The sequence below is a fragment of the Mixophyes fleayi genome, chromosome 5, assembly GCF_038048845.1.
Source record: "Mixophyes fleayi isolate aMixFle1 chromosome 5, aMixFle1.hap1, whole genome shotgun sequence".
In the NCBI taxonomy this organism is placed as follows: Eukaryota; Metazoa; Chordata; class Amphibia; order Anura; family Limnodynastidae; genus Mixophyes; species Mixophyes fleayi.
Genome location: NC_134406.1, coordinates 238,871,087 through 239,015,265, shown reverse-complemented (window position 1 = coordinate 239,015,265; position 144,179 = coordinate 238,871,087). Strand labels below are relative to the sequence as shown.

The 144,179-nt window shown below is 41.1% G+C and overlaps 1 protein-coding gene across 4 annotated transcripts; it reads left to right on the top strand.

Moving 5' to 3' along the window:
* Positions 1–31,839: 31,839 nt before the first annotated feature.
* Positions 31,840–140,838, top strand: TPD52 (tumor protein D52). Of its 4 annotated transcripts, none has more exons than XM_075213697.1 (7): positions 31,840–32,004; positions 70,499–70,605; positions 72,160–72,308; positions 75,368–75,469; positions 81,881–81,922; positions 82,648–82,696; positions 83,611–84,753. In XM_075213697.1, exons 1-7 carry the CDS (start codon positions 31,986–31,988, stop codon positions 83,722–83,724), a joined length of 582 nt encoding a protein of 193 aa, XP_075069798.1. In that variant the 5' UTR covers positions 31,840–31,985; the 3' UTR covers positions 83,725–84,753. The 4 variants fall into 4 exon arrangements, with proteins under 4 accessions (XP_075069798.1, XP_075069799.1, XP_075069796.1 ...); XM_075213698.1 differs by lacking the exons at positions 31,840–32,004; positions 81,881–81,922; positions 83,611–84,753 and adding exons at positions 65,573–66,061; positions 96,284–96,465; positions 140,571–140,838; XM_075213695.1 differs by lacking the exon at positions 31,840–32,004 and adding an exon at positions 65,596–66,061.
* The last annotated feature ends 3,341 nt before the right edge of the window (positions 140,839–144,179 follow it).

The window sequence follows — 144,179 nt, the reverse complement described above, 5'->3', positions numbered from 1 at the left end:
TGTCAGGAGGCAGAATGGCAAGACAATGAACATATTAAATATTATTTTTATATGACTACTTCCACAAAACTAGTCAGATTGCACATTAAGCTCTTTCTTTTTTTTCTTTTTTTACTTAATATGTTTGGGTGGATGATGGCTCCCAGTGTCTTGTAAAGGAGGAAGGCCTGATCCTGGTGGAAGAACATCCCCTATTTGCTACAATGAAGGAGGCTTCAAAGAAAATGAAGGGGGTGGGTCCAAACGTGGGCATCTTTTTTAATAGATCACTAGGACCATCACTGTAAGAATGTATATACGGATGGACACGGAGAACAGCTTGATGAATATTGTATCTGTCCGGTGTTGGTAGTGAGCACCATGAGCACTGATACTCCAGTGGTCAATGTAATCTGTATTCTGAGGTCTCTACATGCTGTGCTCACCACAGGCAACTCTACATGCTGCTCACCACTACAACTGCCTATGAGTCTGTAAAGGCAAATCACCTAGAGCAGTGGATCCCAAACTTTCTCAGTTCAAGGCACCCTTAGGGTCTCCATAATTTTTTCAAGGCACCCCTAAGCCAAAATAATTACCAAGTAGTCCCCCGCCTTGCTAACCACCGGCCCTGGCCGCGGCACCCAGTTTGGGAACCACTGACCTAGAGGAAGATCATGTCATATGTCCTTGGCTGGGTCTTGCTGGATCCCTACTCAGTGGAAGAACAGTGAAAAATAAGAAGAATCCTTTATCAAGATGATGTTTTCAAAGATCAATGGCTCACTCAAGGGGTTCTCTATTTAAATGTGGTAACATTCGTCTACCACAACACTGGTTTGTATTTTGAATAGCTATTTGTATGTCACTCCGTGTAAATTCATGTTTGTAGTTTGAGTAGTGTTTGATGTTGAACAATGACATAAAGAGTGTCTCCAGGCATATGGGATATCATGCAAATGCAATCATGTGTTCATTATCTCAGCCTCACAACACACTGCACACCTCTGCCTCCCCGATGAGCTGATTTACATTTTCTGCCTGATCCACAAGTAATTGCGTTAATCTACATTAGGTGAAATTGGATTTATGGATTTAGAGGAACATTTCACAAATGCATACAGTATTGTTTGCTTTTTGTAGTGCATTCTGTATCAACACAGAATATTTTCTTGATCATCTTATGATGGTGATATGCTTTAATGTGGACCAGTCATCTGCATACAGTAGTGGTAGCTATTTTATGGCTATTCATTTTATCAATTCACTAGGACTTAGTGATATCACAAAGTATGTCATTCACTAGCTCACAGTGAAATGATAGGCTAAATTCTTATGGATATTGGATTAGGTTAAGTACACACTGGAGAATTTTCCTGCCAATCTGTTATCTACAACAATTATACCTACGACTTAAGGTCCGATCGTTAGGGCAATTCATGCATACACACTATACACGATTTACCTTCAGATCTGTGCTCTTCATCTGTTCTTATAGTTGTGTAGAGAATGACAGCACAACATCATCATCATCACCATTTATTTATATAGCGCCACTGATTCCACAGCGCTGTACAGAGGAATCAGGTTCATTACATTCAAAACAAACAGGTGGAGAAACTGCTCTCACTGGCTCTGCCAGCCGCAGTGTCCACTTTGGCTTGAGCAATAGCTTTGGATTCTCCTCTGGAGCCTTAGACATGCGTTGCAGTGCTGAGTAATGGTCTATCGCCATAGCAAGTTCCTCATAAGACTGGATCCGCTTGTAGCACCCATCTCTGTAAGCTCCTTTCCAGCCCAGGGACATAATGGTCAATTGCCAGTATCTCCACCATGCGGCCAGGTGTATTGGTAATTGGCTGCAACCAACTCTTTAACACTGTAGAGAGATCAGCCATCTGTGAGCGAACCGATTTTCTTGGGAGATAACACCAGTCATTGTAGCACTGAGCTTTTCCTGCTCGTCACACTTATCCAGGCCAAGATTTCAGCTTTTACTTCCTGATAGACAGTAGCCTGCTCATCAGATAAATCCACATAAGCACACTGAGCTTCACCGCTCAAATATGGAGCCAGCTTCTCCGCCTAGGTTCCTGGTGGCCATTTTAGTCTCATGGCGATTTTCTCAAAGGCTAAGAGATATGCCTCCACATCATCTAAGGTGGTCATTTTCTGCAAGACAGGCACCTCCGACACATCATGCACCTGTCTCACTTGTGCTAGCTCTTTATGCAAGAGCTTGGTATTCTCTATCTGGGCCTCTGCAACCTGTAGCATTTGGGCCTGCTGTGCTTGTTGTGTAGCAGCTATAGCTAGTAATGACCCCTGCTGTTCCTGCTGCCTAGTGGTCACATTCACCAGAGCCTTCAAGAGTTCCTCCATATTACTATTTTGGTGTGAAGGAAAATGAAACTTTGCTTCCCTAAGCATAAATTAAACAGACTTGTTTATGGGAAAGGCTGTATGTCACTTGTAGTTCACAACAAGCAACCGTCAATAAATTTCATACACCTGCTTTGAGTTTAAGGTTTGAATCACCTATAAACTCCACACATTTGCAGCAAAGATTTTGTAGTCAACAGTTTTACACATTTGCAAACAAAAAAACCAAAAAAAGTTTATGCATTTGCTTTTGTGTTCAGAGATTGCAACACTTTTTGCATGCATGAAACAACATTGTAGTTAGGAGGTTTTACATAACTCACCAACTCATAACAACTCAATAACTCATTGGTTGGCTTGGGGGACAGCAATGATCTAGCTGTCTTTTGCACATCCCATCACTTGTGAAAAGCGTTGTAACGACCTGCCTCCTGGACTTTATTTGTATTCCATTTTATATGTTGCAGCAGTACCTCTGATCACCAGAGGTGCTGCTATTGTGCCTTACTTGGTTGTATCAGGGGTTAACCTGCCCTGTAATTATTTCTTGCACCTGGGTGTGTCCCTTCTTAAACCTGTCTCTCCCAGCAGTCTTGGCTGGTTAGTGTTGTCCCATCCTGTTGTTCCTTCCCTCTGCTGTGCTTGTGGTTTCATGCTGCCTGGATCTCCCCATATCACTGCTTACCTGCTATCTGGGATCTCTCCATATTACCACTTACCTACATCAGCCATCTACCTGGTATTTATTCCTGCATTTTCCTGTATATTCAGTATTACACATCAGATTGTTATTCCAGCAATAAAACTTTGTGTGTTTTCAACTCATTCTTGGCTCCTGAGCTACACCTTTGTATTTGAACCATGACAAGCGTGCAGATGGCTCCTCACACAGGTTTTCTGAAGTACTTTGACTTTTATTTTACTTGTCTTGGCAATGTCTTCAGTAAACAAAATGAAACTTTCACATGAATAAACATAATCCAATAGCCCTCAACTTTGGCTATAAAAGCTAGGTGCCTAACTGGTCACTGGCCACTTTTTGGCACCAGTCTCCCTCACACAAATTAAACCCAGCTTTTAAGCTTCCTGTCAGGCCTTGCTCTGGCTGACTCCTTAATTGATTAGTGTGTGTGTGTGTGTGTGTGTGGTGCTGTGGATTTTCTTTATGCATATGTTAGCATAGTGTGTGGTACCAAAAGTGGGAGTGACAATCATCATTGTTTCTGCCATTGTTCACTCTGAATTTACTTCACCTTTTCCTACATAGCCATTATTGATTTAGACCCTTTAATAATTTCCACTTACCATTCCATCACATTAAAATAAAGAATCCCCAATCTATTTGTGTATTCCTTGCTGTGTGCCAAATTATTGTCATAGGTTATGTGGTTGGGTACAAGGGGTTTCCTGAATATTCAGTGTTATCACCATCCCTTCCTAGAGTGGCAAGAAAAGAAGTTTACATAAGGTGTTCCAAATTATAGAAAAAGGAAAAAACATGAGTCCACATTTATTGTGTAGCCCACATGGGGCTAACCAACTTGGTAACCTCTGATCCTGACATCACTGTACTACTAGCTGCTTTGTGAAGGATAACTGCTCAATTATATCACTACTTTTTTAACAATAGTCTATCATTACTGGACAAGTACTTGATATGAACATTAAATTAGCATGTCCTCATGTGACTGCTCTCTCTTTTATTATTTATGTTAAGACCTCAGGTGAGTTATGCCAAGAATTTCAGACATGTAAACAAGAGCCAAAACTCAAATCCAGCAAGATTATTGTTCAGTCTGGGACATTCCATGGTTTATGTATGAGGGTAGTTGCCTGACAACTGATCTATATCTTAAAGAGATCTAATAAGATTTCAAAAAGACAAGAAAGACCCTGGTACATATATCTACTAATCTTTGCACTGGGACTAACAGGAAAACAGGGAGACAAAGCATATTGGAATGCTAACTGGAGATTTTAGTCCAAGACTAGTTAAAGGGGAAGGTTTGATAGGATCAAGGCAATGCCCCTTGACGATGCCTGGGTCAGGGCTTTTCCCGTCCCATGTTCAGATTTGCTACGTAAGGGACATGCTCTCATCCTACAGCTCTGTCCTCTCTCTCGCTAAACAATCATTGTTCAAGTCTCTCGTTTCTTCACAGTCCTCCAATCCCAGCCACTTTCAGCACACTCTTTTGTCCCCCCCCCCCATTCTCCTCCCATCCTCCCTTACTGCTACTGAATTTGCCTCCTTTTTCACTTCCAAATTTGAATTAGCCACAAAATCTCCTCCTCCCATCACAATTCTTGTCTACAACCATTTCCTCCTCCTATCACACTTCTTGTCTACAAACTTCCGCCCCCTTCACTCCACAGAAACTGTCTTGAGTGACCAATAACCTTCTCTCAGCCAGATATCCAGGAGCCATTTCTCCCTGCTCATCCTTCTGGATATCTCTGCGGGTTCTGACACCATGGATCACCTTCTTCTACTCCACACCCTTCATACTATTGGCCTTTCTGACATTGTGCTTTTGTGGTTCACCTCCTACATTGCCAAAAGCTCCTTCTCTGTACAGTGTCATGAATCTGGGTCTTAGCCCAGTTTACGCCACCCGACTGTATCATATCACTGTGCATCTCCCTCCTGTCAGAATGCAGGATGCTAAATCCTGGGACAAAGCGAGACTTGTCTACTCTACTAGAAGTTGCCATCTTGGGTGAGACATTTTGCTACATCCTGCCTATTCTGAGCACCTTACTTCATCCACCAATTAGCTCCCTTTGCAGACGATAAAAATCACCTCCTATACTTCACTAATTGCCAGTGCATCACTTTCCTAGTTCCAGCTTACACTGTTGCTGTTTGTTTGCTGTTCCTTCTGCTACTCCAGTGTTACCATCTGCTGCTGTACAGACTTCAGTGATTAACTTGTGTGGACTCAAGCTTCCTTCTGCTATTTCAGTGTTACCAACTGCTGCTGTACAGACTTCAGCCATTAACTCTTCGTGTGGATTTAGCATCCTTCTGCTACTCCAGTGTTACTATCTGCTGTTGTACAAAGTCCAGGTATTAGCCCATATTGTGGATCCAGCTCACGTCTGCCTATTTCTCTGACTCCTACTTGTCTTTGGAGTAATAGGTTGCTGTTCTGAGTCTTCCAACTCCTGGAGCCATCTCTGTGTACGGATTTCCAGTTCCAGGCTTTGCCAGGTTCTGTGTTCCGGGGTGGTCTGATCCTTTTGGGGCTGCTCACCCCGAGTTCCTACCTTTGTTGCACGTCCTGAATTTCCCGGGGCCAGTTCCAGGATATTCAGTCCAAGCAGTAGCCACCCCTTGTATTCCCTACCTGAGCTCTATGCCTTTCCAGTGCCAGTCTTGGTACAATAATCTTATGAATTTCTGGAATTTTGGGGGTACTGAGTTCCTGGTCGTGGGTTCCATCTCTATGTTCCGACATCCAGGTTCCAGTCCATCAGGTCCAGATTTCAGTCGGTTATCCTACTATGGGCACCAGTCCAGCATTCCTCCTCCTGTCATATCTAGTCATGAACAGTGCCCATCCTCCCTTTATGAGCAAGAATGTCATCCGACCTCCTAGTTTTCACTTCATCCCTGCTGCAGACAGTCCCAAAGGTCTTGAGACGGATCCTAGAAACCCTATCGCCCTGACATACAGAAGTGAAACAGCCCCTCACACAATTGCCTTCAAAGTCAAACAGTTGGGGGTATATTTACGAAACTATGGGTTTGAAAAACTAGAGATTTTGCCTATAGCTACCAATCAGATTCTAGATGTCATCCTGTATTATTTTGTAGAACGTACTAAATAAATAACTAGAATCTCATTGGTTGATATAGAATTCACCACTTTTTCAAACCCGCAGATTAGTAAATACACCCATTGGATTTTGAAAATAAGAAATACTTTTTTTTTTGGGGGGGGGGGGGTTACTGCACCTAGTCAAAGAACATCCTTTATTTCCTGCTTAGTAGTACAAATCTCGTGGATACTGTCTCTCTTACAAATGCCTTTGAGATTGAAACACTTGGGATTTTAATAGCAAGAAATATTTTTTGGGGGGTGGGGCAGGGAGCTGCTCATATTCAAACAGCACCCTGTTTAAATAGTTTAGATCAGGGTTTCCCAAACCCAGTCCTCAGGGCTCCCCAACAGTGCAGGTTTTCTGGATCACATGTGACATAATTAGGACCACCTGTGGATCTGTTACAATGTGTCAGTCAGTAATGAATACACCTGTGCTCCAGCAAGGAGATATGGAAAACCTGCACTGTTGGGGAGCCCTGAGGACTGGATTTGGGAAACCCTGGTTTAGATGTTACTGAACTTACTCTTACACTACTGCTTTCAGATTGAAACACTTAAAATAACGAAAGAATATGTTTTGTCCACACCTAATTAGATTGCTAATATGCTATTACATCCAATAACCACTGTCTACTCGTCACTCTCTCCCAACCAATTTATCATCACAAATTTCCTGCAGATTGACCTGTAATTATCTGTTAAGATATGTGCAGTAAAATCAAAGCTATCTTTCGCAATGCCCAACCCCTCTACAAGCCACTTTATGAGCAGAGAATTGCAGCAAACATATTACCTACATACTATCACATTTAAAATGCCAGCTGAGAGCAGGAGGGAGGGCTATATATATATATATAATTGATCCAAAACTTGTGAGAGCCGCCATTTTACTGGAGATTATGTTTTGTCTCGTTTTCAGATACAAATGCGGCGCAAGTCATTACTTGGTCCAACTCAGTATCATAAAATTCGGATCTGTCGGATTTCTCAGAATCTGAACCACTCATCTTTACTATATAATATATAAATATATTACATAGGCAATTTATCTACACAAATCTAACATTATCTCTCCCTAGACCAGTCTGTACCATAAATTCACTACACTGCACCTGACTGTGCCACATATACAGATCAATCTGCCAGCCTGTATTACATATACTGTACATCTCACTGTGCCACTTAGATATCTCATTCCGCCAGCCTGTGACTTTCATAAACATTAATGATATAAAAAACTCTTCAACACATTCTGAGGTGCAAACTATTTTGGAGAAATTAGCACCTGTTCAAGAGTGATAAGATGCTATAATTTCACTAAGTCTTACAATTGATTTAGACTTTTCGGAGGTACCTTTTGTAAAAAAAAAAAAACAATCGTCATGAAGTTAACTCTTTTCGCTCATGAACTCATTCAAAACCAAGAATAAAATTGTGCAATGTAAAAAAATCTTTGTATTTTCTTCGACAAATTACAACCTAGAACACAGGAACTTTATACCTAATTGAATCGCCCCTGAAATGGGTGTTAGCTTTAGCTAGTTAGGGTGTAGGAACTCTGCAGTTAATAAGTTGAACTGGCTTTGCTTTTCCCTGTCTCTGTGATCTCAGAAGCATGATCTATTTTACACTTATGGGAGACTTTATAAATCACTGCGTGTTGATGTCATTGCCCAGCTTTCCTGCAGGAATTCAGAACTAGAAAGTCTCCAACACCTAAACGCCTGCAAGAGTTTAGATTTTGCCCTGGGCCCAGAGGGTTGTGTATACCATGTCAATTTTTAATGATGAATAAAGGTGCCTGTAGGCTCATGGTATTGGGAAGTGGTTTAGGTTTAAATAAAAGCCTGACCAGTTTACATTGGTAACTATGAAATGAAGTAGAACTGTTAAAGTAAAACTAATCCCAAAATGTAAACTGTTATTTTATAACTCCATTTACGAGGCATCCATTTGTGCAAGTGATAACTGGATATTTAATACTGACATGTCCGTTCTGCTGTCTAGAAGCTGATCAGATTTAAATAATCTAAAACTTCATACTATATTTTGTATATTTATTCAGTCCACAGTACTGCAACATCATCATCATCAACCTTTATATAGCGCTAGCAAATTCTGTAGCGCTTTATAACATGTTGGGCCTGATTCATTAAGGAACTTCTTAATTTAAGATTCTTATTTAAGTCTCCTGGACAAAACCATGTTACAATGCAAAGGGTGAATATTAGTATTCTGTTTTGCACATAAGTTAAATACTGACTGTTTTTCATGTAGCACACAAATATCAACTTTAAATTTCAGTGTACAAATAAGCTATCAAGTATTTGTGTGCTACATGAAAAACAGTCAGTATTTAACTTATGTGCAACACAGAAAACTAATTTGCACCCCTTGCATTGTAACATGGTTTTGTCCACGAGACTTAAATAAGAAACTTCTTTTTTTTTTTTTATAAACAGTTTTTATTGAGGTATACAATATCACATATACAATTGGATGCATTATGAAATAAATACATATATTCACATTTTTTCAAACAATTCAATAAGTCATTAACATGCCCAATCTCCCATTCTCAAATAATCCATCCTGTCTAGGACTTAACCATTAGAAGGTGGAGATAAGTCAATCGGAGGGTCCGCTGAGACCATTCTTAACCCGTACCACTCAGTATTGTGGAAGCTATTCCAAAGTTGTGTACGTGTGATACGGGGTAAGAGAGTTATAAAGCTCTCCCATGCGTCAAAGAATTGCTTTACTCTAACCTCTTTCTGCAAAGACGTCTCTATCCAATCCATTCGGAATATGTGATAGAGCTTTTCTTTAAAAAGGGAAAACATAGGAGGGGAATCCTGGGCCCAGACCTGGAGTATGCTCTTCCTGGCCGCAGCAGAAACTGCTAATAGTAGTTTATTGCATCCTTTACTAACTTTGCAAGTATTTGGAAGTATTCCGAATATCGCCCATTCCGGAGATAGAGGCGCATAATTTACCAGGTGTGTATTAGAAAATCTCCAAATCTGGGTCCAGAATCGTTTAATTGGGGGACACTCCCAAAAACAGTGTGTCAAATCCGCTCTCGGAGACCCACATTTCGGACAACAGTGTGATTCTGATAGACCTATCTGAAATCGACGAGATGGAGACAGATATGCCCTATGAAAGATATTTAGGAACATTTCTGTGTAGGTCATGGCCGGTAATATTTTAATGGAATTGGTCAGTGCCTTTAAAAGAACCTCTGGTGTCAGGTGAGGAAATTGTTCCTGCCACAATGAAAGGCCAGTTTTAGAATGATTATAGTCAAATTGGGTACGTAATAGGGAATAATGCTGTGAGATGGCTTGACGGGTCAGGGGAGGTCTCGAAAGCATAGCCTCCAAGGGATTATCCCAATCCTCCGGAGAGATTTTACTTAGTACTGTATTAATGTAATGTTGGCATTGAAATATTGCTAGATGATAAGGGGCTAGTTGTGGAAAAGTAGAGCTTATTTGACTATAGGTCATAGGTTTTCGCGTACTTGTATCAATTAATGATCTTATCTTAGTAATTCCTAATTTCGCCCAGTTAGTAAATGGGAAGGAAGCTGATCCGTCCTGAAAGTTAGGGTTGTTTAATAATGGGAGGTTCATTGAGATATAAGGGCTTAAATGGTATATGTGGCAAAGCCTATGCCAAAGTTTACGCACAGTATACAAGATTGGATTATTTATAGTTAATAAGAAACTTCTTAATTTAAGATCCTTAATAAATTAGGCCCCTTGTGATGGAGGAATACATTGAAGTTAAACTCCCTCTGCCATGCAAGAGTATACAGTGACGTAAGTTAATACACACAGGGAGGAAAACTAATGTACAGGGTGAGAAACCAAAGGGACGATTTTCCAAACATGTCAACCAATTTCAGATTGTCAATGAACATGTGTACAAATGGTTCCAAAATCAAAGTTGTGTCATACATATATCATAAACACATTAGATAAATAAGCTGATGTTCTTTTGAATTGCTTTGTAGACATTTAGTTAATTATATTTTTTATATAGATTTCTAAGACCTGCCGTTTCTCCAGTCAGTACGGCCTTGAAAACCTGCCCAAATTTTTGTTTAATGGCCATGTGACTAAAAGCAACGGTGGTGCCAGGGTACGTCAGTAACTGCAGGTCCCGGGGGTCCAGCTATTTTTCTATCATCCAATGTTGTATATAAGAGTAACATGACATTGAAAAATTATTTAAAAACTATTAAAAACAATATCTGTGAATTAGATATCTTCTTACTGCGTAAAATATGTAAATAGTAAAAAAGAAATGGGCGCACAAAGCTTTTCATTGTGCGCGAATGTGTGGTGGTCGAGTACTGATGGAACTTCCTTCCCCTTACCTTGTCCTCCAGACACGAGTCAGTTTCTTTTCTGTTCGGATATCCGGTGGTCAGGAGATAAATACTTCAATGAGAGGGACAAGGATTGGTCAAATAACTTGGGTTTATTAATAATGCGGTTAAGATAATTTTGGTTATTTGGCCACCGCGCCACTGACCCCTTCAACTCAATGGTAATGACAAAATATTAATTTGATCAACATAGAGCACAATAGCATTTAACATATAATAATAATAAATCAATTTTCAGGTAAATCACTTAACATTAATATACCACTAAAACATTTGGTGCACCAATATTATCCCTGGTAACGTTACCATATTTACACTCAGTCCTGGGTTGAACTGTGCACAGGAATTTAGTAGAAGTGCTGCACGTGGGTGGGACCCATAAATTACTTTTTCACGCCAAATAAGCTGATGATCTTTTGTATTACACAGTCTCTTTTGTGTGTATTCACAGACCTCTCTATTTTCTCTCCTCTCACACTGTTCTCAGTACATAGCTCAGTCTGTTTAGTGTGATGTCACAGATCTCTATACTGCTTATATATCACTTTGTCCGATTTTCATTCTGTCCCTATTTTTCTCTCTCAGTCTATGCAGACACAGGGATCTCTCTCCCTCAGAAGTCTAGAACTTTCCTCTCCCCACTGCCTTCTGGGAAGTCACAGTTATTACCCAAAGTTAGTGGACTTGTTGCTATGCCACACACTCCTCCTTCCTGTCACTCCCGGCAACCACCAACCACTCCCAACTGTCACTTCTCCCTCAAGAAAATTATTATTATTTTTTAAAATCTTTATAAACACTTTTAACAATTAACAAATTAAATTAACAAATTAAAAACATATAGATACACCCCAGGGTACTCATATTTTGGGGCACCACATTTGTACTTATCTGTCCACCTCGTGCATACTGTTATGAGCGTATTGTCGCTATCCAATAACGATTGTCGAATCTCGATTTTGTGTTTCCAACGCACAAATATTTATTCTCAAAAAGTAGCAGAATAATTCAAGCGAAATAATAATAAGTACAGCCATTACTTATCGCAGGCGCTCTGGATCCAGTGAACAGTCATTCAGTCCTGAAGTCTGTGGTCTAGGTGACTGAACACTAGATGAGGAGCTGCTGCTTATATGCAAACAGAAATACAGTAAAACAATGCAAAGGTGTGGCTGGCTTCTATTGGTCCAGGTTTCAGGAGGGTCCAGGGGGTTGCAGATCATAGGCTAGTTTAAGATCAGGAATCCAAAGGAGGGGGTCATCTCTCCAGGGGATGGGTTCTGATCTTCCCGCCAAGATTTCTAATCATAATAGTTCATAATTCCTTAACATTAATAACTTGCGTATGCGCCCTGCGATCCCTTCGCAGAGTGAACCGGACAGTCGCAAATGTGAAGAGGATTAGTATGATACCACACATGACATGATTCCTTCAACGTGTACCATATGTTTTACTGATATGCATATAACTTGTAATATTACACACAAACTCTACTATATTTCGACATAAATAACTATGTGCTGCAACTACCATTATTGTGTACTATTTTACAAATGTGAGTGTTTGTGCGAATGTATGTAAAAGACTAAATACTGTTGTTGCCACGTGTTGCGGCCGCGTACGCCTGATTGGTTTAACTCAGTGGTGGGCAAAGGGTACATGTACGAGTAAAGCTGCTGGGCACAGGGGGCATATGTGAGTAAAGTTGCTGGGCATTTTTGTAATGACAGTGCTACAAGGCTCCGTCCCTAGACTCCGTGACTGTAGCACCAAATGATTGTATCCTCTAATGAGGATATATTAAATTATTCCTTTCCTTGCACTGTCACCTCCTAGGCACACCCCCCAATGACACACAGCCACACCTCCAATGGTATGGCCATACACCCTTTCGTGGTGCATCTCCGCTCAACGGCGGCACATGGGTTTGCCTTCTAGTCGGCTTTAGGGGGCCACATGAAGTTGCTGTACCGGGACCCAAAATTTCTCTTGGCAGGGTTATGTGATCCTACTACTGACTTCAGGTAACAGCATTTATTACTACACAGATCAGAACACAGAGGGGACGGACCGCTACATATTCACGACTACTCTGGAGTACAAAAATGGGATTGTCCAAAAGTATTGCACATAAGACATGTCTGTCTGTTACCAGTGGCGGACCAAGGGGGGGGGCGATCGCCCCCCCTAGCAGACACTTGCTGCCGACGGCTGCACAGTATGTGCAGGTCCGTCCAGCCATGATAGTGTGCTGCCCGGCTGCTCTGACTGTGTATTAAACACAATCAGAGCAGCCGGGCAGCACACTGTCCCTGCCTGTCACGGCTGGACGGACCTGCACATACTGTGCAACTGTCGGCAGCCTAAGATGTTAGAAAGGGGCGGGGCCTAAATCACCCCCCCTAAATTGCCCCGGGTACAGCATTTTTCTAGATCCGCCCCTGTCTGTTACTGGCATCCTGAATGTTCCTTTAGTGCATCGCTCAAGATGCTTCCAAAAAATGCACCTAACACAAGCAAATCTGTGTAGTGTACTTTCTCCACATATGCTGTTCTGGAGTGAGGAAAATAACGATTATATCACGTTCCATTTCCCTACTTGATTCTTTAACATTTCTAAGAGCATATTAATTGCTCAAACATTGCCAAGCTGTGTTTTTCTGTTTGAAGGATAGTGTCATACAGTCCTCTCAGAACACTGTATATTTCCTGCACGAACGTCCTGTAGTGACAAATGAACACACACTTTAGAATGCTTTGATTGCAGTGTGAGAGTAAAGCCCTGTTTCCCATACACTGCAAGGGGCTTGAGAACATTGCAGTTATATGGCAGGAACAGTGCAACATTCTAATATGTCCACATGGCGCCGGCTTAAGAGAAAAATACTGTTGAAGGGCCAAAAATAAAACCCCCTTTTTTATCTTTCATATTTCTAGGTTGAACTTGTGTGAACTTGAGAACTGATGCAGAGTGATACAGAAAGAGGGCGATACGTTTCATAGAGCTGAGCAGACTAATGAAGAAACACATCAAACAATGTAATTACACCTCTGTCCACTGGATGCTACTATTGCTCCAAAGAAAACAGAAGCTAATTTATTTAGAATATATCTGGATTTCTGTCCTTCATACGCAGTAGGCCTCATTTACAAAACACAAAGCCTATGAGGCACTGCACAAATTCCTCTTTGGTGACGGTGTGCACCTAGATTTCCAGAAAAGTACATGAGTGAGCAGAGCAAGATGGCCGTGTATGTGGAGGGACAGTCGGCACCAGCTGAGAGGAGACTTGGGCAGACGAAGGGTGCGATTTGCTAAATACAGACTGGCGCACCAAAAACCAAGTTATATCAGGCGCTCTAGTATGTAAAAATTGAATTTAGTGATAGTATCTGGAGAGAAATGCAGCTGGAAATGGGTAAGGTCAAGCCCACAATCAATACAATATAGAAAAACAAAAACAACCAGCGCAAATAATCACCAGATTATTAGATAAACACAATTAATATATGTGAAATATATCATTAAATACAGTCACTAAGGACTATTGCAACATATCAACTATAGAGGTACTTTAGAATCCCAGCCGGCAAAAAGAGTACAAATGTATTTATTTAAAAAAACACATACAATATAAAATAAATGGTATAGGCAAGAGTTGTGAATAATCACACCTGTAAGAGACTTAGATGCTTAAAACATATAGTAATCCCATATTAGACATAAATGGGCTAATTAGGTATAAACATATACCAACAACCAATTGATTATAGGTGGTGTGAAAAGATCCAGACCTCCATATAAAGTACTGAGGGAAACAATTCCCAACGGTCATATGTCCAGGAGCTGAGAGTCGGGAAACAATATGGTATAGGGAGCGGTGAAAGGCAATATTGGAGTGTATTTAACTCACGATTTCTCCGTGGCCGCGCTCAACCAGCAATGTTCCGTATGGACGCAAACAGGATTTCAATGCGTGTCCGGAAATACTGTGACATGTAGATTACATTGCTTTCAAAAAGTCTGCTACAGACAGACATTGCTTTGAAAAAGTCTGCTTCAGACAGATGAAACGCGTCAGCTTGATTACCTTTATCACATCTGAAAGATCCGAGAGACCTGTCTGCGTTATCATCATATCTGGATTGATAAGAACCTGTGGAGCTAGGAACTTTTCTACATGTCACAGTGTTTAAAGACGGAACACTTAGGGTGCGCACCCAATTGAAATCCTGTTTGCGTCCATACAGAACATCGCTGGTTGAGCGCGACCACGGAGAAATCTCTTTTTCCATCCCCACCAACATTAAGGGGTAAATGTATCATACCCCGGTTTTTGCAACTCGCGGGAGATCGGCGTCTTCGCAGCTTAAATTTAAAGCGGCGCTGCCTTCTAAAGGGAAGTTTCCCTTTACAAGGCAGCGCCACTTTAAATTTAAGCTGCAAAGACGCCGATCTCCCGCGAGTTGCAAAAACCGGGGTATGATACATTTACCCCTAAATGATCACAATTTCCCTTCCACTGCTCACAATAATTAACCCCTCACCCCCACTTTCTAGTCACTTACCTTAAACACACTGTGGAATATCTTTCTCTTGTTTCTCTGCCTCTCCATCCTTGACGTGATGCGCATCGTTGAATATGGCTCCCAGTCACTGATACTCTGGGAGCATGCAGCACATTGATTAGGTTACCGAGCAGAACACCCCCAGACTATAGTGACTGGGAACCGCTACATCGTTGATTCCAGTCCTGAGAAGCCAGTACCTGATCCCAGTCCTGAGGTTCCAGCACCTGATTCCAGTACTGAGGTTCCAGCACCTGATTCCAGTCATGAGGTGCCAGTATCTGATCCCAGTCCTGAGGTGTCGGTATCTGATTCCAGTCCTGAGGTTCCAGCACCTGATCCCAGTACTGAGGAGCCGGTATCTGATTCCAGTCCTGAGGTTCCAGCACCTGATCCCAGTACTGAGGAGCTAGTATCTGATCCCAGTCCTGTGGTGCCAGTATCTGATCCCAGTCCTGAGGTTCCAGCACCTGATTCCAGTCATGACGTTCCAGCACCTGATTCCAGTCATGAGGTTCCAGCACCTGATTCCAGTCATGAGGTGCCAGTATATGATTCCAGTCATGAGGTGCCAGTATATGACTCCAGTCATGAGGTGCCAGTATATGATTCCAGTCATGAGGTGCCAGTATATGATTCCAGTCCTGAGGTGCCAGTATCTGATTCCAGTCCTGAGGTTCCAGCACCTGATTCCAGTCCTGAAGTTCCAGCATCTGATATCAGTCCTGTGGAGCCAGTATCTGATTTCAATCATGAGGCTCCAGCACCTGATTTCAGTCCCGAGGTTCCAGCACCTGATTCCAGTCATGAGGTGCCAGTATCTGATTCCAGTCCTGAGGTTCCAGCACCTGATTCCAGTCCTGAGGTTCCAGCACCTGATTCCAGTCATGAGGTGCCATTATCTGATCCCAGTCATGAGGTTCCAGCACCTGATTCCAGTCATGAGGTGGCAGTATCTGATCCTAGTCCTGAGGTTCCAGCACCTGATCCCAGTCCTGAGGTTCCAGCACCTGATTCCAGTCATGAGGTGCCAGTATCTGATCCCAGTCCTGAGGTGCCAGCACCTGATCCCAGTCCTGAGGTGCCAGCACCTGATCCCAGTCCTGAGGTGCCAGCACCTGATCCCAGTCCTGAGGTGCCAGCACCTGATCCCAGTCATGAGGTGCCAGTATCTGATCCCAGTCCTGAGGTGCCAGTATCTGATCCCAGTCCTGAGGTTACAGCACCTGATTCCAGTCCTGAGGTTCCAGCACCTGATTCCAGTCATGAGGTGCCAGTATCTGATCCCAGTCCTGAGGTTCCAGCACCTGATCCCAGTCCTGAGGTGCCAGTATCTGATTCAATACCCCAGAATGGCTAAGGCTGAGAAGAGGGGAATTCAAGAACATGGTTCCAGCTCCATCCACCCATCCATGGTAACAGTTGTGGTGTATTATAGTCAGAGGAAAATGGCTGCATGCACTACTAGCTATGGGGGGATGCCCACAAAAATCAGCTGCACCAGAGTTTCATCTCGGCTGTCCTGCCCATCAGCTTTAATTTCCAATATATGTCTGTGTACATTTCATTATATTGTACTACCTGCAATTTCAAATGACAATCCAGATGTTGGCATTTTTGCTAGAAAGTTGTAGTTTTGCTTGAATGGTTCCAATATGCAACCTATATAATTTTATTTATTTGCATATTTTACTGTTTTATATTCAACTCCTTAAACCCTATATTCAGTCTAATTCTTATCATGTTCTCCAAGATTAATAATATATAAACCCAATTTGTAATGCTATAAACTTACTGACTGGCATATTTTAGTTTTTAGCAATAGTAAAGATAAAGTTACAAGGTCCCTGAAATAAAAGACATTCCTTCTCTTGTGTACAATTTTGTGTGAAGTAGAACAAATGCCAAGAATGAAAAATATGTTCTGTACTTATGTCAGCTCTTGGATGGGACTGGATCTGTGCTGTCGCTGGTGACAAGTATTTTTTTTACTTTACACTTAGCAATGACTGTCCTTGCTCTGCTTAACGTCTACCATCGACCACTGTAATATTTTACACCCCAGCAAATGCCCTCATCTTGGCCCGAGTGAGTCTCAGGGAACAGACAGAAATATTAAGCTCATACAGCGGCTGGCAGTGAAGGTTGCAGGACTGTATTTTTCAAATTAAGCTTTCCTCATCCATCATTAACCCCTTTCATCATCATCATCGCTCTCCATTAATCCCATGATCCTGTTACATTCATATGTATCGATTGCATTAAAGACTCTCTGATGTGATCGCTGTGGTTCCAAAGCACATAGGTTTGCAGAGTATTACAAGGCAAAGTTTGGCATACATACGCTTGCGCTGTTGGCACCAACGCAAGCTTCTTTGAGAACGCTCTTGTTTCCAAAACCAGAGGTGAACAATTTATATACTGTAGAGTTGTAAAAAGCAGTGACATCACAAAGATACACAGTTACAGTATTAAGGTCCACATTCATAGGTTGATGGGTCGACATTCCATTGGTTGATTCCTCTGGTCGGCCTGGTGGCCTTCTTCAGGCTCCCGTCTCTAGACCAATGTAAACTAGTCCTTTTATAACATCTCTGGACTTGCTATTTGGTGTATGAAAAATTATATTTTTTATAACTACATAAATAATACCAGAAATGTTTTCATGCAATCGCGAACAGAATGATACCAAACTCGTAATGTATATGTTGTAAACATTAATTAGCCTCTTCACCACTTTATATTTTATTTAAAAGATAGAAAATATGTTAAACATTTTTAAATGTTGCTACGGTAATAATTACATCACATCGCAACTGATTGTAGTGTACAGAAATTATTGATTACTACCTTAGTCCAATTATTAAACTTCAACAATGCTCATAATATCATTTCACTCACCGAGCCACCTTGCTGCACCTCTGCAGAGGGGATATGATCACACATTAGTTCCTCTCTGAGTACCACCGTGCCACTGCCGGGTTCCATGACCACTCCTGCTTGATCATAGAGCAATTCATCTTTCATCAGTTCCACTCGGAGCAACTTTAGCAGCTTTGAATTTGGTGTAGCAAAATGGCCGCTTGCACAGTATTCTGGGAAGTCAATTAGATGCCAGTGGGGGCAGTCAGAACAGGCAGCTCTTTACACTAAGCCCAATGTTAGAGTGTGCTCGCCCCTGTGCGCATGCCTTTGTTGTTGATTCCAGAAAATTAGGACATATTAAACGCCGTATCTGCAGATGAAGGAGGAAGGATCTCAGAATACACATTTCTATCTAATCACTAATTATCCCAAGGAAATATAAGACTTCCTGTGACCCAGCTGAAACTGAACAAAATATTTATTTATAAAATGGGTGCTCTATTTCTTTAGCTGGGAGCTTCCTATTCAAGGTGACCTTGAGACATTGTAGCCTATAAAGCCATTAATAGCAATAGCAGCAGACAGTAACTTTTAATGCTAAGCCTCCTCTCTCCAAATATTAGAATAACGTATAATGATTGAATCAGTTATATCTATTTAATTGAAAGGGAAAGAGACCTATTATGACATTAAGACACATTTCATTGCAGTTAAATAATAATAATTTTCATTGTATCATTTAATAACACAAAATGGAAAAATATCATAATCAGACTACTACAAAATATTATTTTAGCACAAACAGTATAGATGTCTATGATTAGGCAGCTGCTGGTGTCAGACTTTATAATTCTCCTTTAAGTGTAAGATACACATTATTAATCTTGATATTAATCTGAGAGGGAAATTGTGTTGTATTTCCTGTCACTGGTACCAAAACTTCAGACTGTTTTTAACCCTAAATTATCTGGTATTCACAGAGAGTAAATGGAATAGGAAATGATTCATTTCCAATCAATATTAATTACATTCTGGAAGGTTTAAAGTATGCAGAGCAATTTGTTATGTTTTGGTCAATATAATAAGATTTCATGACAGTGAAATATTTTCCTGTGAAGTTCAGTGTTAATAGCTTACATAGTCTGGGGGGTATGGTTTGCTGGGGGGCAGATATGTTTATGATTTCCTCAAAAAGTGTAGGAAAATCACAGCTACATCATATACTGCTCATCTGCATCCCTTGATCTGGATCTAACCATCGTTTTTCTCTTTCATTCCCAGAAACGTAACTACAATCAATTCCACCTTTACTACATCTGAACCTCATCTGACAGCAATCTGTACATTTTTCTATTTTATCAGCAACTGATCAGTGATGCAGTTTATGACACTATACTAGTGTTAAGAAATAGGATAATTTCCTGCAGTTTCTCTGATTCTGCTAGTTGCTATGTTTATAGCAACCAGCATTGCTTTACATTCTGGAAGCATTAACTGGGCAATTACTGCTACAGTCATGCAGCTAATCATCTAACAACTTCTGATTAACTCTGCTGGCTTTATAAACTGTTTTCTGTTACTAGTCCAGTGCTGGTGATAGTTCCTGTTTGATCCAGTGTGCCTTTGTGTTGTGATCCGATTCTGTCTCTCTGTATTTGACTCGGATTGTTCTAAGGATTCTGCTATCTTCTCTACTACTGACCTTTGGCTTGTTATACGGATTTGCTCTTATAGCTCTACCTGCCCTAATCTCTGGCTTCTCTGTACTCCATATTAACCCTTACCTGTCTAGCTCAGAGCTCTATTATTTACAGTGTGGTTTCTCACTACCTGCTACCGTCTGCTGTCCACTCCACCGGGCAAGTGCCAGACTATTCTACATTAACCCTTGTCTGTCTGGCTCAGAGTTCTGCTAATAGCATCCTGGTTGCTCACTACCTCCTTCTGTGTTCTGTCCTATGTACTGTGGAACGTAACAAGTCCTTGGAAAGGGGGCTGCTAAAGGTGAACATCTCACAAAGCGGTTCTATCAGTTGAGAATCTCACATTACTCTGCCCTTAACAACTAGACAGATTTTTATCAATCAATCCCTTTGACCAATCAGCTTGCATAGCCTTGTCTTTAATGACCCTCACTATAACTTAACTGTCAGTTTGGGGGGGATAGTGTTTGCTGGGGGGGAAATGTATTTGTGATTTCCTAAATAAGTAGTTTACTCACAAAGCATAAGTAAAACACAGTTGTTATTATTATTATCTTTTTTTTTGCACCACAAAGTTCTGCAGCATCATACGTAGTAATACAAACAATGTAGACATAACAAATACAAATACAAGTAGTAACACAAGAAGGGTAACATAGATAAAAGGAAAGTGGTTAGAGTGGAAGAACGAGGGGGTGACACATAGAGGGAAAAAAAAGGTTGATGGTAAGGTGGGGTTAGACAACGGACAGCAGGCTTTGGTGAACAGGTGAGTTTTGAAGGAAAGGTTTGAAGCATTGTAGGCAGGGAGAGAATCTGTGAGTAAGCACATTCCAGAGATGAGGAGCAACACTGGAAAAGACTTGGAGATGGAAGTGAGAAGTGGTAATCAGAGGGGAGGAGAGGCGATTGAGCAGAGGGGACAGGAGGGAAAGTGAAGGGAGATGAGGTTGGAGAAGTAGGGGGGAACAAACAACACAGCGGAACAAACTTTGAAGACAACTAGACTTCTTATCTCACTGACCTGACCTTGACAAAGTTACTTGGTCATTATACTTTTCTCTATTTCCTTTTTTTTCCATTTATTTGCCTTAGTCTCCTGTCACTTATTCTCAAAGCCGATAATGTTTAATAATTTCTGACTATCCTTCCATAGCATTATCATGAATCTTTAATTTATCCTTTTCCTCTGGAATTTTCCTCTTGTCCTCCAAAGATGCGCTAGTCGTGCCCATTCTTAAAAAAAGAATCTTGATTCCTCCACTCTGTCCAATTGCTGACCCATTTCTCTCCTCCCTTTCACCTCTAAATGACTCGAACAGCTAGTCTACAGCCTTCTCACTAACTACCTCTTCGACAACTCCCTCCTCTATCCTCTCCAATTTGGTTTCCGCCCCCTCCACTCCACAGAAACTGCCCTAGCTAAAATCACTAATGACCTCTTTTTGACCAAATCAAATGGCCACGACTCCCTTCTCATCCTCTTGGACCTATCTGCAGCCTTTCATACAGTTGACCATCCTCTCCTGCTGGACACCTTTCGCTCGATTGGCCTTTCTGACACTGTCCTCTCTTGGTTCACTTCCTATCTCTCTAACCGCGCCTTCTTTGTTTCTACCTCTGAATCCTCCTCTCCTTCTTCACCACTTCCCATAGGAGTCCCTCAGGGCTCCGTCCTTGGCCCGCTGCTCTTTTCTTTGCACACTTCTTCACTAGGTCATCTTAGCAGCTTCTTCGGCCTCCAGCACCACCTCTATGCTGATGACACCCAAATTTACCTTTTCTCCTGTCCTCTCCACTTCCCTCCTCACTAAGATGCCCTGCTGCCTCTCTGCCATTTACTCAATGATGTCCCAACATTTCCTTAAACTCAAGATGGCCAAATCTGAACTTATTATCTTCCCTCCCTCAAGAGACTCCTCTACTCCCATCCTCTTCATCACTATTAGTAATGCCATCATCTCCTTCCCAAGTTCGATGCTTGGGGGTCAACCTTGACTCCTCCCTCCCCTTCACCCCCCATTTACAATCCCAAGCACGGATCAGACCCTTCCTCTCCACAGATGGCACAAAAACTATCATCTCCCGCCTTAATTACTGCAACCTTCTCCTTACTGACCTTCCTTAAAACCCTTCTGTTCAGGTTAGCCTACCCTTCCTCTGTCTAACCCTGCTATACTCTATCCCTCTTTACTAACCATACTATACTATATCTCACCCTCATTCTTTCTCCACTCCTACTTACTCTTTTTCATCTCTCCCCTCAGAGTTCTTGTCCCCTCACCCTATCTTACCAATCAATGTCTCGTCAATCTCCCCCTCCCCTGACTGTGAGCTCCCTTGAGCAGGGCCCACTATCCTTGTATCCTCTTCCTCCTGTTTCTCCATGCCTTCGGCTCCCCTACCTCTTTTCTCAATCTCGAGACTTGACTCCTGCCCTTGTCTCTCCTCTACTCCTTTGTATCTACATCACTACCCTGATCCTGATAGTGGCGCACACACTTCTGGGCATGGGTTCAGCCTTCTTTAGTTCACTCCCCACCACCCTCCTTCCCTTCCCATTTTATTTTTACTTACTATTACCTCTTTGCCCTGTGCACCTATTCTCAACTGAGTCTGAGCTGAATTTGTACTTATTGCACTTTGATTTTGAACTTCCCTGTATGAAGTGTACTGTATTGTCCCATGCTCTATATACGGTGTTGCGGACTCTTTGTGGCGCATTATAATTAAAAGATAATAATAATAATAATGATATTCTTTGCTCCCTTCTCAGTCTCGATCCAAATGTGACAGAGATTATAAGCCAAATACTCAAAGTCCACAAATTGTAAATGAATACAGCACTGCTGCTTTTGGGGGTCTTAGCTTGTATGTTATGCGAGCAAATATTTCATTCCTTGTAGGCTAGAAACTGGACTCCAATCCACATATTTACGTATTTAAGAAATCAGTCAAATTACAAGTAGCAGCAAACGGCAGAGAAGTATATTCACAGTACGAAGATGATTATAATGATGCTTACCAACATGTTACTGAACCTGCATGTGCAGGAGTACCTATTCATTTTAAACTGACCAGAGACGGAGATGAGGAGAAGTGAGCGATCTTCAGAGAAACAGATTCAGAGGTAGTTGCCAGGTGATGTATTTATGCCACACTGCCTCACAGTGAACAGGGAGCTACACAGCAATAACAAACAAAATCTCAATCATGCACAGCTGAATCCAAGGACAGGTTCTGGCAACAGTTTGGTTAGGGGCTGTTCCAACTAAGCTGTCCTGGCTACAGCAGCACCTCTTCATACATACAATTGTGGGAAGTAACAGACTCAGGAACTTGGTTTGTCCCTCCTTTCAGTTATGTCAATGCTTTCGCCCTGCACCATTCCACACCTCTCTCTTTACTTAACCTAGTTGAACTTAAATTTAGTGAAGTCTGAAGAGAGTGGCAGCAGTCACCACAATGCTTGTTCCCCTTTGCCTGTCAGAGCTCTCTTAGAAGTTTGCTCTGCTGTGATTGGTAGCTCAAGGGCAGAAAGTTACTGAACTACAATTCACAGCACTGAAGGCTTTGGGGTGTGCACGTCACGTGTCCACTCCTCTCTCACCATACCCACGCTGGCACCGATAGCAATGCAACCACCATTTCCTGCCACTAAAAACCAAAGCGTTGTTAGAGGCACGCAGAACAGCATTGTTAATTGCACTGACTGCCTGCAGAGAAGAAGAGGTGATTGAAAACAATAGACAGCTACAGGAGTAAGAGGAAGAAAATGGGAAACTCTAATCTGGGCCCTTCACTGAATAAGAATAAATAGATATGTCACACAATAGTGAATAGGATGCTGCTTACTTTCTGGGATTTTGCTGAATCTGGAGACGCTGAGTCTAATGCTCCCCTGGTATTCGACAGGGACCCATGCATGGAGGTTTGGATTTTGCAGTGAAGGACGCTCAGGTTGCAGTTCTCCAGGACAGGTACCAGTGAAGTAGTGTGAAAAAGTGGTCAGACAGTCCGGGTCAGAGCCGAGCGGGATACGAGATACCAAATCCGATTCCACAGGGAAAGTCAACAAGTCAGAGGTCAATATCATGAAGTGATACAGAGCCAATAAGAATCCAGACGCAAAGTCAGAGGGAAGCCAAAGGTCAGGAGCCAAATCAACTACAGTGTCAGCACACAGGGAGACAACAATGCAGGAGCACAGGAAGACCTAATACTCAAGCATCCTAATGGTGCCAGAGGCTTCCTTATATAGAGTGCTCAGGATCGCATCCCGTTGCCTGATAAGATAAAATGGATTAGGATATTCCAGGCCCACCAGGCCCTAGGTAGGAGCCTAGGCTCCTTAGTGGGTGATATTCTCTCTGGTTTAGGTTCCCCTGCTTAAACAGCAAAGTATTCCTAATGTATAATGTTAACATTTTGAAAACTATGCAAAAGTAATCCAGCCCTTCTCACTGCCTAAGGGACAGATGCTCTTCAGCCCCCTACCACATCACAAAATACAATTTCCACTTAAACAATAAATATGTAGGAATGAATGAAGAAACTATAGCCACTAGACAGTATTATACAAGTACACTTTGAGCTATCTCCGTCATGCTGGATTCATGGGTGAAGGTCACTGCTCAGATCTCAATGCAAATGCACTGATGCCTAGCAATCCAGCTATTTCTGAAAATACTTTGCCTACATGTCATTCTATTACTGGGGATAACTAAGATTTAAGGCACTAGCTTCTAGGAGTGTACAGGCAGGATGAGGAACAGAGTCTTGATGACTGTCATTCTATTGCAGAACTGCTTCATGAAACAAACAGATCATAGTTTTATTTCTCAGCCAGGAGGCGATACATTGTATAACTGTTATCTTCCTACAGATACATAGTGGGACAGTCTGGCATTTTAGTAGTAGTAGTAATGGTGCACCCTCATTCCCCACCACCTTGGATCATAATGAAGAGCACCCTTACTGTCATAGGAAGTTATTCTGTCCTTTGGATCTGGAATTGTAACTTTACCCATTGCCAACTACAGGTCATGACAGCGTATCTTCTCCATTTAAGGAGTATAGAAGAATGATGCTTGCATCGTTAGAAATGCGTTGGGTTCATCATGGGAACTTCACTATTCTGCTACTTATTCAAGATGTATGTGGTGCAAGAAAATCATGGGAGACTCAACCTTTCTATAACCAGGAGAGGGCAAGAAGATAAAAATCATGTAGCCCATTTATAGAGTAGCCCAATAATATAAACTTGACCATTTGGTGAACAGCAGTTTGTTTATTTTAGACAATATATATGTCTTATGAAATCCTTTATATTTACCAAAAAACCTATTGGGTACTTAATATAGGGCATGGCACAGGGTACAAGCAAGCTCTATAGTACCACTAGGCAAACTCTCTCTTCAATGTTAATCCATTTTTCTAATGCAAATAGCTTGAGATATCCCCTCTTGTCTTGTGTGCTCTACTTCTCACAACACTCTAAGATCACCATTGTTAAATAACGGTACAAATCGCTTAAACTGTTTCAGTACACTCTGAAATACATTTATAAAAGTGTCATTGGTTTTCTCTATTTAATTTTTCATTTGCACCATATTTAACAACTGCAGTGCAGCACTTTCTGTCCCCCAATCAGCTTCCCTGAACAAGTGTTGACATTGTGATGTCATAGATGTGTAAGAACATACTTGCGACATTCACGCTGCATACACAGAAATGTCGGAAGTCTGAACAAATAATAAATGTGATTATCTGGTTGCTGCAGAAGGCGACTGCCATAAAAGCTGTGCTTCACGTGCCTAAAAGTAATTCTCTACAGATGAGATGGATTTGCTTCATTTTTGTGTTCCTGCTGCTTAGTAATTTGAAACTTGTCTTTCCATTTTCTTTTTAATTTTGAGACAATTTTAAACAACCTTTTGCTGTGTTTGTACACTTACCATATGTACCACTTACAATATGTATTTAGCTTGGATCCAATTACGTGGAGCACTCACTGTCAGGGGCAAAACAACAACTATATGTTACAAAAATTAAGCAATAGTGAAGAGGAAGCTACACATGCTGAACACATTCCGGTAGAATATTAGGAAATATTTTGTGCAGGAGCACTGACAGTCCGTTTAAGGAAAAGATATCAGCTGCATATATTAAGTATAGCATGATTATGACATCAACTAAGAAAAATCAGGACTGTCCTGGGAAAGTACCTGGCAGTACATGGAAATCCTGATAAATTACTTTTGGTAATTAGGTAAAAAGTAGTTCTCTGATGCTTATTAAATACATGAGAGAGGTGATGTTCTTTTGATTACTCAATTTCCTTCCAATCCCACTTAGTGCACCATATAATTAATTTTATCACAGGCAATTTTATTAGAACTCATGACCCATTTTGTTTAAATATATATTGTTCTGTATAAAATAAAGATACATAATTGACCAAATTACATTAAAGACATGTTTGCAAATTTTACTCCTTTACTGATATATCATTGTTTATTAGATATATTCTGCTACAGAGTTCATAAAATATTATCTATAATTTAAAATGTTCTCTACTAGGGACAGCATATATGGGCACTGCATACATTTCCAACCCCAAATATAACGCTAGCATTAGACAGGCAAAGGAACCCCCAGGCACAGGTAGAGACTAAATACAAACGTGGGAATTGCGTCCTGTCTAAAGATAAACGAGTAGAACAAGACAACAGAATAGCTAACCACACACTATATATGATGTAACCTGGATAGTCAAAACTACTATTAAGTATTAAGACTGACATATGACTTTGGGTATTTTTAATACCTTAAATGATACCATTATTTGAATAATTATCATATAAAATTTAAGAAAATTCAGATTTAAGGCTGACAATGCTATTCGAATATTAACCCTACAAAGTTCAATAAAATTCTAAATCTGAAGGTTGATATCCTATTCCAATGAATGGCGAATCAGCTGGTTATTATGTTCTAAGGATATATTCTATACCTTTTTAACAGTATGTGTATTTTCAGAAGATCATCATTTTCCTTTTTTAATATTTCGCTATAACTGTTTTTAAAACTTACTAATAAAAGTTATATTTTATATTCGATTATCAAGCATTTAGGAGAACAAAAGAGTGCCCTAGAAACACAATTCTTTCTTTCTTCTATCCCCCTTTTTTCTGATAGGAATGATGAAGAGTCAGCACAACAGACAACAGATTACCACTGGGATAGTGGCGGAGTTCACAGATGAGTGTCAGTTCTGTGGACAAGAGGTTATTGCAGGAACGATGAAGAGTCAGCTCAGCGGACAGCAGATTACCACTGGTATAGTGGGGGAGTTCACAGATGAGTGTCAGCTCTGCGGACAAGAGGTAACCGCAGGATACAATCCAAAGAAGAGAAAACACCCAGCAGGAGCAATAGAGCCACGTCTAGTACCTAGCAGGTAACTTAAAGAACAGACATCAGACGCCAGGAGGAGGTGCCTTTCGAATTTGGAGCCAAAATGAGTCAGCCAATAGGAAGCAAGCAGAGTAGATGAAAGATTGGGTCTGCGTGAAACGAAGATGGTGGTGGCCGGGACGAAGCAAGCTGTCAGCGGGACCAGATAAGTGCGCCGCACATCGGGTAGGCTGCTTGACTGTCCGGTGTGACATAATTTTCCCCCTCTTTTAAAGGTGGGCACCGCACGCCTACCATTAGGCTTCATGGGAAATTTCTTCAACAATAGAGGCGCATGAATGTCGGAGGCCCGCACCCAGCACGCTTTTCGGGACCAAAACCCTTCCAGTCTATCAGATACTTTAGGCCACCCTTGTAGTGCTTGGAGTTCAAACTCCTCTTCTTGATGAATTTTTGGAATGGTGGAGGAGGATACTGATGAGAAGCGATTAATAATCAAACGTTTCAACAAGGAACCGTGGAAGGAATTGGAAATACGGAGGGAGGCAGGTAATCGTAATTTAAAACAAACAGGATTGATAACTCGGGAAATAGTGTAAGGACCAATGAACCAAGAAGACAACTTCATACAAGGAATCTTGAGACGTATATTCTTGGTGGACAACCACACCCTATCTCCGACCTTAAAGACGGGAAGTATCAGTTGTTTCTTATCTGTAGACAGCTTGTAGTGACTGGAGGATTTCTTTAGACAAAAACTTACTTGAGTCCAGATGGTGGAAAAACTGGAAACACCGGCTGTGCCAGGCAAGACAAACGCAATGCTTCCGTCAAAGCTCCCACCCAGTAGGTAGATTTAGAGGCATTAAATAAGATGAACATTAACATAGACTCTTTGCCAGATAATTCTTGCATTTAATCCACTATTCACGAGTTCCAGACCTTTATCCAGAGGGCTGGCAAATTTTAGTCTGGGGGCAAGATTCAACTCAACAGCCTATTAGGAACATTTTAAAGGACAGGAAAATGCAGGTGGCCCAGTGACCCAGCCCCAGGTAGCCCACTATGGGAACGGCCCAGGTGGCAGATGCCCCCAGGCCCCCCAGCCTGCCCCTGCCTTTATCTGTAATCAACTTCAGCTTCTTATCTGATCCCATTCTTGTTCCTGATCCTGGTTCCTGTATTGACTTCTGGATATGACCTTGTTACTGAACTTTCTCCTATGAGTTCTGACTACTACATTTGATATCAACCTTAGCCTATCTGACAACTCTCCTACCTCCTGAACTTGAATCTATGTCTTAACTCCACCATTGGTATTTCAGCTTTCCATCCACTGGAATACTTTCCACAATCTTTTTTTTGCAAAAGATCTGGCACTTACCTACATGGGATCCATGTCTGTCCTGAGTAAATAAATAACACCACTCTTATTGGACAGGAGTAACACCTGCAAGACACAGGTAGGGACCAAATTATCCAAACTCGAAATGGGAAACTGTGTCCTGTCTAAAAAAACAAGCCAGCAGAACAATTGAATATACTAGTCAATAGTTAGGACTGGAGAAACCAAGACAATCAAGGTCACAAACTGAGTAAGGTTAGAGAGAGTAGAATGGTCAAGGTTAGTAACCAAAGTCAAGACTTGTAGAAAACAGAGTGGTTAGGTGGGCAGAATTTCAGCACAATAGCAACAACATTCAATGCCATTTCCACAGCTAAACCAGTACTTATATATTGCTTAGTCAATGAGTGCTGAGAACAGGTGCTTTAAATAGAAGGAATACAGGTGTGCTGTCATAAACCTGTGCCATATACAGTAAGGGCATGATGAAATTGTGTACCATGTCATGGGCACCTGAAACATGGCACTGGAATTTAGTGATGATGAGGTGGCTGTGGTGGACAGGAGGGGGCAGCACACACATTCTAGGAACCTGGTGACATAAGTTAAATATTGTTAGACACATCGGGCCTTATTAATTTAGTAAAGTAAGACAAAAAAATTAGTATGTTTTCTCCTCGACAAAACCATGTTACAATGCAATGGCTGCAAATTAGTTTTTCATTTTGCACATAAGTTAAATACTGTCTGTTTTTTCATGTAGCACACAAATACTTAATAGCTTATTTGTACACTGAAATTTAAAGTTGATCTAAGACATGCTCTACCCCAAAAATAAATCCGTCATCACATTTTAAATTTACATCCAACTCCAATGTAACATGGTTTTGCCAAGGTGCAAAGTTACTAATTTTTTTGCTTTCCTTTCCTTAATGAATCAGGCCCATCATCTGCACCACATCAGTTTGAATTCCACAGCGCTAATATTTTCTCTCTTGAATGATGAAGCATTGGGGGCAGACAGGCTGTCACAAGAGAGACAGCCTGTCTGCAAAGTTTAGCAAAAATGACAATTACAGACATTTGTATTTAAAAAAAAAAATACTAAAAAAGTGGACTAAATAGCTATGACTGCAGGGTGAAAAAATACTTATAACATGCACACACCAATCACCAATAACCATCTAACTGCAAGGTCAAATATGTAATATTCAAAGAAGCTCAACCGATCTTCAGTGAATGGAATTTTATTTATTTAGGAAAATTAGTTGTACACCACTGCGTATTGAAGAGTGCAATACCGCAAAAGGTGCTGAACAATGAATTTTGAAAAACAAATGAGGGAGAATTAAGATTGGTTGAGCTTCATTGAATTAATATATACACAAATGTGGACAAAGCCTTTAGCCCCTCCACCAAGCAGCTTAACCCTAGTGCTGCCAGTCCCACAACCCAGCGCTGAGGTCGTGAGAAAACTTCATGCTATAAACCTAGCAGCTTTAATTCTTTTATTATGCGACAGGAGCTCTTCATGTCAAGAGCTAGTTTTCTGACGGTCAAAAGATTTATTTTGTCAAGCATCAATTCTCTGAATTTTTTAAAGCTGCTGGATCGAGGATCTGTGTTTTTTTTATGGACTTATTATTTTCTTTTTAGGTTTCAAGCTGCCAGATCCCAGGATATCTTATTTTATTGTATAGACAAGCTTGGATTACATGGTTGGTATTACAGGGATGACTGTTTTTCATTTATTTCAAATAGCGGCCTTGGGTGCCAGGGCATGCTGGCACTTTTCGTTCCCCAAGTGCCAGCATTCCCTGGCAGCTATGGGTATGCTGATGCTTGTAGTAGCAGTGGCGGATCCAGGGGGGGGAGATCGCACCTCCCTAGCAGGGGCTTGCTGCCGGCGGCTGCACAGTATGTGCAGGTCCTTTCGGCAGTGACAGTGTGCTGCCTGGCTGCTCTGATTGTTTTAAAGAACAGCCAGGTGATTTGGGCCCCGCCCCTTTTTGCCATCTAAGGCTGCCTTAGATGTCAAAAAGGGGACGGTGCCTAAATCTCCCCCCCTAAATCGCCCCAGTTAGAAGTATTTTCTAGATCCGCCCCTGTGTAGTACTACAAGCACCAGTATATCCAAACTGTTAATAGCAGCAAGGGCTTGCTGGGACCTGTGCACCAGGGACAAAATGGTGTATTTACCAGGGGCTGGGAGTCCACTTTTTTTTTTTTTGCAGACCCCATCTCCCTAGGGAATCCAGCCTAATGCTGACCAGCCTTGGGTTGGTTGGCATTATGGCAGGTGGATCCTACACTGCTGGTTCCCCTGCTATAGTGCCCCCAAACTCAGCTGGTAAAGCCTGGTGCTGCTACTGGTAAAATCGTTGGGCCCCCACTCTTATTATCCCCCGATTTTGCTACTACCAGCCTAGGGTTGCAGCAATAGGGTTAAGCTGTCTGGGGGAAGGGGGGCACACTGCTTTATTTTTTTTCTGTGGTATTTACTATAGTGTGCTAGTGAGTGCAGCAGCTGGTGCTGATATTGCATATTTCAATGTTGACATTGGGACTGACAACTTCACTGTCGACAGTCACAATGTCGCCATTTTAACCACGTACACACATCTTACTCACCAACTTGACAAAGTTGGTTTCCGGGAGAGGTGGGCGTGATGGGGGCCCCCAAAAAGCGTCATTTTGGACCCGCCCCCGTGACGCAATGACTCAAATGTAATGACAGCGATTCACCAGGAATCACTGCGTTTGGTAGCTAATTGTGCCCACTTCACTAGGAAGTGGGCACTTCCTAGTGAAGTGGGCAGATCCAGGATATTGCCACACTCGCCCGGGAGACTCTCTCAAAATGTGGGAGTCTCCCGGGAGAGTTGGCAAGTATGACACACATTGAACCTGTTGGCATTTCTGTCGAAATTTTGGCATCCACAGTCTGACTGTCAACAGGTTCAGCGTCGACAGATTGAATACATCCCGTTTTATCTATGCAGGTATGCAGTATTAATGTGAACTAATTGCAATGAAGTCTCTTAGATTATGTGCACTCCTGTGTCTTGATTTACATGCTCTGGTAAACATAACTATACTGGTAGGAAAACTATATCACACCATGAGACTTTCCTGCTCAGTTTCTGCAGTATGCAAACACAGCAATGCTTGTCAGAATGATTATATTACAATCAGAGTCATTTTGACATTAAGGTTTATACAAAAAAAAATCCACTGACGCAGCTCTCACCATATAATACACACCTGTGTGATTTGTGTGACTGTAGCTGTGGCAGTAAAGTTTTTAAAATTTAAAAAAAAAGAATAAAAAAAAAGAAAGGGAAGTGAGTGAGCTAAGTCATGCCTGAGCTGCCTGAGCTGCCCGGGACCCAGGGGCGGGGTGGAAGGTGGGGATGTGAGGCTGGGAGTGGAAGCAGAACATAGGACGGGCTGTGTGTGGAGCTGAGCACTGGCGAGCACCTGGTCAGCGATCATGGATAGTACTGAGCAAGGTAAGTGACCCCAGCCCTGTGCCTGCTCAGCACTGTACACTACCAGCACCATGCTGGTGTAACTTCAGTGTATACCATGTATTGTCTTTCCCTGGTGGGCATTAAAGTCTCATAATGCAGAATATGGTGGGGTTTCCAGATGGCAGAGTTGGAGCTTATACCACACACACACACACACACACTCTCTGGAATACAATATAATTCTTTGTGTATTGTGCTGACGTGTCTACCTTGGAGTTTGTGTGTACAGTTAATTACAACATGACAGCTGTGATTTAACCTTTTTTTTTTTCCTCTTCTTGTGTATTCAGTCAAAGTTAGTTTATCCATAGTAAACATGTTTGTTTAGCACTGTGACATTGTCCTCAGTCTGTTGTAGAGAAATGTGTCTCTTCATGTGTCTGCTCTCTGCAGTTTATTTAGTTTTTGTTTAACTCTATTGCACCTGTCCTCTGTCTCCACATCCATTCCCTCCAGCACTGCCTGTCTCCCTCTGCACTGACAGCTGTGAGCAGACAGGGCTGTCTCTCAGGGAATGCTGGTATCTGGCATATACAGTGTATTACAGTGTATCTGTGGAGCTGTCTGTTATATCCAGGATATTTACTGCACTGAGAGACAAATTCATAAATATTTGCTGACTGAACCGAGCTTATGTATGAAGAGCAGCTAGTCTGATATCTGGGGGTATAACCTATTCAAGAGGGTTAAAGGAAGCTGCCTTGCATTGCTTAACAAGTGTACTTATATGGCTAATTAAATATATACTTTCTATAGGTACAATTTCCACTTTGTTTACCTTTGTGAGGTTTTATGTGGCTCTAATGAAAGTTATTGTTTTTTTTTATTTGTTATAGCAAATCCGTAATGTTTTTGTGTCACAATCTCCCAAATTTGTTAGGCAGTTATGCTCTTGTCTGCAGTAGTTTGATAGTTTTGCCATGACAGCAGCTGAAAAGTCTCCATATCCATCTACTGATTGGCTTAAATTTTTTGTTTCCATGACTAATTCACCTGGAATTTTCTTACTGTCTCCGGATATTTCTAATCTTTTCACAACACTATCTGCTGCAGGCATTGTCCTTCACAATGTTCTTGTTATTACTATTATTTAATTAAAAACGTGAATTTTTTGATACTGATGTCTTTGTGGTACGTTTGGCTAGCAGTACTGGCATTTTTTATGTCTAAATGATATTTATTGCATTGGTGAGACTTAACATATGCAGGGGCACTGACTCGGAAAACATTTGTTCTCAGTGATTGTTAATACAATTCTGATTTGGTGCCAGATTATGTAATCTTGTAATAACCTTCATTTTGTTTTGTTCTTTTTACTAATATTACTTACTGTTTGTTTTGCTGTGTCTTGTCTATTTTGAAATTGCTTTTGAGCATTGGGAGCCATTATAATGTAGGATATTAAACGTTGAAGAAAGCAGATTTTATTATATATATATTTTTCTTAAAGCAGTCCACACTCAGGTATTTTTTATTATATATATATATATATATATATTATATAATTCATGTTTAATAGCGTGCACTTATGTATGTGGTTTATGTTTCCTAATGTTACAACAGCTGATTGTATATCACTGTCATAGTCAGCACTAATCTGGGATTACCTGGAACCTTTCTCTACCTCTGCTCTGAAAGTGGTTATCATTTATTTACGGTCCACTTGTTAACCACACACCGTGGGTGCAGCCATATTTTGGAGCTACTGTCATCCATGAGAATATAGCCTCTGGGCCTGATTCATTAAGTAATGGAAAGTAAAAAAAATAAAAGAGTAACTTTGCACCTGGGCAAAACCATGTTGCATTGAAGGGGGAGATAGATTTAAAATGTGGGGACAGATTTATAGTTGGGGTAGAGCATATTCTAGATCAACTTTAATTTTCAGTGTAAACATAAAACTATCAAGTATTTGTGTGCTGCGTGAAAATACAGCCAGTATTTATTTTACGTGCAAAATAATAAACTAATTTGCACCCCTTACATTGTAACATGGTTTGTCCAGGAGAAAACATACTCCTTTTTTTTGCCTTACTTTCCTTAATGAATCAGGCCCTCTGTCTCTAGAACACCCCCATGTCGCTTACAGCCACGTATAAGCTGCAAAGTGCATTTAAGCGTGCTAATGCCATAGTTTTAGCCTGTCTTTTAACATAGTTGTAAAGTGAGAAAATACTACACACCCATATATGTTGTTGCTTAAGTAAAATCGCAATCCTAAAAATTCTGTGGCCAAGTTTCAAACACAGCTTTTTTTCATTGCTGACCTGTTAAAGGGGAACTAAATAAGAGATGAAACTGCTTTAGTAAATGCTTTATTTAAGATGCATTACTCATACATAGGAAAGTGATGGCAGCCACACACCGTCTTTGCTGGTGTGTGGCTGCCATCATGTTTTCTCTTCAAGAGGGCTGTATTGTATGTAAACACTGAACGCAAAGACACATTATAATATAACCGTGAAAAACTTGGCTCAAAGAAAAATTTGCCTTGAACAGATGTTATGGGGTAACATGTTTTTTCTTCCCATCCTCCACAAATAAAGTAGTTATTAATCTTTCCCTTATTTAGCAGATGTATGGTTTTTATCGGACTGTCTCTATTAACACTGAATGTTTTGCTCTGTCCTGACTAATTACCATACACTTCTAAAATTGCACCGTGGAGCTTAAAATCAGCTGACTCAAATGCATCCGGGATGTTCGGGATGATACTGAAGTGGATGCATACTGAACATTTTTGGACACACATGTTATGACTGCTGCGCAGGAATTCTCCACTCTCACTTCCATCTCAAATAACCAGACTACACACCAAGATTAAGATTAACTGGCCATATGCTTTATTGATCAAATATAGCGAAGAGAAGGGGGAGGAAAGTCCATCAAGACCCAATATTCTCTCAATCAGTGGTGGTGGCACAGTATCTATATACCTTACTACTACTGGCCCCTTATATCCATTCCTGGGGGGCCACTATAGGGTGTCTGAACACAACCCCAGATTGTTCCCTTTAGGTTGTCTGCAAAAAACAAATCCAAGCGGCCACTCCTCGTAGCTAGACACATCCATTTCTTGTCCTGCTAATCTCATGTGAAAAACCATTACTGATTTTACTTTATTATTATTTTTTTATTATTTTTATTTACGTAAGAAAAAAGAAGGCAACATGAAGAAGGAATGTGTGGCAAAGTAAGCACACCCTTATTACTTATATGTCATTAAAGAAGGTAATTTCAGCCGTATGCTGCTAATGAGGTGCTCCTGTATATAAAAGTAGAACCTTTGGTAGTTCTGTCTATATCATTTAGGTTTGCAGTGATCTCGGAGCACCAATCGTTGCCGTTCATCAGTCTAGAAACAGTTATAAGACAATTTCCAAACAATTCTACATTCTACAATGATATGGTGATTTGGAATTTGAGAGCACTGAGGACAGTAGCCAGTCTCCCAGCAGTGGGTATCATCATCATCATCATCACCATTTATTTATATAGCGCCACTAATTCCGCAGCGCTGTACAGAGAACTCATTCACATCAGTCCCTGCCCCATTGGAGCTTACAGTCTAAATTCCCTAATATATACACACACTCACACAAAGACAGACAGAGAGGGAGACAGACAGAGACTAGGGTCAATTTTTGATTGCAGCCAATTAACCTACCAGTATGTTTTTGGAGTGTATCCCAGCGAATTCATCCAAAGATCAGAAATCACAAAGCAGCCACAAGTTGCATCCAAGGATCATCAGGCCTCTGTCAACATGATCAATGTTAAAGTTTGTGTCATAAGAAATAGATTAAGTATGGCTTTCAAGGAGAGGTAGACTGAAGAAAACTCAACTTCTCCAGCCTAAGCCATACAGCATCTATTTTGGAGAGAATGTCATCCGAATAAAAACACAAGACTTCTGGACAGACAAGGCCAGAGTAGACTTGGCCTTAATGCTCAACACATTGTTTGGTAGCTATAGGACCCAGACGCCTTGTAATAGTCCACCATTTAGTCCTCTTTCTACCAAAGTACTCAAGAAGGAAGTGTGAAGACATCTGTCCGACAACTGAAGCTTGGCTGAAATTGGATAATGGAACAGGACAATGGTCCGAAGCACCCAGCCAATCTACAACTGACAGGGTGAAATAAATAAATCGGGGCATTTCATATGGCCCCGTCAAAGGCCAGACAGCTACCCCATTGAGATGCTGTTTCAGGCAACTCATTTAACTTTTTAAGAGAGCTATCCATGAACTAATGAGCTCAAACACCAATGGATTTAAGCAGCTACTGATCCATGTGGTATATTTATGTTTTTCCACAAGGCTCCTTCATCCTTTTTTCTTCTTTACATGAGTTTTTAGATATTTCAGAACACACAGTACTATACTGTGCTGTAAAATAATGCGCATTTGCAATTGAACGATATGTCAGTGCAGCAATGTGGGGCTGACAGCTCAGAGTGTAGAGGAGCGTTCAGCAGTAGAGGTCAGTACGCCGCATAACTATTATTATTTAAATATAAATAAATAGCCACAAGAAATACCACACTGTCTTACCTGAATACGGCCCTGGATGACTGTGTGTATCATGCTGGCTGATAAAATACTTTCTTCCTGAACTTGCTGCAAGCCTATCGATCTGTGTGTTTCTGTATATATTTACTGTGTGTTTACATTCTGCATTCTGATGGACGAGGGGTTTCCCTAATTTACCTATAGCAGATTGCAACATTATCACTTTAATTTGCCCTCGAATGGGTTAACTGATGGTGATTCCAATAAAGGCTCACTAGTATAGCAACCTTATTAGTCCAGTTAACTGGGGTAGAACTGCAGCTTCTTTCTCAGGTGGACTTTATGGTGACAGACCACATACGGAGGCTTTTCTGGCTTTCCAGCGCCCTAGTTGTGTAGAATATACTTTGCTGGTCTGTTGAGTTCATCTGACAGCACTAATTCTGCCCTTTCTTGCTGTAGTGTTTTGTATCCTGTGGATTCTCCCTCAGTGACAGTGATGTGCTGTTTTGCATCTTGAAAGTAGCTGTCTCTTACTTATCATCTCTCTGGCAGTTTTCAGAGTGAGTGATACATTTTGGGTAATCTGTATACTTCAAAATGAAAGTGTGCAGGGAATTCCACTGCACATTCAACTTCTGTTTTTTGGCTTTCTATTTTCCCTGTATAGTACGGGTTTGCCACCAAGTGGCTCATTTTGATTAATTTACCTTTAATGGACCATTCATATTTTTCAAGGTTATTCTTTTGTAAGGATAACACTTTGGGGCAGATTATAATCCATGGCATATAGTTGGCACATTTGAGGCAATATAAGTGGCTACCCTGATGTATGTAATTCGTTGATAGCTCAGTGCTGTCCTCATTCCTAAGGGGAATGGCTTCTGCCATCATGGAGTCCGAAATTCCTGAGAGCCGCTTTCACATTTGGAATTTTGAACTAGTGACCTTGAGTTAAAGTATTGGGGTGGGAGCCTTACCCTTGGAACTGCCACCTTTACCTGCAATCTGATGCCATAGCCTTGACGGGTGACAGCAGGGGCACACGCAGGATTTTTAAAGGGGGGGTTTCCACCCCCCCCACCCCTCAAAGAAGCGTCCGCGTCGGTGCTGTATACAATACAGCAACGCTGCGGACGCTTCTTTGACAGCGCCGCGGCTGCTGTATAGTACAGTGCCGTATGTAGGGGCACTTCGTTAGCGGAGGGGAGGGGTTTCTGGAGACCCAGAAACCCCCCCCCTGCGTGCGCCCCTGGACAGTAGGGAGAGTAAAGCGCTGTGGGTTAAACCTAGTAATTAGTAGTTGATTGGTGGTCTGACCAGTGCTCCTGTCCAATGAATTGCCAAGTCATACTGACAGCAATCTGCTTCTCTGCAGTCTGTGCGTGTGGTTGGACTGGTAATTGTTGGGGCAGCATGGTGGCACAGCGGTTAACATTGCTGCATCACATGAGTTTGATCTGACCATGTTACATGTATGTTGTTTGTATCTTCTCCCTGCGTTTATGTGGGTTTCCTCCAGCTGCTCCTGTTTCCTTCCATAGTCCAAAAACATACTGGAAAGTTAATTGGCTTCAGACAGAATTGACCCTAGTCTGTGTGTGTGTGATAGGGAACTTGGATGGTGAGCTTCAGTGATGCAGGGACCGATGTGAATTGCTTCATATTCTGTGTACAGCGTTGGGTAATAAATAAACAATAATAAAAATTATATATGTGGGCTAAATAGTAGTGCTTGACCAAAAATGTGCAACTCTGTTAATTCCGGGCTGTCATGATGTGACTTGTTCTGTCTCATCACAGCACAATGTTGTTAAGTTTGCTGCCAAGCATTAGAGCCCGAATAACTGAGATACCCTGCAGTCAATTGGCAGCAACAGTGAAATTGGGATTTTAAAAAAAAAACTGGAAAGGAGTGAGCAGATTTTTATTCCCCTGTAGTAGCATCATTGGGAAGATAGCCAACCGAGCGAGTGCCGGTCCGATGAGTCAGTCCATAAGGGAGCTGTGAGTTTAGCTGACAAGTCTCAGACTGGGTGATAACATGGCGTGGTGGGATTAGCAGGAGGTTTCAGCCTCTCCTGTATGGGTGCTGATGTGTACCCTTTTAATTTTACTTCTTTTATTTTGGTACCTTTTTTATAATGAATGTTGGCATGATCTTTATTTCTGGAAGGCCCAGTTGCCTGACAGTATGTCTCTACTTTGTATGTTTTTATCTCCTATATTGATTATTCTTTATTTATACCGCTTTCATACTGCCGCCCCGGCAATATCCCGGGTTTTTCAAGCCGGGTTTTTGCCGGGTCTCGGAGCGTCCCAGCTCAGAAACACCATTCATACTGCACCTCAAACCCGGGAATTTCCCGGGTTGACCCCATTCATACTGCACAAGTCTGTGCCCTGGCAATTTGTGGGAGTCATCACCAGAGCAGTTTTCATTGGCTGAAAAATGGTGATGTCAACTACCATTTCTCCTAAACTCCTTCTCGAATCTTCCACAGGCTCCCACTGATGACATCAGACAGGCAGACAGCCAATCAGCTTGTTTTCTGTGCAACCCGGGTTGCACTATTCATAGTGCAGGCAACCCGGGTCCGACCTGGGAATTACCCCTCGATAAATTCCGGGTTGAAGACCCGGGTTTTTAGACCCGGGATTTTTGACTTGTACCATTCATACTGCACCAAGACCCGGGTCGTTTGAGCTCGCCCCGGCAAAAACCCGGGATTTTGGTGCAGTATGAATGGGGTATTAGAGACAACAGAATAATGACTTGTGTACCCTTCTGACGCTCAGTTGGGCAGTAAAAATAGCAGGCATGGCTTAGATATGTTTCATATATGTATAAAAAAAGTGCAATGATATCCGCACTTAAACTACAGGTCAACAAGCTGAACTATATGTCCCTTTACGCCAGAGACTTGTACTTCCATTGACAGCAGCTTGTTTTACTAGCAACACAGATGTATATAATGTAGACCAATGTTAACGTGATATTATATTTACCAAGAAAAATTCTTAATTTTAAATCATGTTTGTTTAGTAAAAACAAGATAAATACAATGTCAGATATTTCCTTTCCAAGCTATTGTTTGGTATTTTCAGGCAACTTCTTGATCATGTGATTAATATGACTAATGGGTGTCTTATTGTTATTAACCTGTAGAGCTACAGAACTGCATCTCCTACTCAATATACAGAAACAAAGATCTCTTTATAGTTGCTCTTCCAGTGCAGTGTGCACAGTGCAGATGACAAAATAAATGGTATAAAGATGAGCTTTGTATCTATACAACACTTTACAAATGTTATAATACATTATTGAATGAAGTTGCTATGGCAAAATCAGTATAGCAGCTACATGTACGGTTATTGTGGAAATAAACCTGCTTACATTGTAGTTAGTTCAGAAGTACATTGCATTATAAGGGAACACAACATTTCTGTGGGTTGTCTGAAGTGTTCGGAGGTGTATAACAAAACCAAACTTGAGACCGTTTTGATTTGTATTTGTTTCTAACATCATCTGGTACAGGTGTAGAGAATAAGGGCTGTCTTACATGTGGTGTGATGGTCCAGAAGTGCTTATGGCATTTTTACAGAAAACAAAAACCCTAATAATGTTTATCCAGCAAGGTGTTATTCTTAGGTGTCATGACTAACTGTACAACCCTAATTAAGTCCAGCATAATAATAGTATTTTGTTTAATAGTGGGTTCTTTTTAATGACTGTTTACCATCTCCCTGGGGTTCAGTCTAATTGTTCTAGTGTTCTAGACAGGAAGTCTGGCAGCAGCAAGATATGAAAATGGTTCTCCCACATGCATTACTCGTGTGTCAGGTTTTGTTAATCGAGTTGGGATGACCTCTCTATTCAAACAAAACTCAACCGTTCCCCATGTGAACTAGTACATTTATGTTTTGTGGAGAAGCAGGAGAGCTATACCTAAAAGGGTTTTTCATATTTGGACAACCCTTGCTATTTAGGGATATCCCCTATGAGCAATTTCAGTGAGGCTCCCTCCCAGATGCCCCCAAGGGTTTCGAATTGCAGCCATGCACAGTCAGAGCAGGACAAACCTGTCGGCTATGGCAGTGTAAAATGGGTGGGTGGGGAACATTTGTCTACTGGTTATATTGGCTGTGGCTGATATTCAATGAGGAACTGTTTATTTTTTTTTTATTTAAACCCCCTTCCTAGCTGCTTTAACACCTAGGACAGGCAGGACATACCAGCCCTCTCCCCTTGGGGCTGATAGTGCTGGGAGTGCACAGCTGCCATCCAGGAATAATGGAATTGTTACTTCGGGAGCGGTGTTCTATACTGCAAGGCTTCTTCCGTATTAGCGAAATACTTCATGCGTTCCAGAGTGCGAGTACGTTGCTGGATAAATACCACTGACAAGAAATCTATTTGTCCCTAGGCACAGACAGCAATTCTGTTCATGGCACAAAAGTAACTGTGAGAAAATGATGCAAATACTATGTGAATAGATCCCTTGCTAGCGGTATACTTGTGCCATGTTGTGTGCGTATTCAGGTCATGCAGACAACCGTTTTAAGTGATCAGTAAATCTAAAATGTAAGGTGGTTAAAGAACTGCTGGTAACATCTGATATGAATATGGTTTTTTTTTCCCCTTTCTCTATGCACACTAGAACACATCTGTCACGCCAAACACACCTGGTCACGCATGACATGTGGCTGTCTCAATGAACACATTGAACACAACCAGCCGGTCTGTCTAAAAATCACTCAAATGCCTTCAAATTATCTTGCACTAGCTATTAACCACCCTGTTCTGCCACCACTAAAATTTAGTTCAAGAGCCGGCACTCTTAGAAAGTCTTCACGTACACCCTGACTTATTACAAACTAATTTAATCGGAGTTACTGTAAACCAAACAATTATCTGCCTTAAATGTAGAAATCTGAACAAAACAAGCCTACCTGATACGTAACTTCTTTAAGAACACAAATGCCAAATCTAGCTTAAAATGGCAAAAAAAACCCCCACATTTCTTATAGTATAAAAAAGGATAACAAATTGACATACAGAAAACATAAATGCAAAACTGAAATAAAAAATGGAAAATTATACTGCCTTCTTTAGGATAGGATAGAAGGTAGACAGTTCCTCTGTTCAAATTGAACCCCAAAAACTGATAATCTCTAAAATCATTGCATTACTTTTTGAATAATGTTCATTGCCATCCCGCTCCATTTCCTCTGTGTGACGTCACTGAATGAATTGTGCTAATTTGGTTTTATTGCCCTTTTGTTCAAACACACTTCTAGTAATATGTTCTATACATATTTTAACCTTCTTCTAAAACATAGCAGAGATATAAGAAGACGTCCACTACGGAGTGTGATTTTTCCACACATATACATATGAAACATGATTAAGCTATATGCTTAGGGTGATACATTATCTAGCTAGCTCCCTTATGGGTTGATATTCATTAATGATACAAGTCATGTAGAGTTTGTATGTTCCCCTTGTGTTTGCGTGGGTTTCCTCTGGGTGCTCCGGTTTCCTCCCACACTCCAAAAAAATATTGTTAGGTTAATTGGCTGCTATCAAAATTGACCCTAGTCTCCCTCTCTGTCTGTTTGTCTGTGAGTGTATGTTAGGGAATTTAGACTGTAAGCTCGAATGGGTCAGGGACTGATGTGAGTGAGTTCTCTGTACAGCGCTGCGGAATCAGTGGCGCTATATAAATAAATGGTGATGATGATGTGGATAGTGTCACTATCTATGGATATATACAGAGATCTCCTTAATATACCTTATAAAAAGCATTGTTTGATGTATTTTCCCTACAGGAAACATACCTGCACAATGGTCATTTCCAGCTGAAGGGATTTTCCAATCTTTTAAGCATCCAATGGCTGGGCCATAAACCATATCTGACTGATTTACATATCTGATCTGTGACTCTGGAATCTCTGGATAAACATTCAAACTAGGAGACACATTGCAGGTCTCTAAAGTAGATATCGGCATACATTAACCCATTGTTTACTTACACATAGTAATTTCACATGTTAAAAACAACTGATATCTTTGGGTAGGATCAGAAGCACATTGCTATAATAGTTTTCGAATTCCTGGTTAGGACATGATCATGACAATATCAAAGTCACAGCAAGTGCTGAATACCATCTTGTGTCTTATTTGATTTAAAAGGGTATATGTTACAGTGACAAAATATCACAGGACGGGGAACTTGTGGTGTACATTTAGAAACAAGTCGGAAAGTGCTCTCAGCAATGGGAAATGTCACAACCGTTTTGCATGTTGAGCAAAGTTATGTCTAATGATTGCAGGTACAACCACAATCTACAAACCTTTCAGTAGTCGTCATAGTGTGAAAACAAGAAAGGCATTATAATAGTATAAATAGTGAGCATTGGTGCAGAATGCATTGCAGCAACAGTGTAATGGGTACGTTTCTGTAGCCTAGCAATCTCCAGGTTCCTGCTTCCCTGTAATCAGGATATAGGCTTGTTACCTGTGTGATGTACACAAACTCAGAGCTGCATTTGTATTAAAGCACATAAGACCTGTTTTATATGCCTGCAGGAAAGGACAGCTACTTCAGTTCCACCTTTATCTAGCTATTTAAATGAACTATTCTTGTGACTCATAAGGTATTCATAACCAGAATTCTGCCTTTCTGCTAATTACACGTTGTCTTCTATCTTCACCATCTGGGGGAAAGGTACAAGTGTCCGCAGGCACAGTCTACATACATTGCGCAATGTCCTTTTTCAGTTTCAGAGCATTGTTCAGGTGTCGGGGAACATGAAAACTGCACAAGAAAACTAATTCAGTTCTGATGTAGAAACCAGTCTCACTGCTGTATTCCAACACCTACATTGTATTGTGTGTACTTGTTGTAGGAGGCTGTATTTAGATTTTGCACTGTGCTTCCTAATTGACTGAAACATACACAACCATGACTGGGTTTCAGTCCATTTAATGGGCATAAAAAAAGTAAAAGTAAGTAAACATAGAAACAATTGCTGCAGCCATGTGAGGCATGTACTCTAATCTCTGTGCTTCATATAGCCCTGGTAAGGAGCAGATAGTGATATAGGAGATATTGGGAGGGTGTAAGTGCTAACATAAACAATCCTTGTGCTTAGATTAGTTATATCTCTTCTAGAGAGGTTAGCAGAAGCAGAGAGAGGTTTGTTCCTTTACTCAGAGTGGTGGGAAAAATACATTGGTAGACAATAACATGAGAAAAGGATGGGTAACAATAAATAAAGGGTAAAGAATTAAAGGGCCGCTATACTTGACATATATTTCCTCCAGTTAGTGGGTCTTAGGGTGGTCCACACAGGCTTCTCTGACTTCCAAGTAAAATGTCATTTGATAACCTTTTCCACAGTGCAGTTGTACCTTCTACTTACTACATTGTCATTTTAATAGGGAATAGAGCCTAATGCAGCACAGTAAGGAAAGTGATGAGTCTGATGTCTACTCCATAGAGATGCTTATTTATTTTTGGCAAAACCAATATTAAAGGTGCATTCTCCTCTAAAATGAGATGTTTCTCTGACATAAATCAGGTGAGGTTACGTAGTAGCATCATTGCTTTGTGTTTCTCCGTGATGTTTGACCATCACCGTTATTGCAGGTTTTTTTTTGTGCATAAATGACACACGAGGCTACTGGGAACCTCACAGCGAAATGAATCGCCTTTAAGATAGATAGGGTTATTTTTCCTTCGGGTTTTGATTTTGCTTGTTGTCATGCTATTGCCATGGCACCCACAGTCACATGACCTATGATGTAGTAGGCAGTATAGCTTTGGAACGTACATAGCTTAACCCACCTCTCCCCAGCTTTCTACAATCACATGACTGCTGAGGAACTTGGTGACTGAATGATTCAGACTAAGATCAAATTACACTGTACTGGAAACAAGCAGAAACCAAATGTTTCCAGGATAGACTTTTCTTTTTTTTTTTCTTTGCAGTGACAGCCTTATAAATGTGCCCCACACATTGATGTTGCAAAGGGAACCAATCATCTTCATGGTACAAAACCTGCTGTAATAATATAAATGTGACCTTTAAGTTTGGGAATCTGCTTTGTGATCTTGACAGTCAATGTAAATAATGATTAATAAATTGGTACAGTGTTAAAATAGAAATATTAATTGAGATATATATTCTAAATATAAAATTAAAAATATATTTTTCTTCTTCTTTTTTTTTTTTTTTTTTTTTTTATAAAAAAGATCGCCAAAAAGGAATGGTAGTTTTGTTTTTGCCCCCCCACCCCCCCCCCCAAAATAGTTAATAAATCCCGATTAATAGACATTCTAATTCATAATATCAGTTGTATATGTAAAATTCCTAGAACTTATTTGGCATGATGATAGCTGAATGAAAGATTATCTGGCAAGTCGATCGAAGGACATTCCACGAAGAGAGCAATAGCTTGTTCTATCATGTCTATGTACAATACCAAATGTACTTCTAGTACAGTTTGCGTCCTTTTTTATCTCTAGTATGAATTTCTGAATATTACAAATACAATTAGAGACTATTCTGAATCTAGCATGTAGTTTAGTGGGTTCTGTAATACAAGCACTTATTACCAGGTCTCCACATGTGAAAAGTTGGCAGCACTATCGAAATCTAAACCAGAGCTTGTTATTTCTTCACATAATTCTGGTGCAGTGGTTACTGTTACAGCTGATTGAACTCCTATGACTGAGGAAACACAGTATACAATTCCTCTACCTTCACTTACATTAATTGTCTTCATATACTAAGTGAGTCTGTCAGTGTATTGATGATATCTGCCCTCTCCTCTCATACTGCCACAGAAATACCTCCTGTATGTTCTGTCAGTAGACAAATGAAACTGTTCTTTTAGAACAAATGTGAGCGTCAGGTGGCCAGCTCACATTCACTCATGTGAACCCTCTGCTGCTGAGCCTTGTCATGGAAGCTGGGGGTCCTAGGCTAGCGTCAGTCAGTGCTTCGTCCAATGCTTAATATTACCAGCAGGGCATTATACATCTATTACCCTCCTGCCTGCACTTCTGTTACTCACCTGCCGCATCTGTAGCCGCCAGATGCACGTCTTTTGTTGCAAGTTTTGCTAATTGTTGATTAGAAGGCTTTTAATAAAATGGTCTCTTGTTTCATATGAATCAAAGACGTTCTTTAAAATGACCCCTAATTCTATAATTGTTAAGGAATGTTATCACCCTGGAGAGTAATAATTTAATTGGTAGCATTACTTGGTTAGAACAAATCAATTTAATAAATATCAACATTATGTCCAACACAGACAACTGCTCTGTCTTTGAATGTGTAATCACATTTCGTGGACATACTGAAGCACTAATAACAAGAGTTTGCTCTTTAAATATAGAATTGTTAATTTGTTCTGAACATTCTGGCATATGATTGAGTACAATTACTTTATTATTATACTTTGAAGATAAAATTATACATATGTAAAAACCTATATTTAGCAGACCATTAAAGAAGTATGGGTCCAATATTTCCTGGCTTGCACAATATTGACTAGATTAGGAACCCTTACATCCATTGCTTGATACCTAGAAACTATAGATATACTAAGTATTATACTTACAGATGTTGTTAGCACATTAAAGTCACATTCATGTCGGACTATTGTCACCTCTAGAATATTGTGTTTTTATCGCGTGGCAGTTCCACTTCTGTTTACATGTTCTCTACATACAATAAGCTGTGTCCTTATGTGCTCCTGTGCTTGTAATTGGCACTTATAAATAGGACATATTTCCCTTTACAAAACCAATAAAAACTTCTATCTGAAAGTGGGACCTGTTGCTGCCTTATTTTTTTTGCAGCAATGAGAGAATGAATGTATTAGGATTGCCAGCTTGTTCGCGTACTGTTAAGTTACACTGCCAAGCTAACTGAAGTATGTAAAAATGAGTTATGTTGTATAATCAGCATAAATACTAATAATTGCAGGAAAATCATTATATACATAGTTCTAAATGTGCTGATGAAACAGAATAACACCATTGTTGTGAATCATTATGCAAAGCCATCACTGTAAACCAGGCCTGTCCAACCTGTGGTCCTTCAGGTGTTGTGAAACTACAAGTCCCAGCATGCCCTTCCAGCTATCAGCTGGTTGTCTACCTGCAGAGCATGCTGGGGCTTGTAGTTTCACAACACCTAGAGGGCCACAGTTTGGACAGGCCTGCTGTAAACCATGCTTAGGCAAGCCTTGGCTTCTCATTTGGTTGTTGAACTACAATTTCCAGCATGTGCTACCAGCATTCTTGTGGTTCAGTGACTGCTAAAGAGCCTCAGGCTGCTCCAGTATGTCTGTCTAACCTGTCACACTTGTGTACAGCCAGTGAAAGGTAAAAATGAAATAGCAAATCATTAATGTACTGGAAACAATGGTCTCTTTATCTTATGTTTACCCAACCCCATATCTAAGCCTGTGTGACTGGTGACAATACGGGTCTTTCTTTTCTTTTGCATTGAAGCAGGGACGGTTTACAATGACACATAGAAATGTATTTCTGTTGTACTGAGTGTATTTCTTGCCTTCTGGTTCTGCCATGCTGATGTATTCTTGCAGTGGAATGCTGCCTGCATACCAGGACACTCCTCTACATGTCCCACTCCTAATTTTGCTGCAGGGCCCTGTGCAGAGAAAGGGCAGAGGGTTTTTTTTATATGGGCGTATCCTGAAATTTAGGAATTTTACTGAACCTTTGTCAAGATACAGCTAGCAGGTTTACCAGTGTATTGCACCTTTTGAGAGTGGCAATAACATAGAAATGTGTAGGGCGTATATAGTATAAATGCACATCTTCACATCATATGAATGTAATAGGTATACTGCTTACCTTGTTCCTGGTATGGGAGTCACTATATTGATTTGAAATTGTGAGCTGGCTTTTCTTGCCAAACTTTCATTGGGTTACACTTTACATACTTGCTATTTATGTCGATGCATCTGGGACTGTTGTGAGATCAGCTATGTAAATCCTGACATATATGAATTATTTATTGCATATGTCTGCACTTAACCTACACGCGTGCTCCATGTCTGCATGGTAACAACTGGAACTAGACATGTAATTTATGACCAAATGCAGTGTAGCATGTGCAATTCATATGTATCCAGATTTATATGTCCAGCCTGTTAATCAAAAGACTGCTTCATTTTATTACATATATAGCTTGTATTGGAAAAATACCACATATTTATGCCCATGAGGGTCATTGCAGAGGAATTTTAATGAAAGTATTTCTACTGAATACTTTATAAGACAATGTTTGTTTTTTTTTGTTTTTTTTTAAATATTTACTTTAATAAGTTATTTTATGTTTGTACTACTATATGGCCTTGATCTAGCACAGGTAAAGCCTCTTGGGCTGGTGCAGGTATCTGGTCTTGGGTTAGTGCAGGTTAAACTGATGCACCCTAATCAATAAATTCACCATGGCTCATTTACCTACATTACATTTAGTCATAGCAACCATTCAGATATTTCCTTTCATTGTCTACTTGCGCTAGACAGATAAAAGCCAATTAGTTTCCATAGTAACAGAGGTGCTTCTGTAACACCTGTGGGGGAGCGAAACAGATGCACACAGATATCTTACCTTGTTCACGATGGACCACCTACCGTTGGCTTCGGGTCCACCCCAGCCTCTCCCCGTCTCAGCACTGTCTTCAGTGAGGGTCTGACTCCTGGATCCTACAGGGGAATACACTAGCGGAGACAGACAGCATAGAAAACATGCATTACTTTATGGGCCAGCAACCACCTAGCCAATGGTCACAGACCTACCTTTACTAACCTGGAAACTGACCACTCCAGCTTCTCCTCCCCTGCCCTGGGCCACCCGTGTCCACTGGTACTCAGCCGCTCTGCAGGCCTCCGCCTGCCACCTGAACCCTGGCTTTTAAGCCCGCTTCTCTTGGAGCTCAGGATTTTGGGTGCCCTTCTGGACCAGATAGAGAGGCCTTATATGCCACTCTCAGCAACCTAACACTTATCTACATAGGGCCTGATGCCCTCCTACCCTACCCAGAGCCTAGCGCCCTGATATACACTATAAGTGCCTACTGCCCTGCTATCAACAGGGACTTAATGTCGCTCTAACCACTTGGGCCTAATGCCCTTGCCCTTCTACCCTATCAGGGCCTAGTGCCCTCTCAAACTTTAAGGGGCCATGCGCCCCACTGAACTCAAAAGGGCCTGATGCCCAATTACTACTATGGGCCTTCTGCCCGCCTCACCTACAGGGCCTTGCGCCCCGCCTAACTATAGGGACAGGTGCCTATCTACTAGGGGCCTTGTGCCCACCTAAAGTGCCGGGTGCCCTGTTACATTTTTGGGCCTTGGGGCCTCCTAAGCTAAAGGGCTGCGTGCCTTAATAAGCCTATCTATCCCCTAATGGGCCAGGGCCTTGTACCCACTGCTGGCCACGGGTTTAGTGCCCGAACTGCGCCACAGGCCTTGTTCGTTCTCCTAACAAGGAGTAATTATACATAACTGCTCCGCGCAGGATACTCAACTTGTCCCTGGCATCTTTGGGTCTGACGGCGCCTCTTCTCCTGTTTGGCATGGGGTCTTCCGGCGTCGTCTTGGCAGAGTACCTCATGGCCCTTACAAGGGCCCTCTGCCTCCGGAGTCTCTCCTTCTTCTTCTGGCGCCGTCTTTTGTGGCAGGGTGGTTCCTAGCCCTTACAAGGACTCCTTGCCACTTGCGCCACTACTGACTGCTTCTGATCGTCACATGACGTCCTCTTCTCTCTGTCAGCCATGGCGACAAAGATTCGAACAGCCGGAGGAGAGTCGTCATTGGCTCCCGTTCCTGGATGCTGATTGGCCAACAGGGGAGAGTGATTGGCTTGCCTGGCCTCTGCTGCCAGAATCTGTGGAGAAGAGGAGAATGCTCTCGCCTGTACTGGATCCACAAACCGATAAGTTGAGACTTTTCTATTGTTCTTCTTGGCTTCCATCTGCGCTTTCTTTATAGGCACCTCTGAGGGACACATCTCCACACTTCAATTTCATTGGTTGGGGACATTAGCTGAAAGATCTAAGTGAGCATGTCAGAGATATTAATTTAACCTGTTTTCACTGACTATACGAATGGGCTGGAGGAAGAACTGTCAGTGACCTCATCTTTAGGTGGGCAAACAAAACTAAAAGTAGAAAAATTCCAACCGAATAGCATGATTATTTGGCAGAAGGTAATTCACTCAAGTTAGTTCATGCCTTTTGATTGTTGAGTTTATTTCCTGATTAAAATATAAATAAATCAAAAACACCAAAATGAATATAATTAGGGATGTTCCTTGCTAAATGAGGATTAGGTGCATGAGTGCCCCTACTTTTGCATAAACAAGGATGAGATTTATTTAAATGAAATTCAAGGGTTGGAGAAGGAATATTTACCTGGGTGATGCTTGCTTTGCTTTTTCTCTCGATTTAAAAAGTGTTTCTTTTTCCAAAATGACAGAGATTGGGTCATGTCCTATACTTTTGTGACACGTTTTGCACCTTCCAGTTGTAATTTTTTCGGAAATATTTTTACCATTTCTACCATGTGCAGTTTACAATGGGTCCGTAAAATGTAAAACCAGGCACAAATATTTGGTGGACAATATGCACACTTAGAAGTTCAGAAAAACAGTGCACATTTGCAGTTTGGGATTGTTTCATTTACCTAATGATCATTTCCCTAAAACAAAGGTCCTCAAATAGAAAATAATTTGATAGTTGAGACCGCATGGGCTTACTTCACAACCTAGTCTATAGGTGGGGAGGAGATATGGAGGGATGTTCTTCCTGCACAGTTTATCTGGGTTTGTCTTTCACCGTCAGTAACCGACTGTTACTGACCACTCTTACTGTTGTCACCTTGCCACCAGACACTCGCCAACTGCTCAATAGTAGTAGGAGAATTCAGCTGCCACCACTAGGCTCCTCTAACGGCGCCTAGAATCACTACTGGGGAGCTGGTATAGCTGCTGCAGTGCCTTTTGGCTGTGTGTCGACTGGTACCTCCTGACTGCTTACTATGGATCAGGACTGTTGGGTAGTGGGCAGAGCGTTGACACAAAGATGCCGAGTTCAACAGAGGACAACCGGGGAATGGATTAGAGTGTAAGGTCCTGTCCGTTGGTCACAGGATACAGCAGGTAATAGTCTCAGGCAGAATCTTCAAGGAGTGATGTTTTATTGTTCAATAGTCCTGACAAAGACAGTTACATGCTAGTTTGACATACTAGCGATCTCCAGAACTTCAGATGGTTTAATAACATAGCATGGTCAAACAGGGCTCTTTTTATACAGATTCTGACACACCTGTTGGCAGGGGGTAACCCAACCCCTTTCCGAGCTGGCACCCCAACGTCTAAGATATTACATTGAATTTTTACCATCAAGATTTAATATATTCTCTAATCTTGCATTTAATGCAGTTTAACTTGCTTGTTGGTTGCATTATTCAGACAGGCTCTAAGATACAGGATGAAAATCTACACAGGAAAGAAAGGTAACAACCTTCTGCTGTGCATTCGAACTAAAAATATATGTTAGATATGTTAGTCACTTCTGAAATTGAAAGACTTAATCAGCATGATTAGCTGCCTTCAGAAGTTGCAAAACCAAATTTCCTTCTACATGGCATATCACTGATGATGTATATCATATAAAAAATCAGTACATTTGCAATGATACACATCACCGCCCTGCACCTCTAATTGAAATAACTTTCTAAAATAAGTTATTTCTTCATGATCCAGCCACAATAATATTTGCAAAAGTAGCAAGGTCATATAATATAATTTGTCCTCAATGCAATTTTATGAAAATATAAAAAGAATATAGGGTTCCATTTGTCCTCTAAAGAACTGACTTTAAACGGTGTGTTGAGTAGATTCAAGCCCACAACATGTAAGATGATCACCCACTTTAAAACTGTTTTTTTATTCAATTTGAGAACAAAAGAAAATTATATTCTGGTGCTCTGAAACAAACGATGCATAAATTGGATAATTGTGTGCACAATATATCTATATTGGAATAAGCTCACCTGCCAACCTCAATGTATCTCCTGTAGGTGAGCCATAGCCTGTGTAGGGTGTCACATTTAAAAACTTCTTGAATCCTCATTTTCAAAACCTATTGTAAAGTACAATATGTTTTACTAGATTGAGTGGCTCAACCACTGTGCAGATAATACTTACAGAAAGAGCTTTATTTAAGTAGTTCCTAAAGTGTAATATCCCAAACTGCAAATCTCTAGTTAATCATTAGAGAAAAAGGGTGAGACAAAGCCCACTAATGTTGCTGGGTAGCCTGAAATACACATAAAGCTTATTACATTTTACCTTTCTTTGCTTTTGGGACATTTAAAATGTAAACACAGTCAATTAAAATATATATTTATATTTATTATTTTTTCCCGATGAAAATGCCACCATTTAATAAATCAGTAAGTTGTATTTCCATATGCACCGACTATGAAATTGCTTTTCTGTTTATTGGTTTAATAACAAATCGCTTCCACAAACTGATTTTTCTACCTAATAACTCAATATAATGACTGGCCCTTCTCACATAACACTGCAGCTGCACATGTAAATCCACAATTCAGTGGATCCCTAGCGGAAATGTTTATTAAGTTGCAACCGCTTAATTTTAAAATGTCTTGCACAGCAATGATGAACAGACAGCAGAGGACACAGTACAATACTCTGTTCTATTAGATTAAATGACAAGATGTCAGCACAATGGTATAGAAACTGTTTGAGTGTTGACATTAAAAACTTAGGCCACCCAGTCTGACCGGTTACCTGAATCTTATGTCACAGACCAAGTTGTGCAGAAACTGCCTTCCTGTAGTCACCAAACAATGCAGATTTTGTGGTCTTACTCAATACGTGAGAATGTAGGCCGTCTGTTACGCTGGTAAGACTGAATCAAATACGAACAACATCTCACTGCCTGGAGGCGGTAAGGCTTATCTCAATTCACCAGACCAGTCTCCAGGAATATGCGCATGATTGCCCCGGCTGAGCCGGCTCACACATCCGTGATGGAACTGAAAGCTTGGGTTTGAGTTTCAGTTCCACTGGTTGCAAAAATAAAAAGATGGCCACGTCTGCGCTGTGAATAGGCCATGACCTGAAAATATAAAATGACCCTTGCAATGAATACACTGGACATCTTATATCTTTCATCATAATCAACTATTTATATAGCACAACTGATTCTGCAGCGCTGTACAGAGAACTCTCACATCAGTCCCTGCCTCATTGGAGCTAACATTCTAAATTTCCTAACATATACACACACAAACACAGACTAGGGTCAATTTGATAGCAGCCAATTAACCTACTACTATGTTTTTGGATTGTGGGAGGAAACCCGAGCACCTGGAGGAAACCCATGCAAACACAGAGAGAACATACAAGCTGTGATATCTATCTATATGTATATTTTATTTACCAGCAGCAAATTTCCTCCTTCTGGTCTGAAGATTTTGATGTGTTGAAGTCACAATAATTGGCCCCATTTTCTTATAATAATGATTCGCGTGTATGAAGCTTTTCTATTCCTCAGCAGAGGCAGAAAAACATTGGATAGACTAATGAAATCATAAATTATCAGAGCCATCCCTTCTATTTCTTCAATGCCTTACACACCGAAACAAAGCTGAAGAAAATTGTCCAGGGGGGCTGTGGTCAGCTGTTTTAATGGATGGAACAGTGGATATGGATGGAGGAAATGAGTGCAATTGAATTTAGTTGGGGAAATTAGGTCAGACCATGTTCTCTGCAACAGAACTGCAGATTTATTAGTGTTCCTGCATCCTATGCCCCATGTAGATGTTCTGTGTTTGTGCCTTCAGTAAAGGACAGTTTTGCTTGTTAGTTTCTATAGCAGCACTTGACTATGTTTTATGGTAGCCTAAAACTTGCAGACCATGGATATAGGGGCAGGGGGAGAGGATCATCATCATCAGCTACTTATATAGCGCTACTAATTCCATAGCGCTGTACAGAGAACTCACATCAGTCCTTGCCCCATTGGAGCTTACAGTGTAAATTCCCTAATACACGCACGCATGCGACCATGGTTTGGAATCAGACTCATGTCCCCAGTGCTGTGAGGCAGAAGTATACATATAAGAATCTTGTTGGGGAAAATAAGTAACTTTTTCTTTTTAAAGTAATTGTGTGTTTTGTGTTTACAGAACGTAGAGTGTATACATACAAAACTGATAAATCTAACTATATTCTATATGATGTGTAAGTTGTAAGCGAAAGGGACAAAAATATTTATAGACTCAGGGGCCTAGTTGTCAAAGACCTGTAGCCCTTAAATCGTGTGAAAATCTAAAAAGTCCCACGGGATAGGGATCATATGGTCCCCAGCAGGCTGTATGCTTCTCACATCCTTCCTGCCAGTTATTGTGTGCAGGAGCTGATGGCTTGTGCAGCGAATAGGCCCTGACCGAACCGGGAAGTATAGTACTTCACTTCTGACATATGCAAGTAACAAGCATTCTGTTATCGAAGGTGTTGTCCCAGGTTTACTAGGTCATACATTAATCAGAAAATTGTTGTGTTGCTGACAGAATATGTGGTAATTCACAAATAGTCTCCACATTTATAAAGCCTTGGACTGTAAGAGGTTAATAGGCGCCTGACTATAATACATGAATAATTTTAAACTGTAAATACTGCTCCTAAATACATTACCAGTACTCTGTAAATGAACAAAAAGCAAAAAAAACAAAGGAAGGGAAACAAAAAATTAGGTCAGTTTCTGTGATCACCCCTGAAATGTGCTGTATAAGGCTTAAATGGCTGATACAACAATGAAGCTTGAAATGAATGTGATGCCTTCTCCAGTGAAGGGTTAAGATTGCTACATTTCTAAATCACTGACTGAGAGATCTGCCTTTCAGCTGGGGAAACTGCATCTTATGACTTGGATATTATTTATGAGACCAGACTAATAAAATCGCCCTCTTATATTGACGCATTTCCCCCATAATGCACTGTGTCCTTAGCAGGGCATCTTCAATTTTTAATTAGCAGTGCTAGACAATATTATATGTTCCTACAGCCTGTGGCTCTTTACAATGGTACAACAACCAAACCAAATGCTAAGAAGACTTATTACAGCTAATAGGTACTGACTGAGTGGTCATTTACATTTGTATGGTGGTCCTGAAGGGAGAACATTTTTCATTTGTATTATCTTTTTAGTTCAGATGGTTGAAGTTGCTACAGGAACAGCATTAAATACACATATATACAGATAGGGTTGATTGTTTTTTCTGTAGCATGGTAAGAAAGGGCATTGCGTTTAAAAGCCAGTAACACCGAATGCCAAATGCAAAAAACATTTGGTGGCTCACAAACATTTATGGTCGAGGGAAGGGTCAATGGAAGACACCCCATTGACCCCAATGCATTCACTTGCGGTGAACGCCAGTAATTGTAAAATGGTACCAAGCAACATCAGAAAAACTGCTATTGAAACTCCCGACAGCAAGTGCAAATACTAGTGGGTATAGGGTCATTGGAACCAATGGGTTCTATTCCCATATTAGTTTACATGTTTTTACTAGCGTTATTATGACACCAGTGGGCATTAAGAACCATTTTTAATTATGTTAGGACCAAAGTTCATCTTAAAAGTGCATTACCACCTAAAATGGTGTATAAAGATAATAGAGGTGCATCCAAGCTATCTTGTACAGGCTAGAAAGGAAGGCACTGGTAGTTTCTTCAATTAAAAAAAATTAAAACTGTATTTAACTTGAAAAACTATGCATTTCTCTGGCCATTTGCAAACAAAATGAAATAAACTTTTCACATTTACTGTGAAATCATTATTTAAATTGCCAATTAGTACATATGTACCACGTTTTGCCACGTACTAGACAGAGTTTGTAGGAAACCATTTAATTAGAAACTAGTGTTTTGTGGATCCTTTTACAGTAAGCGCCTTCTTATGATGGAATATATTACACTCTCACACCCAGCGTTATGCATTTATGAAAAAGTAAATGACTAAACTTCACCCTCTGGATTCTGGATAGTGATATTCAAATCATCGCATATTTGCCTCTATATTGTCCGACTTTGTGCGAGGAACAGCTGACTCTCCTGGACAGATATATGCAGAACCATAATAAATTCAACTTGCGGACAGCTTGTTTCCATCTTGTTAAATTTCATTAATGTAAGATACGGATCTTTGGGTACTCTCCAAGTCCAACACTACAGAAAAGAAACGGCTTGTTGATGGCTTGGCTCTGTGGGATAATCCTGGTTGTTCATAGACTTGTTATAAAAATGTGAATATTTTTGTTAGACGGCTCTTAATGCAGTATTTATAGTGAAGGGTACTTGTGATGCATCTAATAAACCACAGTGGTGTGGGTACCTCCTGTTTGTCTGGCTCCTTAAGCCAAATGAACGTGTTTCCTAGATGTCACAGAGATAGTTCACCGAATATCTATACTGAGAGGATATAGTTAACAGACTCTGTTTTACATAACTGTTCTTTCTATGGGCACAATGTGTGTGGTAGGTTCACTGGTCTTGTACTATCTAGAGAATTGGTAATGATGCTGAGATGAGCGTAGTTTGAAACGTTTGTGCAAATATAGAGCGTATTAATTTTTTATAGTCGGCATTTCAAAGTCTCTTGTGTAACTGGGTCTTGGGGACATAGATTCCAACATAAGTTTGTAGAAAATCTCAAGAACAGATGGCACAGTGCAGTGTGACGACCGGGTCACGATATGAAAAGGGCAGACATGGCAAAGGAATTATCTCTTCATAAGTTTCTGTATAATCAGTTGCTGTGTACAGAACTGTATGTTAAGCATTGTGTGGACAAGTGACACAAACAACGTTTAATAGAAGTATTTTCAGTGTTTTATTTGTACATAAAAAAAATGTAATTTGTGTGCATAGTATACCCTAGAGTGTTTGGCTAGCCTGTGGAGTGGGTGTGTTCGGTCTGAATGAGACTTTGTTAGCAATAAACAAGTGCTTGAAACACCCCTCAATTCTCCCATTTATAATAATGTGCGCTACAAAATTTGTGGTAATTAATTTCCCAATTTCCTCGCTACTTGTAGAATCTCATGGCGCCCAACCAAACCAATTCCTAATTTACCACTATCCCTTACACCCAGCGTCCTCTAGCTCTTCCGCTCGCTGTGATGCAATTTGCTTTCCACTGTCCCACTCCGCCACACCAATGCCTACCCCCCAAATCCCCTATCTACTGGTACTCGCCCTTTTAGGTGTTGTTAACTTCACTTGGGATGGAAATGCCCCTTTATCCAGAGTTGGCACTGTGGCAGTGTTGGCTTACTCTGTCACCCTTTCTAGGGGAAAGATGGCTTTACAGATTTGTCTTGTGGTTCCTGTAGTTACTGACCACTCCTACTGGTGCACTACTACTTGGCCACCAGAATCTCATTAGCTGTGTGTCAACTGCGCATCAGTTGTAGTAGAGTAATCGCTGCCACCACCAGACTCCTTCATTGGTACCTGAAACCACCTATTTCTGGGTGTTGTGTGTAACTGCTGTAGCGCCTCTTTGCTGGTGACTGTTTCATCCCAACCACTTACTCTGGATTCGGACTGCAGGGTAGCAGTCCTGACTCAGGACGCTGGGTTCAACACAGGGCAGCCGAGGACAGATTAGAATGTTGGCTCTTATCCGTAGGACATAGGAGTTCAGCAGATGATAGGCACAGGAAAAGAGCATAGAGGAGTGCTGTTTATTGCTTAATATTTGCTCATAAAAGAGCTTTTATACATCACTGAGAGGCAGTGATGATACACAAATACTGGACCAGCTCTAGTGGATGATCTGATCAGGATGGACAGTCTTGAGAGAGGGGGTAGACTGTACTGAACCAACCACTCAAAACTATATTTAACTGGGCCAATGGACAAGGACTTTCTCGCCTGGTTAGTCATGTGGACGAACCTCTCATTTTACAATGGGAGCGTTCAACACAGCGATACAATTACATATTAAATATTGGCATCAGGAAATAGATCTGTACTCTGGAAACAATGGGTTTTCTAAAATTGGGATTTAAACACAATTTATAGTAATATGTTATTCCCAAATAATTGCATGGTGCATCTTGGTCAACTGCATGCTTTTTATGAAGGAGCTGCTCCATTTAGTTCCTGGCTCAACAATGTTGTGTACAGCTTAATATAAAAGTGCTGTTGCATTAGCAAATTAAATCTTCAGATGCTGTCATATGTCATCCCTAAGTATTTCCTCAATAGAGGGCAGACCACGCAGGTGCTCCAGATACCTTAATATGGATATGTTAGTAACTACCCTGTATGATGTATAATGCTTCTAATGTCTGGCAGGTAGCTGTGCTAAAAGGTACACATGCATACTCGCTGTTCCTGAACTCGGGGACAAATTAAATAATGGGGTGAATTTATGTGGCTGCATTAACTGTGTGAATGGAAAGTTGGGAGGAATCTTAAGTCAATTTTTGACTTTTTTTTTTGTGTGTGTGAAGTTACCCTAGATCAGGATTGGCCAACCTGTGGCTCGCCAGGTGTTGTGAAACTACAAGTCCCAGCATGCTTTACCAGCAGATAGCCAGCCGATAGCAGTCAAGGTATCTGCTGGTAAAGCATGCTGGGACTTGTAGTTTCACAACATCTGGAGAGCCACAGGTTGGCCAGGTCTGCCCTACATGATGCCTTAAAAAAAATATAATGATAATTGTGTAATATATTATAGCATACTACTAAAATACTATGCAGTCTGCTGTATTGTATTCCTGACAAAGCTAAATAGATGTTCTTGTGTTGCTGAAACGGGAGAGTTTGATTTGAATCTGTGCATCAGAGATCGCCACGTTGCTGGTTGTTTAGTCATTTCACTTGCTGCCCCTATCAAAAAAAAAAACAACAGCCCTGTCCATTGCTGGTGCAACAAGCAAATGTTCTCCTGCAGTGAGAGAGAGCAGCTGGCATTCTAACAGAAACTGTGTTCATAGCTCACCTGTCTCCGTCTTCACCACCACAGTCATATGTTATAGTCCTGCTTCTGCATTAGGGTGGCTGCTCTCTAGCATCAAGAAAACACCAGTCACTACAAGTGTGATCACGTTTCACGTGCGTTTTGTGGTCATGTGGGGGAGGGGGTAATGGATGATTGAAGGGAATAGAGCATGTAGCATGTCGATCCCTAAAGCAGACACAAGTGTAAGTGTGTATACGGTAATATCTCGCTGGATTTCAGCTCGCGGCTCCCTGAGCTGCGAGCTGAAATCCAGCGAGTAAATTACCGTATTAACGGTATTTACGCGCAGGATTACCGTATTAACAGTAATATTTTTCGAGCGCGGGATTTTCGGCGATCCCGCCGTCAATTGAATACCCCCCCATAATGTTGTTAGTAATAATGTCTACACTGTTATAATGTCGAGCAACAAAATGTCTATATGTCCATAATGTCTCGACATTTAAAATGTCAATATACATAATGTTTACACATTCAAACTGTCGACATGTAAAATGTGTACACATTTGACCCATTGTCATAATGTCTACATGGCTGTAATGTTGAAATTTCTCCCAACAGCTCGGCAGCGGTGCACAATTGAAGTCCTTTTTGCAGAGTGTAAATTGCCTAGCAAGGAAAACCAAACACTAAGGGAGAAACGCTAAATTGCCCAGGAATGTTCCCTTTTTATCATTTCAATAATCTCACTCCACAAAATCTTGTTTATGCCCCGCTCTGCAAAACTAAGCAGACTTCTTTACCTGTTAAATGGCCCTGTTGGTGCAACACTTGTTAATATTTTATTTATTCATAGTCTGCATACTACACAACACTTTACAATTGGGGAATAAACGCAGTAATTAAACAAGACTTGTTATTAAGAAACCGAGAAAGAAGTAAGAGGATTACAGATGTTGCTAAGGAGTCACAGAATAAATGCATACTTTAAAATAAAATACTCTACAATATACTTTACCTTTTGAAAGTTGCACTTGGCGGCAGATTCCAGTTATGTCTACACTAACAGCCGCTATCTGATTGTTCAGCAACAGATGTAGTGACTTCATGGCGGTGTGAGTTAATTCAGGGGCTCTGAGCTAAAGTAAACACAGGTAATCTTTAGGAACAAAAAGAAGTGTACACACTGCTTATGCAAACAAGATCCTGGGGCTGCCCAGATCCTGCTCTGTCACCCAACACATCCTGTAATTTTCCAGTCCTCACACACTCCGTCATTCTCTGCGAATGCTGCTGATCTGCATGATGTCACCCAATTCATTAATTTTTATTGTGTAATTGTTTTTAAAAGGAAAATACTTCCCAGCAGTGATTGGCATAAATATAGCCAAGAGAAAAATTTACCTGTATTCCTGCATGACCAATATTTAAAAAATGCTGCACGGCTTTCTATAAATTAGATGCTCTCATATCTACGTAAGCCGTCTAGCACTGGATATTGTTGTTTTATTTTTTTATTACGCTTTAAAAAAGTTTGCATTTTGTTTGTTGGTATTTATATGGTAATTTGTAATATACAATACTGTGCAAAAGTTTTAGGCAGGTGTGAAAAAATGCTGCAAAGTAAGAATGCTTTTAAAAATAGAAGTGTTAATAGTTTATTTTTTTCAATAAACAAAATGCAAAGTGAATGAACAGAAGAGAGATCTAAATCAAATCAGTATTTGGGGTGACCACCCTTTGTCTTCTTAACAGCATCAATGCATCAATTCTTCTAGGTACACTTGCACACAGTTTTGGAAGGAACTCGGCAGAGAGGTTGATCCAACATATTGCACAACTAACCACAGATCTTCTGTGGATATAGGCTTGCTCAAATCCTTCTCTCCCCATATAATCCCAGACAGACTTGATGATGTTGAGATCAGGGCTCTGTGGGGGTCAAATCATCACCTCCAGGACTCCTTGTTCTTCTTTACACTAAAGATCGTTCTTAATGACATTGGCTGTATGTTTTGGGTCTTTGTCCTATCTGCAGAATAAATTTGGAGTCACTCAGACGCCTCCCTGATGGTATTGCATGATGGATAAGTACCTGCCTGTATTTCTCAGCATTGAGGACACCATTTATCCTGACCAAATCCCCAACTCCATTTTCTGAAATGCAGCCCCAAACTTGCAAGGAACCTCCACCATGCTTCACTGTTGCCTGCGGACACTCCTTATTGAAACATATCTTGAGATCCAATTGGATTTGAATATGGTTGAAACTTTGCACAAGTTCCGTGCTCTTATTTTTTTTAAAACCACAATTTACGTGCAAGTTGCGTTTGGACATGAATTAAGCCCTAAGGGTCTTGGCGCTGAATGGCTGTGTCCTAAATTAGCTGGGAGTGTCAGCCAATCACAAGTATTTTCCCAAGCTGGTCACAATATGATTGACTGGCGAGTATTTTTTCTTAATAAAATTGTTGTTTATATTGTTGATTATAATGTGCTAATGTGTCTTAAGGACTCACCATTATAGTGGTTCCCTCCCCAGGAGAGCTCCTCAGTGTGGGCCATGTAATAATTACAGTGGGATTTAAAAATAATTTTTTCTTGAATGCCACTGTCCCCGAATCAGACTCAGGAGACAACAATTCATTACAAGCAAGTGAAAGTAATGTGTGTCATTAATTGAATAGGTATTTTCGCTCCTGCTCTATACTTTGTATCGGAAAGTGTGAAAAGTACTTTTTTTGCTCTTGTTAGAGAATTTAATAGGTGACGCTAGTCTATCCCATTTTCGCACATTAAGCATTATCACTCGAGAAAACAGGGAATTAAATAGCCTCCTCAGGGTCTATTTTGCAGCCTCTTAAAAGGAAAAGCTCAATGAAAGGGGATTTTCCCTTTTAACAAAACTCTCTTACTTTAGATGTGTTTCTCAGAATGAAAATAACCTGCCCGTCTGTGCACACTTACAAGTCCTATCCATTTGCTTAAGAAATATGTATAAATAAGATCTGTCTATAAATGCAAAGCCTTCTTTCCCTTTGAATGCCAAATACAATAAACTGTTGCAGGATCCTGTTCCCACTAATCCTGTTCGTCAGGTGACTGAATTCTTGGAAAATAAAAATAAGTTACAGATTTCTTGTGATGAAAACTTCATCATCACCATTTATTTATAAAGCGCCACTGATTCCGCAGCGCTGTACAGAGAACTCATTCACATCAGTCCCTGCCCCATTGGAGCTTACAGTCTAAATTCTCTAACATACACACACTAGGGTCAAATTCCCCCACACACACACACACACACTAGGGTCAATTTTAATAGCAGCCAATTAACCTACCAGTATGTTTTTGGAGTGTGGGAGGATAACGGAGCACCCGGAGGAAACCCACGCAAACACCGGGAGAACATACAAACTCCACACAGATAAGGCCGTGGTCGGGAATTGAACTCATGACCCCAGCGCTGTGAAGCAGAAGTGACAACCACTTAGCCGCCGTGATGCCATTGTCCTAGGAGGTCTGGGACGCAGTGTAGTAAAACACAGACTCCACTGTTCCATTATCACTATGCAGTGGCCACATATGGGCTATTCCTATCATTCTGCCCAAGGGATAGAATCAATTTCAAAACACTTAAGCCTTAACTGGACCTCTTGGTGCTATTGGAAGACCGGTCGGTACAATTTACAAACGTGCCCTGAATTGATTGCAGTTGGAGTAATATTGGGCATCGTAGCTGTTTTAGGGCCATACAATGACACATGAGCGAGTGCCCGCACTGTTGATTAGCTGAAGATGGGTACAACATTAGAACGAGGAGCTGCTTCCCCACAGGGCTTCTCTGAGCGAGTTGAAGAAGACTCCTATACACATTAAACAGTAGACGACCTATATATATACCCATGTTAATATTACTGTGTATATAATTTGAGTTACTATATATATTAAAATTTGTCTGCATGAAGTTAGCCATATACTAAGGAGGTATAAATATTCATGAGCAGTAATGACTGTGAATGTCCTATATACTGAGAAGACGTTCACTGTTCTCCTGAGAAACTTTGTGACATCATTAAAATGCAGGAAGTTTCCAGGTATTATCGCATTGGTTCTGAATGCTCACATAAGATTTGTAGCACAGAAACATTACTATAATGCCACCAGAGACATGGGGTATGATTTCTTTATACCAGAGATTAAGTAAGTGGGAGGAGGGTGTTGATTCTGCTAAACCGCCCCCCCTCAAGAGTAAAGTCTAGGGGCTAGATTTACTAAACTGTGGGTTTGAAAAAGTGGAGATGTTGCCTATAGCAACCAATCAGACTCTAGCTGTCATCTTGTAGAGTGTGCTAAATAAGTGATAACTAGAATCTGATTGGTTACTATAGGCATCATCTCCACTTTTTCAAACCTGCAGTTTAGTAAATCTGGCCCTAGATCGGCACCAGGAGCCTTATCCAATATTCCAGCACCGAGAATAATTACATTTATCTTTGCAAGATTTGTGCTCTTATTTTACTATTAACAGCGGTAATAGAGTCAGTAGCACAATTAAATAATAAAAAAAAACCCATTAAACTATGTTCTTCTCTAAAAATGCAAATTGCAATACCTACATTTTCACATTTTCCTTTAAAACAATTTTGGCTGTGAAAAGGTTAATGTTACACTCACAAATAAAGAAACATTCTTCTTTATATGTCTTTTCCCCCCATTTATTTCAAAAGCCTCATTGGGGATTTAGATGTGATCTGTGTCTTGCAGAGTATGGCATGCAGTGATTACTCTGGAGGGCTTTCTTGTGATGCAAGAATAATAACTTGTATTGCCATTTATATCAGCATATTGTTCTGATAACCATCTCGCATGAACCAGCTGAAGAAAAAAGGATGGATAGCAAAAAGAAACTCCTGATCTGTTTCAGGAAGGGGGCTGTTGTTGGTGACGTTCATGTAGCAGTGAGGATGTTGTGTTAGGAGTATATTACAAACCCGCAGCACAAATTATGATGATATGTATACACTTTTACCCGATTCTACCCAGTTGTATGGCGTAGTGCTTGGATTGAGGGCCAAGATTGCAGTGTTTGCTGGGGTGCAGCAGTTTGGACTGAACGATGGGTAGGCAGGTCCGTAGCGTTCCTCTCCGAGTATAAAAAAGGTACATGGGTGCATCTACTCCTGCTCCAAAATATAAAACAAGATGTTGCTTTAAGGGTTGAGGTCATTTAAATTTGACAAAGCAGCGGAGAGGATGTTTCCCACTTTGCGGTGCCCGATACTTTTAATGGGACACATTTTGTACTTCTGTGTGAAAACATATTTCTGGGTGCACCTAGCCAGACAAGTAGGCGCATTGCGGGTCCGCACTGTTGTGGTTTGTGAATGATCTTCTGTGACTGTCCTAAATGGTAAAATTCAGGCAGCTGTCAGCTCACTGCTATAACATAAAGACGTGATGATATAAATGTATCGGATCTGTATTGAAATTAAGTGCTTATATAATTATATATTATAATTTAAGATACTTAGAGAGTGCCGATAGTGTAGTATAGTAGTGTTGAATGAAACTGGCAGTTCTTTAATAGAATACTACGTACATATGTAGAGTATTGTGGAAACATTCTATATTATTATGTACTTTCATCATCATCACCATTTATTTATATAGCGCCACTAATTCCGCAGCGCTGTACAGAGAACTCATTCACATCAGTCCCTGCCCCATTGGGGCTTACAGTCTAAATTCCCTAACACACAGACAGAGACAGACAGACACAGGCAGGCAGACACAGACAGACTAGGGTCAATTTGTTAGCAGCCAATTAACCTACCAGTATGTTTTTGGAGTGTGGGAGGAAACCGGAGCACCCGGAGGAAACCCACGCAAACACGGGGAGAACATACAAACTCCTCACAGATAAGGCCATTTTTTCAGGAATTGAACGCACGACCCCAGTGCTGTAAGGCAGAAGTGCTAACCACTGCGCCACCGTGCATTCTATTAAAGAACTGACAGTTTAATTCAATATACTACACTATCGGGGCTCTCCTGGTATAATAATATATTGTTTGTATCTTCCAAATTGCTAGGTCTTTTTTTCTGGTTGAGAACTACACGTGAGAAGCAACTAACTTTCTATGCTATTTGGACTTGGTTTTTTTTATTGTTTTTTTTTTTTAAAGACTTCATTTACTGTAATGTTCACATTGGTGGATAATACTTGTCCTTGATGATTTTTAGCTAAGACAGTGCAATACCGTTCAGGATATACCTAGTGAACCTGTGTGCAGCAAGATCTCTTATGTTTCCCAGGCAGAACACAAGTGTTAATGTGATGATAGTATTTATTGCAGTGCTGAAAGGTTATTAAAAGGGAGCCAAGGAGCGGAGTACATGCACATGTTCACAATCATCTCCATATGTTATGTTTATAAATGTTTACCTTGATCATGTCCTGTGCTGCAGCTCCACCAAGTGGTCTGGAAAACCAGGTCACACGCTAATGGCTGTCACCTAACACCACTGAGCATTATCTGCTGTGCTCCAGCATAAGAGACAGATAATTCCCAAGGCTCAGAGGTCTGGAGGCCAGGATGCATTAAGTAATGGATCAATTTTAAAAGCACTTTCCTGTAGGGCATCCGGTGCCTGTCCTTGCTATAAATGGTTTCTAGCTATGTGACTTCTTTTTATGAACATTGCAATGTTAAGAGTAAAGTGAAGCACAAAGAGATTCCCTACATGTCCCCAGCAAGAAGAATCTGTAGGCAGACTGTTAGAGCACAGATGGCGTGCACCACACAATATTGGCCAGTAATCTGTTTGTGTCCTAGAAGATTAAGAAGGTCCTGGTTTTGCATGTGAAATCGGCTGATTTTTGTACTGAATTAATTGTCTGCGTTGATTTTTCTCTGAACCCTCCCGTCAGTCTGATGTGAAGAACATACACAGATGAGCCAGACTGATATTGCAGAAATAAAAACTTTTTTTTTTTTTAACCTATCAATAAGGTCACGAGAACTGGAGCAGATTTTTACCTTTAGACTATAGTAAACCAAGCCCTGTCTAGGCAGGGCAACTATTTCATGAGAAGTAACTGATTAAACCGCTTGCTGCTGCAGTCATGTGAGTTGTGATGGATCTTCGGGGGAATCGGACAATGTATCGTGGCCTTGTTAGATAGAATGCCTGAAAGGAAATTCAAAACTATTTCTGTACAAACCAGAGGAAAGTGACTTTCAAAAGGATGGAACGGTGAAGCAAACGGCTATTTTTATGTGCTTGGATACAATGACCCACTAGTACAACTCAACAGTCATGGATTCTAGAGACTTTGATCTTCAGGATGATTACAAGTCGCCTTTTAATTTTGACAGTGGTGTCAATAGGAATTACCTGTTCTTGTCGCCTCGTCTGAGCAGCACTCCCCCGGATTCACCCACTCGGCTGAGCACTGGTAAAATGTCATTTTGTGGTATTTACGTGGGGGACATATCTCCACTATCCTTGGTGAGCTCAGTGTATGCGCCCACCCTACACTTTAGGTAATGCAAATGTTCTCAGCCATGAGCTCCTGCATGGCTTCCTAGCTCAGGATATAGTGGCCTATGGTGTCACAGTACAACACATTGCTGTACACATTACAGGAGAGTGACAGTGCTGATTATTATACTGCTGGATACTGTCATAACATTGATATTATCAGGAGCTTTTCACATAATTGTTTGATCACTGGGTATTTTCTTCATATGCACAGTGGGCTTTTTATTAGTAACTATTGAAAAGAACAGCAGTGAATCTCTTTGTAACTGAAATGTCTGATGAGAGTACTGACATTGTGTGTTGACATCTTCAAGATATCCCAACTCCTGTTTGTTCTGATGAGTTTTATACCTACACTTTAAGTATTGGATGAGGGTGTTGTATCTCTTTAAAATTATATATATTTATTTCTATGTTGCACCTTGTACCCTCAGAACTGTTATCCGGGAAGGGGCTGATTTTCCGTGGTTTCCTGAAGGGATTATATTGTGTTACGGCTTCTGGCTTGTAAACGTTGGTGCGAGGGTGAATCATTATTTTATTCTTTGTCCGGTGCTTTTGTATTTTAGAAATTACTCCCCTTCCTAGAACAGCATGGCTGGTAAATGATTAACAAGAAAAGGGCACCTATAAAACGAACCGGTTTGCAATTGCTTCCCTGCTAATTAAATGGCAACATTTAGAAATCCTGTCGTGTCACTCGACACATCAATGCTTCTAGTGTAAGATTTCCATCCACATCATGTAAAAATGATTAGTGTAGTGCACAGTGGGAAAACAGAAATGATTTAATGTGCAAAAGCCGTTCTCACAATATTCACTATACTTCCCAATGTAATACTGTAAAACTTCTGCATTGTTTAAACTAAATTGCATCATCTGTTTTGGGTCACAGGACTAGGAATTCATTATAAGATCACTGCCTCCGGTAATTTTAGATTTGCTGTATAATTCATGACTGTCATAAGGCAGAAATCAAGATTTTCCCCCAGTTGTTTATGGTTGGAAAGACACTGTGGTTGACATTACTTCCTGAATAGTATTTATTGGTAAATAAAGGCAAACAGTGCTACAGCTGTAAGTCTAGTTTTGTCTGCTATATTTTTATTTATGTTTTTGTATGTGTGTTTATTTTACCTATTCGCATTAGAATATGGCTTTGTTTGGTGAATTTTGTTGATAGTTGGTTTTGAGTTGCCTCAAGATATTTAACATTCTTGTCTTTTTTTTTTTTTTTGTTCATAGCAGCTGAACTTTTCCAGCATAATATGAAGTAGACAGGGGTGCACGGAAGATTTTTAAGGGGGGGTTTCCCCTCCACCCCAAACAAGCGTCTGCGGCGGTGCTGTATTGCGGACGCTTCTTTGACAGCGTCGTGGCTGCTGTATAGTACAGTGCCGCTATGTAGGGCACTTTTTTAGCGGAGAGGAGGGGTTTCTGGAGACCCAGAAACCCCCCCTGCGTGCGCCCCTGGTAGAATAAAGAATTAGCCATATACTGTTTATTTTACACATGCCAACTAATAATGCCCTTTACAAAAGTGGAAGCTGCTCAAATCAATTTATAGGCCATAACAGGTGCTTGAAAGGGTGGGGTTATCCTGCAAGGAACATACACACAACATTTTTTCCCCCAGCACACTGCTATAGCCAGCAACAGATCTGCCATTTCTACTGTAGATAAAAATGCAAAAGTCTTTGTTGCACACATTTGCAAATGTATGTTTAAGCCATCCTGCCACGCCAAGGGGCTTTTGCTAATAGGATGGTCCTACTCTAAACAATGAGAGTCCCATATATTTGGGCCATACATATGTGTTTTTAAATTGAGAGCCAACTTACCAAAGAGGTACCCCAGAAGCCTCCAAACAGCAATTCAGTGCCAGTACCCCCTCTCAGCTACTGACACCAACATGCCTCTCAGACAAATGTGTGTATGTTCCTTGCAGGATAACCCAACCCTTTCAAGCACCTGTTATGGCCTATAAATTGATTTGAGCAGCTTCCACTTTTGTATTTGTCTGAGAGGCATGTTGGTGTCAGTAGCTGAGAGGGGGTACTGGCACTGAATTGCTGTTTGGAGGCTTCTGGGGTACCTCTTTGGTAAGTTGGCTCTCAATTTAAAAACACATATGTATGGCCCAAATATATGGGACTCTCATTGTTTAGAGTAGGACCATCCTATTAGCAAAAGCGCCTTGGCGTGGCAGGATGGCTTAAACATACATTTGCAAATGTGTGCAACAAAGACTTTTGCATTTTTATCTACAGTAGAAATGGCAGATCTGTTGCTGGCTATAGCAGTGTGCTGGGGGAAAAAATGTTGTAATAATGCCCTTTGTTTGGTGGCCTCTACCAGTCGCAGTGCCATGACCAGTGTGTTAATATTAACCCTGACAAAAATGAGCTGTCTTTGTCACTGGGAGAAATGTTCAGTTCGCTGAACACAACAATGTGTCATCGCCCTTTAGACAGAAGTCTTGCGTCATTACTCTGTGCTGTTAACGTTGAAAGACTTGGGCTAGTTCCTCAAACGTCATACTTGTCTACACCTGAGTTGTCTGAGCTGTAATATTCCATGCCGCAGTTAGATTTCTAAATTTCTGATTGGCTACAGGTTGGGCTAGCACCGCCCACATCATCTCCTTCTGGTCTTGTGTGTCCAGTTTTGAAAAATGACTACAGTAGGTGCTGACTCTAGTCAGATGTTCCAGTGCGGCTTCTCTGGGGCGGACTGAGCAAATCTGCCAATAATAGGGTTTGTGCCGCAATAATCATAAAGATTTATTGCTTACCCGAAAGATGATTCCTGTCACTGAATATTCACACAGAGGGCACTATACAGATTTGTAACCTTGGTAGATATAAGTTAATTTGTATGTTGTCTAATCCATGTATCTGACTGATGTGGATGTGACAGACCAACTTTAAGGAAAAGTTAAATAAAAAATTACCTTGGCTTTAAAACCTACCAGATAAAGAGATTTACAAGTATTTATGTATGAAAGCAACGGTCGTAACATTCAGAATTACATGTTGTATGTATGTTTTTGATATAGAAATGTTGTCAGACCTGCTCCTAGAGATTGGAGAAGTTGTATTTTGTTGGAGAATCATGTGTTTGCTCATCAGTTGTCCAGTTCTGCAGGACAGCAAATCCTCTGTGTGGTGGACATTGATGTGTGGTGTGATCCTGAATCCTGTTCTCCTTGCACAGTGCATGCATTCTGGAGGCCTTGTGTGGAGGTGGACTTATGCACCTTTATAGGTATATATAATGAAGGGAAATAAATGTCCCATAATCCATTTCTGTTACAAATCAGTTGCCGAAATGGAATGAAATCTTTCAAAATTATATATCATTTACACCATTCTGTGAAACAGCAGTTATTGGTTTCCAGTCAGTTGGAAAATGATTATATTTTATATAAATATTTGTGAAATTTACAAGATGCCTTTTCACACTGTATTTCCTTTCCTTTTCGGTAGTTTTGTTCCTCATTTGATGTTAAACAGCAGGTTGTTGAAATAATATTATTATTATTATTATTATTATTATTATTATTATTGCTATGGATTGACTCGGGACAAACACAGCATAGCCAGGTCCTATAGCAAAATTTGGGGGGAGCCCAAGGTTACGCTGCTCCACTCTCCCGGGCCCCCTCTCTGCTCTCATACTGCCAAGGACTAACATGGTAAATCTCTGATGCCAGAGGAATAAGTTTTGTTAAGTAGTCTTCAATTTAGGTTTCATTTTATCTTTGAAATACAGGTAAAACCAAACGTAGAAACTTTACATTTTTTAAACGTGAATTGCACTCAAGTCTTGTCATGATTTCTTACTGCATTTAACAGATTCTACGCTCTTCATTGTAAACAGCTGAAGCCACATAGCACTTGTTACAACACTTTCCTAGATGGACTGGATACAGGACAAAAACCTTCAGCTGCAAAGCACAGCATGTCAGTACAACATCACTGTCCATGTCCCTGTGTAGGAACCCATCAGTCCCACACAGGGCTATTATGCAGAGAAAGGCAGGAAGCCAGTCAGACTTCATAAGTGATGCAGGATAGAGAAGCACCTCCTTGTAAGAGTGGCAGCCTGCTACAAACGGTGAAAGAGAATGATGGACATATTATAAAGACATACGCTATAAACACATATATTGGGTATATTCCAGCTCCCTGTTCTGTTAATAAATGCAAATATAGAAATGATGTCCCTTGTACAGAATAACCAATGACAATGTTTCTGTCAACATTTATGCAGAAATTAATATTTAACACGCAATGTCCCATTCGTGTTACTGATTTTTTTTTTTTATTATTATTTTGTGTTTTAATAGATCTACTGAAACCTGAATCTGTGCCGGAGGGAGAAGATGCTGCAGCTACATTGGAGGACACCTTAACCGAGGAGGAACAGGAACACTTAAGAAAAGAGCTTGCAAAGGTAACATTTAGAGACAGAAGCTGTGAATGTGGGTCACAGCAATGCACGGCTACAACATTTTGTATTTTTGTGAAGTCTGTTACTTGTGGCCACTGAGGATTTTTTTTGGTGCAGGTCAAGTTGCAAAACTTGTTTTGTGCTTTATTTTTTTTACAGGTAATCAGCACATACATATGTATGATTTATATGTATCAAAGACAGGAGCTCACTCAGAGCCCCGTACACTACAAGCGTCATATATAGTGACATCAGCACATAATGATATAACAGGAAAACAACGATTTGCTATGGACTAAAGACAACATATCGATTTCTATAAAACTGTCCTTGGGTTACAGGATATGTCCACTTTTAAAAAGTGCTTTCCTTTAAGTCTAGGCCCAAACATACATATTTTTCAATGGGAAGTGTTACCCGTGAGCTGTAGTTTAGAAGATGCAGCACTGCCTGGCGGCCTATGGAGCATTCCTGTTTTGTTTGGTTCCTCTGGAAACACACAGATATGCAGCCTTGTGATTGGTCCGCCCTCTGCCGCTTCAGACCTCATTCTGTGTTACCTTATCTGCAGCTCTTAGCACTGTGCAGGTAGGATATTACCACACCAACTACAGCCAGCTTAGTGATGTCACAGGGGAGAGACTGATACTTAGTGCTTCTGTAATGCTTGCAAATTGCAATGGGTAGCGATTGTTGTTGTGTACTGCCACAATCATTGCACACAAAGCTGAGTTGTCGCTGCAGGCTGCGCTTCCCCCACCAAGACTGTATTTTGAAAAGATACAAAGGGTTCTATTTATTAACAGGAGATAAGCCTGTAAACCATTGTAGAGGGTCCCAGGACTGGCTTCGCAAGCAGTAATTGGAGTCTTTGCTATCCTCATCCCTTTATTTGATAAAGGGATGAGGATTATATAACTTTGCAGGACAAAGTTATATAATAACTTTGTCCTGCAAAATAAAATCAGTTTTTTTGTATGTTGGCTCAAAACCAGGTGCAGCAAGTAACACACCCCCGAACCGCACAACTTCTGCTTCAAACATTTGCACTTCGACAGACGCCGCCTTCTTGGCCTGCAAATTCATGTGCTTCTCCATAAAGCCGGCGGTTACAGCTGCACAGAACTAGGCACGTGGTGTCTCGATAAAAGCATTTGTGCTGCAGTCCGGCACTCCTGTGGATTGTAAATGACAGTTAATGTTTTGCTCATTTTGTAACAGATTGAATGAGACGGATCTCATTGGAAACCATTATAATTTCTATGTGTTGAGATGATCCTGTTCAGTCCCCCACTGTTGGCACTTAATACAGGCATTGTTTGTTTTTTGTTACATGACAACATGAATCACATCGGATTTACAGTGCTACTTCATATGACTGCAGGATTTGCAGGAACAACTTGTGAAACTTTACAATGTTAAATGTTTAGTGTAATATTAGTGCAAGTTATATAGAATCTGTTTCATGTGGTGTAGTCTCCCCTCCAACACCATTTTTATGTATTAATATTTTTAGTTAAAAGTTTTTTACTATTGTAAAGTTTTCATTTTTTTTAGGTAGAAGAAGAGATACAAACACTCAATCAAGTGCTAGCTGCGAAGGAGAGGCATCTAGCAGACATTAAAAGGAAACTTGGCGTAACTACATTGACTGAGCTCAAACAAAATATTTCCAAAGGACTGCAGGATGTGGCCTCTACCAATGTGTAAGTTCCGTTCTGCACACAGCGCTCCACCTGCTGGCAGCATTGCTATTGCCCCAGGGCTGGTGCTGGGTTCTCAGATGCCCCCCTGCCCTGTTTTGGCGCATGCGTCATGAAGCCTCATTCACTTGGCATGTGCTGCTCTCCCAAACGCCCGTTCTTGCTCCAATGCCGGACTCAGAAGAGGGAACAGCCCACAACAGAAGTCGGTGTGGCGCCTCCTACCACGCTGACCTGGCTTTCCTGTTTTCCGCCAGCCCTGCCTGCACCTGTGTGTCTTTAGTAAACATAAAATTTTGAGTAAACATGTCTTGGACCTGTATTGTGTATAGAGTATTTAGAGGTATGTTTATGAGAACTGGTGCATGGTAGCTGTGCAGGCAAGGTGATGTGACCTTTAATATAATCAAATCTCTGACCAGTGGCTATGGGCTACAGCCCCTTTTCTGTGTGTAATTCCCATAGTTTATATAAAATAAGTACAGTTTAATATCCTTAACATAACAAAACAAAATAAATGCTAATTTATCTGCAAATCCCATGCACGGTCAATGTGCTTTTATCTAGTACAGTAAAATTGGAGTCTAATTTCCAGATACAGCTAGTTATTTAGCATTATGCCAACATCATTATTAATAAATTTGTATTCTTAAAATGTGACAAGATATAAAATCACTGCTCTTATTAGGCTGTAGGAGGGAAATGTCTTTATCATAGTGTTATATGCCTAGATGCACAGAAGGCTATTTACTAACAACGTGGATCTGTGCAATACAATCCGGTCAGTGATTCAGAGCTGTGACTCAGAATTGGCTTTGGTCCCACTGTGTGTCTGGGAGCACCTAGGTTTCCATCAAAGTTCATAGGTTTATAAAGTACGGAGCGAGGAGCAGACATTTGCATAGGCCTGGGGTGGGGTGGGGGGGTTGGGCTGGGGGCTGCTAAGTTTGAAGTAGGCACACCAGTATGTATACCTCATTGTCATGGGCAGGGGCTCATACCCATTTTTACTCTGCCAAATACTTGAGCTCAGTGCTACCGGTTTTTAAGTTTCGTCCTATAATTTTAATGGGACACATTTGTCAACTTCATGTTGCAGTTTAGTGGAGAAGCGCCTAGTCAATGTAACAGAAAGCTGCTCACAGTTATGTATAAACCGAGATGTATTTTAGGAGAGAAAACAAAAGTATTATTTAATGGAAGTGGTGTAAGGTTGGACTTAGTGATGGTCTTTGCCCTCCTTGGTGCACTTCTAGCAGTCTGTGTCCCTCAACAGAGCGGAGAATGGGCATGGCACCAGCGCAGAACCAAGGCTTTTATTCAGGGCACTTTGTAAAGGACGTCCAGTGAAATCTCTGGTTACTGCACATTGGCACAACCCTCATAGGTTTGCAGATGCAGACTAACTTTGAAATGTGCTAAAACGTGTGTCGTCTTCTTATTGTGATCTGAATGTTTATATCAGACAGTATATAGTATTATGGTCACCCGCAGGTGGCTTCCTTCATTCACTTCCTGTGCCCTGTGAGTACTTAGGCTGCAGGGCAGCTGTGACAGAGAAATGTGACTGCCTGGGAGGGACTGTGAGGAAACGCGGTGCTACTGGACTGAGAACTTTGTATTCATCACCCGTTTCTCACAGTAAAATTTACTTTTTAATCCTTGGCCCAGTCTAAGTATATACACCAGAGCATCAGTGTATTATGTGTATTATTATTTCATGTTATTAGGTACATTTTGCCCATACTATTACCTGCGATATTGTATGTAGTATAAATATAAAGAATATTGCCATACTGTGTGAAAATAACAGAACAGCAGCAGTCATTTTGCTTGTGTTAGTTAATGTAATTACCATTTGTCTCCAATGTCCATTGTTATGAGGGGCAGCTGAGATTTGGTTCGTAATCAGAACAATGTCTGAGTTAACTAGTTGGCAGCCCATGTTTATTAGCTAGGTCAACAGATAACCTGAGAGGTAGTGAGGTTAGAACTTCTAAATGATATGCAATGTGCCTTCACAGTAATATATTGGTTGAAATAGCATGGGGAAATGTATCAATATAAATGTAATTGTATCACAGACTTATATTGTGTAACACTGCTGATATAATGTGTCAAAAGTCTTATTGTTCCATGTAAGCCTGCAGTGTCATTCCTTGATGTACTATTGTAACCCCATGTGTAGTGTATCCAGCCAAAACAGCTTATTGAGTCAAGCCATTCTATTGTATAATCAAGATAACAGGGACAGTATGTCTAGCAGCTAAAGTGTTGACTGGGAGACACCTTCTGTAAAGGGGAGGTTTAAGACATTTAACCCTACTTCCTGTGTATACAGAAAATGATATAGGGCGAGGAGAATGCCAGGGGAGCTATTCTAGTTTGGAGGATCCTGGTGTACAAGACATCAGTGAAAAGGGACTCTGGGCCAGGCATCGTGGTGCCGCTGGAGGAAACCCTACCAGGACAGGGGCGTTGTGAGCCAGTATCCCAGGCTGGGGGACACCCTAACTGTTTTGCTAATCGGTAGTGGTAATATTGCGGGAGGATAAGACCCTGAAAGAGACAGAGATTATTACTTTGGAGTGCTGACTGCAAGAGGCTGCTGGAGGATACATGCTACCATTTACCCTGTAACTTGTGAACATCTTGTGGTGTTGTGCTGTCGTAATAAAGTCTTATTTTGGGTATATTCTGGTCTTCCCGAGTGAGTTGAATCCCACAGAGGGTAACTGCCATCCCAGCTAAGCGGGGTATCCTCACAGGGACCAAAGTATGTGGCCCAACAAGCTGCCTCGGGTCACCGAACAACCTGTAGTCAGTCAGATTATTTGAATGTTACCAGCAGCAGGAGATGGGTGTTGGTGAGGAACAGGGGTGCAGGTGACATAGGCAGTGTAAGGAAGGGAATGGAGGCATGCAAGAAGCCACACATTAGAAGTTAGATAGTGGAAGGAGCAGGTTCTCCAACAGCACTAGCAAAATGATTCAGGAAAACTAGAGTGTCTGCTATATAAAATGAAGATCACATCTGACTTCACTTGCATTACGTTTTCTAGGTACAGGAAGACCTCGGAGACCCTGTCCAGTGCTGGGCAGAAAGCCTCCGCTGCCATGTCCACAGTTGGGTCAGTCATTTCAAGAAAGTTTGAAGATGTAAAGTAAGTATCTACAGTACGGTAAATGTAGCCTATACGTCACTTTCCAGCTTCCTGTGACTTCCAGTCCTCTACGGGTGTCTTCTCCCCGTCTGTTGCTGCATTCTGCCGGTCCTGCGTTATACAAGACATGTATGTGCTCTGTAGTGTCATCATTTTACTAATTCAATAACCATCTTCCTTCCCTATTGGGGAATCTGTCAGTTCATACACAAGGTCTATTTTAACTTTAGATTTCAAAAATGAGGTTCATTAAAACATACAAGGCATTTAATATAAAGTATATATTTTTTTATACCACTAAATCCAAAATACAAGCTGCCTACTATAAAGAAACAACTCATACCAACAATAAACACCAGTTTTAAGAAGCTGTTCATAATTGAAGATATTTGAAATAAAGATGTGATCTATCGCACCCTCTTCAGGTGGATGTTTAGCATAAATATGAATAAAAGTGTGTTGATGATCTTGTTCCACTACAAACAGCGGTATAACATGTGCCAGTGTAATATATCGGGGGGTTGTGACTGAGAAAATGAAGCCTACAGTTGTGTTTTGCCCCTATTACCAGGAGAGGTAACCTGGTGCTCCACTGCTGGAGTATAATATTCATTATGCTCTGCCAGTCTATTATCCAGTAGAGCAATTACCGTTCTCTCTCCGCTCCTGTTCTATAATACAGTATTATACAGGACAGCATTACTTTGATTTTTTTTTTTTTTTTTTTTTTAAACTTTATTTAAAGAGAAAACAACAGGGAAAAGTACAATCAACACGATTGACATAAAAATATTAGTATTCAAGATGTCTCTATGTTTTATATTTTTATATCGGTGGGGAGGAGGGGGAAAGAGAAAGAAGGGGTGGGAGGTAGAAAGGCACAAGTATTGTTAACAATATCACTAATAAGTAACTAAGCAAACTTGGAACATTGCTAGGAAAAGCTAAGCCACACAATTACATTGACTACCAAAAAGAAAAATAGCATACAAACATTACTCACCAGTAGTCGCCATATCCAGCCTGGGGGGGTCCGGAGGCGGCCCAAGAGCTATATTCCATCTGCAGAAGGGAGAGCCGCACTGGATAGGCAGCTACGACTTTCTAGTAAATACCACGGGGCCCACACCCTATCGAAATTATATGATTTATCATGAAGGTAACACGTTATACTCTCCATGCTTGCGACATGTCCTATGTAGGACCGTAACTCCTGCATAGAGGGAGCCCCAGGGTCTTTCCAGTGTTTTGCTATTAGGGATTTAGCAGCTGCCAAGATATGAGAGATAAGCTTGTTAGAAGGTGCGCTCTCATCAGGTATAGGGCGAGAGAGAAGGAATGACCAGGGGTCCTTACTTATCTGTTGTTCTGACACACAGTTTATAAGTGTAAGAACCATGTTCCAGAAAGGAACTATTCGATGGCAGGTCCACCATATATGTAGCATCGTACCTCTCTGGCCACATTCCCACCAGCAGCTCGGAGTGGCCGTAGGAAGCATTGAGACAGCTTATCAGGGGTATAGTACCACCTATAGTACACTTTATAGGCTGTTTCCTTAATTAGTGTAGATATCGAGCTCTTGGCAATCCCCTCCCTGATCTCCTCCCAGCATGAGTCGTCTGGAGGAGGTCCCAGGTCACTTTCCCATGCTCATGTCGGCCTGGAGTATCGATTACTTTGATTTTTGATTTTAGCAGTCCATGGGCAGTTGGGTCCTGAAGTTGTTACATTGGTTTTACGTAAGGTGGTTACACATCAGTATTTGGGCACATAATTAATTGCCCTATTTTGTGCAGCATATTTTGATGAATTGCTACTTATGATGATTGGTATGATGCATTAAGATTTTTATATCTTCTGTATTACAGTGAACAGATGTGCTTAATGTTTGACAGATAAATCTCTGGCCAAGAATTCAGTTGCTAAAACAATTTTCACTTAGTGCTATGTGTGATGTATTTTGTTTTGCTCTTCAGTTCTATTTGAACTTAAAGCAAAATAGTGTCCTACTTTAAGTTCCCATATTAGTGCCCATGTAAAGTGACTAAATATGCAGAGAGATTTGGGCAGCACAGTGGCTTAGTGGTTAACACTTCTGCCTCAGACCTTATGTGTGTAGTTTGTATGTTCTCCCCATGTTTGCGTGCGCTTGCTCCAGTTTCTTCCAATCCCAAAAAACCATACTAGTAGGTTAATTAGCTGGTATCAAATTGACCCTAGTGTGTGTGTGTGTGTTAGGGAATTTAGCCTGTAAGCTCTAATGAGGCAGGGACTGATGTAAGCGAGTTCTCTGTACAGCGCTGCGGAATTAGTGGCGCTATATAAATAAATTATGATTTGAACATGTATTGGCAAATTAGCAATGTTAAATGAATCTATGGCCAGGTCAAGATGTCTAGAATTTATTGGGTGTTTCTATTACACCATCTTCAAATCTCTGTTTCACAAGTAGATTTCACTGTGAACTTCATGTTATTTTTATAATGGCTGTTTAAAATGCTGGTATGTACTGTAGTGCCTGGAAGGGTTTTGATACTATGGATAGGTCTCAAGCCTTCTAGACCCCAAACTCCTTTCTACAACTCAGTAAGGGTTCGTACATGAGGGCATTAATATTGTACATTCTAAGGGGGGATTTCAGTTAGCCACGAAGTGATTCACGGACGTTCCGGAGACACTTTGTGGTGGAGATTTCTGTAACATCTCTGCTCATTTTTCCTGGCACCTCTATGGGAGAGATTCTTACCATAATTGCTGGTGATATGTAGGAAACATGTCTTACCGCTGATGATCCAAATAATAGTGTCAGTGAATTGATATGTATACACACACTTCCTGACAAGCGTTAGCTTTGTGTAATTTCAATGTTGCTTGTCGTGTTCACAAGCTTTGGTGCTTGTTACAATATAAGAGTTCTATGGGAGCTTTCATTTAGTACCTAGTGCACTATGCTGCAGGGGACCTTTCAGAACATGTTTTCAACACTATTAAAAGCAAGGACAAAGTGCAAAGTTTTGTGTCTATTTTTTTCATCACCCGTGTATGAGAACGAACAGTCCAACTAAGGCTATGTAGAAAGATCACATTAAAACTGTTAAATATTCTGCTAGTATTCTATGTATAAGCCAGCAGTGTATCCAGCAATGTGGACAGGGAGAGTGATGTTGAACAAACGTGCTTAGAATATATGATTCAGATGAGTTTTTGACAATTGCACTAAAACACCTAGAGGGAATGTATTAATTTATGAGGTGGATATAATTCAAAGCAGTAAATCGCTCTCCTTTACACGTTATAGGGATAGAGATACCTGTAATATGTTGCATGTATCTAACTGAGTGCAGCCTACTTACTGCCTTTGTTGTTGACCATTTTAGGCTGTGAGTGGCTCCGTGCAGCATCCCTCACAATTTTGGCAGTCTGATGTTTGTACCCCATATGAACAACCTTACCTCATTCCTACAGCTTTAATGTAGTACTGCTCCCTAGATTGGAGTTAGATGTTGTTGGATAGCCAATTCTTCTTTTAATATAGATATAAATATATATCTCATTCCAGAAATGCGGCTTTGATTATTCTGTTGTCATTAAACTGCCAACTTTTGAATTGTATAGGCACCAATGACATTTTTGGCCAAGGGATGTCCGAAATGGCTTGGAACCCACACAGGGAGAAAATATAATGCCCAAATGCAGTGTTCTCCCCAGATAATTTTGCCAGTCAGGTGGCATTAAGAAGTAGCCCAATGGGGGCAGTTGTACAATTTTGGATGTTATTGCCCACACCTGCCAGAACTGGACAGACTGGTGGTCAGTGGTCTAACACACACTGCTGGCTGTATTGCTCACATAGTGCCTGTTCTAATAGGAGAAATAATGGTTTATTCTATTATAATAGAATTCTGGGGGGCCCCAAGAGCCGGTCTCAAGTAAAAACAGCCGGATGGAGCACCCGGGAATTAGGTGCTGGGGAGAACACTACCTAATGTCAGATACCTCCTTTAATTGTCTGCGCTACCTTATTTTTTGTTATATTTTTTCAATGTATAGTTCTATAGCATTACAGATTAGACATTTAGGGGCATATTCAATTGTTGGCGTTACAACCAAAATTAACGCGCCCCGCGCTTACATACCGGTATTACGGTACTTTTCTCACTGGATTTAAGCTTGCGGCTCGGGGAGCCGCGAGCTGAAATCCGGCTTACTATTACCGCAAATAGTTTTAACGCTGCAGACATATTCAACAATAGTTTTTCCGCTGCGGAAAAACTATTACCGGTAATAGTAAGCCGGATTTCAGCTCGCAGCTCCCTGAGCTGCAAGCTAAAATCCAGCGAGAAAAGTACCGTAATACCGGTATGTATGCGCACTATTACCGTAATGACGGTAATAGTGCGCGGGGCGCGTTAATTTTGGTTGTAACGCAAACAATTGAATATGCCCCTTAGGGGGGGAATTTAGTTGGCCGCGTTACTTGAAAAAGTAACGCGGCCTGCGCACTATTACCATTATTACGGTAATAATGCACGTAAATATCGTTATTACGGTAGTTTGAATGCCGGCTTTTTCTGCAAGCAGAAAGCCCGGGTTAAACTTACCGTAATAACAGTGATCGCTTTAACGCGGCGGTACTTCGGTGTGTGGGGGGGGGGGGAATTGAATTTCTCCCAGATATTCATATTCATAAGTGAATGTAGGGACTGGGTTGTTTTTATTTGCCTGTACACTTAGTCACTATTTAATATAATAAAGTCTTTGGGGCATATTCAATTGTCGGCAGGATCGCCGAAAATCCCACCGAGGAAAAACTAATACATGTAATACGGTAATTTGTAGCTGGATTTCAGCTCGCGGCTCAGGGAGCTGCGAGCTGAAATCCAGCGAGTAAATTACCGTATTCCATATTTTTCCGCGCACGATTACCGTAATATCGGTAATCGTGCGCGGACCGTGGGATTTTCGTCAATCCCGCGGACAATTGAATATGCCCCTTTGCATTCGATTAGGATCTTGTGTATATACTAAGGTGTAGTGGAAATGTAAAAACATTTGTATTCTGTTGATGATGATTACTTTGTCCCTACAAAATCCATACTGCTTAGTGTATATATGTCCTATCTTATTATCTGTATATCTTGACTTCAATGTAATTTCTGATTGCTGGTGTAAAACTGGGTACACACTATAGAAAGTTTCTCCCGATACCATATCTGTAACGATTTTACCAAAGACTGGAGAAAAAAAAAAAAAAAGTCCCCAGTCAGCATGCCGATTTATGTGTACACACTATACTTGTTTCAAAATATATGTGCTCTTCATCATTCATAACCATCTGCTGAAAAGATCATGACTCTAAACTCTATGGAGATCATGAGTGCTTACACACTGCAGAATTGGAACAGCGTTGTTCCATCGTTGAATGAGTTTTTTAATCCAGTTTAAAACCAAATGGAACTATACGATGTGCTTTGGAATGATAATCGTTCATCGTTTCAGCACATGCACTAATGCAATATCGTCCTGAACAGTCGTTTATTGTGTGATTGGCCCATAATCTGTCAGTCTCTTCATTGGTTGCCTGTATTTCAACGAATCCAATATAAAATTCTTCTACACGCATACAAGGCCATCAACAAAATTGCACCGACATACATTTCCTCACTTGTCTCAAAATATCTCCCTACTCGACACCTCCGTTCTGCACAAGATCTGCGTCTCTCTTCTACTCTCATCACATCCTCCCATTCTCGGTTACAGGACATTTTTCGGGCTGCACCCACTTTGTGGAATTCCCTTCCTCGCACCACAAAACTTTCCTCTAGTCTTCAAACCTTCAAGCGTTCACTGAAAACCCACCCCTTCAGACAAGCTTATGATATTCCTCAACCACCATCTTAATCTCCCTAGGTTACCCTATTACCACCCTCTACACAGCTAACGCAAGACAACAACCTTCTGACCAACACTGCTACACACACAGCCCACTCAATACTTTTACCTTTGCGTTCTAGCTGGTCCATTAGCAATATGATGTAGCACATGCCCTTGTGTTTCTAACTCCCATTGTCCCATAGAATGTAAGCTTGTGAGCAGGGTTCTCTTACCTCTCTGTCTGTATGTATTACCCAGTATTGTCTTATCAATGTTTGTTCCCAATTGTAAAGCGCGCTACGGAATTTGCTGGCGCTATATAAATAAATGATGATGATAATCAGCTGAAAGCCTGTAATGTGTACCCAGCCTAATGCAGCCTGGGAAGGGTCTGATATGGGAACCTACTAGGTTACTGCAGTGCTCTGTTCCAGTTATGTTACAGTCAATATTTTTCTCTTTCCAGATGTGATACAAACCACATTTAATTTGACTAATTCTTGCTATCTCTTTTTCTCTTAATGCTGCCTTTAGTATACGGTCTATACAGCATTCAATTAGTATGCCTGCTATGAGGTAAAGTATTGCGTTGTAAGCCTAGTTAGAGCTGTGCGTATCTTTTATCTTATACAAAGTAAAAAACTAACAACTTTACATCATGTGTCAGAATTCCTAGTCAGGTAGCAGATATTCTTATTATAGTAAGTTGTATGGTCATGTTCCTTTCATTTCGAAAAATGGTCTGGTCCTAATGTTATGGCCTTCATGGTGCCTGACACTTTAATTTTCCAACACCTTTTCTGGAGCTTTATAAGTTGGTTACAAATTGTCTGTTAATAATTGTCAATATTTAATAATAATAATAATAATTATGATCGTATAACGTTGCCTGAATATTAAATGATGACGGAACAAAAGTTTGTGGACATTTCTACCCATTTCATTCACACAATGGTTACACCTAAAGACAATATTATGTATCTGTAAATTTTTGTTTAGTGTATGTGGTAACTTACAATTTTTGCAAGTTGCCGCTATTCGGCGAGATTGCAGTGAAAATTTAAAGCGGCAATGGCTTTAAAGGCAAAACAATGCCTTTAAAGCCATTGCTGCTTTAAATTGTCACTGCAAACCTGGCGAATAGCGGCGACTTGCAAAAATCACAAATTAATACATTTACTTCCTGGTCTTAATTCTCTGCTGCCCTTTTTATTTACTTATGTTGAAATGTATAATGTGTTTTATCAAATATAATACTGATGTCAAATGTGTCTGTCTCCCCCCCCCCCCCCCCCCCCCAGGAATTCTCCCACTTACAAGTCTTTTGAAGAGAAGGTGGAAACCTTGAAGGTAGGATTTGTATATTTACCTAGCAATCTACACATTCAGAGGAAGAAATAGAAATATTTAAGTACATTGAATCATTGGTATAACAGTGTACCTACAATGAAATAAGAAAACATTTTGTGCTTTGATTTTAAAAGTATTAAATTTACCGTTCAAAACTGATTCCCTAGTTTAGTTTATCTGAAATTGCTTTAAGTTTTCCACATCTCCTGACCCATGACTTTATGGGGAATATTCAATTCCGATCCCGATTTGCGGGATAGCGCCGGAACGGCCGCGAATGTAATCCGCGGTACCGCAATAACGTGGATTTTCGTTCGCAGCCCATAGGGCTGCGTACGAAAATCCGCGTTATTGCGATACCGTATTACCGGCAGTTGTGCGCATTTTCCGCAGTAACGCGAGTTACCGCGAATCGGATCGGAATTGAATATGCCCCTATATGTCACCTTGCCCATCTCATCGGAATATCTTGTATGAATAAGACCATAGTAGAGTAGGACCGGGTGAGGGGAGGTTGCTGTTCTATTGAGCTGTGTATTGTGTGTGCCTGCTATAGGAGTGCTGTGGATACTTTCATGCATTTTCATTATTTTCTCACTGTTTTTTGACTAGACACCATCTAGCCTATTTCTGTTGCATGTTAAAAATGTCAGAATATATTGTGTATGCCCACATCTAGACAGGATTATCATGTACCGTAGCATTGCCACTTTATATATATATATATATATATATATATATATATATATATATATATATATATATATATATATATATATATATATATTGTAGTGTAACAGGCTCTCCGTAAGAACGTTGGCTGATGCATTGCCTTATTGTCTTGTCTGTGTCCGTGTCCTTCCCCCTGTTTATCACCTTTGTTCTGACAACCTGAATATATATCTTTGTTACAGTCAAAAGTTAGCGGCCCCAAACAACCAGCTGGAGACTTTGGGGAAGTGCTGACCTCTGCAGCCAATGCCAGTGCTACGGATGACCTTACAGAAAAAGATCTTGAAAACCTGTGAGATCGCCATTGTGTTCAGCCAAAACTGAAAGATGCTGCAAGAGTACTGAAAGCACAGCCAGAGCGCCCTCTGGTGTTCCCAACGGACATGTCCTATGTTTCTAGTTCCCTTTACCATTGACTTGTACTTATCACCTATGCACAGCGGGGGTAGCCATTTTGTGGGCTAAACCATTATTTAGCCCGTCAATTCACTGGGGACGGGAGGCAATACTGAGGCACGAGTGACCTCACTGAAGCTGCCACCACTGCATATAGGTGATGTGTACACAGTAATCTTAGGTAGTAACCTGTTTTGCGCCAAGTGGGTTGAAAAGCATGTTTTATGGTGAATAGTTATCCAAATAATGTTTGGTGGGTGGGAAAGAGAAAGGGATTTTTATGCTTTATTTTCGGTACATTGCTTCTTTATAGCTGCCAACAATTTGTTACACTGGATTGTTAGTTTACGGTATAGACACTAATGAAAGTTAAATGTATGTGGTAATAATGGCACATATTCTGTATTGCTTTCATCTCGGTGATTCTGCATTTTCTCCTTTCACACACTCCTTTTATGCCTTGCACTCAGAAATAACATTTCTACAACTGCTGTATTGAAGGAAGATGTTGATTCAGTATTTTCCATGTTTGTGTTTTTGCTTTTATTTCTCCCATATGTGTATAATATGTAAGGGGAGATTTTTAGGCGATAAAGATGTTACAATTTCAAGCACAATGTGTAGTAAGACTTCTCCCACCGTGGTTAAATGTCGCTCTCTTCTAATGGAGTTCGAGCACACTGGTTATTTTTTATCAAGGTCAGTAGCAATCATGGGCCCCAAACAGCATCCAGCCTTAATGCATAAATTGTGACCTTTCCAATATCCCTGAGAATATGGCTTCTCTATTCCCTAGGATGTAGCAATGTCACTAGTCCTTATAATTCCACAATCTGTGCACATGTGAATATTGGATCAGCCCACAAATGGACTCTGCCTCCTGTCTCATAAATATTTGGTTCAGTCAATAAAATGTCTCCTAAAATGTAGCTTTCTGTGTTTTGGTTTCCTTCTGTGTTTGTTTACAAAGCCTTTATATCATCTAGGTGCAGTGGTTTATTTTCATTTGCCTTGGATACTACAAAAACTACACAGAGCAAAACAGCTGTTCTCGTATCCAAAGACCACATAAGTGAAATAAACATACAATCCTACATCTGGGCCATACTGACCTACTGTAAATACAATTCTACATTGTATAATTAGCTCACATCATGGATCATTTACTAATATTATAACAGTACCTAACTTGTCTAATCCAGGTCCCCAGCATGGGTACCACTCCTAATCCCAAAAGCTGTTACATCATCACTAAGTCCCAACATTGCATTTTGGATGCTCATAATGTCTATACGCCATGACCGCCTATGTATGTGGATGCAACTGTTGCGAGTGCCATTATAGTAATTGTTATGGGATTATGACAGCATCCCTCATCAGTGCCACCTGCATTTATTTTATTTTAAGGCACCTGTTCTTAGAACTCCTTTCCTCAGCAAGGTTTGAGTACTCTGATTTAGCTGTGAGAACTCTTGGCCTTTTGTTGCTTTGTCTGAACTTTTCCCTGCCGCTATGTTATTATACTAACCTCTCCAGTCTCCTGCCTTCGGCTACTGTGTTCGGCTTTCTGGACAAGACCAAACAGCTAGGTTCAGGTCGGTAATTTTTGCACCTATATGTCAGGTGGGTCCTACTCCTGTCTGTTATGGACAACCGTCTACTTTGCTGAGATGTGACATGGATCCCATGCAGATAGAGCTTGCTGTCTCTTCCCAAGGACAGCTCCTGGATCTTCCTAAGACACAGCTTTCAGAGTAAGGTCTCCTGGAATCTTGGAACAGGTAGCCAGAGTCAAGAGATTGATTATTGTCTGGATTGAGTGCTCCAGGTGCCCCTTTATCCAGGGAACTCTTCCAGTGTAACCTTGACCCATATTTCTGTCAAGTCTCTGATTCTCCCGACTTCACTTCTTCAGCTTCTGCTCCTGCTCCAGCCCTGCTCTTCTCAAGGTGATGGCACACTGGGGTAGTGCGCTATGATATTTTGTACAGTTGTGCCTAGACCAGCTGGAGCATAGAGGCCTTAGTGGCTGCTTATTGACAAGGACTTACTGAACATCTCAACAGTCTCACAAGTAATAACTTTACCACAACTATCCATGATACTTATGTTTATTTTCTGGTAGCTCTGTGAGCCAGCCTAGAATGCATAGTTTGGGGTTTATGTGAGTTCTGATACAGTATATAACTGTAATCTTACTCAGTACAGCCTTCCAGAATGATTATCAGTTTGTATAGCCTCATAGCATATGAGGGGAATGTTCTGTTATGGGAGGTGCATTTAGGGAAATAGGCATTCCTTGGTTTTACCTTATGGGTAAACTGTGTCCAGACTATATGAAATAGAATCTGCTGTTTTCTTCTATACAGCGTCAGGTTAAATTCATCATCATTATCATCATCATTTATTTATATAGCGCCAACATATTTCGTAGAGCTTTACAATTGGGGACAAACATAATAAACTAATAAACAAACTGGGTAAAACAGACAAAGAGGCGAGAAGGCAAATTCACCCATAGTAGTAGAGTGATCTGAGATGTCATGAGGTGTATTCTTAGTGGAAGCAGCCTTGGAGCTTAGACTATGGGAGGTATGAGCTAATGTCCGTTCTAGAATGTGTTCTGCTTTCTAGAGAACTATTAAATATCGGGAAGAGACACCTGCATGGGATTTTGCAATTGCCCAACATCATACAGGTCAGATTACTGTAATCATGCCACAAAGGAAGACAATTTATTGGTTTGAGGGTCTTTAATGGTTGTTAAATATGTTTATAACCGTATTTATTATGGCACCACAATCCCCAAAAGATAGAAATCCAGGGTAAGCGCACATAAACTCTGCACATTCGTTAAAGATATCAGTGTTGGATGGAATGTACACTGCCATAAGTACCAGATCAGTCATATCATTTTACATTCAAAAAAACACATCTGTCTGTATCACTTGGAGTGTTCAATAAAAAATTGATTTGTTCATCTGTATTAAAACGCCATGAAAACTCAGAATGGTGGTAGGCCGAGCCGTGCCATGATTTCTGGAAGGCAGGCACAGTACTCCCTGACCAGTGTCAGATTATATCAGGTGTACAGTTAAACACAAGTATTGTCTATAGCGTGTGCCTCAGTCATCTATCATTCCAGGACATAACACATAATTTACTGCCCATAATTTACATACATATTGTTATGATTAACTGTTGGAACAATTGATAATACATCTGAAGTAGTCAGGACCGGATTAACCCGAGGTCTAACTGGGCTATAGCCCAGGGGCCTCGGGCATCCAGGGGACCCTTCAAAGTCCTCAGCAGCATTATTTATCAGGGGCGGGGGCGCCCCCAGCCCGATCAATGCTGCTGAGCACTGTCACTGTAGTCCTCCGTCCCCGGCGCTCAGTAATCTGCTTACTGAGGAGATCTCGCGAGTGAACTCTCGCGAGAACTCCTCAGTAAGGAGCTTACAGCGCGCCGGGGACGGAGGACTACAGTGACAGGTAAGCGCTTGGGGGGGAGGCGAGGGAATGGAGGCGCCCTTAGCCCAGGGGCCTCCATTCCCTTAATCCGGCCCTGGATACCACCCATGTCATAGTGAGGTGGGTGGGGCCCTCAATGATGTGATTTGCAGTAAATTGTGTCATTTTGGCCCCACCCCAGTAATGACGCAATTGCGGCATTTTACCACAGTGGCACTCGCCACTTGAGGCATTTAAAGAGAGATGAGAGATATTTAAAATTTGCAACTATGATTGAACTGTTATTTATTATATGTGACAGCTCTTACATGAGTATCATAGATATACACATATTAAGGGGAAAGGAGTTGAGGGTTGGTGAATATTTATGTTCTAACTTGATGTTCAGTTTTCAGGCAGTGTACATTGGAGAGCCTGGCAGTGGCCCCCGAAAATTAATCCAGTATGTATTATTTAGAGTATGTAGCTCTTGCAGTACCACTGTTCTACCAGAGGTGGTGTGGTTGTAGACTTTGGGACATCTGTCAGTTTATCTCCATCCCTTATTCTGATACTTGCACCTGCTTCCCTGGCCTTATATACCTGCATCTCACTTAGCGCTGCTCATTGATTGTTACCCAAGAACTGTGTGCTGCTGTTAGTACCACCCTGCAGCTATTCCTGTCTTGTGGACATTCTGCAATCTTTCCTTGTGTTCCTCGCTGTTTCGACTATCACTAGTTCTTCTTTTGTTTTCAAATTCCAGCATGATGTATTTTCTCCAGCAACCTATTGTGAGGGTTCAGCTCCTCCTGTGATCTTGCCTGCTGTCCATTGTGTTTATGGCCTGCTCATCAAAGACTGTGGTCCTTCTGCAGATCCTGCCATACTCTTATCAGGCCTCCAGTGCTTCCTCTTATATACGTATTTGAACATAAAACGAATCATATTTCACTACTTCCAGGGCCGGATTAAGGGAATGGAGGCCCCTGGGCTAAGGGCGCCTCCATTCCCCCGTGAGGCCCCCAATGTGAGCCACCCGCCTCCCCACCGTACCCCGTGAGGGCCCCCCCCAAGCGCTTACCTGTCACTGTAGTCCTCCGTCCCTTGGACGCTGTAAACTCCTTACTGAGGAGATCTCGCGAGAGTTCACTCGCGAGATCTCCTCAGTAAGCAGATTACTGAGCGCCGGGGACGGAGGACTACAGTGGCAGTGCTCAGCAGCGGTGATCGGGCTGGGGGCGCCCCCGCCCCCGGACCGATCAATAATGCTGCTGAGGACTTTGAAGGGCCCCCTGGATGCCCGAGGCCCCTGGGCTATAGCCCAGTTAGACCTCGGGTTAATCCGGCCCTGGTGGTATCTAGCAGAAATGCCTCCTCTCTTGGGAGAACCAACCAAAATTCAGGAGTCTCACAGACATTCTGAAACAAGAGGCAAGTATGAGTTTAATTAGTAAAGTATTATGCTTTTATTTATATTAAACATATTAATCAGCACTGTGAAATCAAGGAAAACCTGTTCCTGCTGCAGTAGAGCTAACTAACCCTCCTTTCATAACTATTCCCCCCAAAACACACCATGGCCTGCTTGGTTTCCTAAACTAAGGAAATACTTCTAGGGCAAGCAGCCTTACACCGTGGAACCAAGATCATTAACTAACTAAAGTCTCTAAAGTCCTTTTAGAAGGTTTTGTCTGCTGTCACCTATTGGTGCTTACATCCAGTGCATTTATGTTCATAGAAACATGCTTGTCTTATAAGCATAACTATCCACAAATTTCCTTGAAAGACAAAAAAACAATCATATCCTTCTCAGGGCCATCTTTTCCATTGGGCACGATGGACAGCTACCCAGGGGCCCCACGGGCAAGGGGGCCCCATAGGCACGGCTCTTACTGAGAATAAATCCTGCAAAAGAAAAAAACCTGCAAAAAAAAAAACCTTCAAGGGTCACTGAGCAAGTACTTTGCCCTGCACTGCTTTGCCCGGGGGCCCATAATGTTGTTAAGATGGCCCTGATCCTTCTCCAAGTGATATGAGGGACTACAGTGATAGTGATTCTCTCTCCTCAGCATTCTTGCAGCAAATGTCTGTTGCCATCAATCCACATCCACAGGCAGCTTCCAAGAGTTGTAAAGAACTAAGTGACATTATTTGCAGTAATCCTCAGTTTTCGCAGGATACAGCTTGGTATAATGGATCCCCAGGGAATGCAGCCTCTATGTAACCTCAACAAGTTATGTACATTGCTTATGAACCTCTGCTGAAAAGTCTAGGTAAAAATAGACTTGTGTATTATTAAAGATAATGTCTCCTCTGCCATGCTATTTGGAGTATTTTATCAATGTTCCTATAAGTAAGCACCCTTGCTAGCATCATATTCTAACTATTACCTGCTTAGTACAACATATGATTTTTAATGCAGCAGCCGGCAGGTAAAACAAAACTCCAGCAGTCTGGTGCCTCTCGATTGGAGGCCTGTCCTCTCCTCTTCATTCACTCCAGGGACCCTTAATCAGCTCTTACTTGAGCGAAACCCATTGGAAAGCTGTCTTTCCAACACACTATACAGTTTAAAAGGCATAGGATAGAAACCTGTTATATATATGTTTGTATGTTTGTATGTATGTATGTGTGTGTATACATGTTCATGATACTCATGTAAGACCTGTCACAAGTAATAAATAACAATTTAATTAGCATAGAGTTATGCTGTATTTATTTAGAGCAAACATATTCTGCTGCAATTAGGGAATTTTGATCAAACATATTAGTCCCCGCTGCAGTATAGTTTACTATCTAATTTCCCCTAAATAACCAGAGGCACATACAATACACCTGTGTCAATATAATCAAAAGCCAAGTAAACTACCAATAAGTCTTTGAACAGTAAGGAGAAATCCATGCAAACATAGGGAGCACATACAAACTGCAGGCAAATAAATGCTTATTTGGAATTGAAGCTGCATCAATACTAACCACTGTGCAACCAGGGGCAGACCAGTGGAAGGCCAGGGTGTGTGCAGATGGCAATTAATGCTTATTAGTCTGCAAAATGTAAACAGTTTATGTTTTACTTAGTAAAAAAATAAATAAATCAGGAATGTAAAGCAGGTGGCCCAGAGAGCCTGCACCTGTGGACCCCAGCTCTGCGCCCTCGGTCTGGCTCATGACATAAACATGTCTCACTCCCTATTCCAAACCTTGCAGAGTATTGCCCCAAAGTGGGCATTTCTGGGTGGGGGTTTGTGCTTTTTTTTCTGATTCCGTGTTGGGAGGTCTGCATAAGGCAGAGAATCAGAATGAACAGGAACATCTGTTTTTTTGTGTCAAACAGGCTCCTCTGCACAACACAGGCAGGTCATGCAGCACATCCAATCAAAGGAGCAGGAGCAGTGTAGGCTGATCACATGCCTTCCTCTGCGGCCTCTGGACTTAAATTACTTTTACATTGCTGCCATTTACACATTTTATTTAGATTAATGAATTAGTGTCATGTTAGGTTACTAGAATAGTTCTGAGTACTCCTAGTGAATGGGGATATCTGGAGAAGTTTTGGAGTACAAGTGGGGTCTGAGGACATGTGGGGACATTTTGTGGGAAGTAGGAGTCTAAGAGCATGCCGGGGTGTTTTGTGACAAGTGTGGGTCTCAGGGGCAAGTGGGGGCATTTTGGGATGAGTGATGTGGGGGTACCAAGGTCATTTTGGGGCATGTTTGATTACTGAAATTAAAGGTAATGCATGGTCCTTTTGAAGGTTGGAGGGCTGCACATGTGGCCTTTGAAGCTTATCGGGCTGCCCGTGGCTGCAGTAAAGGATAAGAGGAATGATTCCACCTGGACTAATAAAGCCTTTAATAAATACAGGCTACTTCATTTGGGTAATTAGTGTGAAAAACAAAATTGTAAAGGGTCACTGTGAAAGTAATAACACTATATGAAATTGTATTTATCTTTATTACAACTTTAATGATAAACATAAGTTTAATTCTTTTATTCAATAACCCCCCCATATCACCGAAGTTTGCATTCTTATAACAGCCAGTGCTCTGTTCTACACAGCGCGTAGATTCTCTGTCAGTGCAGAGAATCTGCCAGGACAGCAGGTGTCGCTGTTACGACAGTCGCACGTCTGTCTGCGCTCTATGATTCCTAGAGGTCACGGGGTTTTTGTTGTGCCCTCACTCACACATCATGGCGGCGCCCTGCAGTAGACATGCCGGTAGGTGGCTGTGGATGTTACGGCCGCCTATCCGGAATGCTGTCTGTTCGTTTAGTACAACTGTCTCCGGCGACCCAGGGATGAGCGCAGCCAACAAAGTGGCGGAAAAAGAGCCTGCGGTCCCAACGGTGAGAGAGGGCGGACTGGGCAGAATGCACCATACACAGCCAGTATCACATACACCTCTACACCAGGCTGTGGTGCCTCAGCTTCAGAGGAATCTACCTAATGCACTGCTTCATTCTCTGTTCACTCCTTAGAGCTGCTGCATGATGAATTACATGAATGGCCACCAAAACAATGCATATAGTCTTCAAGGTCCATTGTATGCCATTAAAATATAAAAGTGCTAAAGATGCATTCCTTGTGGTCATCACAATTTCTAGATCATTGAAATTACATTACATTCAGCTTCCTGTGAATAGAGTGCCGGCTGTGCACGGGAAATGGAATAGATACAAGCCCCCAAAAAGTGAAAGTAGCAATAGTCTGTCGAGACGAAGGAGGGTCATACATCTGAAAGTTAAAGGTATAAACTGGCACAGGTCAAAAACCATTCGTGTGGTACATCTATATAGGCATGTACTAAAAGGATGATCAGGATGATGGCCCGCAGCTCACCTCCACAACAGAATTTTTCAAACAACAAAAAACATATAGCTTTTATATATAGCTAAGAATAAAGTAAAAATTCTAAATCACAGTATGAAGTACATTATCCTATATATATATTTATAGTGTGTGTGTGGAGTCTGTTGTGTGTGGCCTGGGCCTATTATAATAAAAGAATATAAATATTCTATATTTATAACATTTCTTAGTGTGTAGTATTATACTGTAGTATTATATTATTTGTAAATTGTATAATAGATTTATGTGGGATGATGGCATTTTAAGCAAAGAGATGTACATCTGGGACTGTTTTCTATGCCTTTCCATTGGGAAGATAGTTATATCTTTTTTATTTATGTTGGATGATTATGTTTTAAGCCTAGATATGTGCACATGGACAGATCTAGAATTTTTTTGGGGGAGGACAATTTAGACCCACCCCTTTTTTTTTACTTTTTTCAAAGGCCTGACTGTCTTATTTATTTTAGGGGTTTTATTAAAGTGATGTGGTTTCAAAGAGGGTTGTGTGTTTTATTTAAATTTTACTTTGTGGCACTACATGGCTCAACTACGGGTATGACCAGGCTGTAAGGCACGTCCCCTGCTACAGTGCCAACAACCCGTCTGGTTGGCCTTGTGCTGGTTTCTGTGAAATGATGGATGGGGGGGGACCAGTACTAGGGTTAATAGCATTAGGAGGGAGGATGCCACATCTTTTTTTTTTTTTTTTATCTATTTTTTTACACAGTAAAGAGTTGACCGGTAAGGCGGCTGTAATGCCCGATGCTGACAGGTACATACATACCTGTAGCGTCCAGTGTACTATAGCAGCCCTGCGCCGAAACTCAACAGGCCACGGAGCTTGAGATCCATGGCTTAATAAATTGCGGGCACACGCAAAAGCTAAATACTGGTGTCAAATTCTGAGTGCGAGTTGCGCTCAGAATGCGAGCTCTAATGAATCAGACCCATAGAAAACATTCCCAGGTGCACATATCTATGCTTAAAATGTGATCATCCCATGTAAATAAAAAAGATATTGCTATTTTCCCACTGGAAAACACTCCACAGTGTTCTTATATAAACGCAATCATCCCACATAAATAAAAATGATAGAGCTGTTTTGCTAGAATAAATCAATGCAAGTAAATTTATTTGTAATTATTACATTTTATTACGTTACTTTTTTACAAACAGGTATGTTTTTTAAAGTGTAATTTACACTTTATTAAAATTATTTACAATGTATAATTTATTATAGTGTATAGCGTTGCTTTTTCTCTATTGAAAGCATTGTGTGAAAGAAAAATATTAGTGCCATCTAATGGCATAAAATGTAACTGCAGGGAGTCATCCTGATCATCCTTTTCTGTGATCATTCGTTTAGTACATCCCAACTATATATAGCATAGTTAGATTGAAGATCTTTATTGACCCCCTATTTTCGTTTTAGTGAAGGCCGAAATTGCACTACAAATGTATTGGTGTCTGTCCTTTTTGTAGACTAAATTTAAACCGTGTGAAATATGTGCAAACCTTCCTGATAGTGCGGTGAGGACACAAGAGCACCCTTGGTGTGGGAAGTCTGATTTATTCCTTGTCTCTGCTATGTACCATATTTCCCCATGTATAAGACACTGCAAACGCTACTTACCTCAATGTAGAAGTCGGCACCTGGTGTGAGGATGAGAGAGAGGAGTCCCCGCTAATCGGCAACAGCGTGTCCCCGCTTCTTGGCAAAAGGACCTTCAGATCCTTCAGGCGCCTCCCACAGTCTCGGAGCTGTCAGTCACGTGACCCAACAGTTCCGATGACTGCCGATAATTTCCGATTTCAGCGTGTTTGTCTGACAGTAAGCTGCACAGCGTTGATGACAATGGACAAGTCACGTAGACACGCTTGGGGTACCGATCGTCAATTCATTTGGTCGTTCTCCATTATCCATTATATTAAATTAAAATTGTCACAGTGCTGTAGCGAGCGAACGAACATACATACACAAAGATGTCTTATAGAATGAATGGCGATGACGTATTTCCTTTTCCTGAATCTGAGTTTGTCTGAGTTTTTGCCGCTGATGGCAGCCGGGTGGCATTAAGAAGCAGCCGGGTGATGGCAGTTGTAACACTTTGTCATAATAATGACAATGTTGCAGGTTATTGCCCACACCTGCCAGGACTGGTCAGACTAGTGGTCAGTGGTCTAACACACACTGCTGGCTGTAGTACCCACATAGTGCCTGTTATAATAGGAGAAACAATGGTTTATTATAATAGGAATTTGTTGGCCCCAAGAGCTGGGTGGCAAGTTGGTGGAGCTCCCGGGAAATAGGTGCTACGGAGAACACTGGATGTAACTAATGCTGTGCTGGCACCTGGGTGAAGCTGTGACCAATCCAATAGTCGCACACCTACAGCTTCGACTAAAAGGACTCGTCCGAACTTGGCTGCTGCAGGAAAAGTGCTTTGTTCCTTCTCCTGATTGTGTTGGCTGTAATAGGGTGAAGGGCAGGAATTTTGGTCACAAAATCACTAATTGATAAGATAGGTGCAAAATTGAGTGAGAGCACATTTTTCATTATAAGAGATATAGATAGATATATATATATATATATATATATATATATATATATAGAAACATTTTAGCTCTTCAATATACCAGGAATCATCTGTATCATGATGAATAGACCTAAATCAGAGGCAATGGTGTGTCCTGTACTTTTACAGTTTGGCATTTATAGTGCTAATGAGGGCCTTGAAGTGACTTGCATGAAAACGACTAGTGACAGGACATCTGCTTATTATGGCCTCTATCTCAGTCTCCATGGTGACCTGATTTTCCATTGTCCCGGTATTGCTGCATTATTCTGAAGATGGTGTGATGAGGAGACAGGGAGGAAGCTTCCCGTCCTCTGCAGAGGTGTCATGTAGTGTATGATAGTGTATGATATTGGTGCTTTTCTGTGCTGCTTGACTATTACTCATTAGCTGCTTTTGCCAGGTTAGAAATAATTAAAAGTTTATTTTTAGAATCCTATAATGACCTTTAAGCCTCATGCCGTATTAGCTGTTTGTGGTGTTTTTATAGTGCGTCTCTATGCTATTGAGGGGAGATATTTATTTATATTTATGTGTTCAAAAACATTGGAGCAGACTAGCTCTAGTAATGGTAAAGCATTTAGAGCTTTAATTCATCACAAAAAATGTTACAGAATCATGTCTGCATATGAAATGGAAAATTAAATTCACTTTTTTTGACCCACACAGTGCGATGACTGATTTTAATTTTTATGATGCAACCTTTCAACACTCTCTGACCTAATTTCACTGTATTGTGCATGGGTGGATGGCTGAGACAGCCCGATCTGTTTTGTTTCATGTACTATATGTGTAGTCCATTTGCAGAGTGTAATGAGGACTAGTTAACACCCCATTTAGCCATTTTTTTTTTCTTCTGGTTCTTGACCTTGCCTGACCTCACATGTCCCCTACCGATCTGAGTCCTGGGTAATGTGGATTTCTTTATCATTTGCTAAATGAAGATTTTAAGAGCAAAAAAAGGTATTGCAAAACAGGTTGATACTCACCCACCACATAAATGGATCATCACCCAGTTAACACACTAGGCTAGATTGGGAAACATTAAGTAGTGTTGTCTGTGCGGGAAGTATGACACTAACGGGGAGATTCCATTGCCGGCGATGTGGCGCTTAGACATTGCGCTTCACACATTGCCATTTTACGTAGGATATCTGCTCATTTTTCCTCTCACCTCTATGGGGTACGAGGTGCCTCTGCGAGTCTCCCAGTAAGAGAGGAGGGATTACTACTCGGCTAAATGTACAGTGTTCATACATATGTGTTGTAAGACATTTTCCATGTGCTCTTACCACTACAGTCTGTTGTACTTTAATGCATGAGAAATATCTTTCGCTTATACCGGGGTTCTCCGTTGCTTACCATATCCTCATTTTAGATTATTTACTTTGTATGCTGGTTATAGCTATGTTTTAAGCTCATTTATTCACTTTCAGTGGTCTTTATGCTCAAAACATATAAACTTTAGGAAAACATTTACTTGATAACACTTATTAATCTTAACTGGACCAAAGTGTGGATCACTGGACATTATTCATTTATTAACATATTGTTTTGTTACATGTGTTTCCAGGAAGTTGCTGGGCATCGGGAATCATTTGCCTTTTTACTCCGTCATTCTCCACTAATTCAGCTGGGTCCAGCCAAGGACAAGGTGGTTGCTGGAACAATCTTCCAAGTTATTGCAAATGACCTGTACATCGACTTTGGGGGCAAGTTTCATTGTGTGTGTAAGAGACCTGAACAAGACGAAGAGTAAGTACAGAGATAAGAACATAACAAAACATTCTTCAAAGGAAGAGAAGTATTAGAACACAAAGACATGCACTGACACTGGGGGGATGGTAGGTTCAGAGGAAAACCTACTTCACAGAAAGGGTAGTAGTGAATAGCCTCCGATTAGAGATGGTAGAGGCTAATACAGTAGAGCAGTTTAAACATGCTTGGGTTAGACATAAGGATATTCTTACAAAGCATAAAAGATCAAATAGGATTTGAGGTTACCATAGGTTAAAAAATGGACAGACTAGATCGGCCAAGTGGTTCTAATCTGCCGTCACATTCTATGTCTTACTGGCACGCTACAGGTATATTGTTTATTAGCCTTTACTCTCCTAACGACCACATGGGACTCCATTATCTTATCTGTTCTACAACAACAACTATATTTAGTAGTAGGGTCAGGTGGCGCTCATCCTCATCAAACCCTGTGAGAGTGGAATAGTTTGGTCTTGTTCATACACTCTTTAATCTTAGTTCTGCAGAGGATTATTGACTGTTCCTGATACTCCTGTAGAATCTTGTCACAGTGACGGGTAAAACTGAGCAGCAGTTAGTGTATAGCAGTTCGGTTTATATGGTTCTAGTTAAATTTCTACCTAATATGTCACGCATAGTTATACATATTAAGAATGTTGAATAATTGTCACCAAGGGAGAATGTCACCTTATTCAGGAATGTAAAGGTTTAGGCTTGGGAGCAATTTTATATATCCCTGGTTTGCTCAGACTTTTCCCCGGTTCCACAGGGATTACATTTGAACGTCAGAGTGGAACAGTTTACCGGTAAAATATATCAGGAATTTTTTTTACTTTGTTAATCTAAGATTATCTAAATAATTCCTCATATTATTTATAGGGCATGTAGCATGATCTATGCAGTAGTATTCAGGACTGATCTGGATTGCTAGGTCCGTATTAGACAATAATACATACCTCCCAACTGTCCTGATTTCAGCGGAACAGTTCCGTGGACATGATTGTCCTGCGGGTGGGAATGTTGGGAGAAGGGAAGTATCTAATGGGCAGCCTAGTGCTTTACAGCGCTAAGCAGGGCTCTGGGGCATGGCCACGCCCCCCCCCCCCCCCCCCCCCCCCCCACCCGTTGCTGGAGACTTGCTTGGTGGGAGGTATGATACCAGACGGCGCTACCTTCAGGTTGAAGAGTAGGAATGATGAAAGATAATCTCTGTCAAGTCACATGTAGGAGTAAATGTTTCAAACCTTCTAAAAAGGAAAAGTGGAGGTGTTGCCCATAGCAACCAATCAGATTCTAGCTATCCTTTATCTTGCACATTCTAAAGAATAACTAGAATCTGATTGGTTGTTATGGGCAACACCTTAACTTTTCCTTTTTAGAAGGTTTGATACATTTACTTGTCTTACAAGTTAGATTTCAAGACAAAAAAATTAAAACTGTTTTCAGCACATGTGGCAAAGCGTCTCTAAAAATCAGCTGATCGTCCGGTTACAGATAGTCAATTACCGTATATACTCGTGTATAAGCCGAGTTTTTCAGCACATTTTTTATGCTGAAAAAGCCCCCCCTTGGCTTATACTCGTCAATAAGTTTTCCCAGTATTTTGTGGTCCTCGGCTTATATTCGGGTCGGCTTATACTCGAGTATATACGGTAGTTAGAAATACAACATCAATGGGATGCACAAATGGTGTGCAGTACAATTTTCATGCAACAACATTTGCAAAGGAATAATCATGATGCACAGTCTTAACATTTTACAGGAGAAAACTACTAACGTCCTTTTACAAAGCATAGACAAAGGGAAGCCATCACCCCGTGATCGAGGCTGGCCGTAAGTGGGTCAGTAATTCCCATTGGCTAAAGTCGGTGGACTATGTCCGCGACCTCTGCTGTAATCCATTGAGAAGCTGCTTAAGCAGGACAGGAAAAATAACTATTGTAACGTTTGTTTCTTGGTAGTTTTGTCACGCGTTTGTTTTCTTGGTTTATTTTGATTTGTGTATATATATCGCACTTGACAAGTTCCTGGATTGGTTATGGGAGCAACGTTTACAGAAGCGGTTGTGCAGTCTACTGGTGCTGAGAGAGTAGCGTCGTTCACACATCACGTCTCTACCACCTGACCCCTGATCTCTGCACATAGTGCCAAAGGATTACATTTGTCAAGTGTTTGACTGGGAAACCGTCAGTCAGCCAGGCAATCTGAGACACTGCTATTTGCCTTTCCTATCACCATGGTTCCTGTGGTTTTCTTTATGTACACAATGAAATGTAGAACAATCGCATCCTTTATGATCATGTATTAAAAGTGTGCATGTATTTGTGTTTTTAAATTCAAACCATACGTTGGATTTAAACTACAACAATTTTCCATGATGGGCTGACAGTGGTCAGTCCTTTGATGTCCATCTTCTCTCCAGACTCCATTAGTTTCATTTACCAGTATGGCGCCCGTTTGCACACTGAACTGATTCATCCCAAGAGTTATATGAGCAGATAGATCTGTTAGCCATATTTTGAGAATGAACATGAGGCTGTTTATGGTTTCACTTTTAATTAAATAGGTTGCTGATCTTCTATCACTTATCAGTGGGGTCATTGCAGTAATTTTGAGTGACAATGGAGGACCCAATTTGCAGATGTAACTGCACCGCTGTCTTGTCTGACCTGACCTTATCCCGATGTTTCATTTCCATGACATAGGGATATTTGAAAGTCTCGCCACCCATGGTTACTGCCCTGGGTCTTCAGATGTTTTGTCTGGAAAAGGAAGCAGGAGATGGGCGGGCAGTGCAAGAGACGGCGTGCAGGAGACGGGGGGCGGGCGGTGCAGGAGACGGGGGGCGGGCGGTGCAGGAGACGGGGCGTGCAGTGCAGGGGGCGGGCGGTGCAGGAGACGGGGCGTGCAGTGCACTGCAGGGATTCACCTACTCCGAGGATGGCAATTGCAGCATTTACAGACCTCAGAATAGTGACCAGTCAGCAGTTCCAGTACTGACCTCAGACACTGGACAGGCTCTGGCTGCAGTTTGGTGTACTTATGGGTAAGAATGTACAGTGACAACTGGCCAGTGTGGATCAGCATCTTGAGGTGTTTTCATGCTAAAAACCAGGTTAATTCCCTCATTTCTGTCAGTGATAGATAGATATATATATATATATATATATATATATATATATATATAGACCAGCCACATAATTAGACCCCCTTGTACCAACCCACTAATGGAGGTTGGAGAACGAGTCACAGTGGGCAGGAGCGCTGCATGTGCGGAGTGCTGGAGCATTAGTTGTGTGGGAGCAGTATTATAATTTGCCCCATACACCAGATGTCTCTGATTTATACTACAGGTGCTGTCTTGCTGGATAGACTAAGTCAGGCCTGGCCAACCTGTGATTCTCTTGCAGTTGTGGTCGTGCCATTCCCAGTATGCCGCGCCACCACGTTGCTACATGAATTGAGGGTACAGGTGGGTGATGTTCCAAAGTGAACTACCCATATTCTGTATTATCCAATGGTGACGGTCGGATGATGTCATTATCCACTGCAGTTTATGTATGGTGAGATGATTGGTTTTATGTTCCTTTCCTAAGAAAGTCTGTTTTAGAGGCAGATTGTAGCCGGCAATAGAGAATGGCGTCTCCTGTCCTTGATAAATTCCAATGTAGAGGTTACAGAGAGAGCACAAGTACTATCCTAAGCCAACATCTGTTACCAACAACTTATATGTTAGTAATGGGCACAGAATTACTTTCACACTGCACAGTGTTCCTCTTTATACAGTAATTGTACAGAGGATCTGTCAGCACTGGCTGAGCACCGCTTAGAACAGAAGAGACATTGACAGGCAGATAAGAGCTTGGCATTGGAAGCTCAGTGATGGAGTCAGTGTGCCGTTGTCACTACCTGGGTGAGTTAGCACATACTGCAGCTGCTGCACGTTCCCAGCAAGTCTTATGACACTTTTCCTTCTCACCTTTTGTGTCATCTGCCAAAATAAAGCCAGAGTAAAGAAGCTGTCGTCTAGCAACGAGCAGAACTGTAATCCTCAAGAGGTTTGTTTATTGTGAAACTTTGGACACTGATTCTTGAAATGAATTTTTCTTCAGTAGTTGCTGACAACAGGCTGAGTCCCATTCTTCCTCAATTTTACCTTTACACTTCATAACAACATAGTAGAACTTGTTTCTGGTTATTGTAGATCCTCCGTCACCTGCTGGGTCTTTATTCTGACATTATTTAGGACAGGGGGGAGAGTGTTGAAATTCTATACATATTTTTCCAGAATGTGTGCACAAATGTGAATTTCTTTATGATAACACTTCGGTTGCAGTAGAGACCCGAGTGGGTCTGTTTTAAGAACCCACCTGTACCCAGTACACAACCCATCATTTATCTGTAGAGAGAGGAGGAGGATTGTCCATGCTGTAGCAACAGATATTTCATTCAGTTTCCCTTTTATTGATGTTCCAGCTTAAGAGGCCTTTTGTGTGTGAAAGACCATCTAGATTTACACAGTGTGTTCAGTGTGTATCTGGCTTCAATTAGGACCCTTAAGGAGACAAATGCAGCCGATTCGGTTACGGGGTATCAGTAGCCCCCTGGAGTGATGAATGGGTCAAAAATTAAACGTCAGTTTGGCCCCTTTCCTATTACCAGCCCCAGCACTAGCTAGTCAGGGCTGACTCTCACTATGATGGGCTACAAGTTAGCAGTCTGATTGGCGCAGTTCTCTAGTTAGAATGTTGGAGCGTATGAATCAATGGCTTTGTTTCTAGCTCATTTTGTTTTATGTTTCAGCGGAAGGCCGGCAAAATGGGTTGTAAGATGTCAGCTGACATCTATACTTGTGGGTTACACATGTTGAATGAAATTAGCACAACTTAGAGCTTATTGGTTCATTGTGCTTCAGGAAATTAGACTCGATGATCTCCATGAGTCCATTTCTGTGTCTGCCTTGTGTTTGTTTGCTGAATCTTTGTGTAGAGTGGAGGTTTTAGAAAGTGTCTTTGTTTTCTTTCACAGTCTACAGTACTTTATAATTCTCTTTCCTTCTCCTCTCCTCCAAACAATGTGGATGGTGCCTCAATGTCTGCCACACCGCGTTTCCTTACAATTTCTGTCACAGCCCCACTATAGACACTTTCATTCAGTCACTTGCTGGACTCGGTCTCTAGTTGACTGCATAACATTGCTCATTCTAACCACACACTGCACTGGATTTGGAAAAAGAAGTTAGGGGTTCCGGTGGGGTATCCCATAACATGACTTGCAAAGTGTGAGTAATAGTTTGTCTGCAATAAAGTGTGTACATTAAATTCCCCTACTTTATTTACTTGATAATTCTCCCAGCGATGAAGTAATGTTTGTATTCAATCTTTTTATTTCTGAGCCTGATATTAATCGGTTCTCTTTATTTTCACTTTATATTTCTTTAAATGTTCAGTAAAACATATGGCTTTTTTTTTTTTTTTTTTTGCAGACATCCTGGTGAACGTTGATAAAAATACAATAGATCAGTATGTTAAAAGTGTCTATATCATTACAGAACTTAATGTATACCCATCGCCTTTGTTGACGCTGGACTACTTGTGGATCTCCAGGTGAACCTACAAACCACCTGATAGCCTGTCAATATCTGGCAGGGTATGCTGGGACTTGTAGTTTCACAACACTTACCCTATGTAGAGCACCGGAAGCCGCTGGTATATTTTTTATCCATCAGTTTGGACAAATGATGTCACTATGGTATGAGGGAGCCCTATGTACTAATTTGTGGCCTATGTCTCACGCCTCAGTGTAGGCTCTGCAGTGTTCTTTAATAGGCGTATGTATAGTAACTGCACAATTCTTTGGACAATTGCTGCATGCTATATTACTGCGGCTCAGACCATCACACTGCTGCATATTGAGGAATTCTCCTACCTAACTGCAATAGGACAACTCTTACCTATATGCCAATAGGATCAAGTGACAGGATCACTCCATGTATTCCCAGGCACCTGGTTACTTTCCACCCACCCTGATAAACAGATATTGATTCTGTGTTATGTAACAGGTTTTGCACACCTGTCTGCGGGACACAGTGGGAGGATAAAGATATTATAGTCCAGTAAGAGTCGCTGACAATGGAATTACATGGCTCTGAAGGGTTTCCTAGCAGGGAGTCTATCTATGTCTTTGTTATGTGTTCTACCTCCTGCCGGGCTGCACTCAGTCTCTCTGGTAACACTTGTAAGGACCCGGCCTTGCTGTGTCCACACAATCAATGGATGTCACATGGATTCCTGTACAGTGTCCAGATTTCCACCTCCTCCTACACAAGGGAAGGGGTAATGGGTAGTTAAATGTATATAAGGCTGCACCAAGCCAGAGGTATAGTCCTGCTCTACTCTCTAACTTAAGCTTCTCTCGTATATATATATATATATATATATATATATATATATATATATATATTTTTTTTTTTTTTTAAAACATAACAATTGGTTTTAATTATTAATCTTTTTTTTTTTTGTGCAACATTTCACATTTTATAATGTAAATATTACAGGATACATAAAATGTACTTGTTATGGTCTATCTAGATCAGTGCTATGCAACTTGATACACTTCTGGGACCGCCTGAGTGTCCCTATAACCTTCATATGGGCCGCACATTACCCTTAATCTAGTAATAACTTAAAGCAATATATGTAATCAAATAAAGAGGCACCTATCTAATAACATGTCAGCAGGCGTTTTAAAACAAGTGTTACTAGCCACAGTAAACCGAACTGACACTAAGGGCTAGATTTACTAAGCTGCGGGTTTGAAAAAGTGGGGATGTTGCCTATAGCAACCAATCAGATTCTAGCTTTCATTTACTTAGTACCTTCTACAAAATGATAGCTAGAATCTGATTGGTTGCTATAGGCAACATCCCCACTTTTTCAAACCCGCAGCTTAGTAAATCTAGCCCTAAGTATATGAAAACAGATGGAGCCTTTTTCAAGCGCTCTAACAGGTGCTGCCTTAATATTACACTTGGGATCCACTTCTCCCCAAATAAACAGATATAAAATGTAAATGTGTATATTTCAGGCGCAACTAGGCGATATAAACATTTACATTTTACAAACTGACAATAAATGACAACGGAGCTGGATGCTGCAGGTGAAGGCTCAGGGGGGCGCAGGTGAAGCCTTGGAGGGCTACATACGGCCCTAGGGCCGCCTGTTGCCCATCACTGATCTTGTAATTATCAAGGTGCTGGTAAAACTGGGTAAACACTACAGAAATTTCGACCAACTTTTTATGCCGAGCGATTTTACATGCGACCGATGGTCCGATCGCTCAGTCCTTGGACTGCATACACACTAGCCTTGTTTAGGACGATAAAGGGAAGAGCGGACGTCCCGTTAGCGACTTTTTGCAGCCATGTTGTCGTGAGCAATGACTGTAATTTCGTACTCACTGTTGTGGATCGGTCAGAAGTTTATACACACTCCACAGCGGAAACGAGATTGGAATGAAAATATTAAACGGTACGACCAACCAAATGAGGCGATAATCGTCCATTTGGGCAGACTTTCGACCATCATACACACTGACCCGACTTTTGAACGAGCGGTCGTATGTCGGCTGTTTGAGCCTATTATTGGACGAAAACAGTGTAGTGTGTACCCAGCTTTAGGCTGGGTACACACTACAGGAAATTTCTCTCAATGTGATATAGTTAATGATTTTACCAACAATTACAAAAAAAAAGTCCAGATCAGCATGCCGATTCATGTGTACACACTATACACGTTGTACAAGATCTGTTATAACCATCAGCTGAAAAGATTGTGACTTGCACACTCCATAGAGATCTCTGGACACTGCTGGTCCTGAGTACATACACTGCAGAATTGGAACAAACATTGTTCCATAACGATGAGATTTTTAGTTTTGGTTTAAAAATCAAATGAAACGATATGATGTGATGTGCTTTGGAGCGATAATCGGTCATCGTTGCAGTGTACACACTAATGTGATATCGGGCCGAATGGTCGTTTATCGTGTGATTGGCCCGATAATCGGCTAAAAACCCTGTAGTGTGTACCCAGCCTACGTTGGAATGTACAGTTCACCGTCCTGTAATGATGCTATTGTTTTACTACTCATTTTCCCTCTCCCGGAGCTTTCATGCCAATCTTACTGACGTGTGACCGTTCTCTCACAATACAATGCAATAGATTGATGCAAGGCTTAGCGGCAAAGCGTAATTGTATGCAACATCTTTTGGATGTCTTTGGTGTATTTCATTGTGGGTGTGACCAGGTCCTTTAAGGGCCAAAAAAAAATGCCTGAGGTTGGGCAAACAGTAGCAGACCCAAACCCATCCATGTACTGAGCATAAAAAAAAACCAATTTAAAATCTGCCTCTATCAGAGTGATAAAATCAGAAGTCAGCAATAGCCCGCCACACTGGTACATACATCCCATGTTAGGCCCTGTCGCTTGGGTACTTTTCTAAACAATACTATAAAAAGGCAATCTATCAAATGGTGCAGATAAGGGTGTAGACTCTTCACTCCGAAGTGCTCATTGAATAGGATCCCCCTGCACTCATCCCTTTCCTAACTATGAATATGTACTACCTGGTGGTAACACGCATCTAGCCTGTGGTATGAGGTTAATGAGGACATCCATCATCTTAATCATTGTGTATTTATAAGGGGCCACAGATTCTGCAGTGCTGTACAGCAGATGTGCAAGAATACATAACCAAATACATACAATAATAATACAAAAATACAATAATACATAAATCAGATAATGCCTCGGTGCTAACTACAATATAACAAATAAAAAAAATACAAATGTAAATGGCACAATATAGCTTTCCCTATGCAGAGTACAATGTAACAGGGACAAGGGGTAGAGAGGACCCTGACCGTTAGAGCTTACATTCTAGAGGATCTTGTAGAGAACTATCAGTGTGATGAAGGCAGTTCCTGCATGTCTCTTACGTTGCAAAATAAATATATACGTAGTGGTAAATAAATGCTGTCCATGGGTTGCTTGCAGTGTCCTACTTCTCATGCTCTCTAGAGGGCGCTCTGCTACTAATAATCTGTTTAAAATGACAGGCTATTCTTTTTTTGGTTTTTGGGTTTGTAAATGAAACCACAACAGAAAGAAGAATTACTATTTAAGTTGCATATTTGACTGCTGGTCTTGATAGAAATCAGTTAATTTAAAGCATTCACTGAATGGTGAAAATGATGTAATACTTGTTTGGAGATGGAAAAGACAAACAATAACAAAAAAGCTTTCTTAATAAAATACCAAGCAATTCAAATACTAGGGATGAAAGTCTTACGAGCAATGTGCCGGCAGGTGTGTAAAGCTGCACTAACACACAATGATTGTCAATGAGCTGTTGGTGGGAAACGTGTGTGGCTCTTAAGGCAGCAGCATTGTCAGATGTAAATAATAAAGCAGACATGAGTTCCTTGTAGCTGTCAGTAGCAGTCATCTGGGTTTAAATAGAGCTTCAGGTATTGCCATGTCCTGTGGGGTCTCCGTACATCTCATGGTCACCTACACCATGAAGCTTGCAGACCCCCATGAACAGGTTTCTCACAACCTGTCAGTGTGAGTCTTATATGCTATTCATCTTTCCTGATAACTTATTTTTTTGGTAATATTCAAGAATATGTTTCAGATGTATGTCACGTCACAGTGAGAGCCAGTATGCTGAGGAGCATTGCATTGTGGAAACATTAGATATGTTGTGGAATTATGCACTGTTGTAATTACATCATGATAGATTATAGCAGGAAATTCAATGACTTTAGCTCAACGTCCACATCCAGTTACTTGGAAACATATGTAGCCTTCTTCTGAAAAAACAGAAATATAGAATTTTATGGCAGATGAGAACCACTTGGCCCATCTATTCTGCCCATTTTTTAACCTATGGTAACCTCAAACCCTATTTGATCTTTAGTTATTTGTAAGGATATCCTTATGTCTATCCCAAGAATGTTTAAATTGCTCTACTGTATTAACCTCTACCACCTCTGCTAGGAGGCTATTCCACTTATCCACTACCTTTTCTGTGGAGTTGTTCTTCCTGAAATTTCCTCCGAACCTACTTCCCTCCAGTGTCAGTACATGTCCTTGTGTTCTAGTACTTCTCTTCCTTTGTAGAATATTCCCCCCTGTACCTTGGTAAAACTCTTGATATATTTGAAAGTTTCTACCATGTCCCCCTTTTCCCTTCTCTGCTCCAAACTATACATATTAAGATCTTTTAGTCTTTTTCCAGGTAAGTTTTGTGCTGTAGGACATGCACCATTTTAGTTGCCCTTCTTTGTACAGTCTCTAATGTATTTATATTCTTCTGGAGATATGGCCTCTAGAACTGAGCACAGTATTCTAGATGAGGCCGTACTAATGACCTATACAGTGGTATTATTACTTCTTTCTTATTACTTCTTTCTTTCTGCTACTGATTCCTCTCCCTATGTAACCAAACATCTGACTTGCCTTTCTCATTGCACATGTGGGACAGTGTCAGAAGCCTTACTAAAGTAATTTTAATGTTCAACTCTGGTCCTTAAGTATTACCAAAACATAACGTATATTTAGCTGTGTAGGTTTCCCACTGCTTGCATCCTCGCCTGACAACCTTTGATGGGCTCCCATTGACTATTATTATAATCAGTTATTTAAATAGCGCCACCAATTATTGGGTAACATTGAATGGGAGGAGAGTTGGTTAAATAAAACCTGTTTTATAAATTAAAGGTTACTTAACATCTGTAAGACAAACATACATTCACACTCTCTCCCCTTGGTTTGGACAAGACAGGGACAGATAGAAAACTTGCTCAGTATGTTAGCTGCATAACGAACAGCACTCTACCCCCCACCAGCCCCCGGCTCTACACCAGCACTTCTCACTTGTGTAGAGCATTGATCGGTGATGTGGTGCGGAGATATGACAGGGGCTGCGATTATCATGATGGCCGGCTTATTAGCATTCTGACTATGTCAATTAGCATGCTAATCGCAGAATCCCTTTATGTGCAACCTTTAAATAAACTAAAATCTTGGATACATATTTAAAAAAAAATGCTGCTGATTGATCCGTTAATGTTATTTCATGAGATTCTATGAATCTTTGTGTGGGTTTCCTCCAGGTGCTTCGGTTTCCTCCCAACGCCAAAAACATACTAGTAGGTTAAATGGCTGCTATCAGATTGACCCTTGTCTGTCTGTCTGTGTGTGTGTATATTAGGGAATTTAGACTGTAAGCTCCAATGGGGCAGGGACTGATGTGAATGAGTTCTCTGTACAGCGCTGCGGAATCAGTGGCGCTATATAAATAGCTGATGATGATGAATCTTTGCAATGTCTGACATTGAGAATCTGTAACCAGCAAGCCTGGTTACTGTGATGTTATATGCTAGAACTTGTGGATATTACATTGAAGGTGGGATCTTCATAGCCATATCATGCTATTTGCACAGCCCTAGTAATAATTATTGTCCGTCACGTCTCCTGCCTTAATTAATGTAACCATTTACCAATTGGCTGCTTCCATCTCTAAGTTGGCTCCACTTCAGTCCATTCTAAATGTGGCTACTTTTCCAAACGGATAACTTCAACCATCCTGCAATCTTCTGCCAGTCATCGGTTTTATTTTCTGCCAGGATAGATACCATTCCAAATTCTCTTCCTTATTTTCAAAAACCTAAACAATGCTGCACATGTCTATCTCTACTTGTGTTCTTATATCACCCTGTGTTTCTCATTCTACTACTTTCATCTCTCACCATCACTTGCCTCCTCCTCCTATTCCCACCATCAGAACTTCTATGCTGCTCCTATTCTCTGGAACACTCTCCCTCGTGCTGTCCCCTAACTTCCCTAAAAACACTCCTCTTTATGGAGGCTTATCATATGCCCAAACTACTCTGTCATCTGCCTAACCGTCTTCTGCACCTAATACTAACAAACATTGGTATACTAATAAACTATACATACAACACTTTTATGCCCAGGCATAAACCAAATTTGTGGCTGGTCCACTGATACTGCCAAACAGTAATACTACCCCTTCTCATAAGGACAGTTTTTCCCCCGTTCATGACCAGACCAATTTCCCTTGTTTGGTGGTCTATTGGTATCACAGGAAGAATTTTATTTTTAATCTACACAAGTATCTTTTATATTTTCTTTTCTTTTCAGGATGGTGGACTTGTTACTTTTCAAAGTTTTCATTTTTAAAATTTATTTTTTTTTAACATACTTATGGTGCATTTTTTTCTAAGCTTGGTAAACGGACATAGGGCCAGGACTATGAGAACCAGTTCGGAGGTGGGGGGAATCTGGTGTTAAAGGCACTGAGTGTAATATTTACACATTCTTGTAAGTGTATTAAACTCCCATAATGTGTAAGTATTGAACAAAACAAACATTGTCTTATTTGTCATGTTTGGGAGGGAAAAAATTATATATATATATATATATATATATATATATATATATATATATATATATATGTATGTATATGTATATGTGTATTACCTCTAAAGATTTATTTTGGTTTGTATTTACTTTCAGCAGTCACTATATTCTGAGCTGTCCCCTGGTCACGTGACCCAGTGCAGTAAGAAGACTGCTTGTTGGTGATTGGACAGGCATGAACTGTGTCCCTTCACAGGATCCTTAGTCTCAGGGCAATAGAACCACTGGCTGGCAGTAAACGTACTGCCGCTTGTCAGCAAGTGGGTAACACATACATTTGTGCCCCTTGTTACCAGTGTTTGTGTGTTTTTTTCCATTTCCTCTATACACCACTGCAGAATATTTTGATATTTTATAAATAAAAGATAATAATGGATTCCACTTGTCATCTGAAATAAACATATCTATTTTGAACATCTTTTTAAAAGCCAAAATGTGTGTTCTATATTTCTCTGAGCAGTTCAGCTGCCACAGATGCGTCATTTCTGCAGATTCCTTGGGATTCTTTCCAACCTGTTGAGTTCCGCTGATCCTTGGCTTTGGTCTCCTTGTTCCTTATACATAGATATCTCCTACCTGGGAAATCATGAAGGAATGTTGATCTTTGTAACAGGACAGTGGAAGGATTTGCGCTGAGCCTTTGTCAAAGTGATGTGTCCTATATCCTTAAACATCCTTTCGAAGATTTATTTGTTTAGACGACCGGCAGCAAAAAAAAACAAAAAAACTTTTAACATTGACTTTAAGCTTTGGGCTGAGCTGTTCCTTTCAGCCGGTCTGTATGAGACAGAGTACAGGAGTGAAGAGGAGAATCATTCTTCCACCCTCACTTCCAGAGCTCACTTGCCCCCATTGAGCTGGAAACAGTGACGGAGGACAAAAGCAGTATACACTGTACAAACAGGACAGCAAAGCGGCAGTACACTGAGTCATTCTTCGCTCTCTGTGAGAACTGAGGGGGAATCTATTCACTTCCTTTGTGCTGGTGTCTGTCAACAGCACTGTTTGAGGCGAGGCCTATTGTACCGGCCAGTGTTTCTTATTGACCTAAGTCTGTGCCTGCAATGTTCCCAGGGTCGAAGTTTGGAGCAAGGGAATGTTTGCAGGGGGAGAGGGAATGGAAGAGGAATCATTCTAATACTTTATATATTGTCAGCCTATTAAATCTAAACTGATCCACGTTACAGCAAACAGTGATATCATCACAGCCTTATTGACGTCCAACGGGTCTGAGTAACTTTGCAGAGATACCAGAAACGTGTCTGCACCATTTTACATTCCGCATGGCTCGCAGTGGGATTGGTGTTCGGTGTAGGTAGTTTCTTGCTCAATATATCATCATCACCATTTATTTATATAGCGCCACTAATTCCGCAGCGCTGTACAGAACTCACTCACATCAGTCCCTGCCCCATTGGAGCTTACAGTCTAAATTCTCTAATATACACACAGAGAGAGATACTAGGGTCAATTTTGATAGCAGCCAATTAACCTACCACTATGTTTTTGGAGTGTGGGAGGAAACTGGAGCACCCAGAGGAAACCCATGCAAACATGAATATATGTATTTATCCGATATTAATATGCGCACAGGTTTTACAGTATATAATATTTTTTTTATTTTTGTTTTTGTGAGTGCAGTCCAGGTCTACCCAGACTCTTGTACCCGTCTTAGTGTTTACGTGCAGAAGTATTGAGTGTTCCTGGTGTTTTGCCATATGTACTTGTAATGTAAACAGAGTGGAGTACTTGTAGTGTAGTGTAAATATATCTTTCACAAGTACTGTAATAATGGATATGTTTTTATTTACATGCAGCCAAAAGCTGCTGAAACTCCCGTCACCCTGTGCCTCTTTGGGTGCCATGTAAACATAGAAATACTTCCCAACTATCCCTCCTAAACACATCACATTATGAGATCAAAACACCAGCCCCACACCGTGCATGCAGTCCAAACCAGCAAGGGCTTGTCCGCAAAAGCGGATTCTCTGGGAAGTGAAGAAAACCAGCAGGGAATTGGTGCAACATACAGAATAGTAAATCTCCGACGTACTGCAAGCTTGGGAGACTGCGAGAAACTGCAGGTATATGGGAAACTCCGTTTCCCATATATCACTACTGTAAACGGCACATCCCGTGTGCAGAGTTTTATACTGTGCTGTTTCTCAGGCAGTGTTCTCGAGTTCTGTTCTGGAACCCAGCTTTAGAAGCCACTTGTGTGGACAAGCTCTATGCTGAATTTTCAAACCACAATCTAAACAGTCTGTGTGGATGCACTGTGGTCTCCTTGTGAAATTACCACCACTTCTCTATTTGTTCTCTGTAATAAATCAATATAAAATTGTAGCGTTATCACTAAAACATCAGGGACTGTCCAGGTCACTGTGAAACCAGAATCGTTATGATTGTGTCCTCTTCAAAAGTTATGACACCCAAATCTATATCTCTTCCCCTGACCTCTCCCCTTCTGTACTATCTTGTGTAACCAACTGTCTTTCTGCTATCTCCACATGGATGTCCCAACGCTACCTAAAGCTCAACATGTCCAAAGCAGAGCTTATTATCTTCCCTCCTGCCAGAATCACAACCTCCCCTCAAATCTCCCTCACTTTCAATAACACCCCAATTTCCTCAGTCTCCCAAGCCCACTGCCTTGGTGTCACACTTGATTCCACCCTCTGCTTTATTACTCACAACCAGACTCTCTCCCAATCCTGTCCACTCCACCATAAAATATTGCCAGAATACGCTCTTTTCTTACTCAACATGCTACCAAAACTCTTATCCATTCTTTCATCATCTCCCGTCTTGACTATTACAACCTCCTGCTATCTGGCATTCCTGACACCCATATATCCACACTTCAATCCATCCTAAATGCTGCTGCAAGACTGATCTTTCTCTCTCACCGCTCCAAATCTGTTGCACCACTTTGCAAATCCCTACACTGGTTCCATGTGTCCTCCAGAATCAAATTCAAATTACTCGCCCTTACCTACAAAGCACTCAACCACATCACCCTGCATATATCTCAAATCTCATATCAAAATACTCTCCCTCCCATCCTCTTAGATCTACCTCTGACCTGCGCCTTGTCTCGCCTCTGATAACCACCTCTCACTCCCGCCTACAAGACTTCTACCGTGCTGCTCCCCGCTGATGGAATTCTCTACCACGCTCAATCAGACTTTCCCACAGCCTACAAATCTTTAGATGCTCTTTGAAAACCCATCTCTTTTTTTTAGAGGTGACCTTATCCTCGATAACACTATTCACACTAATGCGCCCTCACAACTATCCCAATCTCCACTCTGAGCCACACTCGCTCCTCTTGTTTTAGCTGTGCCCTCTTCCTCTTAGAATGTAAGCTCTCTAATGAGCAGGGTCCTCCATACCCTTTGTTTTCATGTCTGCATTTATTTTGTCTACCTTGTATGTCCCTGTTTTATATATGTATCACCTGTACAGCGCTTCGGAGCACTGTGATGCTTTACAATTCTACGATAATAATAAGAGCAGAATGCTGTAAATCTGCTGAAGGAAAGAGAGCGAGAGATAGCTGAGCACCAAACAAGAGTGTAGAGGCTGAAAGACAGGAGAGACATAGTTGGGATTATAGGCAAAGCTGATATATGTGATTCTCAGTCAGAGCAAATGCTGAGTAATGAGCCAGTGATTGCCCCCAGACAAGACATTCACTTCCTGGACACATTCAGCATTTGCATAACGCCATCCTGGTGTATGAACAGTTGTCCCTAAAATGTGTATTGTGACCATTCACAATCTAGACCTCATCTGTGAAAATCAAGACAAAAAAATAATTGGTAAAGTTGGAGTTAATTAGCTGCCAATTTCAGTATCTTAATTGAGCCCTGGCATGTTACCAAGGTCAGTGAATGGGAGAATTCCACATTCTTTATTCAGTTCCCCATGCTTGTATCTACCTGTTGTAGGAAGCTGTCTAGACCTGACACAAAGCAGCCGCACATTCTCCCAGTTAGGCTTTACAATTAGGCCGAAGAGCACGGCTGACTTATTGATTAGCTGGTTCTTTCATGCTTTTATATATCCTTGGGGAATGGGTATATGCAGAGGCTGGGATCTGGGGACATATCTGTAGTATGCTCTCGTGCCTCTAATTACAGTGCACATTCACAAGCTGTGGTGCACTGCAGTTGTTCTAACGGTGTTCAGTGCCACAGTTAGCTTGTACGTGAGGGCTATGGAAAGATAAACCGCTTTGTATTATGAAGTCTACTAATAATATGAGATGATCCGACAGGTTCTATCCTAGTCACATGTGCACATCTGTCTTAAAGTTGAACACTTTTGGACATTTCCCTCAAAATATCCAGGCACCCCCTTACCTGAAACTCTGATAACAAATGGTCTGCAGCTCCCTCCTGTGAAGGGGCTCTTTCTATCCAATCCGCTTCATTAAAACAACTTCATGCAATAAAAAATTAACCTGATCAGCTCTTGGCATCCAATAATGAGGAAAAGGGGTTCACAGAGTCTCTGAATAGAAGACAACCACTTTTATTGTAACCAAACAGAATATTTTCATCTTTCTGACCAATCTGGTCGGTTTAAGATAACATTAAATTAAACCATTCAGTTTGGTTGAACTGTATGTGGCTACATTGGTCACTGATTTAATCGTTGATCTTCTAATTCAGCTGATTTCTATAACATGATTTTGTGTTGGTATCAATGAAATGATACAAAAATAGGTCATCGTATTTAAACAAGAAGCAACCAAAAAGGCATTATGGGGTATGTTTACTAAACTGCGGGTTTGAAAAAGTTGAGATGTTGCCTATAGCAACCAATCAGATTCTAGTTATAATTTATTTAGTGCATTCTACAGAATGACAGCTAGAATCTGATTGGTTGCTATAGGCAACAGCTCCACTTTTTCAAACCTGCAATTTTGTAAATATACCCCTATCTGTCATTTATATAACTTCTCCTGGACTGATTAAGACTACATCTGATTACACCTCACTTGTGCTATGCTGTTTTAATTACTGTTCTACAGCCTGTTTAACAAATGCTGCAGACTATTTTTGTGAATCTGGAGATATTATGTTAAAGATATCATTCATTTGTGTGAAGTTACCATAAATCATCTAAAACTGTTCTACTTACAATGTAAACTGCTTATTTTTCTTCTGTAGATTGCAGTGCTGAGTACTGTAGTCTAGTATGTGTGCAGTATTGTGGATCTGCAGGGGAACATCTGTAATTTGATTACATATATTACTGGACACTGGTAATTGCACTTACCATTGTGTTACCTTGTCTAATGCATATGTGTACATTAGTATGGATGTTTTGACTGCGAGCTGTGTACATAAACAGAAATATTCCTGTCCCCCCTTCTAGGAATGCGTCTGTGTAGTTCACATATTTTCTTTATATCACCGTTTGAAATAAACCACTAAAGAAAATGACAGGTTTTGGTGCAGAAGCAGATGTTGGAACAAGCAACTGGGAAATTAGTAGGACATCCCTCTTAATTATCATTTCAAAGGATACATTTCACATGTTGTAATTATGTATAACAAGGGAGGGAAAAGTGTCTGAGCCGTATTGTTCACAGAAATCCACTTTAAGCCTATAGTTGGCAGCCCTGGTAACTCCAAAGGGATTCAACTCTCTGTTACTGGAGCTGATATTCCTGCCGAGTAAATTCTTCTTTTTGGACCCTGAGTGTTGAGAGGTAATCTCAGCATACAGGTCATGTCCTAATGTTAAGCGTGGTGGCAGCCATCTTGTTTGCTGAACCAGTATTGCTCAGACAGCAGCCTATATAAATTCACCATACTCTGCCATGTGTTATTCTCAGAGACCAGGGGCAAATTCATGAACACGATTATTAATACTTCGTTCTGTTCAAATGAGCAATGTCAGATTAGCCGTAGTGTACTTGTGTGAACAGCAACTTTGTTTTGTAAGGTTCAATACACCACTCCCAACACTAGAGGGCAGTGCGATATACATTAGGTATTGAACCAGTGTTACAGATATAATGACTCTTTCATATGGTAGTATGAACTTTTGTAAAGGAATTATGTCAAAGGTTGACTTGACTGATCAAACATTTTTTTTTGTTTTTGGGAAGTAGTATCGTTCTTGAAATGGTTAAGCATCTCTCAGTCACAGACCTCTACATTTAAGTTGCTATGTGTCTGACTATTGTAACTTGCTTTCGTATTATATTGAATTGTAGAAAATGTTCACATTTTATTATAAATAGTTTTACAAGTAATAATATACAGTTCTATAGGCATTTGTGATGTTACATTCTTATTGCATTTAATCCACATGAACAATGCTATGGGGCATATTCAATTCTCGCAGTTTTCCGCGGCGTTAAAACTACTACCGTTATTACGGTAATAGTAAGCTGGATTTCAGCTCGTGGCTCAGGGACCCGCGAGCTGAAATCCAGCGACAAAACTACCGTAATAACGTTTTTTTACGTGCACTAATACTGTACGCGATATTTTTGGCGTTTCCGCCGAGAATTGAATATGCCCTTATGAGTGTAAAATGAATCCTGGTTCACCTATATTGTGTAATGTACTATATAACATTATTACTGTGGTTACAGTATTTGAGGTACAGTCAGTATGTGGTAGACACTACAAAGTAGAATATGATGACCTATAGGATGTATATTGTAAGGGGGTACATATACAAGAACAATATGTGGTTAACTATAGCAGTTAAAACATTTGTCATTTGTCTTGAACAGATTACAATATCTCGTTACTATAAGTTACAGCCCCATTTTCTTGTGGACCAGTTTTCATAAATGTTGCTGAAAGTGTGGTGTTTTATGAACTGTACCCAACACCAATTTGAGTCACCCCAGCCTTCAGCAACTATTTTGTGTCTTTTTATTTTGGACAATTTTGTGAAGCCCAGTCTTACGTCGCTCTTTAAGTAAAATTATGATGTATGGAATTTAAACAATGACTTCCTTGTCCTCCTGGAGATATTAAAAGATGTCTATTTTGTTATAAATAGTTCGTGGATGTCTGTCTCTGGAGCTGCCTGCTGTGGAAACATATTTGTAAATGTGAGATTACAGCTGTTAGATGCACTTTGGTTTTAGTATGGTTTGAAATAGGCTCTTGTCAGCAATAAACTGACAAATAAATTATATTCCTGGGAACAACTGGTCTTACTGCCTCACAGGATGACCAATGACGATAAGACCCAAGGTCCTCAATCAGCTACTGCTTCTCATTCCCTCACACAACCTACAGCACAGTATTATTCTTTTCACTGTCATCTGTAGTGCCTTGTCCCTCCCAGGAGAATGCAGTTGTACGTATTGCAGTATACTTTCATAAGACCATTGCGGTACTGTCCTAACATCCTCTGACTCCAGTCCTGACGTCTGTAGCGCCGCTGTGGTTTGCAGTGTTATGCTGAGACTGTGGTTTGTTTCCTTACATAACAGACTGCCTGTAAGTGCACGGTGTAGTTTATTGGACTATGGTCTCTGGTACCTATGATATGTTTATACATACCGGTATATGTATAAAGTGGACTCGGCAACTGATGTGTGCATTCAGTTGTATAATATGCACTGGTGTAATTTACTAAAACCCCCTCAAACCCTCTCCCGCCTACCACAAAATATATCTGTAATCTGAGTTATGGTTCACAGCGGGATAATATTACGGAACGCTGTAGCTTCCACATGTCTGACTGCATATAATTCATGTATTAAAGAATCACAATTAAGCCAGGTGTAAAGAGTAGCAACCTTGTCCGAACATTCCATTACATGCGGACATGTTGAGCTAATTCGTCTAAAAAAAGCAGCTTTAACTAAAAATAATTTTGAATCTTTGTTAAAAGAAAGAAATCTGGTTTAATATTTCTAGTATATGCAAAACATGTTTTAATGCTTTGTGTGACTGGGTATACATAGGAGCAGTCACATAAAAGCATGCCTGTGTTAATCCTAGTTGTTAGCATTGTGTTTCCTCTTAGTCCTAGAACTTCAATCAGCAGTCATTACGTAGTCTGTACATGAGACCCTGGAATGCAGAGTACCTGTTACACCTCTAACACTGTCCATGATTATGTCACATAACCCCTATAAACTGTAAAATTGGGGATCTTGGTGTTTTTTAAAAACTCAGTCCTGGTAGTAATTGGTGAGGGACAAGTGCAAGAATGCTATGATCAGTGATCAGGTAAGGGATGTCTTTTTTTATATTATGACCTAAAGGGCTCCTCTGATTGGCTGAATCGATTCAGCCAATCAAAGCCCAGTACTGAGATTTTGCGTTTCCATGTGCTGCCAATGCCAGATTAATAAATAAACTGTGGAGTCAATATACAGAGACCATCTTTGGTATGCTAAAGCATAACACAGTTGTACTCTGGTAATACCTCCAATGTAAAGATATTAATCTCTGTGCTCATTATCTAGCAGTTAGCTGTTACATGTTGATCTACTAATCAGAAAGTTTTATAAAAGTCTGCAGTAGTGGAGTATATTGTGAACTAATTTGCTCTGTCAATTCCTGACCGCATGCTGGAATTTGCAATTCAACGAATGCTGGAAAGTCTCCATCTTCATTAAGTGTTGACATTGTTTCTACTGTATGACATTTTATGGCAAACTTCTATTACAACTTAAAAAAACTTTTGGCTAGCACTGTTCTAAAGCTGAATTAAACATTTTAACACCCAGGTCAAGCCTTTAGTTGACATTGCACTATATTAAAAGCAATGCATTGCTGAGCATAGTAATGTATTGCAGTTGAAATGTTTCCATGTTAGGAGGGAGGTTCTATTCTTACTGGGCAGGCAGTGTGAGTGACAGGCTTTCTATCTTGTTCTACACAAATGTGCCACGTGGATTGGTGGGTTCATGGTAAGTTAATGTTATATCAGCTTAACCAACATGCTCTACTGTGAAATATAAATGTTGTCCTGATTTGGCTTTAGTTAAAGCACTGTCCTAAAAGTGGGACGTGGTTTCAGCTTTCTATAACAGAATGTGGGGGGTAATATTCCAATAAGTTATTTAACAGAGCTGCAGTGGAATATCAAAATAACATTAGATCATGTAGTTTGTCCTTATGCTTCATATGTTAAAAAAAGAAAGTTGAGAGTTAGTGGTGTAAGACCATACATGTTATGTGCTGCTGCAGTGTACAGAATAATGTAATATATTTTTACCTGCAGTAAGGAAACGGGTATGCAGGACAATGTAATTTATAGCTTCAGTATTGATCAGTGTGCACGTTCAGTTAATGACTGTCCACACTGACCCACTATTCCTTTATTGCTGAGACTGCAGGATGTGGTGTAGAAATAGGAGATGTTGGGGGCAAGGAGCCCGTACCCTTGTTGGCTGCCCTTTTACTGTCTTAACAGTTAGCATGCAACACGCAGTTGGCATGGGGGGTAATAATAATAGAGAAGCCTTTAAACATCAGCGGCTGCAGCTTGCTAAGCCCCAGCAGCTGCTGCGTGCTGTCTAGGAGTGTGAGAGCACCTTACTGACAAGTTCTCAGGCTCAGCTCTTAGGTCAGCAGAGGATTAGGACAGGGAGCCCACTTTACCCATACTGACAGCTGCACTAGTCAGGAACAGCAACCGCAGAGCCTCTGAGCAATGTTATCAAAGGGGACAAGTTCAGACTGGTGCGTAACGTTCCGTGTACATGTCCTACCCAGTCCTCATTTAGAGCTGACCGGAATCTCCCTTACTGGGGAAAAGGAGGATTACCCCAAGTCAGTCACCTGTTACGTGCAGTAGCCTGGGCTCTCATCATGCATAGTGGTGGGTCTAAATACTACTGACAACAGCAAAATCTTCCCTCTTATTTCCATTAGGTTTTTGTTCTTCTAAATCAATGGTACATTTTTGTGAAGGTCGTTTAATCACAACGTTCTTGTATAAAGCATCAAGAGCACTATCCAGTTGTGGAAATGATGTCTTATACCTAAACTAATGTACAGTAAGCACTGTCCACTATCCAAAGTTAGTATTTATGTGCCTATGGAGAATGCTGATGTTTTCATCTGACACATAAGTACAGATGGCAGCTTCCACTTTAATCAGTGACAAGGTGCAGCAGTGGTATGCTCTCTGTACACAATAAGCTACACCAATATGCTTAAACATGTTTCTTACAAATAGGTTGTTTTCCTGTGGATCTGTCCTGCCCACGTTGCTTGTGTCAATTAAAAATAAATACATTAAGATTGCTGTTTTTTGTGTATTTAAATGGTTTGGACCTTGCCTAGAAAGACACTGCTGTATTTTACAAAGATCTGGGTTAAAAGAAATTTTGTTGCCTGAAAGGAGGGTATATTGCGCCCTCTCCTCGCCAACATTCAAGTGCCGCCCTCTTGGGGGCCTGGTACACGCTGCCACTTTCAGACACTGCTAGGTCACTGTTAAATACACTGATCTGTTTTTCTCCTCCGGTGGTTGGTAAAGGAAATGTTCTCTAGCCTCAAAACCTTTTATTTCCTTATTTGTGCTAGTACAGTGGTGTGTATTTGCTAGCCATAGTTTTCTTATCCATTTGTACAAGGTATAAGTAAAACTTAATTCTGTTTCCATGTCCTTTTTGTCTGCTCACTGCCGTTTCTTACAGAGCTGACCATCCCCCAATGACTGCTGTCATCAGACCTGACCCCACCACTGCTCCACTCTCTAATATACTGCTGTGTTCTGAGAGGGTGGAAAGGACCCATGAATTAGATTAAAATTAGTATATGGGGAGGACATGAAGGAATTATTGGATAGAACTTGATTGGCCTGCACAGGGTTCTGACCTCAACCCCATTCAACACCTTTGGAATGAATTGGAACGCCCCAACATCAGTGTCCCACGTCAATAATGCTTCTGTGGCTGAATGGTTGCGAAATCTAGTGGACAACCTTCCCAGAAGAGTGGAGGCTGTTATAGCAGCAGAGGGGGTCTTTAAGGGATAGATGCGCTTTAAGTAGTTTATGCTCATTCACAATATCTTATGTGAAATAAATCTGGAGCATCTCCCCTACGCATGCCATCACCCCTTGCCCCTTCATAGAGAGCCCAACAAGGCTTGCTTTCCTGGGACTCTGTACCTCTCCTTCCAACTAGAACAGAAGCAGGGCTAGAGAGCTGGAGCAGCTGACTAACAGTTTTTAACTGTGTACTGAAACCACCTCATCTTTCTTTTTAAAACAAATTGTTTTATGGAAGCCTAAGGTGAGGTGCTCAAAATCACCTAATGCAGTGCCCAAAGCCTGTGCTGGGGGTTTGGGCTTTTGGACCTTTCCCTAAAGGGAAAGGTTCGAGCAGTCCCCTTCACTACGAGTTAGGCCGTGGCTTCCCCTGGGAGGCTGAATCTTCAGCTCCCCCCATAATGAGGAAGTCTCTGACAACTAGAGGAGAGAGTCCCTCTCATAAGGGTCTATACCCAAACCCCAATCGTGAGGACAAGAACCAAACAAACGAAGAATGTGTAAAAAAAAAAGTGCTAAGTGATTGTGTTGATAACAATAATTGGGTCAGGTACTTTTCAGTAAATGTTGTGGACCTTGGTTTCAAAAGTACACATTTTTTATACCTTTCCACTTGTGGTTATTTTCTGGAATTGTATCAATGTTTTTTTATATTTTTTGCCTGGTTTGTCTGGAAAAAAAACCCACTTTCATTTACTAGGGTGCACTGAGTAGTTTTAAACAAAATGCATATATTGTATGTGTGCTGTTTATAGAGAGAGCTTACAGTGGATCTGTTAAGTCATAGATTTTAATAACTACTCCTATTAAGAAATCACTTACTATATTCATTTTTTAAATATTCGTTGCCCCCAATTGAAAAGTTAATTAAAAAATTAGAGGATTTCTTTATGCCTTGTGGTGGTAAAATAACCATATATTAAAGTTTCTTTTGAGCTGGAGATTGAACAATACTGTTGCTTTTTACATTATTGCAACCACGGTGCAGATATCTGCAAAACCATTTATAATTAGTACTACAGAGAACTTGAGAAGTGCTGTTTTTTAGCCATATGATAGCAGAATAAATACATAGCCTCTAACTAACAATTTAACTAATGTCCAATCTAGTATGATCTAGATGGATGAACAGGGCACATAATAAGACATACACATTTTATAGTGGACCTGTGCATATAGCATTAAATGAATATATTTAATGTACCCTTCTCCTCAGTGACAGGTCCATTCTAAAATGTTTTAATTTTACGTAAAGTGACAATTGCATACCTCTCTTATTTCCATTTTCCTTTGAAATCTGTGAAAGCAAGTGAGAGTCTTTACAAGGAATATAAATGGGTTTGGGGAAAGACGTTTGGTTTAGCAGGTGATAAAACAAATGTATATATACATTGCTGTATACGTGGCATCCACAAGTTACATGAGTATCTGGACATGAGTTCCAGGGATTAAGTTACTCTCTGTGCTCCCCATAATATGTTTGGTTGTTACAGTACAGTCCTGGCACCACTATGAAAATTGATGATGAAGTAAAGGAAACTCTTGAGTCTGGGATTAGCAGCCGAGCTCATTTGTGCCCCCTGGTTTACCCAGCTGTTGACAAGTGGAGGCAGGGTCCTCCCAGTGTCTCTTGTTCTTACTGAGGCCATTGGCCTGAAAAGCCCCTTTATGAGCCTGTCGGGTAAACAACTGACCTCTACTTAGTCATGTTACTCATTGGGTCCTATATTTGGTATTTTGTTGTTCTCGTTTCTTTGGGAATCACATTGACACGTTCTCTGGGTTCAGTACGGGCTGCACCTGTACAGTAAGAGTATGAAAGAACAGTGAAACCATTGTTTGTGGTAACTAGAGAAGGCTCCGGAGGAAACAAACTCTACTGTATGAGTAATTGATAGTCCGCCTCACTGATTTTCATTGTTACGGCTTACTTCGTATTTCAGGCACGTGGAGTGTTATAGTTTAACCTCTTCTATGGTTTAGTGCTCACCAGGACAGGTACGGCTTTTAGTGAATGTATTAGTACACTGTCAATGTATATAATGTAAACTACCTTGTATTTTTAATAAAAATACATAGGTGCAATTTACTCTTCTACTACTTCTTTATTAGCCTTGAGTTTAGCTCCTATGCTTGGTTCTCATTAGCCAGAACCAGGACCATTAATTCCCATCTAATGCATATTCTAGAACAGGCCAGGCCAACCTGCGACTCTCTAGGTGTTGTGAAACTACAAGTCCCAGCATACCTTGTCAGCCATTGACTGACTGTCTATTGGCAAAGCATACTGGGACTGTTACTTCAACATGACTTGGTTGTTGCTTATTTCAGTGGTTTAAAGTCACTCAGAAAAACTGACATTACCTACACAAATTGAACAGTATTTGTCAGACATCACTGAATGCACTTTTGAATGTGTGTGCATAAGGCTCCATCTAAGACAGTACAAGAACTAATAGGGCACATTTTTTGCTCTCCATAGCAAGCACAAGACCATATAGTGTAGGTGTTTCCACCTTTGACCTCCCTCTGTTGTTGTGCTATGTCTCTCCTCTGCACACCAGTGACCTGGAGGAAGAGAACAATCAGCCTGAAGTCTTCATTTGATAGTGAATTAAGCAACAGAGATTATAAGTAAGAAGTGTTCTAGTAGGTAGAGTGCAGCACGGTTGTGTCTCATTGTCCCTGCAGTTCGGTGTGCTATGTGAACACAATGTGGTAACTCTTGTCTGATTTCCTGGTTACTTTTTAAGATGTTATCTTTGCTTCCAATAGCTCCAGTCCCCTTGAGATATCCGTTCACTGCCAGCAGCATTTTCCCACCAGTAGATTAAAGTGTTGGAAAGAATGGGCTCGGCTCCCTTGAGTGCGGGTCCCATAGCCGCACAGTAGAGGAAGCAGCGCGTCTCCCCTATCTGTATACGCAGCATATTGCAGATTATTTTCTCACACGTTTCAGCTTATGTTTAAGTTAGAGGGCTGTTACTCCTGGATAAAAGGTTACTCACATGTCTGTAGGTTTCTGGGTTTAAAATATATTGTATGGGAAAGCAAAACTATTCTACTATTTGTATGTTCATTTGTCCACTAGGGGCAATGTTCCCTTGGAACATAAGGATGATTACAGCGAGCAGTATGACAAACATGGCTAAGTCATGTTAGTAAATACAGATTAGCAGAACGATATAAGAGGACCTGCTTGCAGTATAATTCCTCCTATGTTAGTGAACATATACCTTGTCTATAAGTGGACAAAGTCACACGTATACACACACAGAATTAGTGCCTCTGTAATATCACTGGTTATTTGTGCCAGATGCATTTACTGTCTGTGTGTAGGTGTCAGGTATACTTTAACCATTTGAAAGCTGCATGAAGCCAGGATGTGAATGTAAAACTAGGTAAACACTACAGAAAATGTATCCTGATGTCATAGCGTTAACTATTTTATCAACAACTGAAAGTCCCGATCAGCATGCAAGCACATTATACTCATTTTACACAATTTACCGTTCGATCTGTGCTTTTCATCTGTCCTAACCATCGTTTCAAAAGGTCGTAACTCAGTACACAATGTGTGCTAAATTAATGTAAGTAGGGCTTTGTATATAGTGTACGTTCGGCAACTCTGTTCACAACTGTACACTTGTTACGATTTACTGAATGATATTGATCATCATCATCACCATTTATTTATATAGCGCCACTGATTCTGCAGCGCTGTACAGAGAACTCATTCACATCAGTCCCTGCCCCATTGGGGCTTACAGTCTAAATTCCCTAACATACACAAGAGAGAGAGACTAGGGTCAATATTGATAGCAGCCAATTAACCTACTAGTATGTTTTTGGAGTGTGGGAGGAAACCGGAGCACCTGGAGGAAACCCACGTAAACACAGGGAGAACATACAAACTCCACACAGATAAGGCCATGGTGAGGAATATTTGTGATGGTCAATCACCTGGGTGCAGGGATTTGATGATTTATTATCATATTTACATAGCATATTATGCAACGCTGTACAGAGAATATTTGTCATTCAAGTCAGCCCTGCCCTGTTGAATCTTACAGTCTAAATTCCCTACGCACACATTAGGGTCCATGTTAGTCAGCAGCCAATTAACCCACACAAACATGAGGAGAACGTACAAATTCCGCACAGATGGTTGGGAATTAGACTCCTGAGGAATGAAATTCAGAAAGGCTAACAATTTTCCATATGTAATACCATCTAGTACAGGCCTTGTGGCTCTCCATGTGTTGAGAAACTACAAGTCCCAGCATGCTTTGCCAGTAGATAACCAGATGATAGCTGTAAGGGCATGCTGGGACTTGTAGTTTCACAACATCTAGAGAGCCACAGGTTGGACAGGCCTGATTTAGGGGATATGTAACCTGTATACACTGTACAGTACCAATATCATCTGAATCGTATTGGTTAGGGTTAATCATTTAATGGAAAGAATACATTAAACACCAAGGGCAAACAATTGCGTTGTCTGTGAAGCTTTGTAATTTCAATGTCACAGCCGGCAGCTAAATTGTGAGAATTTAAAAGTTCCACTGGAGATTAATCTTATTATAGATAATTGTTGTGCAGGAAGATCCAGTAGAAATTATTAAATCTGATTATAAATACATTTTAAGGAGCGTTGGAATGTGTCTGGAGTTCTGTGTTCTTCTTAGTCGTAAATGAAGTAGACCATATAATCAGAAAGTTATTGTATTATGTGTAATCCATTTTGTGTGTTGTCATAGTTTGGTTTATTTTTTGTTAGTACTTATGCCTTGAAGTATTAAATAGTATATAAGTAGTATACTACAAAAATGGATAGTTAAGTCAGCCTTCTGGTGGGCTGAACCAGTGTTCATGTGAGTGCAGATTACCAGTTCACTAGGAAACAGCGATCACCGAGGCATGAGGTACTTGGTGCCTCTTTGTGGATTCAACTTTATGACACAGTGATGTCACTAGCTCCTAGTCGATTGATCTGTGGTCTGAAGAATATTCGTTCCATTGTGACCACTATCACACCTAGCCACGTCAGGTGACAGTGTGTGAAATACCATAAACTTTATTAGAAGTGAATCTGTTGCAGCTGGTTGCACATTTACATCAGGTGAAGATTTTCCTTGTAATACTTGCATAAATAGCGCTGCCTAAGCTGCACTCATCAGTTGCCGCCACTTGGCTTCTTCCTAAGTGACCCAGTGCTTTTGTTAGGATTTCAAAGGACTGAATTCCACGCTTCCTCTGATCAATAGTGATGATGTGCGGGCAATCATGACTACTTCTGTGTGCACTTAACAACATCTTGCCTACAGTTGCCGTCTCTTGTGCAAGTACAAGATAATCTGCTGAAATGAGATCTAAAGGGGGGTAAAGCTGGCCGGGGCACATTCTGGCCTCTCACAGCACGGAGACAGCTTGCTTGTCGTTTTGTTTGTGTGTGTGATAGAACGTGGAGTCCTCTGGCTTCTCCACATAGTGTTTTGTTACTGGATAGAAAGAGAACCTGGCTCACACTATATACGGAGACTTTTAAAGTTTAAACTCTATATTGCAATGTAATATACTACACAGTCATTGTGTACTCCCTTCTGCTCAGAATAAGTATTTTTATGTATTTGTATTTAATGTGCCTCTGAATCATATTGAGACAATATTGAGTCTCCTACTGGCTGCATTACCCGTGCCAACCTACAGGGGGTGCCCTCATACTCACCCAGGAGCAGAGGCAGAACTAGTGAGCTGTGGGCCCTGGTACAGGGAAGCGGGGAGGAGGGAACTGGTGCCCACAGCTCGCTAGTACCCCATGCAGCCGGCCCCATTCTCTCCATGGGCCCCGGTGCAGGGAGGAGGGAACTGGGGCCCACAGCTCGCTAGTCCCCCATGCAGCCGGCCCCATTATCTCCATGGGCCCGATGCAGGGAAGCGGGGAGGAGGGAACTGGGGCCCACAGCTCGCTAGTTCCCCATGCAGCCGGCCCCATTATCTCCATGGGCCCGATGCAGGGAAGCGGGGAGGAGGGAACTGGGGCCCACAGCTCGCTAGTTCCCCATGCAGCTGGCCCCATTATCTCCATGGGCCCTGGTACACCGCACCTGCAGCACCAATGGTTGGTCCGCCACTGCCCAGGAGCTGCTTCAGCACCTCCATGCTTATTCTGCACCCTTCTTCATCTATGTTATTTGGGTACTAACTGCACACCCGGGCAAATGTCTGAATAAAAACAATATATGTATTTAATGATGTTCACCAGCAAAGCTCATAGGAACAAGTAAGCATTTGCACTATAACACAGTAATAGTACATGGAGGGGAACACATATGGGAACATCTGGGAGACATATGACAAAACATACTATGAACACGTTCTTGTCCTCTGTAGAAAACAAGGTACCTTGTGTATAGGCATAGTTCTAACCCCTCTATTTGTCACGTGTCCTTATATTGTAGGGCAATTCTCATATTGAAACTAAGTGTCACCACAGGTATGCTGTGCTTTATTTAAAACTTACAGTATCAACACATTTCTAAAGTACCTGTCCTCGTGCTTCAGTAGGAGTCATTGTTTCCAGTATTGGACATGGCAGGTTTAGCCCTTGGTCACATGGTTATTATTATAGACCATAATTACAACACTGACACCTGGAGTCTAAATCAGTGTGTTGCACTCCATTGAATGCTCATTATACTTTTAATAAATCGTGTTGCCTGCTTTGGTTATGCTTTGAGTCATCTTGTCAAATGCAAGTCCATAGATTTCTTTTAAGGGTCACCATTGCAGTCCATATATTACCTCATGTGGCCAGAATGTCTTGTACAATGTACCGGAGTTCAGACTCCCAGTCTGTGACGTAGGGTCTGTGAAACAAACACAAAACTAATAAGACCCTGAAGTTTTGTTACCTGTAACGTTGACATAAAATGTCCAAGGTAGGGAATTGCATTTGGTCATATACCTTCTAGGGTATAAACAGTGTGGAAAACAATAGTTATAGTATAAAAAAACAAAGCAATATTTATAATCAAACAAGCAGGGTGACCCGATGTCAATGTGTAATGTGTAGCAGTCTTTATATGGTAAATAGACCAAAAATGCTATTTAGAAAGTAAGATTTGTTGCTTTGTCGTTATGTTGTGGCGAGGTTTCCTTTCAGCCGTTAAACAATTGTTTACAACCAGAAAATGATGTTTGCAAATACTCGTCACTATGTGGCGTGGGAAGGGGGGGTTTACAGGCCAGGGCTATGGGGGCAAATTAAATGAAAAGGGAGGATGGTTTGAAATGAACAGCAGGGGAGAGATATGGATGCTTATATTATATGAGTAGTTTAATGCTAATGGCAGAAGTGGTCTAAAGTTGACAGGATAATATCAACAGAAGTTGCATTTCTGACATTTGCTGCAATATACAGACACACATGCAAAATATGTTATATGTATGTATCAGAGAGAGAAGAATTTGCGCTCCACAGAGAATGTTAAGATTACATTTTGGGAGATAATAACCTGCCTGTCAAAACTGGGGGCTCACCCCCAAAAACTTGTTAAGCATTTGTTAGGCACTGATGCCTTTATATATCCCTCTTGAACTGACATCCAGCTAAACAGCTTAAGTTACTGTCCTCCAACTAACAGTGAGTTGTGGTCTTGCCATCCCCAAGTGCAACACAGCTGTACTCAGCATTGCTGTACTCAGCATTTGGTCATAGATCTTGTCTTCTATTTACCTCCACGTCATATACAGTGACATTTCTAGTTGATTATTACCATTCTGTTAGATGGGGAAAGAGTGTCTTCTTTACAGGTAGATGTGATCAATATTGTTTTTATTTTGCCACATTTGGTTGCATACGGTTATGTTTGATGTTGGTGACAAGTACTTTTCTTCTCCTGTTTTATAATGTATTTTACCTAAAGCTGACAACTCTTCTGGTTACACACTTCTCTAATAGGCAGAAGGAAGTATCTGTGGTACAAATAGGATCAAAGGCAGTTGATGAAAGTGTTTCACTTCATGATCCTACTTCAGACCGAACTATCCTAAGTTTTTTGGCACCCAAAACAAACAGCTTTTCTTAGCATTGCTCGCAGGACTTTGATGTGGACCGGACGGCTTGGGTGGGAATGTGGAGTATGGCGTTGTTGCCGCCTCCATCCATTCTGTGTTATGAGGCCTAAGTTACACTTGTTTTTTTTGTTTTTTTTACTTGCTTCCATCTTACTCCATAACTATTATAATAGAGCTAAAATTAGTGCAATGGCATCGTTGTGCTGGGCTTGTTTCATCTTCAAGAAGAACTGATATTTATGTACTGGAGGGATCCTGTCTTACCTTTTTAGGTGCACATTGCCAAGGATATTCACTACCTGTTGTATAAGACACAGGCTTCTGTGCTACTTCTGGTATTTTCAACAGAGGATAGGCAGGTAACTTTTTGTACAGAACAGTAACCACCAGTGGGTGTAAACTAGTGTCTGTGCATTGGGTGATTCCAGAAATGTCTTCCACTGTTAGGAAATTGTTTTCGGTTTGTCATGTGCTGGTAAAAACAGACCATGGCCAGTGATCCTGTTGAGGACCGAGAGTGGCATAGCCATAAATCAGCTGGTGACCTTTCTTATTTAGAAAAAGTGCTCCATGATGACAACTTCTGTGTGTCTGCAGGTTACTACATCATTTCTAGGAGGGGTGATAATTTCCTCCCTCCTCTCTTACATGCGTAACCCTTTGCTGTGGAGGCCAATTGATGTGACCGCTCCAGCTATCTCCAGCCTAATCCAGTGGTCTTCATTGGATTTCTACACATAACACATGGAATGGTGTTTTAATTTTACCTTTAATTTGTCATTTCTACTGGTTTGTGCTCTAGTGTTTGTTTATTGCAGCACTCCCACTTCCACTGACCTGTTACTTCCCCTCAGACAAGCCCCAGGAACTGACTGCAAAAAGATGTTTTTACCAGGACTCTGCAGTTTCTGTAGTATAGGACCTCATAAATCTTTATTTTGTTCACAGCTTTTAAATGGCTGCAGAGGGGGATGAGAGCTGGAGGACCCCCAGATTTTGGCGGGGTTGTGAAAAAAACTATGAAGCCTCCACTTCATGGAACAGCCCACAGAGCTCTGGATAGGAGCTGCTAGTGCATCTTTAATTCGTTGTCTAAGTTTAGAGTTGTATGATTGTCAAACGTTTCTGTTGCTTCTGTGTATGTTTTGACAGATCAAGGAAATAAAGGGAGAGTAGGACTGCTTTTGTGTGTGCAACTTCTCCCAGTTTGCACATGTAAATGTATTTAATGCCCTATAAATCATGTTTCTCTCATGCCTGTGATTCCGTGCTGTTGGAGACTACTGTAGCTGAATCACAACTTTATAGTACACAGGTAAGGAAAAAGTCACCAATCTTATTGTAGTACACTGCTATAATAGACTACGAGTTTTATCTGGTAATGGGTATTGCCATTCTCCAAATCATTGAATACATCACAATGAAATACTATCTTAGTTTGTTTTTAAAAACTTATGATATAATTCCACAATATAATATTAAGTAAATTATCTCCTGGGATGATCCACTAATGCTGATTCCCTAAATGTGTTATTTCTGACTGCTGGGCGTTTAACAGCTGGATAATGACTACTTGGTTAATTGTATGTAAGGTCCCATAATATATGTTGCCTGACTCGTAGATTGTCCATAAAGCCATCCTGATATTTTCAGGCATGTGACCCAAGCAGATAGCATCATCAAGTGCAGACGCTGCTCCCAGTCTAGACTGTACTTGGTTATCTGGGACATATGGGAGCCCAATGTGCAGTAGAGAATGTATTGCTTCTTAATAGGACATGTTTTGTTTGTGTTTTTTTCGTTTTGATTACCCATGAAAGTCCAGCTTTGTCCTCTGCACTGTATCCCGTTGTTGTTGTCGGGTGTCAGTCTGTTTTGATAGTATGTATGTCGCCCAGCTAAGTTTCATATGCGCCACTTTCCCTCCGTTTTATTTTTCTGTGAGAAAACTTCACTAACAATCCCTTCCACCCTTGAGAGGCCTGTGGATTGCTTGCACTGTCAATACATCTCAAGAATCCTTTGTGAGATAAATTAAACCACCCTGTTCTTTTCTCAGGAGAGGCGGTAGAATTTCAGCCACTATTTCAAATGCAGATAATACCTTGTTTGGAGAAGTTTGAAGAAAGAGAGAAAAAAAAAGTGGTTTAAGTTAGAGTGAATTATCACCTAGGCTGGCTGGCTGCGTGCGTGTGTTTTGTGCCAGCAACACGATACTGTGGGAAAGTCTGGAGCCACCTTGGGAGATGGTGAGAAAGGGAGTCATGCTCACACATACAATGGGTTATGCTCTTTGGATTGCTTTTTAATGGGTTACCTTGGCTATTTTAGCCCACTAGATCATGACCATTGTAAATGCAGTAAGATGCCTGTTTTGGCAACTGCTCGGTCCCATGAGATAGCAAAGTCTCAACTGTTACATTCCGGTCTAAACAAGGACAAATAATAGATTTGGTCAATGTCTTTCCTTTATTCAGGGTGGATATCGACTAGGAAAGGGTGGGATTCTTATAAATTAACAGTAATAATAAAATATTTTTTGTACAATGTATATATTTTACCTCAGTGATGAAAGAATAATTTATTTTCAAAGTTGCTCTTTTCTATAGGGAATAAATGTAAAAAGCTCTTTAGTTCTCTATTTGGTTAACACAATAATCACACATAGGCCTGTTCTATATGGCTGAACTGGAAAAGTCCATCTAAATCATTTTTATCTTACTGCAAACTTGCCTATCACCACAGCCCGTCCTTACTGCGTAATGACACAATTCACATCACTGCGCAGCGGGGTGGGGCTATAATGATACGATTGGCATCATCAGGCCCTGCTCACTACTTCTTGATGGTGCAAATCTCCCACTTCACAAGAAAGAGAAACGGATTCTGGGAGTCCACAAAATTTGGGAGTTTCCCCAGACTTTCCGGAAGAGTAACAATTATGTCTTATTGTTATGGCTGGTTATCTCAAAGTGTGCAGTGGAGGCAGCCATTTTGTGAGCTGGAGCTAAATCTTTGGCAATGGTTCCTAGTGAATTGATAGCTGCATTTTCATAAACGTACAAAATGGCTGCCTCCAGGTGCACTGTTAATAGTGCAATATGAGTAGGGCTCCTATGTGTCTCCTATGTGATTTACATGGGCCTACTTCTTTTATTGTATTTGAAATCTTGAATTCAACATGCTTATCATCCCATTTTCCAGACATGTGCTGCACCCAGACTTATAAGACAGGGAGGAATTTATTTCTGTAATTGTTTTAACTTATTTGTGAAGTGAAAGGAAACATGGGGTGGATTTTATCGCCATAACAATGTTAAGGTCAGTGGTTGTCTGGGTTTTTATTTGAGACATTATTAAACTGGCACTAGGTGCTCTGAAATTACAGGTAGAACCAGGGGGCCCAAACTTAACGGAACTTTCTTCCTTATCATACTTGTGTAAGGTACTTTTCTCCATACGAGCTTTAACACGACCTGGAGACAACACTGGATCTGATGGTGTCCTTGCAGTCCTCCTCCAGGGGGTGGGCCCAGGTTTCTTTCCCTTTCATGTCTATTCCAAATCATCAGGTCCTAAGTGAATCGAATGCTCAAGGCCACCCATAGTTGTGAAACTGATCTAGACATGCCAGGGGGGCAAACCAGGATTATGCCATAGGGCCAAGATAGAGAGGGGAACAGGGGAGATGGAGAGGTGGGGTTTACATATCTCCCAGGTTCTAGCTACAAATGACAAGGTGGGAAATTGCCTAATGAGGGCAGCTCTGATAATCTGCAATAAGCCTTAGATATAGGATACCGAAGGAAAATTGAGATAATCGGCCTCGATATCTGCCCAAGAATGGGAGGTGGGGGGAGCAAAGGAAGCCACCACGCTACTAAGGTGGGCCACCCAATAGTAAGCTTTGAGGTTAGGGAACCGCTTGCTCCCGCATATGGTAGGTCTCTTGAATAATGCTAGCCTGACTGGGAGACCTGTTACATCAGAACAACTTAGCCAGGTGCCTTTGAATAGCAGATAGTTCAGAAAAAGGAACCCTAGCAGGGAGAGTCTGGAAGAGATAGAGGAGTTTGGGGAGTACAGTCATTTTAACGGCAATGATCCTGCCCAACCACGAGATGATTAGGGTCCGCCAGGAAATAATGTCCAATTTGGTCTTGGAGAAGAGGGCCAGGTAGTTTTCCTGATACAGGGACTCATAGGAGGAGATGATGTAGGCCCCCAGGTATTTAAGTCTTTTCTTTTTTTTCTGGAAATGAAATTGAGTAGTAATGTCCTGACAGTCATGGGTAGGGAGATTAAGTAGTAGGGCCTTGGATTTCATAATATTAATTTTATAGCCGCCCGTGATGTTACTGTAATGTGCCATGATGCTGAACAAGTACACCCCCCAAGTCGATCACCCAGGAAGGCTCTATGATATGGACAAAATTAATGGGGAGAGGGAGCGACACTGGCCGGTGCCATTTCCCATGGAGATGAGATCTGACAGGGAGCCATTGACCACAATTCTTGCTGATGGGTGAGAATACAATGCCCGAATACCGGAAAGGAAGTTCCCAGACAGGCCAAAGTGCTGTAATGTTTGAGACATGAACTGCCAGGAGTTCTGTCAAAGGTCTTCTCGGCGTCCAAGGATAAAATAATTGATGGAGTCTTCCTGGTGTTCAGTATGTGAATATTTCTGGCTTGTCTACCAGTGATAAAACCTACTTGGTCATAGTGGACCAGTGAGAGGAGTACGGAGTTCAGCCTGTTGGTGAAAATCTTTCCATAAAAGCTTTACATCATTATTGAGCAGGGAAATCAGGCGGTAACTGGAGCAACAATGGGCGTCTTTCCCCTCTTTGTTGATAAGGAAAATCCTGGCTTCCAATTACTTCTTGGATCAAGGGGAACCTTTGAGAACAGAATTAAAGAGGGTGCAGAGACGGGGGGCTAGCAAAGTCGCAGACTTCCTTTAATAGGCCGCTGATAAGCCATCAGGACCCGGCGCCTTGTCAGCCTTCTGAGCCTTTATGACCTGTGTGACCTCATCCGTCGTGATGGCTGCATTGAGCTCGGAGGAGAGCTTAGGAAGGGCGTGCAGGCATCAGAGCCTTCACTATAGAACCAGCCCTTTCCAGGCGAGCCGAGGGCCGAAGCAGGTTGTATAGTTTAAAATAGTATTACTTGAATTCAGCTTGAATTGTCTGGAGAGCATAAACAAGCAGCCCCCAGAGTCCCTAACAGCCAGGAGATTGTGTGTCGAGAGGCGGGCACGGAGGGGAGGGGCCAACAATTTGTTAGCCTTATCGCCCTTTTTTGTAGAAACGCTGATTCAGCTATTTCAGCTTATTTGCCAATCTATGGGACAAGAGAAAGTTAAGCTCACCTTGGAGAGGGAGTAGTTGTTGAAGAATAACGGGGTTTGGATTCGAGTTGTTTTAGGGGGGCCGTGAGGTGGACAGTTTTAGCAAGTCTCCTCTTTTTGGCAGAGGAAGCCAATGCCAAAAGGTTGCCTCTGACAACGGCTTTATGGGAGCTCCAGAGAGTCACTGCTTAAAGAATTTGTGCTGGTCCTGGTTTGGGGCGTAGAGCTTCACAAGAATACAGAGTAAGTTGTTCAATTTACCTATCAGGACCAGGAACCTACCCTCTATGCTCCTATTGCCATCTATAAGCTCAAAGTTGAGATGACGGGCAAAAAGGATAGCAACCCTGCATCTCTTCTGATGGTAGTTACATGCATGATAAGTAAGGGGGAACCTCTTAGTTTTAATTTCCAGATGTAGGTGTTTGGCAAAATGGGTTTCCTGTAGGAAGATTAGGTCTTCCTGTAGTGCTTGTAGGGAAGTAAAATGTTTGCCATGCTTTTGTGGAGAGTTAATTCCCTTCACATTGAAGGATACTATACGGAGAGTCATGTGAAAGTCAGGAGTGAAGGTTCAGGGAGTAAGAATATGAGCTGTGAGGTAGGAAACCAGTGGGTTGGGAAAAAGCAGAGGCATGGAGACTTGGGAGGGAGGGAAATGGAAGGGGTGTAGGCCATGGTGAGGGGGGAAAGGGGGAGTTTGGTGTGGTGAAGCTGGTAGAAAGAGAATGCCGATACCATTAGAATCCGGGGCTAGCTGAGAGCACTGAGCTCTGTGGGGTATGTGGATGGCAGTTAAAAACGGTAGGATGTGGTTATGGTTGCGGGGGTGGGGGGGGTTGCACCTTCTCCTAAGTGGGCTCAATGGAAGCAGCGAGTCAATATTGGTTTTCTGGGGGCACCTAAAGCAGTGGGAATAGTAGGTTTTCAACAACAAGGTAGAACAAAACAGAGAACATGCATAAATAAAGCATGTATATATGAGGACACAGTTCAGCATATGAAAACAAGCCTGTAGATGGCATTCAGGGTGGGGTTCTGTTTGGTCAGCAGGAGGTGTAGGACTGTAGCTTGAAGGATGGCCTCCTTGTGTGTCCACCTGCAGAGGGAGATAAGAGAGAAACGCCAAAACAAAAGCACACAACAGTAACATGGCATCAAGAGAGGCCAGGCTGCAAAAGAGGCCCATTACATGGCTGAGAAGTTGTCCTGCAGGTCAACAGCAAGCAACAGGACAGACCTTGGAAAATGAGTCTCCAAAAGGTAACTAGAGCAAGGCCTGAGAGGTGGGTTGGGTGAAGAGAAATTCCTTGTTTTAGGAAAAGGGGTCAAGTGGATGGGGCATTAGAAGGTGGGTCTGTGAAGGGGTAGACCATAGACTATTCGCCCCTGGGAGCACATTGGCCAAGAGTAGCATTGGGAGGTATCTCTGCCACTGCTGGTTGGGAGGAGGCCGGGGCAGATCCAGGAGAAAGGCCTAACCGTTGGAGTGGGGATTGAGCTTCAGTTAGGGATCTCACGTAGATCTGACATTCTTGGTGGCAAAAAGAAGAGGCGGAAAGGGAAGCCGTGCCTCGGATGGTACTGGCCCAGCTGGCCATTCACTTTAGTCCCCAGCTTCTTGGCGTGAGGAAGGCCTCATTCTGTGTGTCGGCCATGAAGCAGTTTGCATCTCCATACGTGCAGCACAGCCAAGGAGGAATGGTGAAACTGTCTCAAATAAGGAAATAGGGCCCCCGAAGACTCGGAGGTGTGGGAAACTGATAGTATGTTTTTTCCTGTACCTAACAGTATGTTCGCCAGGCTATGCCCCTGAGACTGGTTTCTAATACACAGCTAACACAGAGCTTTTAGTCCCCTTGTCCTTACAATGCTGCAACAGTTAATTGATATTGGAGGTTGACTTGGCCGTTTCAAAACATTGATTCTTTGTTTCCCCCCCAGGCATCCAATTGCAGACCTGCTTGTGTGGACAACTCCACTTTAGCAAAATTGTTCTCTGGACATTTGAGACCAAAGTCTTGTATTTTGCACAGATGCAACTTTGCAAACCTAAGCCATACTGCAGTTTATTATTTTGGGGAGTTCAGGGGCTTTCTTGTTCCACTAAGCCATACAGTCTTTCTGATGGTGAAGTAAAGACCTTTAACATTTATCATGTTGACTGGCCTGTATATCCCTGGATGTAGCTTTTGGGTTCTTTACGATTTCCGAGAGCTTCATAGGGTCTAATATTTGGGGAATTTTACGCACTATCAAATGATGGACTTCAAATTGATTAGAAATTACTTTATGATCCTGTCTAAACTAATGAGCAGCAACAATTGCATGTCTGAGATAATTGCAGATCTTGTTTCTCATTGGTTTCTGCTTTTATATAGCGGTAACACTTCCAGATGATCAAGTAATGAAGGGCACTTTATTAGCATCCCCTGGCTCAAATTACCTTCTTTATTGATATGGAGGCAACACTTACATTTTCACACTTGCCTTCTTTGTGTTTAAATAAATAATTGCAAATCTGTTATTTGTCACCTGAGTGTATATTTATACAGGTTTAGGACTTGGTGAGGACTAGATGATTGTTTATTATGTCCCGATATGTACACACAGGTATACTTTTTATGACTGTAGAAGCATACCAAAAAGAAGGATTTAAAACTTAAGTAGCTTAAAAAAGAATAACCACATTAACATAGGTTTGTCTTGATTTAGTTTGAACTTCCTTCCTTATGTTCAGTTCCTCTATAACTTTTTATATCCTGTGTACAGTTGAACGCTGTAGTCTCCCGAGTAGTTACCTGCAAGTACAATAAATCACTGGACAACAAATTTATTGGTTGTTAAGCACCACAGGGTTATTAACGAAAACATCTCCTGCTTTAAAGCTTCCACCTTTAAATGCAGGACAGGCTGAGTTGTGTTAAGGATTAGTTCTTTGGTGCCAGGGTATAATGATGGGGTTATGTATGATTACCATGCCTACAGCAACCTATCATTTGCGTTTCCTTCTGGAACAGTATGATGGGAGCCTGTGTGAGTACTCTCCACATTTCCGCTTCTCCGCTACCTTTCTCTATTGATCTCTTGTCCACAAATGTTTTAGCTGCAGGGAACATCTGTCACAAAGGCCAGTGTTTATCCCTCACATTACCTGACGACATGTCAGATGCCTTTCAAGATGATGATTTTCAGGATATGTTTATATGCAGGTGCGACGGGGCTGTTTAAGAATTTCTTTTAATAAATTGGATTAGATGTGATTAAAGTATCTGCGAGTTTGTGTTCAAATTACAAGGAGCAGCCGTTAGCGCCTGTGGCATTGGTATCACAATGTAATTGCCTGTTCTTTTCATTGAAAATAAGCTCCCTTGCAGGTACACAGAGACGGCAGAGCAACTTTCACCCGTATTGTTCTATGCTTTGCTGGCGTTACAACATTTTTTGGAATTTTTACTTGTTAGGCATTTACCTCACGCTGCCATTTCACGGCCTGGCATGAAACTTATTTTCTTTTAAGCGGAGTTTATAGGAAAGTCATTACTGGCTGATTGTTTCTTTCTCGGTGCACAAATCTACAGAAGACTGTTTCTGGAAACTCAGGTAGACTGAGAGTCCTCTGATTTAGAAAATGTTTTACAAGCATTTATCTTTTTTGACTTGGACTAAGGTGAATGAACTGAAAAATCTTGAGTCTTGTACTTGTGTTTAAAGTAGGTTTAGCCTGTGAAATCTGTCCACACACAGCTTAGAACACCTGCCCATCTTTCTCAGTGTACAGTGTGCATTTCACACCTTTTCTCAACCAAGGGATCATTATTTACGCACATAAATTGCTGATCAAAACATTGGTAATGTGATATTGTAGGTGATTTCCCCTGCGCCCCCCCACTCCCCCACTGTTGCTACAAAAACAAATATGCTGACTATTTACACACGCTCTCTCTCTCGTTGGCGCGCTCGCTCTCTCTCTCTTGTTAGCTCTCTCCCTCTCGTTTGCGCTCGCTCTCTCTCGCTGGCGCGCGCTCTCTCTCTCTCTCGCTGGCGCGCGCTCTCTCTCTCGCTGGCACGCGCTCTCTCTCTCGCTGGCGCGCGCTCTCTCTCGCTGGCGCGCGCTCTCGCTTGCCGGCCAGCCCTGGCGCTCTCTCTCGCTTGCCGGCCAGCCCTGGCGCGCTCTCTCGCTTGCCGGCCAGCCCTGGCGCTCTCTCTCGTTTGCCGGCCAGCCCTGGCGCTCTCTCTCTCGTTTGACGGCCAGCCCTGGCGCTCTCTCTCTCTCGTTTGACGGCCAGCCCTGGCGCTCTCTCTCTCTCTCGTTTGCCGGCCAGCCCTGGCGCTTTCTCTCTCTCTCGTTTGCCGGCCAGTCCTGGCGCTCTCTCTCTCTCTCGTTTGCCGGCCAGCCCTGGCGCTCTCTCTCTCGTTTGACGGCCAGCCCTGGCTCTCTCTCTCTCGTTTGCCGGCCAGCCCTGGCGCTCTCTCTCTCTCTCGTTTGACGGCCAGCCCTGGCTCTCTCTCTCTCTCTCTCGTTTGCCGGCCAGCCCTGGCGCTCTCTCTCTCTCTCGTTTGCCGGCCAGCCCTGGCGCTCTCTCTCTCTCGTTTGCCGGCCAGCCCTGGCGCGCGCTCTCTCGGTCTTATTCTTTTGTTTGATTGTTTTTAGAAACTAATAGAGGGTACATCCTAGATGTACATATGTATGTAAGAAGTTGGTTGTATGAAACTTCTATATCATATATTATCGTTGGTTGTTTATGTTGCAGTTAGCTATGTGAACGTTTGTGTTGTGGACGTATTAATGCTTTTATTGGATACAGACTGGATTTAGCCCACCCTCTATAACTTTGCTTACATATAGACTGTTCTTGCACCAAAATAAATCCATCAGCATTTGCACCTATAAAAGATGTTTTCTAAAACAAATGAAAACATCCTGTGATGTGTGTGATTTTAGCAGATGATGGTGTTAGAGGATACCGTGAGGCTGGATCCCTGTCTGTAGCCATACACACTATAGCAGCACTTCTAGTGTAGGGTTCCAAATACATTGTGGTTTACTCCATACACAGCTCTGACAAGAGGGGGAAAGAGATCAAAAGTTCATTTTATTTATGTTTTCAAAGCAATATGCATTCTCTCTGTAAGATCAACTTATAAGTGCTGTAAGACTCCAGGGTGTTGAATAATCCCTTAATGTAGACTCTATTGCATGTTATTCCTTGTTTGTGGATCAAAAGGAAGGCGCTAAGCATCACTTTGATCAGCTCCGGGTAAAGACTGCATTCTGATGGGAGATGTGAGCATAATTGACATTCATATTCCTGAATTGCGTTTTGCAGTAAAAAAGCCCTGTTTTGATCATTGAATTTTGGAGGCAAATATTTTCAAGTTGAGTAAGGAGATGAAAGACTGGTTTCTGCCAAAAGGGAAAAAAAAACCTTTCATAAAGTATCTTCTAAAACCTTTCTCCCATTCCAAAGTTGTTGGACATCCAAGTTTGTGTGTTTTCATCAACTCTCAAAATATCATAGTTTAGGTGGCAACAAATCATATGTTTACTCTGAAGATTGCTTCAAATTACCTAAACATTCTTTTCAAAGGAACATTATACCTAAAACTCAAAGAATATTTTTTTTAAATGCCATTGGGGGGGGAGGGGTGCTAACAGTAAGTATGGTAGAAAGTGAGAGAATGTTTGAAAGGTGTCCTTGGGGAACCTGCTCTAACTACTAACCTCCTACCTACCTCCCTCTATTCCTTTCATCACATGACACATTCAGTGATGACCTGTCATCACCAGACCAGCTCACTTATCTCCTGCTGACCATTCTGATGACCTGATTGGCTAATAAACAGTGGTACACTCAGAGATGAAGACTAAATCCAATAAGGTGCTTAGAACTCAGTCAAACTCATCTTAAAATTAAGATTGATGTCGCACCACACACGTCAGATTTTTGTTTTATTAGAATTCAGTAGCATAAAGTCAATGACATACCTATATAGTATTTAGTTGGTTTTCATATTGCTATTGCACTTTACCCCCAAACACTTTGCTTCATTGTCATATGTGCTCACTAGGATTCCATTCCTGTCTCTCCCCCTTGAGTACAGCAGAAACCTCTGTATTTAAATCATGTTTGTGAATGCCAGTTAGGGTTGGTTTTAATGTCTCAATAACGATTGCAGTGTTGTCATATACTGTACAACCCCTGACTGTTCCTATTAGACGTCTCCTCATGGAAAATGAGCCACTACATTGCAGCGCATTGTACAGATTGTTCGTGTAATAATAGCAAATGAAGGCCCCCGATAAATGAACCTTATGGGACGAGGGAGGTAAAAATAAATAATTGCATGCTTTTGGTGGGAAATGATCTCTTCCCACAATAAAGGGATGAAAGGGAGGCTGGTGGAGGAGAGGTGTTCATGGAGTATAATTAGCTTCAAGTCAATGAAGGATGTAGGCAAATGAGACGCTTGTTACAACAGAGCCCAAATATAGGAGGGAATATACATACTGAAACGCCGCCCCAGGCAAAGTTATCTGAATAAATAACAATAGTTCACCTTACCATCTATGTCCGTTCTGTGCTTGAAATCTGAAAACTGTCAGTAGAACCTTATGAACTCAATCTGTCTTTTGTACAGTAATATAATGGATTCCTTAATGGCCGTATTAGTATATGTGCTGTTTGTTTATTCAATCTCTGCAACAATCCAAACGGTTATATTGCCAATGTTGATGTGTTTTATGTGCATGTATGTTTTTTATGAATTATGTCCGATACATATGGTTTCAAAATCATCCAAGCACACCAATATAGGGGCAAAAGAAATACATTCAGAAGGCATTTGCTCAATGCTTGTGGAGTTTGAGGGGAGTTCTGTAAAAATAATACAAAATTATAATAATAATTTGCAACAGTAAACCTGTATGCAGCATTATTACCAGATGGGGATTTCTTCACTAGAGATATTTATGTATGTATTAATATTATTGTTTGGTATGCTGTCATGTGCTTTTCCTGGAATAAGTGTAGAGAGTGGAGTAGATTTATTTATTTTGGTTAGTTTTGTTAACTTTTCAATGTTTACATTCAGGACAGTTTTTTATTTTTTCCTGGTGAATAGCCATGGCCTAAACATCAATTGTCTTTTCCAGAAAATACCAAACAGGGACCAAAGTACGACTGCGACTGAATGATCTGGAGATGACGTCGAGGTTCTTAGGAGCGTTTACAGATACGACCTTGCTGGAAGCAGACGCTACACTACTAGGACTGCTGTAATATAAACTACCACAACTGAATAAAATATATAAAAACTATGAAAAATGGTCGCCATTATACTTTCTTATGTTTATTAGGCTAATTATCATGGATGCAAAACCTCAAGCAATATCACATAACTACTGTTGCTTGCTAATGTTGTTTGGTTCCCCATTCTCCTCCTACATATGTGGTACATCTCTACTGTTCTCTTTTGATGGTAGACTTGAACTGTTCAAATATTTTTTACTTCAAGTTTAATGTACCAGACACCCTGAACACTTTGTGGTTTTTCAAGAGCTTTTTCCTTCATAAATATGAATAATTTCCACGTAACCTTGGGCATTTATTTTCAACTTTATACCCAGTGTCATACAGGTTTTGGGTTTTTTGTCCCGCCCAGCCTTCACAACCATTGAGGGACACATGACTCAATGGGAAATGCTGTTTCTCTGTCACACATGAATGATTGTTGTGAGAACACTGACTTTGGGGGACCAGGAAACATCATTACCTAAAGATTGTTGAGTCATTACGCAAATTTCACTGCTTATCTGACTATAAACACTCTGTGTACATCAATGCTAATATGACACCAGCCTTCAGATAGAGATACTACTAATATGCTGACTGGGCAAAAAATCTACATTGTATGTAGACTTACGGATACTAGATTTATTGCCAGTAAACTGGTAAATACCATACTTATTTAGGTAACTGGTGAAGTGGGAAAAAGACCCTTATATGTCATTTGTTTATAACGTAATTGACAAGCAGACAATGACATTTTTGCCTTTCTTGTCTTCATTTTACATTGAATAAAGTTTGACTTTTGTATATAATATAGATTAATAATAATTAACAGAAAATGTCTGACCATATGATTTTTTTAGACTACAGGTCTATAAAGTACATAGGATAGAACCATTTTGTACTCTACTTTTGGTAGTAATAACCTGCTAAACAACTGATGTCTTTGACCTTCTGCCCTCTGACTCCTCTCTCTTCTCTCTGTTCCTCTCAGTGGCTCTTAACCTGTCACCCTGTCACCCGCACCCACCCTTTGGGCTCAGGTTACCAGCCTGTACTGACTATCCCTCACCATTTCTCTCTAGCTGTGCTTTGAGCTCCCAGAGTTATAGTGCTTACTGTTACTTGTACTGTGCTGTTTCACCTTGTGCTGTGCTATTGTTTGTCCTTGTACGGTGCTACGGACACTTTGTGGCACCCTATAAAAAAAAATTAATAATAATATTAATCACTATTATGCCAACCTCACTTCTGTTATTAGTTTTAAGAATTTGTTTATATGTTACATATACCTAAGCTAGGGAGTGAGGCCCGCTTACTCTACTTCAATGGAAAATAGTCTGACGCTCTTAATTTTCTGCTTTCCATACATAAGTATTGTATATTAATCCACGTTATAGGTACATCACTGTTTCAAATCACTTTTTTCAAAGCTGTGAACAAAATGCTAATCCAGTCTTTATAGGTACTTTATAGGTTTTTGTTTTTTTTTATTGAATTTCAGCAAATACTACTTAAAGTGGTGTTTGTAACCTTAACACCCTTCAACATATATCCTTGCACTTTGTACAAAATATTCAGTTTTGAGTTTTCTGTATGGAGCCATTCATTTCTCCATGTTACTAGTATAGCGCATTGTTCTTTTTCCAATACAGAAATCTTTATCGTTTAATAATACTTGTCTACTCTCCCGGAATGTCCGGGAGACTCGCAAATTTCAGGTAGGTCTCCCGGACTCCGAGGAGAGCAGGCAATTCTTCCGCATCCTGCCCACTTCCTAGTGAAGTGGGCAGGATGTGAGCCTCAATGATGCGATTTGCGGGGAATCGCGTCATTTTGGCCCGCCCTCCACAACAGTGCACTCCCTCCTCCTGGTATGCCGCATGACCTCCCTGCACTGTGCAGAGGAGGTCACATGACATGGAAGTCGGCAGTCCCCGATGCTATCTGGGGGGTTAAAAGCAAAGGTCGGTGAGATTGCTCGTCACCCACCACTGGTCTAAACTGTCCTAGAAAAAGGACACAATTTTGTTGCTGTGGGCAAAACCACTTTTATCATCACCATTTATTTATATAGCGCCACTAATTCCGCAGCGCTGTACAAAGAAATCACTCACATCAATCCCTGCCCCATTGGGGCTTACAGTCTAAATTCCCTAACACACACACACACACACACACACACACACACACACACACTAGGGTCAAATTGTTAGCAGCCAATTAACCTACCAGTATGTTTTTGGAGTTTGGGAGGAAACCGGAGCACCCGGAGGAAACCCACGCAAACACGGGGAGAACATACAAACTCCTCACAGATAAGGCCATGGTCGGGAATTGAACTCATGAACCTAGTGCTGTAAGGCAGAAGTGCTAACCACTACGCCACCGTGCTGCCCATATCTTCTTTTTGAACCACTTTTCATAAATGCCACCCATTAGGAATCAATGAAGTGTCTTTTTCTGCAAGACTACTTCAGCTTAATAATTTATTATGTTTAATCTTGAATAACGTATTAGAAAATATATTGTTCACTCAATGTTATTCTAGGTATCTGTTTTAGCTCATATCATATACAGTAACTGCTGATTGCTACAAACCATAGTACACATATCATTAAAGGTGTGGAAAGCAATTGGAGGAGGAAATTCCAGGTGGACAGTGTTAAATAGATGATGCTAAACCTCATGACTCCTTTAACCATAAACTGCATCTGGGTTTTTGAGTGTGTAATAAAAACATGACTGACTAATTGTGTTGTTAAGAAAATGACTAGGTATCTGATAGCCAGATCAATGTAAAGTAGGAATTACTATACTCCAAGGTCCTTGGGAATTCAATCATTGGGCAAGTACAGTATATGTCAATGTGGGTAAAATAAATGTAACATAAAGCTTAGTATTGATTGACACAGGAAGAACCAAGGTGACAGAATGCCAAATGTTGGGTCAGGAATCATTGGAGATATAACAGGAATTAAATTTTTTGTATGTTGATTTTAAAGCCTTCACATGTCTGAAATGGCAGGCACTCATCGAACATGTAATATGGATAATTATAACAAACACATTTAGTAAGGGAAAACACGACCTGCTAATTCCTAATTGAAAATAATAGATGTAGTTCCCAAGTCATTTTTCAGGTAATTCTGCCCTGCCCTTTAAGTGGTTTCTTTGCATCTCAAGCGAAAAGTATAACATTACACATTTAAAAAGCAATGTCTCATTCTGGCACACATTACTATTTCTAGAAATTATTTCTAAGCCACAGGTGAATTCTGTCCTCTCTCCTCTCCCTAAGAATTAATTTTTACCTCACATACAATAGTTGGAGTCCTCCTGTGTGAACTGTTAAGAGATGTGCAGGGCTAGAACCGAAAACTGATTTTCTTTCATTTTAGAACTGCAATTCAAAATAAAAGATTAAAGTATTCACAACTATAAATGGAACAGCAATTCCCTATCTGGAAGAT

Bases quoted from the DNA above. Each gene is read 5' to 3' on its own strand.
- TPD52 (XM_075213698.1), top strand. From the start codon at position 65,923: ATGGATTCTAGAGACTTTGATCTTCAGGATGATTACAAGTCGCCTTTT. The intron at 66,062-70,498 runs GTAAAATGTCAT...GTGTTTTAATAG, and splicing joins ACCCACTCGGCTGAGCACTG to ATCTACTGAAACCTGAATCT. The intron at 82,697-96,283 runs GTAGGATTTGTA...ATGTGTTTCCAG, and splicing joins AGAAGGTGGAAACCTTGAAG to GAAGTTGCTGGGCATCGGGA.